Raw genomic sequence first — 144,179 nt, 5'->3', positions numbered from 1 at the left:
ACAGGAAACCATGTATTTGATGTATTTGATACCATTCCACCCATTCCGCTCTAGCCATTACCACGAGCCCGTCCTTCCCAATTAAGGTGCCACCAACCTCCTGTTTTTGAAGGGTTGCATTTTGATTCAAGTGGGTTGCCAGTGCAGTAAGTGTAAGGCCATTTTTTGTTTGTTAAAGGTTCAATCAGCCGTTTTTATTTCAATATCAAATTATTTATTGTAAACAATTAAGTACCTTGCTGTGATTGTTTTAAATTAAAACAGTCAAAAAGAAACAAAAAATTGCTTCTTAGCTAAGAGAAATTAATCAAGCAAGAATTTTGCTAGGACTGTCTGGGAGTGATCTGAAAACTAGCTATTATTGGCAGAGAGGTTTGGAACTCTCTTTCTTATTGGTCTGTTAACTAATTTACTGCCGTAAACGTCTAGCAACCCAAAGGTTGTGAGTTCAAATCTCATCTGGGACAACTTTAGCGTTTTTAGCTAATTAGCAACTTTTCAACTACTTAGTACTTTTTAGCTACTTTGCAACTACTTATCATTTTAGCTAACCCTTCCACTAATCCTAACCTTAACCCTTTAACCTAATTCTAAAATTAACCCTAACCCCTAACCCCTTGCCTAGCTAACGTTAGCGAGCTAGCTAATGTTAGCCACAAAGCTAGAATAAGTACCATATCATACATTTTGCAAATTCATAACATACTGTACATTTTGCTAATTCGTAACATATTATACAAAATGGGTGATGGACACCCACAAATGAATACAAACCATACAAAACGCAACATATCATACTAAACGCGGTGTCTCAGATTTATTGTACATACAGAATAATACAAAATGCTCTGAGACCAGGTTGCCAAACATGCTGAAATTAAAAGTGTTCTTTTCAAACAGTTTCTTACACTATAAGGGCAGTATCATAATTTTCACAATTTCACAGTATTATTCCAATTATTCCATTATTATAGACAACACACGGGAGAATCACGTTTCTGACTGCACTGGGGCTTTAATCACTATCTATATGATGTTGAAATCAATTGAATGTGGGGCAAACATTTGGGGTGTATGCGCTGCTTAAACTAACACTATTCAAATGCCACACGGAATCTGAGAATAATTTTTACATCACTGGTTAAAATAACATTTGTTGAAGACAGTCATCTAAATTCTAGAATGTAGGACGAAGATTATGGGAGGCTACCGAAATGGGGCAACAAATCAGTTGCTTTATTATTTAACTTTAACGAATCACGACCCGGAATAGGATATTAAACACTGTTATTTAAGTGAGTTTGACTCTCAAATCGGTGTTTTGGTGTCACTTTTATACAGAGAGGGCCCCAAATTGTTTGTGCAATTTCAGTAATAAAATTATAATGGCGTTCTAAGTCCTGCAATGGACAGGCACGTATAAAAAAATCAACAGTAGGCCTAGTAAATATTAATCTGTTTAAAGCAATCGATTAAATGTATTCGTGATGACTATAAACTTTTATATTAGCATCACCAATCTAAAGCAAAAAGGATGTGTAATTCCAATAAATTTTATGTGGTGAAAATGCAAGCTTGTGCAATGTATGTAGTAACACGCTTTCGCCACCACAGGGAAATCAGCGTAATATAAAATAATTCAATATGTTAAAGTAATAAAACATTTGAATTATGATATTAAATGTAGCACACACACACTTTTTAGAGCAATAGCGTATATTTCTTCCTACTTTAACCATGGAGAGAGTTTAAAAATTATCCTAAGCATGATTTAACCAGGCGCTCTAGACTAGAGCGTCCTTAGTAGTCAGCATGGTTTTAGCTAAAAAAACGTGACGTGATGGCTTCAAGCATGATATTTGGTACAAACATTCCTCAGATGACAAGAAAACATAGGGGTGCTCATTGCAAACTTAACCAGGAAGCGGAAATAAAAAATGGCCACCAATGTAGATGGTAATGAATCCATACCCTGGTTGAAAAGACATCAGTATGATATATTTTTAGGATGTATTATTCTGGCCGCAAACTGGTTAAAAAATTAATACTGACCAGAATATGACATATTTTTCTGACCACAAAACTACCAGTTGGTCATGATTATGGCTATCTGAACAGCTGGTCAAAATTATGAACACTATATTATGTGCTATATTATGTACTGGTCATAGTTAACATTTCACAACGTGGTAATGACCACCTGACTACAGCTTATTACTGTAAAAAGTATTACAGAGGATAAAGTTGGATATTGAAAACATGATTCGTTACATTAATATTTGTTTCCATAGTAACCAATTAAAGTTGAAATCTGCAACATATACTTACATTTAAAATAAATCAAGCAATGGCAAAAAAAATCTACATCACCATTTTTTGCACATCTAGATACATACATACATCTACGTAATTGTTTCATAATTCACCCACAGAAATTACATGCATAGAAAGACAGGGACAGAGTATATAAAGGCCCATTGTTTTATTTTATTAATGATGAATAAGAGTGGTGTGATGGGTCAGATCTGCAGTGAAGAGAATCAACATTACAACTTTATCAATTTGTGATTTTAGAAGAACATTCTTGAAGAAACTTTGTGGACTCAGCTGGCTAAAAGTTTTTTGATGGTACTAGTTGAATAAGTTTGTGGTAGTTATAGCTTAGAGATGTCTTCAAATTAGAGTAACTTGCTCATATATATACTTTGCGTCCTCCTCCACCACGGCAGTCAGAGGCTTGTTTTAGAACTTTCCAACACATCAACCTCCTGAGTTGTCTGGCTTTTCATGGCACTTAATGTAAGCAAGGTAACTGAGTAGGTGGCCAAGTATTGCGGTAGAGGCCATGCATTAAGTCCTTGACATGTTTCAGGAACTGTAAAGACGAATCATTAATAACTATTACCTAAGGTCTTCAATAAGTTAGACTTAGCCTAGCAAGTACATTGACTATAGTGCATTCCGAAAGTATTCAGACCCCTTGACTTTTTCCACATTTTGTTAAGTTACAGCCTTATTCTAAAATTTCTTAAATTGTTTTTTTCCCTTATCAATCTACACACAATACCCCATAATGACAAAGCAAAAACAGGTTTTTAGAAATGTTTGCAAAATCTAAACTGAAATATCACACTTACAGTTGAATCTGGAAGTTTACATACACCTTTGACAAATACATTTAAACTCAGTTTTTCACAATACCTGACATTTAATCCTAGTAAAAATTCCCTGTCTTAGGTCAGTTAGGATCACCACTTTATTTTAAGAATGTGAAATGTCAGAATAATAGTAGAGAGAATGATTTATTACAGCTTTTATATCTTTCATCACATTCCCGGTGGGTCAGAAGTTTACATACACTCAATTAGGATTTGGTAGCATTGCATTTAAATTGTTTAACTTGGGTCAAACGTTTCGGGTAGCCTTCCACAAGCTTCCCACAATAAGTTGGGTGAATTTTGGCCTATTCCTCCTGACAGAGCTGGTGTAACTGAGTCACGTTTGTAGGCCTCCTTGCTCGTACACACTTTTTCAGTTCTGCCCACAAATGTTCTATAGGGTTGAGGTCAGGGCTTTGTGTCTTGGCTTTGTTGTCCTTAAGCCATTTTGCCACAACTTTGGAAGTATGTTTGGGGTCATTGTCCATTTGGAAGACCCATTTGCGACCAAGCTTTAACTCACTGACTGATGTCTTGAGATGTTGCTTCAACATTTCATTTTGATGCCATCTATTTTGTGAAGTGCACCAGTCCCTCCTGCAGCAACATGATGCTGCCACCCCCGTGCTTCATGGTTGGGATGGTGTTCTTCGGCTTGCAAGCATCCCCCTTTTTCCTCCAAACATAACGATGGTCATTATGGCCAAACAATTCTATTTTTGTTTCATCACTCCAGAGGACATTTCTCCAAGAAGTACGATTTTTGTCCCCATGTGCAGTTGCAAACCGTAGTCTGGCTTTTTGTATGGCGGTTTTAGAGCAGAGCACAGCTATTTTCAGGTCTTTCCAGAGATGTTCCATTGGTTTCAAGTCTGGGCTCTGGCTGGGCCACTCAAGGACATTCAAAGTCTTGTTCCAAAGCCACTCCTGCGTTGTCTTGTCTGTGTGCTTAGGGACATTGTCCTGTTGGAAGGTGAACCTTCGCCCTAGTCTGAGGTCCTGAGAGCTCTAGAGCGGTTTTCATCAAGTATCTCTTTGTACTTTGCACCATTTATCTTTCCCTCGATCCTGACTAATCTCCTAGTCCCTGCCGCTGAAAAACATCACACATCACACAGCATGATGCTGCCACCACCATGCTTCACTGTAGGGATGGTGCCAGGTTTCCTACAGACCTGACACTTGCATTCAGGCCAAACAGTTCAATCTTGGTTTCATCAAAATGCAGACATTTTAAAAACCTGCTTTCGCAGTGTTATTATGGGGTATTGTGTGTAGATGGATGAGGATTTTTTTTTATTAATCCATTTTAGAATAAGTCTGAAACGTAATTTTTTTTTTTTAAAGTCAAGGGGTCTGAATACTTTCTGAATGCACTGTATGTTGCCCCTCAGCAATCTGGCAGTAAGGCAGACAGAAGGAGAGAGATAGAGATATAGACAGCAAAACATAGGCTATTTACATTTCTTAGTCAACAGGCTGGATAACTTCTGTACCCCTTTGTTCCCCCTCCATCTTTCCATCTAAGCTAGAAGATTCCTGTTAAAAGGGAAATGAAGAATAACAAACTGCAGTTGAGAGAGAGTGACAAGGCTCAGGAGAAGACCCAGATGCAGACAGTTTCGAAGTAACAAAAGTTTATTACAAAAACAGGGGGGGGTAGGCAAACGACAGGTCAAGGGCTGGCAGAGGTCAGTAGTCCAGAGCAGAGTCCGAAAGGTACAGAATGGCAGGCAGGCAGGCTCAGGGTCAGGACAGGCAGAGGTCAGTAGTCCAGGGTGGTATAACAAGGTACAAAACGACAGGCAGGCTCAGGGCCAAGGCAGGCAGAATGGTCAAAGACTGGGAAAGGTTGAAAACAGGAACTAGAGACAGACAGGAGCACAAGAAAAAATGCTGGTAGGCTTGACGAAACAAAAAACTGGCAACAGACAAACAGAGAACACAGGTATAAGTACACTGGTGATAATGGGGAAGATGGGTGACACCTGGAGGGGGTGGAGACAAGTACAAAGACAGGTTAACAAATTAGGGTGCGACAGTACCCCCCCCCCCCCACACACACATCTGGGCCAAGGGAATGCCGACCACTTCCTCTTGCTACGGGAAGAGCGGAGGCTGATAACCCAGGGAACACTTGAAAGGCGAGAGACCAGTGGCGGAGCAGGGGAGGGTTTTGCAGGCATTTTCAACCCACACGAGTTGCTGTTTCCAGGTGGTGGGTTGGCAGAGACAATGCAGCGAAGAGTTGTCTCCTGGTCTTGATTGGCTCGCTGAGACTGGCTGTTGGCCTAACGGTGGAACCCGGAGGACAGACTGGCCAATGACCCAATGAACGTGCCGAACGCCTTCCAGAACCGGGACAAGAACTGAGGACCCCGGTCGGAGACCATGTCCACCGGGAGTCCATGGATCCGGAAGCCGTGCCGCAACATGAGCTGGGCCGTCTCTTTGGCAGAGGGTAGCTTGGGGAGAGAAATGAAGTGGGCGTCTTTGGAAAACTGGACCACTACTGTCAGGATGGCGCTGTTGCCATCAGACGGGGGAAGACCCGTGATGAAGTACAGGGTTATGTGAGACCAGGGACCGTAAGGGACAGCCAGTGGTTGAAGGAGACCAGCCGGAGCTTGCCGAGTAGTCTTGTTCTGTGCACAGACCGTGCAGGCGGCAACGAACGCGGAGACGTCCGGGACCATGGTAGGCCACCAAAAGCGTTGCCGCACAAAGGCCAGGGTCTGACGGTAGCCCGGATGACAGGCAAGCCAGGAGGAGTGGCCTGGCACGAGGTGGGAAGGATGGTCTCGGGGTTGGAGGGTGTAGCCGCGGGACTATATAGGCTTGACAGAGCATCCAACTTGATATTCTTGGATCCCGGTCGGTAGGAGAGAAATAAGTTAAACCGGGTGAAAAGCAGGGCCCACCTAGCTTGCCTGGAATTCAGACGCTTGGCGGTGCAGAGATATTCCAGGTTCTTGTGATCCGTCCACACAATGAACGGATGTTCCACCCCCTCCAACCAGTGTCTCCACTCCTCCAACCCCATCTTCACCGCGAGAAGCTCACGATTCCCCACATCATAATTCCTCTCTGTGGCGTTGAGACGATGGGAGAAGAAGGCGCAGGGATGTAGCTTGAGGTCCAGGGCAGAACGCTGGGACAGGACAGTCCCCACTCCGACATCCGAAGCATCGGCCTCCACCCCAGACAGATGGGACAGGTCAGGATGAGCTGTGGTGAAACAGTGCTTGAGGTCCCGGAACGCCTGGTCAGCAGCTGGGCGTTCTGGGACCTCAAGGGGAATACGTGAACTGAACCTTGGGAGAGGTGAGTGCAGACAGGGGAAAGCCAGGGCGCTGACAGGGGGAAGCCAAGGAGAAAGAGGCGATTAAAGTTGGAAAATCCCAGGAAACGTTGCAGCTGCACTCTGGACGCAGAATGGGGCCAATCCACCACCGCTCTCACCTTCTCGGGATCCATCTGTACATTCCCTGCAGCTATGATGTAACCAAGGAAGGGGATGGTGGAGCGATGGAATTCACATTTCTCTGCTTTCACAAAAAGCTGGTTCTCCAGGAGGTGCTGGAGGACCTGTCGGATGTGGAGCATGTGTTCTTGGGCTGAGTGGGAGAAAATGAGGATGTCTTCGAGGTAGACGAAGATGAACCGGTTCAACATGTCGCGGAGAACGTCATTGATCAGGGAATGGAACACAGCTGGAGCATTGGTAAGGCCAAATGGCATGACCAGATATTAGTAGTGACCTCTGGCCGTGTTGAAAGCAGTCTTCCACTTGTCCCCTTCCCATATCTGCACCAGGTGGTAGGCGTTCCGCAGGTCCAACTTGGAGAAAACAGTGGCCCCCTGGAGCGGCTCGAAGGCCGAGGCGATGAGTGGTAGTGGGTAGCGGTTCTTCACAGTGATGTCATTGAGGCCCCAGTAGTCAATGCATGGGCACAGGGTTCTGTCCTTCTTCTCCACAAAAGAGAACCCTGCACCGGCGTGGGAGGCGGAAGGACATATACACCCTGCAGCTAGGGAGTCCTCGATGTAGGTCTCCATAGCCTTGGTCTCCAGAACCGACAGAAAGTACAGTCGTCCCCGTGGTGGTGTGGTGCCTGGGAGAAGGTCGATCCCACAGTCATAAGGTCGCTGCGGAGGAAGTGAAGTGGCCCGGGCCTTACTGAAAACCTCCCGGAGGTCCTGGTACTCCGCGGGAATAGCGGAGAGGTCCGGGGCAACTTCCAAGTCTGCCGGAACACATCCCGGGGCAGGCTGCGCTGACTTCAGGCAATGTGCGTGGCAGAACAGGCTCCAGTGAGTGGGGATGCCCAGCTCGGACACCAGGGTAGCGTCCATAAAACTTTCATCGGCCCCAGAGTCGATGAGTACCCGGAGAGAGTTCGACTGGTTCCCCCCCACAGCAGGATGGCATGGAAAGGGGTGCGAGTAAGGGGAGAGGAAAAGTTCTCCGTATGGCCCACCACAGTACTCGCCCCTACTGGTGAGCCTGGTCTTTTAGTGGACAGGAGGACACGAAATGACCAGTAGTCCAGCAATACAGGCAACTCTTTGTGTGAAGCCAGTGTAGACGTTCGGCTGGGGACAGCCTAGCTCTGCCTAGTTGCATCGGCTGAGGTGAATCGGCAGACTTTGGAGAGTATCAGGGGAACTCGGGTAGCCTCGGGTCCTCTCGGCAAGGGCGACGTCGGGGACTTCCGGGATGCCTCGGAGGCGAGGTGGAATCCTTGGGTGGGCGAGTGGAATCGGACCTCCTTTCCTTCCTACGTTCCCATAGCCGCCCATCGATCCGGATGGTCAAGGAAATGAGCGAGTCGAGATTTATTTATATTTTATTTATTTCACCTTTATTTAACCAGGTAGGCCAGTTGAGAACAAGTTCTCATTTACAACTGCGACCTGACCAAGATAAAGCAAAGCAGTGCGACACAAACAACAACACAAACAAAAAACACATAAACAACAACAACACATTAACAAACGTACAATCAATAACACAATAGAAAAAAAATAGAAAAATCTATGTACAGTGTGTGCAAATGTAGAAGAGTAGGGAGGTAGGCAATAAATAGGCCATAGAGGCAAAAATAATTACAATTTAGCATAAACACTGGAGTGATAGATGTGCAGATGATGATGTGCAAGTAGAGATACTGGGGTGCAAAAAAGCAAGAGGGTAAGTAATAATATGGGGATGAGGTAGTTGGGTGTGCTATTTACAGATTGGCTGTGTACAGGTACAGTGATCGGTAAGCTGCTCTGACAGCTGATGCTTAAAGTTAAAGAGGGAGATATAAGACTGCAGCTTCAGTAATTTTTGCAATTCGTTCCAGTCATTGGCAGCAGAGAACTGTAAGTAAAGACGGCCAAAGGAAGTGTTGGCTTTGGGGATGACCAGTGCTGGTGCGTGTGCTTTGGGTGGGTGTTGCTACGGTGACCAGTGAGCTGAGATAAGGCGGGGCTTTACCTAGCAAAGACTTATAGATGACCTGGAGCCTGTGGGTTTGGCGACGAATATGTAGTGAGGGCCAGCCAACGAGAGCATACAGGTAGCAGTGGTGGGTAGTATATGGGGCTTTGGTGACAAAACTAATGGCACTGTAATAGACTACATCCAGTTTGCTGAGTAGAGTGTTGGGGGCTATTTTGTAAATGACATCGCCGAAGTCAAGGATCGGTAGGATAGTCAGTTTTACGAGGGTATGTTTGGCAACGTGAGTGAAGGAGAATTTGTTGCGAAATAGGAAGCCGATTCTAGATTTAATTTTGGGTTGGAGATGCTTAATATGAGTCTGGAAGGAGAGTTTACAGTCTAACCAGACACCTAGGTATTTGTAGTTGTCCACATATTCTAGGTCAGAACTGTCCAGAGTTGTGATGGTAGCGGGCGGGAGGGTGTGGGCAGCAATCGGTTAAAGAGTATGCACTTAGTTTTAATAGCAGCTAGAGCGACATCATTGATATATACAGAGAAAAAGAGTCGGCCCAAGAATTGAACGCTGTGGCACCCCCATAGAGACTGCCAGAGGTCCGGACAACAGGCCCTCCGATTTGACACACTGAATTCTATCTGAGAAGTAGTTGGATAACCAGGAGAGGCAGTCATTTGAGAAGCCAAGGCTATTGAGTCTGCCGATAAGAATCCAGTGATTGACAGAGTCAAAAGCCTTGGCCAGGTCGATGAAGACGGCTGCACAGTACTGTATTTTATCTATGGCGGTTATGATATAATTTAGGACCTTGAGCGTAGCTGAGGTGCACCCATGACCAGCTCGGAAACCAGATTGCATAGTGGAGAAGGTATGGTGGGATTCGAAATGGTCGGTGATCTGTTTGTTAACTTGGCTTTCGAAGATTTTAGAAAGGCAGGGCAAGATGAATATCGTCTAAAACAGTTTGGGTCTAGACTGTCTCCCCCTTTGAAGAGGGGGATGACTGCGGCAGCTTTCCAATCTTTGCGGATCTCAGACGATGCGAAAGAGAGGTTGAATAGGCTAGTAATAGGGGTTGCAATAATTTCGGTGGATAATTTTAGATTGTCTAGCCCAGCTGATTTGTAGGGATCCAGATATTGCAGCTCTTTCAGAACATCAGCTGTTTGGAAGGAGAAGCGGGGGGGGGTGCTTGGGCAAGTTGCTGCAGGGGGGGCTGAGATGTTGGCCGGGGTAGGGGTAGCCAGGTAGAAAGCATGGCCAGCCTTAGAAAAATGCTTATTGAAATGATCGATTATCGTAAATTTATCGGTGGTGACAGTGTTTCCTATCCTCAGTGCAGCGGGCAGCTGGGAGGAGGTGCTCTTATTCTCCATGGACTTTACAGTGTCCCAAAACTGTTTGGAATTAGTGCTACAGAAAGCAAATTTCTGTTTGAAAAAGCTAGCCTTAGCTAACTGACTGAGTGTATTTGTTCCTGACTTCCCTGGAAAGTTGCATATTGCGGGATGTTTTTGTGCTGGTCAAGGGCAGTCAAGTCTGGGGTGAACCATCTGTTCTTAGTTCTACATTTTTTGAATGGGGCATGCTTATTTAAGATGGTGAGGAAAGCACTTTTGAAGAGCAACCAGGCATCCTCTACTGACGGGATGAGATCAATATCCTTCCAGGATACCCGGGCCAGGTCGATTAGAAAGGCTTGCTCGCTGAAGTGTTTTAGGGAGCGTTTGACAGTGATGAGGGGTGGTGGTTTGACCGCGAACCCATTACGCACGCAGGCAATGAGGCAGTGATCGCTGAGATCCTGGTTGAAAACAGCAGAGGTGTATTTAGAGGGCAAGTTGGTCAGGATGATATCTAAGAGTTTTTTTTGATAAATAGAAACGTAATAGAACTAAGCACAGGCAAAATCCTAGAGGAAAACCTGGTTCAGTCTGCTTTCTAACAGACACTGGGAGACAAATTCTCCTTTCAGCAGGTCAATAACCTAAAACACAAGGCCAAATATACACTGGAGTTGCTTACCAAGACAACATTGAATGTTCCTGAGTGCCCTAGTTACAGTTTTGACTTAATACAAATAATTCCTACTGAATATGTGGTGTACTTAACTGCAATATAGTATTGTTACTATTCATGGGAGCATTGTTATTATGGACATTGGCGTTGACCGTGACCTTTACCCTCCAGAGTCGTTACATTATTAACGTGACACTACCACATGTTGAGTTGGGCATATCGCTCTCCTGTTTTCTACCATTTGTATATGGCTGTACACCATTTGTAAGTAAAGGCAATGAACATTGAAACGCTTGTGGATATTGCATGTAAAGTTAGCACACTAGCAATGCTCAACAACCAACTTGACAGAGCTTAAAGAATTATGTGCAAATATTGTACAATCCAGGTGTGCAAAGCTCTTAGAGATTTACCCAGAAAGACTCACAGCTGTAATCCATGCCAAAGGTGATTCTAACATGTATTGACTCAGGGGTGTGGATACTTATGTAATGAGATATTTCATTTTCAAAACATTAGCAAAAATGTCTAAAAACATGTTTTCACTTTGTCATTATGGGGTATTGTGTGCTGATGAGTGAGAAAAATAGTATATTTAATACATTTTTAATTCAGGCTGTAACACAACAACATTTGGAATAATTCAAGGGGTATGAATACTTTCTGAAGGCACGGTAAATCCCAAAGAGCATCTCTACCAAATTTGGTGCCAGTAGCAGCGCGTGGGTAAAATCACTTTGGAAGCCAAGCCAGACAAAAAGCCATATTACAACCTGTGTTGTGATAATTGCGTTGTTCGCTCTATAACCTGTTAATGTATATGCCTTCCCACCGTGATATATAGGTCTAAGGCCGAGACAATAAGAAGACACAGTGGCAGAATAAATTCAACCACACCTTTGTTTCATCACAAAACTGGAGAGCAACATCTGTCCGGTGAAGTCTACAAAGCATATTGCATGTAACAAACAGTTACATGACCTACAGCTTGGTCAAGAAGTTATTGTTTCCAACATTTTTGGACTACTTAACAGCTATTGATTTAGAACCACGGAGAGTGACCGCATGTCACAAAGAAAACAGGAGCCGCCTCCACTATTCTAGTACCATTTCAACTTCAATATTTCAACATCATCAAATCACTTCTGCTTAGTCTAATACATTGACAACTAAAAGATACCAGAAACAATTTAGTCCAATCAACGTAGGCTAAATATGATGTGGCTGTCCATGGTTCTGATTTATATGTGTGTGTGTGTGTGTGTGTGTGTGTGTGTGTGTATGTGTATGTGTATGTGTGCGCGTGCGTGCGTTTGTGCAAGTAGAAAAAACATGTTGACTCACCTTACTTGTAGAGAAATGCCAATGCCATCCTCTCTTTCACCGTCTATGACTCTGTCATACAGTATACGCTTTTACATTTTGTTGTCCTAGGCTACCTGGTTAAAACGCTTGCTCGCTAGCCTAACTTCCTTTCATGGGCAACGTTAGCTAGTTAACATTAGCCTTCTACATCTAGTTACATACTGAACGTCCATCCTCTCAGGAGAGGGGCACAATGTATGAATTTATGGTTGGATCAGAATTGTCATTATAATCATTGGCCAATAGGGAGAATTAAGTAAAACCACAAGTCCAAATCCTTATCTCCATCCATGGCTAATTTAGGAAAGGGTCAATTTTAGCAAGCTAGCTACCCACTGGAGGACAACACAAGTAGATGCAACAATTCAAGTTGTTTCTGTCAATTACCTATTTTTCCTGATGTAACGTGATTGGAGTGAAGCCAAATCCAAACTGGCTCCCCTTTACACTTTTTTTTTGGTGCTCCAGCCCCATTCACAGTTGAGCTCACTCAGTTTAGCTCAAGTCTGATTAGCAATTATTTTATATGTTTTTTTTAATCAAGGGAGGCCATAGGATCGCTGGCTTCCCTTGCATTCAATACTAGGGGCGGCAACAATGTCATACTCTTTTTGACCATATAGCATCAGATAGATGGCATACACATAAAGAGACAGAGGGACGCTGTTTTGCTCACTCGAATGGTTTCTCCGGTGAGATTCAGCCTCTTGGAAAATGATGAAACACAGAGATGAAAGCTACATTATTTTTTCTCCTAGGTCCTATGAGTACATGCCAGTGTAAATTAACATGTGTATCCGCCACGTCACGGCTTCATCACTTTTTGATGCTAAGGCCCAGGACTATAGGGTCTGTCCTCTGTGCAGCAGGCTGAACGTTTGATGTCCCTAGGCATAGCCTCTTATTTAGATGCCTCTATGCATCTACCGGTAAATAAGACGAATCAGTGCCCACTGCCCAAGTGGTTATTTTCATTGGCGCTGTCCTTGGTGCTGAAACTAAGTTGGGCTCTACAGGTGGCCTGTGCATATGTGCATATGAAGTGAACTAAATTAAACTGTAGCCTACTGAGTGATCAACTCTTTCCAGGTCTTAGCCTACCTCCATTGTTGTGTGTTCCTTTACAAAATACGGGATACTTGTGCTGAACCAACGAAGCCTGAATACCTGCGCGTTGTGCTTAAAAAAAAAAACTAGTGTCGGATAAACCAGGCGTGTTATAGCTCCGTATGGACAGCAGATGTCCCCTCATCCCATATTTTCCGTCTGCGTGGCTGGTGATTTGCTCTCCCCTTCTACGTCATTGGAATCTCAAAATGGCTCCTGCTCACCGCCCAAATGGGGGCGGCTGCCGGTTTTTCTAATAACAAAAATTATACACGACCAGGCGACTGATATTCCCCCTTTTTGTGCCGCCGTCGCTCGGAATAGCAACCGTATTTTGATTTGCGTCATTCTGTAATGAGCGATACTCTCTGAGATCATGATAGGCATAATAGCTAGACAAGGAAAAACGGGGAAAGCGCAAGCAAAGCTGAACCAGCTACCACAGCGTTTTTGTTATGGAGCGGTGGTGTGGGGAATGTGAATGACATGGAAAAGGCATATAATGTCTCTTCTCCACCGGCTTTCTGTGTTGATGTGAACGAAAAGGGGACCAGCAGCACATGTGTCACCGAGCCGCTGTCTCACGGTACCGCCGAAGCGGCAGCTCGTATCTCTAAACATGTCAGCAGGGATGAAACGGGTTGCAGTGACAGCAGGGAGTCGGGTGAAGCAGGAGAGGATATTGGCGGTTCCACGGGTTTAGTTACTGACAGTCCATCCGGTGGCATTGTAAGCAATTGTGTTATTTCTGAGCCAGGTTGTGACTCCGCTACAAACGGGTTTACTGGGTCAACAATGGTAGGCGCCAAGGCAGGGAACTCCTCTGCTATCGCTGCGGTGAATCGAGAGGAAATGGACGGGAATGCTCTCCAGGGGATTTCACTGGCAGAGAAGAACAAGGAATCCTCTGCAGAAGAAGTAGATGCCTGTCATCCGCCATTGAACTTTGTGACAGCAGCTGAGACTGTAGAGTCATTGACACACTCCTGCAATGGACAGCTTGAACTGAGCTGCACAGCTGCCTCCCAGACTGTTCCAGAGGGGCTCTCGAATTGGGACACAGACAGTGTTATTCAGAGCACCCTCAGCAGTGATGCTGTTATTAGGCCACCGATTAACTGGAGTATGACCCCTGACAAGGAGGCCAAAATGGCAAATGGTGGATTATTTATAGGACACAGCAGCGCCAAGTTGCACACAGAGACAGTGGTAACAATTATTTCGGATGGTGCCGCAACATGTCTCTCTAACACACAGTGTGAAAAACCCTCCTCAATTGCAATGAGTGCAAGGGAGGGACATCCCGAATCCTGCAAAATCAGAGTGGAACCCGACGGAGCCGGGGCCCAGCCTAGGACACAAGCTAGCGTAGCAGGTGCTACATCAAATCTCACCTCTCAGGGTTTACCATCAAGCCCAGCACCAACGAAAGACCCATGTAGGGTCAGTGCTAAACCAGACACCATTCAGGGAGAGGAACCTTCAGCATCTGGTCACCTAGGAGATGATCTTTCTTCCAGACCCCAGGCCCTCAGGACCAGGACTGTGCCCAACAGTCTGAGCTATGACTCCTCCACCATTCTCAGTCCAGGGGATGAGGATGGGGAGACCTTCGCGGAGCTGGGGGCCCAGGGCCACAGTGACCTCAGGTTCATGGACGTCAGTCTGAGCTCCAGGAACACCTTTGAGTCCAGCAGACGTCAGTCCGCCCCAGGGGATATACCAGAGGGCCTGAGTGTAGTCTCGGTAGACCCCTCAGAACTGGCTTTACAGTCCAAAAGACCCGGCATTGCTGAGTATTTTGGCAGGTAAATGAGTTGTTGTATTTGTTGGCTGAGATTATTTGCATGGTGACGAGTGCATTTTTTTGTTGTTGCAAGGACGAGAGGTAGGAACTTTGTCACAGTGTGCATACTTCGCTTTACATCATTAATACTCTGTATAGCCATGTTATCGATGCAATTTAAACCCTTTAAAACAGCAGTCACTGCCATTAATCTTGCTCGCCTACGAAACGGTGTATTGGTATTGTAACAGCACACCGGGACATAATGAACAAAGCCAGAGCTAGAACTAGGCCTCTGTCTCATTCAACATTTAGAGCAGGCAGAGACCTGGTGGAAATGGAGCCAGCTGCGGTGAATACTGTAGTGATGGTGTTCCCACACACGGACATCCCCTAGGTTGTTACACTTTACAGTAGGTGCAAATTGATTGCGAAACACTTAATTATTGGTCCATAGATAGTTTATACGTCTCTAATAAATACTTAGAACGTGATTGGTAGCTATACTTTTGTGACATCAGCTGATGTAAGAAGGGCTTTATAAAATACATTTGATTGATTGATTGCTATAATATAGTAATTAACAGTTGATGAACTACTTATAACTCCTTTGTAAACCCTTTTGAGCATAGTTTCATGTAAAGTGTTAACCCTTAGGTTTATGATCCCACATAGGATCAGGTGAAATTGATCCAGTTGATTAAATAAGAGTGGCAGCGTATCCCTCCTTCAGTGTCAACTGAACTGACCATATCAGTATGACTTTTGTTCGATCTAGGAAATGATTCAGAGAGACACTAATAACCCTGATTTCTCAGTACGTCGACTCATCAAAACCGTTTAGCTGACAGGGGGGAATAAAATAAGTGTGTCATCATTAAAAATTGCCCACTCATTTGCCCTGGCTTTTCTGTCTGGTCAGGAGTTTATTTCCCAAGAAGCAGAGAGAGCCGAAGGGTCCGTCTCAGAATGTCCCTGGTTGGAAGCTGTTTGGGAAAGTCCCCGCTAGAGAGAGCGCTCCCAAGGACTCCAGGACCATACAGCAGGTTGGTGTCCCAGGCCCATATTCACGAATAAAGCATGTCAGATTAGGAGTGCTGATCTAGGATCAGCTGTGTCTTTTAGGTCATAATGAAAAGGATTTCATTGACATGGAGGCCCTGGGCCCGTATACATAAAGCATCTGAGAGTTAGAGTGCTGATCTAGGATCAGGTCATCCCTATCCATATAATCTTATTCATTATTATTTGAAAGACAAAACTGATCCTAGATCCACACTCCTACTCTGAGAAGCTTTTTGAATGCTGGCCCCGATGTCACTGTGCTACAGTAGTTATTCACAGACCTATTAACTGACCTAACTTCCTTGTAAAGCATTGTGTATGGGAGAGAGAGCTACCTGACCCCGCCTGGAGGGAATCCAGCAAGTGCGTCATCTAGGAATGTACTTGTAAAGTCGAGGTGGATGCCATGAGCTCAATATTTAGCCTAGATCATTTTTTCCACGTGCTAGTCAGGACTTAACCCTGATAAATAGGGATTATGTCAGCCTTACGCACCGAACCTCAATTTGTTAACGTAGCTTTAATGCTTTAAAGAAAGTAAAGGACTACAACTGTTTAAACTCCAATCAAGTCATTTGCACCCCTTCTGTTCAACTCCTTCACCTATGATACATTGCATTGCAGCCCTTTTGTTTTGTATCACATGATTCACTAGTTGCCACTTGAAACGGACACAGTTGCAGCCTTGTGCAACACGCAATGACACAGCATAACAATCATTCCCGACGCTCTCTTCTTACAACCCACCGATACCTGTCTGACCAGGTAGCATACTGATAGCATCTCATGCTCACAGCTCGAGTAGATTCTTTAACATCAGATATCATTCCTTCTGAGAATCCTATAATAGAATGCCTGGTAATAATGGTATCAGAGCTTATATATAGTAGTGCGACAAAGGCTTTAGCCGGCCTGTACTTTGCCTACTCCTTCCCAACACCGACGAGAGAGTAGGGTTCAGCTCATTCAGGTTGGAGCCTGGCAGGCCCATCTGCCACTGCAGCTGTTGAGGGTGTATGCTCCAGCTGGCTCTGTCCCTGAGGCTGGCTAGCTGCCTTGCTGGCTGCCTGGGTAAAGAGTAGGTCTTTATTCAAGGTGTACGCCTCTTGCCTACTGCCTGGTATGTTGAGCCTCGATTGAGCTTGAATTATGCCCATCTGGCCTCAGCCGTCTCCTGCCCTCAGCCCCTGGCTACGTCCTTCCTTCCTCTCTCTCCCTCTTCTCCTCACTCCCTGTCTCCCTCCCCTACTCTGCCATGCAGGTACAGATCTGTCTTCACAGTCATTGGAGGCACTAATGCATGTTTTCAAGCCTGGATGGAAACAGACACTGAAGCCAGTTAAATGTGTCCCTTCACTGGATTAGTAGTGCACTCAACTCTAGTACATACAGCTGCAGACAAGATGAGAGATGAGTGTTTATAAGCCTCACTGTCCTACTGAGATTATGACTAGAAGAGAGTGACCTCATCTAGAGTGAGCTACACAGGTTAGAGTAGGGATCTAGATGTCAGAGGGTCCATCTAAAATGTGTTCCAGAAATGTGCCGTATAGAAGCTCAGGTGATGGGTTGATCCTTCATGCAGTTATTCTACATGGAGGGGTAGGGATTGAATTGCATCTCCAACAGAGGCCCTTTCGATAACGTTGCCCATCTTCCTTACCATGGCCAAAGGGAAAAGTTGCTTATGTGGATTGGATGTGTACTGGAGGGTCACACTTTATTTTGGATAGTCCGAATAGTCCATCGGTAGATGCTCTACAGGTGGTCATACGATCAACAAACTATCTGCTAAGGTTAGAGTTAGGTTTAGAACAAGGGTTAAGCTTAGGGTTAGGATAAGGGTTAATAGATTGTTAGTTGAAATGTTACTGATAGTCTGTAGAGCATCTACAGATGGACTATCCAAATAAAGTGGTTACCCTGAACTACTTGACATGACTCTTTTTTTTTTTTTGATAGACACTTTGGAGGGATTGAACTGAGTGTGAACGTTGTTCTTCTTTCATCAGGAGAGTATTCCAGATGGTCTCACGTCTGTGTCCACACCAAATCTCTTAAGCGCAGGGGTATGGACTTTCTCGAGTTTCCTTTTCAGTCATCTTCTCAATCTCCTATCTGCATGGGGCTGCTAAGCAACCATTTCCATTGACCATACAACTCATGTCCATGCCCACCCTAGTACTAACATAGGAGGGGAAAATGCATGCTAGGACAAATGATCATAATTTAATGCAGTATCAAAGTAATCTTCGACAATCCCAAGGTCTCTGAGACTCTTGCCATAGCTCCAGCAGCTCATAGACTCTGTGGCTCAAAATGTTGTAATCCAGAGTGTTGTAATCCATTTTTCCTTACATACATTCTCAAATGTGATAGATCTATTAGATTTGCCTGTATTCCTTATTATGGACGGCGAACGTTCAGGCAGCTACACAGACACTATGGAAGCTAGATTAGAGCTCCTAGTTAAATTGTGTTTGAGGGCATTTTTTTTACTATAAATGGTTAAATGAGTGAGAAATAGATGTCATTGTTGCAATTGTTTGATTAGGCAACATATACTAACATCCGAAATGGACATGTTGAGTTATTTTGCCATATTCAATTATTTAATAATACGCTAATTTCCCTAATGTGGACAGTTTGTGTTACTACCTTACACAAGCTTGCATTTTCACCTCATGCAACGAAGTGAAATTACACATAATTTTAACCTCAGATTGGTGAACTTAATATAAACATTTATAGTCATCAAGATGACACTAAATCGATTAATTTAAATAGATGAATATCTTTGGTTTGGTACCGTTGATTTTATCATATGCGCCTGTCCGTCGCATGTCTAACAATGCTGACCAGACTGCATGCGTGCAAGTTGATTTTGTCCACTTACACCAGATGTGATCAGGACACGCAGGTTGAAATATCAAAACAAACTCTGGGGACAGGTCGAAAAGCATTAAACATTTATGGCAATTTAGCTAGCTAGCTTTTGCTAGCTAAATTGGCCTGGGATATAAACATTGGGTTGTTATTATACCTGAAATGCACAAGGTCCTCTACGCCGCCAATTAATCCACAGATAAAAGGGTAAACCGAGTTCATTTCTAGTAATCTCTCCCCCTTCAGGCTTCTTCTTCTTTGGAGTTTATATGGCGGTTGGCAACCAACTTTAAGGTGCATTACCACAACTGACTGGACTGGAGTGTGGACCTCAGTTCATCTTTCAATCACCCACGATGGTATATGCTCCTAAAAACCAATGAGGAGATGGCACGTAGGTATATCCTCCTAAAAACCAATGAGGAGATGGGAGAGGCAGGACTTGCAGCGCGTTGTGCTTTACAAATAGAACCAAGTTCTATTCTTAGCGCCTGGCTACGCAGACGTGCGCGAGCAGTATGAGTGCAATGATTGAATAACATGTATGTGTACATTTATTTTGCGACGCAAGCGCTGTGGTCAGCGTGTAAGAACGGGGTTGTCCTTTTCAAACTCAAATGGCAATAGGAAAATCAGGGCGCACTCTTTCTAAAAGCCTCTGGCCACAAACAAATACACAGATTTGACAGTGAAGCTGTCACTCAAATGAGAGCCAACCTCTGTCACTATGTAGAACTACCTGTGGAGCAGTTATTTGTTGAAATGATCCAGTGTTGTTTACTTTTTAGTATTGGTCATCTACCGTAAAGACAATTGTCCCAGTACCATTGATTTACATACAATATCCATGTGAGTGATTCCTGTGTGCACGCTATTGATTACGGGCGGCAGCGTAGCCTAGTGGTTAGAGCGTTGGACTAGTAACCGAAAGGTTGCAAGTTCAAATCCCCGAGCTGACAAAATACAAATCTGTCGTTCTGCCCCTGAACAAGGGAGTTAACCCACTGTTCCTAGGCCATCATTGTACATAAGAATTTGTTCTTAACTGACTTGCCTAGTTAAATAAAATTACAGTAGAACAAGCTAATCAATTTCTGTCTGGCTTGATAAATGTTGATGTGTGAGCAGTTTTTAAAGGTACTAATTTAGCAAATACAAGTAATCTGAACACAAGCGTGACATTTTTATGTCTTGGTGCATAATCATAACTTATTTCAGCGTATTGATTATGAATTTGGACATTTCAAACCAGTGTTTTGACACTCGGCTATAAATCAAAATGACATGACAGGAAGCAGCTACTGTCTTAAGAATATAATGTTACTTTTAACATTATTTTTCAACAATCTTCTACTTATTTAGGTAAATACCCGAGCATGAGCCCCAAAATGTGCTATGATTGATTGATTTTGATGATATAAGTGAAATCGGGAAACTTAAGAATATATACCTGCGAATGTTAATGTTTTTGGTTTACCTTACATTGATATATTTGACTTGACATTTATTAATACACAGTTGATTGTATATACACTTTGACATTACAAGTGGTCACAGAGCTCTATATGCTTTTCTGGTATATACTTTGTGATTTATAGTGTGCCTCTAGAAAAGCATTGGTGTTGGTTAAACACAGTTCACCTCTGACCTTTTCTAAGTACTATAGGACAGCAGCAATCAAATGGTGAAAAAGCTGTGCCTATTTCTCCACTTTTACTATGGTGGCTGTTCCTCTTCACTGGTTTTGGTAAATCTCACTCTCCTGAGATGGCACTCCCCTCCCCTGTCCTTACCAGCCTTTTCTTCTGATAGCCCCCTTTGTAACTACACCCATAAATGTCTTGAAGGAGCCACAACACAAGACAATGTAGCCATTGACATCCATACAGTAGCCATTTCATGCATTGTGAAAGGTCAAAGGTGATCCTTGTAAGGTGTAGTGGAGCTGAGGGATGTATGGTGATGTAGCTAGTCACTTGGTCTATTAGATAGTCAATGCACCAACTTGCGCGAAACAAACGCATTGGATATCAGGGGCATTTATCGACCCCTAGACATGACTCATGATGTACAGTTGAAGTTGGAAGTTCTGATCAGTCCCTACACCCAAACGAGGGCACTGCGCTCATCCACCTCTGGCCTGCTGGCCCCCCTACCTCTGAGGAAACACAGTTCCCGCTCAGCCCAGTCAAAACTGTTCGCTGCTCTGGCACCCCTATGGTGGAACAAGCTCCTCACGACGCCAGGACAGCGGAGTCAATCACCACCTTCCGGAGACACCTGAAGCCCCACCTCTTTAAGGAATACCTAGGATAGGATAAAGTAATCCTTCTAACCTCCCCCCCCCCTAAAAGATTTAGATGCACTATTGTAAAGTGGTTGTTCCACTGGATATCATAAGGTGAATGCACCAATTTGTAAGTCGCTCTGGATAAGAGCGTCTGCTAAATGACTTAAATGTAAATGTCAGTTAGGATCACCACTTTATTTTAAGAATTAAATTAAATTGTTTAACTTGGGTCAAACGTTTCGGGTAGCCTTCCACAAGCTTCCCACAATAAGTTGGGTGAATTTTGGCCCATTCCTCCTGACAGAGCTGGTGTAACTGAGTCAGGTTTGTTGGCCTCCTTGCTCGCATACGCTTTTTCAGTTCTGCCCACACATGTTATATAGGATTGAGGTCAGGGCTTTGTGATGGCCACTCCAATGCCTTGACTTTGTTGTCCTTAAGCCATTTTGCCACGACTTTGGAAGTATGCTTGGGGTCATTGTCCATTTGGAAGACCCATTTGCGACCAAGCTTTCACTTCCTGACTGATGTCTTGAGATGTTGCTTCAAGATATCCACATCATTTTCCTTCTTCATGATGTCATCTATTTTGTGAAGTGCACCAGTCCCTCCTGCAGCAAAGCACCACCACAACATGATGCTGCCACCCCGTGCTTCACGGTTGGGATGGTGTTCTTCGGCTTGCAAGCGTCCCCCTTTTTCCTCCAAACATAACGATGGTCATTATGGCAAAACAGTTCTATTTTTGTTTCATCAGACCAGAGGACATTTCTCCAAAAAGTACGATCTTTGTCCCCATGTGCAGTTGCAAACCGTAGTCTGGCTTTTTTATGTCAGTTTTATAGCAGAGGCTTCTTCCTTGCTGAGCGATCTTTGAGGTTATGTCGATATAGGATTCGTTTTACTGTGGATATAGGTACTTTTGTACCTGTTTCATCCAGCATCTTCACAAGGTCCTTTGCTGTTGTTCTGGGATTGATTTGCACCTTTCGCACCAAAGTACGTTCCTCTCTAGGAGACAGAACGCGTCTCCTTCCTGAGCGGTATGACGGCTGAGTGGTCCATGGTGTTTGTACAGATGAACGTGGTACCTTAAGGCGTTTGGAAATTGCTCCCAATGATGAACCAGACTTGTGGAGCGCTACAATTGATTTTTCTGAGGTCTTGGCTGATTTCTTTTGATTTTCCAATGATGTCAAGCAAAGAGGCACTGAATTTGAAGGTAGGCCTTGAAAAATACATCCACAGGTACACCTCCAATTGACTCAAATGATGTCAATTAGCCTATCAGAAGCTTCTAAAGCCATGAAATCATTTTCTGGAATTTTCCAAGCTGTTTAAAGGCACAGTCAACCTAGTGTATGTAAACGTCTGACCAACTGTAATTGTGATACAGTGAATTATAAGTGATATAATCTGTCTGTAAAAAATTGTTGGAAAAATGACTTGTGTCATGCACAAAGTAGATGTCCTAACCAACTTGCCAAAACTATAGTTTGTTAACAAGAGATTTGTGGAGTGGTTGAAAAACGAGTTTTAATGACTCCAACCTAAGTGTATGTAAACTTCCGACTTCAACTGTACACCCTAAGAATGCTCTCTTTCTCGACCTCTCTCCAGATCTCTCTCCATAGTCATCAACAACCATTACACACTCCACAGTCCCCCCCACCATCACACACTCTTTAGTCCCCTCATTCTCTCTCTCTAATTCCTCTCTCTCTCTCCCTCCCCAGCCACATAGGCTGCTGCCTGCATGGGCCTTGTGATTTCCACAAGCCTGTCAGCTGATCCTGTCACCCCTCACGGCTAAAGCCACTGTCTTTCCTCCCTTTCAAATCTAAACCCAAGAGACTAGTTGACCTGTATTTGGGCTGTGTTTTCTAGTACCTATAGGGATTCAGGTTGTTGATGTATCTGCAGGAGTTTGAGGCCAGGGTGGGCAAGGCTGGGCCTGGGGGAACGTCAGCTGGGACGTCCCCTACTCAGCCTCAACAAGGCCGGAGGAAGAACCTGGACTTTGAGCCACTGTCCACCACAGCTCTTATATTGGAGGACAGGCCTGCGTAAGTCCCCACTATCTCTCCCTCCGACTCTCTCTCCACTTTATTTCTGTCACATCTTTCCATTTCTTTTGTCTGTTCCTCTGTTCATGTTTATTATGCCCTCCAGTCCTTGCAGAGGGAAAAGGCCACATGTTTTGAGAAAGGTTAGACCTACAGTGGCTTACGAAAGTATTCACCCCCTTGGCATTTTTCCTATTTTGTTGCCTTACAACCTGGAATTAAATTGGATTTTTAGGGGGTTTGTATCATTTGATTTACACAACATGCCTACCACTTTGAAGATGCAAAATATTTTTTATTGTGAAACAAACAAGAAATAAGACAAAAAAACTGAACTTGAGCGTGCATAACTATTCAACCCCCTCAAAGTCAATACTTTGTAGAGCCACCTTTTGCAGCAATTACAGTTGCAAGTCTCTTGGGGTATGTCTCTATAAGCTTGGCACATCTAGCCACTGGGATTTTTGCCCTTCAAGGCAAAACTTCTCCAGCTCCTTCAAGTTGGTTGAGTTCCGCTGATGTACAGCAATCTTTGTCATACCACAGATTCTCAATTGAATTGAGGTATGGGCTTTGACTAGGCCATTCCAAGACATGTAAATGTTTCCCCTTAAACCACTCGAGTGTTGCTTTAGCAGTATGCTTAAGGTCATTGTCCTGCTGGAAGGTGAACCTCCATCCCAGTTTCAAATCTCTGGAAGACTGAAACAGGTTTCCCTCAAGAATTTTCCTGTATTTAGCGCCAAGCCTTCAATTCTGACCAGTTTCCCAGTCCCTGCCGATGGAAAAACATCCCCACGGCATGATGCTGCCACCACCATGCTTCACTGTGGGGATGGTGTTCTCAGGGTGATGAGAGGTGTTGGGTTTGCACCAGACATAGTGTTTTCCTTGATGGCCAAAAAGCTAAATTTAGTCTCATCTGACCATAGTACCTTCTTCCATATGTCTGGGGAGTCTCCCACATGCCTTTTGGCGAACACCAAACATGTTTTCTTATTTTTTTCTGGCCACTCTTCCGTAAAGCCCAGTTCTGTGGAGTGTATGGCTTAAAGTGGTCCTATGGACAGATACTCCAATCTTCGCTGTGGAGCTTTGCAGCTCCTTCAGAGTTATCTTTGGTCTCTTTGTTGCCTCTCTGATTAATGCCCTCCTTGCCTGGTCCGTGAGTTTTGGTGGGCGTCCCTCTCTTGGTAGGTTTGTTTTGGTGCCATATTCTTTCAAATTTTTAATAATGGATTTAATGGTGCTCCGACGGATGTTCAAAGTTTCTGATATTTTTTTATAACCCAACCGTGATCTGTACTTCTCCACAACTTTGTCCCTGACCTGTTTGGAGAGCTCCTTGGTCTTCATAGTGCTGCTTGCTTGGTGGTGCCCCTTGCTTAGTGGTGTTACAGACTCTGTGGCCTTTCAGAACAGGTGTATGTATACTGAAATCGTGTGACAGATCATGTGACACTTAAAGTCCACCTGTGTGCAAACTATTTAACTAATTACATGACTTCTGAAGGTAATTGGTTGCACCAGATCTTATTTAGGGGCTTCATAGCAAAGGGGGTGAATACATATGCAATCACCACTTTTCCGTTTAAATTGTTTTTCACATTTTTTGAAACAAGTAATTTTTTAAATTTCACTTCGCCAATTTGGACTATTTTGTGTATGTCCATTACATGAAATCCAAATAAAAATCCATAAGAATTACAGGTTGTAACAAAACAGGAAAAATGCCAAATGCGGTGAATACTTTTGCAAGGCACTGTAACCTCAGTGCGATCTGGATCTATATTACACACACTACATTATTTTCAACTAGGCTCAGGCCAGGGTGTGGTGTCTATTAAGAACACAGTGAGAAGCACACAGCGTCCAAAAACAAGTGGTTTTGAGTTTCTCTGTCTGTGAGACTCCTTGGTTACCTCAGCTGCTCTCTCTGATCCAAGACCTCAGGCCCTCATTAAGAATAGATATGAAATCTGAGTGTGTTGTCTGAACCATAACAAACACACTGTCTGCAAGGCAAAGTCAGCTCTCTGTTTGTAGGTGTTAATCTCTCTTTAATCCTCAACGTGTTGAACTTGACTAAAAGTAACCATTTTGTGTCCTCAGTTGCTGTGATATGCACTGATTACGGTGAAACTGACACTGACAGACACTGATACCGTGTCTCCTCTGCTTTCTCGGCAGGAACCTTCCTGCCAAGTCTGTGGAGGAGGCCCAGCGTCACCGCCAGGAGTATGACGAGATGGTGGCCGAGGCCAAGAAGAGAGGTACTGTCAATGTATTCCTCTCTCACCCCTTCCATTTCACTGTCTTTTCAGGGCTGTACAATGGAGGTCAGCCACATTTGACCTGTCCGCTGTATAGACCTCCAGATGTTACTTAGCTCATTCTGTCAGTTGAAGCCGTTGCTAAAGCCAGACCTTGAACATACTTTTGCCACTTTACATCATGATAACAATTGTAAAGCAGAAGGAAAATAAAATATATATTTTTAAAGCATTTATAAGCATTTCTAATGGCGTATTCATTAAAAGTTATTATGAAGTGTAACCAAAGGATTTGTGCCCCCCTCCCCACAGAATTGAAGGAGGCCCAGAGGAAGAGGAAAGAGATGAAGGAGAGGTTTAAGCAGGAGGAAAGCATCGCCAACGCCATGGTGGTTTGGAACAACGACATCCTGCCCAACTGGGAAAACACGTGAGTTAGCTAGCTAGTCACTTCCTGCTAAACAACTCTCCACTGGCATGGAGCAGCGATGTACAGTATCCAGTCAGTACAGTACAGTGGCGGTCGGTGCCGTTTAAGATGAGGGATGATGATACATTTTTTATGAGCATGGACTTGTTTCTATTACACCATATTGGATGACTGGCATTCATATTCCATTCACCCAGCTCAATGTAACATCGATAGGTTTAGGCTACTACATGATACTCTAATTTTCCCTTTACCCATCATGAGGTTGCTACAACCTTGCCTATGAATGAAGGTTTACAACGTAGGTGCACAGATAGAGAATTTTGAGTAATCAAGATGACAGACAGTGACACATTCAATACCGCCTTGCACATTGTTGCCTGCATCTAGCTGATCTAGGGTGTAGTCATTAGTCCAAACAGTTCTATTGGATAAATTCAGTTATTCTTATCCCTCTTTCCGTTTTAAGAAACATTTTAACAGAATCGGCAAAATGAGTACAACCCTGATCACATGCAAACACAGTTCACTTTCATAGCAGCCACATAAAAACAGCATGATCACTTTGCTCGTTGTATATATAATTCCTTCTACCAACTATCTACGCGCTCTCCTCCTCTCACATTTCCCCTTCGCTTGTGGACTTCAGTGCACAACACATCAGCTGTCTGTGACCAGGCAAAAATAACCTTTCCAAGCCAAACCTTCAAATCATGACCATTGACCGCTAACCGCTACACACAGCCTACATCGTTGTCACGTCATAGTCATGCAGTACAGTCAGAAAGCAGTTTAGCAGTTACACCGGTGGGCCCCGGTGGCAATAACTTAATAAAAGCTTACCATGACTTGGAAGAGTTCCAGTGTTGGATAGCCATAGCCAGCTGGCTAACATAGCATCCCTCTCTGTTTGAGCCGGATGTTTGAGTAGGCTGAACTTGCTAGCTAGTTGCATTCATTAGCTAAGTGATTTTTTTTTTTTTAAATACTACCAAATCTCTCTCTCTCTTGCTTCTCCTTAATTTTGGAAGAAATTATTTTGTTCAAAACAGTTGAACTATTGTCTTTCTCTCTCTTTGAGTCAACTACTCACCACATTGTATGTACTGCAGTGCTAGCTAGCTGTAGCTTATGCTTTCAGTACTAGATTCATTCTCTGATCCTTTGATTGGGTGGACAACATGTCAGTTCATGTTGCAAGCCCTGATAGGTTGGAGGACATCCTCTGGCAGTTGTCATAATTACTGTGTAAGTCTATGGAAGGGGGTGAAAACCGTGAGCATCCTAGGTTTTGTATTAAAGTCAATCTACCCAAAGGAGGACAGAAGCTAACTGTCCTGTGGCTTCACTATGGTGCTACCCTACAGAGTGCTGTTGATGTTACTGTAGACCTTCATTGCAAAACAGTGTGTTTTAATCAATGATTTGGTTTTAGTTATGAGGTCAGTCCTTCCCTCTGAGGAGCCTCCTCTGGTACAGTATTCAGTCAGTAACTCAGTCAGTTATTCTGCCAGTCAGCCATTTAAATAGCCAGCCAGACAGCCAATCAGTCAGTCAGTAAACCAGTCGGGTCAGTAAACCAGTCGGTCGGTAGGCTTGTAGGCATAGGTCAGGGCTCCCATATGCAGTAGACCCATGCCAGTCTGTTTGTGTCCCCCTGTAGGCGTAACACTCGACGGGTGAGAGAGCTCTGGTGGCAGGGCTTGCCCCCCAACGTCAGAGGAAAGGTCTGGAGCCTGGCCATAGGCAACGAGCTCAACATCACCCCAGGTATGTATGGTGTTTCAATAGTCATAACTCATAGAACTTCCAGCGTAATTCAGTATTCCCAATGGCAGAATATAATCATATTTGCATTCAGAAAAATATATACAAAGTGAAGAAATGTATCTGTCAATACACATAACAAAGTACATTGAAATGTATTAACATAGCCGAGGTTATACATCTAAAAATGTAGTGTGCTGGTATTGTTTGTTTTCTAACAAAACAAGCACTTTCACCACTTTCAGCTGGAATATATGTACCAGCCTGTTGTGTTGTGAGTGGAAGGAATTTCTGAATTGCCTACATGTTTTACTGCCAGAAAGTGCCTTTGTGGTTTACAGAAAAATGCAAAGTAGACGTCCTGACTCATTGAGAGAGTAATCTTCTTTCCTTTCCTCCCTTTTCTACAGAGCTGTATGAAATATTCCTCTCCAGAGCAAAGGAGAGATGGAGGAGTTTCAGTGAGACGGGTTCAGAAACAGAGGCTGACGGTTGGTCTGGGGCGGGGGGGAAGCCCTCAGGGGACAAGACTGTGAATCTCAGCCTCAGACACACACACACACATCCATTCTCCTCTCTTCCTGTTTGAGACAAAGCTATTTCCTCTCGTTGCTTTACATCTGAGGTCCTTGACACATTGTGGAACAAAAACTTAGCAGTACTGCCGCCATATTGGCGTCACATTACTGCACAAATCCCCCTCACTCAGCAGCCATTTGCAGGCTTGGTGCAAAGGCTTTCTGTTGTTTTTCTTCCAGTGATCTGTAAAGCGTCTGTTTCTACCATCATGTCAGACTTTCTGCCCATTGGTCCAGTACTGAGAGTCAATAGTGACACATTCAAAGCTCTAACATCTGTAGTGCATAAGAAAGACTGTGTTTTTGCCAACGAGAGCCTTAGGAGATGGATCCAACAGGATTTAATAGAGCTGAACAGAGAAATATGCAGCCTGTCTCCTCTTGGCATCATTTTAGGTTACAAAATATTGGCACTGCATCAGTGTCTCTGTATCTGTCAATGATTACTGAGTTACTCAGCCTATCGTGCACAAACAACGATGCAGAGAGGTCAGACGGGCTGGAGATCAGTTTATTGTAGTAACCTGAAATGGTTCCGTTTGTCCTTTCTCTTATGATGTTTTTAACATCATTTGTTTGTGTTTCGATTCTAGATGGGGCATCGGTGGCAGACAGAGAGTCCAGTCTGGACCTGATCAAGCTGGACATATCCCGCACATTTCCTCCTCTTTTTATCTTCCAGAAGGTACAGTACATCTCTTACCCCGTGTGTGTGTGTGTGTGTGCGCGCTCCATGGCATTTCTCATCCTCTGATTGTCTTCAACCACAGGGTGGGCCATATCATGATCTCCTCCACAGTGTGCTGGGGGCTTACACCTGTTACAGACCTGACGTGGGATATGTGAGTAACACGTCAAAACGGCACTCTTTGTCCTTATTTTCTCCCATACCGTGGCTGCGGTGGTTGTAAAGTGAAATGGCGGTTCTGTTCTCTTTCAGGTCCAGGGCATGTCCTTCATAGCTGCAGTATTAATCCTCAACCTGGAGGAAGCTGATGCCTTCATCGCATTTGCTAACCTGCTCAACAAACCCTGTCAACTGGCCTTTTTCAGAGTGGACCATGATCTGGTGAGGCCCACTTCCATAGGGGCCACTGTGGAAAATTGTCCTCTCTCTAAAATGACTTTAACAGGACTGAATTAGTCGTCACTGCATCTCTCGCTACCGTTCTTCTTCTCTAGATGCTGAAATACTTTGCTGCATTCGAGGTGTTCTTTGAAGAGAACCTCCCAAGACTATTTAACCACTTCCAGAGCTCCAACCTCACCCCAGATCTCTATCTCATAGACTGGTAAGTACCTATGGGATCTCTGTGAACATTTGAAAGTATGTAACAGCTCTCTTTAGTGTGGCCTTCAAGCTGTTATCTCCCACTTTTAGTTCCAGTCATGCTATCAGCTCAGTATTCACAGTTATAAGAGCACAGCTACTGTAAGCTCTAGATTAAATAATCTGCATTCACCATTCTGCTAACTGCCGTGTGTGTGTGTGTGTGTGTGTGTGTGTGTGTGTGTGTGTGTGTGTGTGTGTGTGTGTGTGTGTGGTGAACTTGCTTGCGTTCGTTCGTTTGTGAATGCATGCTTCTGTGTCTGTGCACAGGATCTTCACTCTGTACAGTAAGTCGTTGCCATTGGACGTGGCGTGTCGCGTGTGGGACGTGTTCTGTCGTGACGGCGAGGAGTTCCTGTTCCGGACGGGTCTGGGGATCCTGCGTCTGTATGAGGACGTGCTCCTACAGATGGATTTCATCCGCAGCGCCCAGTTTCTGACACGCCTCCCTGAGGATATAGGCTCAGATAGGCTGTTCGCCTGCATTGCAGCCGCGCCCATGCTCAATGGAAACAGAAAATGGTCCCAGGTCAGTTCCTCTAAACATGAGAAGACATGAAAGTGAGAAAATGGATACGTTTGCATGGAGTGACAATAAACATACAAGAATGTTATTATGTGGTTAGGTTGAAGCCATTTCTGTAGCCTATTGAGTGAACTGGGTCATGCTCCCAAAATTCCTCAAAAATAGCCTGTAGTTATGTCCAGTCCCTGGTCTGCCCGTCCATCACGTGTGCCATTTGTGTGGCCAGTAGCAGTTTAGAAATTACACATCACTCAGCCACTGCTATATGGAAGACATCTTTATCATAGATTCACACTTGTTGAGTCCTACAATTCATATACTACACCACCTACAGGTGAATGAATGTACATTGCGTACACAAAACATTAGGAACACCTTCCCTTTTGCCCTCAGAACAGCCTCAATTCATTGGGGCACGGACTCTACAAGGTGTCAAAAGCACAGGAATGCTGGCCCATGTTGACTCCAATGCTTCCCACAGTTGTGTTAAGTTGGCTGGATGTAATTTGGGTGGTGGACCATTCTTGATACACACAGGAAACTGTTGAGCGTGAAAAACCCAGCAGCGTTGCAGTTCTTGACACAAACCGGTGCGCCTGGCACCTACTATCATACCCCATTCAAAGGCACTTAAATCTTTTGTCTTGCCCATTCACCCTCTGAATGGCACACATACACAATCCGTGTCTCAATTGTCTCAAAGCTTAAAAATCATGATTGAACCTGTCTCCTCCCCTTCATTTACACTGACTGAAGTGGATTTAACAAGTGACATCAATAAGGGATCAGTCTACAGTATGTCATGGGAAGAGCAGATGTTCTTAATGTTTTGGATACTCGGTGTATGTCAGTTACAGAAATAAATAGGAAAGAACCTGTATGATAGTCTGCTTTTTTTGTGTGGAAATGTAGGCTACACAGCACCACCTACAGGTATTTATTTACTGTGTTTGCCTAAAAAGAATGACCGGATGCAGTTTTATGCTAAGATTTGTTCTCTCCTCTCCAGGTATTTCATGCGTTGATGAAGGACAACAAGGACATGGACAGGAATTGCAACCCAGCACTTAAGAGTTTATGATTCAGCAGTGGAACGTTTGAAGGATCATGTTCCTCTCTTTAATTGAGAGGCTTTGATCACCTTAGATTGATCATGGTAAATGGACCTTAAAGAATTTCATACTTGAAGATGGAGGCCTTGAACACCATTGGCAGTTTGATTGAATTTAGAGTATTTATGGTAGTATATCATGAATATACAGTACCAGTCAAAAGTTTGGACAGACCGACTCATTCAAGGGTTTTTCTTTTTTACTATTATTTTAGAATAATAGTGAAGACATCAAAACTATGAAATAACACACATGGAATCATGTAGTAACCAAAAAAGTGTTAAACAAATCAAAATAGATTTTAGATTCTTCAAAGTAGCCATGCTTTGTCTTGATGACGGCTTTGCACACTCTTGGCATTCTCTCAACCAGCTTCACCTGGAATGCTTTTCCAACAGTCTTGAAGGGGTTCCCACACATGCTGAGCAATTGTTGACTGCTTTTCCTTCACTCTGCGGTCCAACTCATTCCAAACCATTTCAATTGGGTTGAGGTCGGGGGATTGTGGAGGCCAGGTCATCTGATGCAGCAGTCCATCACTCTCCTTCTTGGTCAAATAGTGCTTACACAGCCTGGAGGTGTGTTGTGTCATTGTCCTGTTGAAAAACAAATGATAGTCCCACTAAGCGCAAACCAGACGGTATGGCGTATCGCTGCAGAATTCTGTGGTAGCCATACTGGTTAAGTGTGCCTTGAATTCTAAATAAATCATTGACAGTGTCACCAGCAAAGCACCATCACACCTCCTCCATGCTTCACGGTCAGAACTACACGTGGAGATCATCCATTCATCTACTCTGCGTCTCACAAAAACACAACGGATGGGACCAAAAATCTCAAATTTGGACTCATTAGACCAAAAGACATATTTCCACCGGTATAATGTCCATTGCTTGTGTTTCTTGGCCAAAGCAAGTCTCTTCTTATTGGTGTCATTTAGTAGTGGTTTCTTTGCAGTAATTCAACCATGAAGGCCTGATTCATGCAGTCTCCTCTGACCAGTTGATGTTGAGATGTGTCTGTTACTTGAACTCTGAAGCATTTATTTTTGCTGCAATCTGAGGTGCAGTTAACTCTAATGAACTTATCCTCTGCAGCAGAGGTAACTCTGAGTTTTCCTTTCCTGTGGCGGTCCTCATGAGAGCCAGTTTCATGATAGCGCTTGATGGTTTTTGTGACTACACTTGAAGAAACTTTCAAAGTTCTTGTAATTTTCCAGATTGACTGACCTTCATATCTTAAAGTAATGATGTACTGTCGTTTCTCTTTGTTTATTTGAGCTGTTCTTGCCATAATATGTACTTGGTCTTTTGCCAAATAAGGCTATCTTCTGTATACCCCTAAATTGTCACAACACAACTGATTGGCTCAAACGCATTAAGAAGGAAAGAAATTCCACAAATGTACTTTTGTCAAGGCACACCTGTTAATTGAAATGCATTCCAGGTGACTACCGCATGAAGCTGGTTGAGAGAATGCCAAGAGTGTGCAAAGCTGCCATCAAAGCCAAGTGTGGCTACTTTGAAGAATCTCAAATGTAAAATACATTTTGATTTGTTTAACACTTTTTTGGTTACTACATAATTCCATATATGTTATTTCCTAGTTTTGATGTCTTTGCTATTATTCTAAAAATAATAGTAAAAATAAAGAAAAACCCAAGAATGAGTAGGTGTGTCCAAACTTTTGACTGGTACTGTATGATGACGTATTGAAGTTAGACCCAATTCATTACATCTATCTAGTCCCATCACAAAGGTCTGGAGTTTCTTAGATTGAGTGAGGCCCTTAGTTACACCTGTGGATTTTATCTCACTAACATAAGATATTCCATGAAAATGCACCTCCAAGCATAGATTTACAGTATATGATTTAATGGACCAAGCCAATATAACAACATAGAACAAAATGAAAACAGTGACACAGCCCATCCATTTCTTAAGTCTCTGAAGCTTGTCATCGAATAGTTTCTGCTCATTTAAACTAACAGTAATAGGTTTTCATTACAGTGAGCAGTAAGCACTTGTTTCCGAAAGACCCATAGAAAGTGCAAAAGAGAACACGTGTGGCACATGAGGTTTCTGTTTTGCTTTTGTGTGAATGAATCCACAGTGAAGCTCTTATATTGTTGTGAATGAAAGAGCAATGAGACACTTGTTCAAAGCACCTATTCATGAAACATAATTCACTTTTAAAACATTGTTTGTGATGTTGCTCACATCTTTTTGTTACTTTACATTTGACCAAACACTTATATGTTGAGATGCAACATATTTTTTAATCAATGCTGTAGTTCATGGTTCTACAGGACATTTTTCATATCTTATATATTGGATATAAAAAAAAAGTTGTATATTGTTTCTTTTGCATTTTTTCTATGCTCTCTATTGTACAGTTTTCATACTACTAAGTTAGAACAATTGTAAATATATTTGAAATGAATTAAAGAGTACCTCTGTGATACTGTATCAGACCAGAAGTTATGAATTATGTGAATAAATCAAAGATATGATAATTGCATTTGAAATATTGTCTATTTATTCCCAGACAGTCAGTGTTTGCTGACTGCCGGTGCACCCAAGCAAACAGGTCTTCCCAACCACTAGGTGGCATTTATTTGAATTCGATTTTTTTCATCTATGAGGAGAACACACTTCCATCATTTTTACTTAGAACAAAATTACTTCCGGTATAGGAAAGAAACACACGTGTGGGAACGTTTTTACAGTTTATAGCCAACTATTATTATAATACACTTAAGGCTACTTATTTGATATCGACTTAGACAAGCGCTCCGTCTTTAAAATAAGTATTTTACGATGGCTCCGGTAAGTACATCGTGTAATAGCTAGATAGATAGTAACGCTGCCAGCTGAATTGTTTTAGCTGTATAGCTAACTAGCTATGTACTTACTCATTTTGTTAGCTCTCAATGGCTGTAATTTACGCGGAACATTTTGTCAACTACTGTTAATCACCATTATTTTAGTGGACACTATGTTATCCACATATTTTCGAGAAATTGGGCTATTGTAAACAGCCTGTCGTCATTGCTTCAACTAAATACAAATAACGTTACACTAACTATTAGCTAACTAGTTATGTCTGCAATGCTTGAGTTTGACAGTGGTTTTTACCAGAGGAACCCTAGCTATACCTACCTGCCATGTGTTGTTGGCTTATATAAGAATTCACATTGCTTGACATGCATTCATTTCATACCATAGTCTAGCTGTACTAGCTAGTAACTATGCAACCCCAAATCATTACCCAGGTTGTCCTTATGAATACAAAGCACTGACGATCTTTTCTCACCAACAGCCAAGGAGTAAGAAGAGGAAGCCGAGCTTTCGCAGGCTACTGAAGACAAGTAATGTGAAGCTTGACAACAAGCTAAAGAATCGTCAGTTCAAGAAAGAGAGTACCGACAAGAAACACCGCAAGGAGCAGAAGAAGCTCCGGGCAGCTATCAAAGATGCTGTCTTGAAGACCCCCCTCCCTCTGGAGCGCTACAAGAAGAGGCCAGGTGTGTGCAGCATGACGACCCACCCATACAGTAGTATAGCTTAACATCTAGGCCCTGACATCTAGCACTCAAGCTGAATGATGTCTGTACTGTAATCGGTAACATATAGTTTGGTTTACAATTCATTCACTGTTCCACACTATGGCATCGAAATAATTACGGAACCGATATAAAGTTATTATCATCTATTGTTTTTGTGTGTGCTGTTTGGTGGCGTTAATTACATGTCCCTGTCTGGTGTCTGTTACAGAGGATGAAGAGGAGGAGGAGTTTGTGGAGTCCCTGCCAATGGACATGATGGATGAAGATGACCTGGAGCAGATCAAGGCAATGGCTCAGAAAGCCTCCTTCCTCACCAGAGACCTGTCGTCAAGGTAATTACACAGTCCTTACAGTATTTTTGTAGGGCTGGGCGGTATACTGTATTTTAATATTTCGGTATTGATGGACGGACCGGTTTTGGGGTTGTACTTGCCTTCTGTAACGGTATTTCAATGTTTGGTTTGTTAAATGTAATACGCCAGTTTGTTAAATGTAATACGCCAGTCCACCATGTGTAACATCCGTGTTTATAGTTTACTCCGCTACTTGAGTGAGTCCCCTTTCTCCCACCAAGCTTCATACCGTCAAAAATGTGAAAAATATCCTGGCCATGTTGCCAGTCAGGATTTCTTTACAGTTATGTTCTATGGCTGGGAATTGCCAGGGACCTCGCGATACGATATTATCACGATACTTAGATGCCGATACAATATGTATTGCGGTTCTCACGAATCTATACGTATTGCGATTCTATATTGTGATTTTATTACGATAGGATGTTCCAAAGAGATTGCTCACCATATGTCTGCTGCAGAGGGACAAGAGAGATCCATGAGAAAATGAGTTTATCCCTCATGGACATAAAAGTGCAGAAAACAAATTGCCGCCCTACTTAAAAATAAGATGGAGAACAAGCTATGAAGGAAAACTACTGCCATTTTGGTGCAGGTACAGCCATCTAGCACAAAAATATTGCTATGTGATATAACGTCTCAAATGATATCCGTTATGTAACTGTAGCCCCCCATCAGTTATGTACCATCTTTCTATCAATCTCATGTACATCCCATCACAAGTAGATCATAACACACATGTTGAAATGTATAGCTATGTTTAACTACTCTCCTCACTTAACCTTACTTGAATACCTGCAGTGGTCCAGTGCATGCCAAAAAGCGCAAGGGGGAGCAGCAGGGGCCAGAGAGTTATGAGAAGATGCCCAGAAAGATGCAGCTTACAGAGGAAAAGGAGGTCATTCACCTCCTGCCAATCAAAGACAAGATTAGAGGCCTCATCCCTCAGAGCATGGAGAAACCTGGTAGGATGATTAATATGTGTTACCCCTGAACATCTTCACCTGTAAGTTTGCATTTCCACCTAAGTCATATTGTTAAAAAGTTTTCGAATTTACAGCTCTATTGATACAATTGAGTTGTATTGCTTTGTCTTGTTTTTAGTTGTAGCAAAAAAGGCTGAGGAGGAGGAAGGAGATGCCCCGACTGGCTTGGAGCAATTTGAAAACGGTACCAGCATCATGAACCCCTTTTTTGACTTGAGTCAGTCATCATCTCTGTGTAGAATGTATTGTTAGACCAACTATTGGTAGCCCGGTCCTGATCAGTAGATGAGGTGCTTCTCTCTGATGTTGCTGGTATGTTTCCACAGAGGAGGAGGCTGTGGCTGGGCCGGCCCTGACCCCTCAGGAGCAGCTGAAGCTCCGCACACAGAAGCTGACCAACAGGAAACTACGAATCGCTAGTCTGGGATCGGACATCCTCTCAGACCCCACCACCAACGTAAGCCCGGGTTCGAACAACCCTGCATCTCCGCACCGAACCCCCAAAAAATACATCACTTTCTCTTTGGAAGAGCTGGAATAGAGTGCCGTCTGAAACTACGCGGTGCGCCTTGTCGGACCTCTGACGATAGTTCAGCACAGTGCATGTGAAGGCACGCCTCTGTTTCATGCTGCGCGCCCGAGCAGTTTTTCCACTGTCGGGAGAAATGGTGATGCATATATTAATATATGTTAATTGCATGCAAATAAAGGTTGCTTCGCTACCACACCCACAACGGAAGCACAATGATGGCCTCGGATTCGCAGGTGGAGGCGTTAGAACAGACCCAGGGTCTGTTCATGTGAGGGCAGAAACACTAAAAGGCTCATGGTGAGTGTAGTTTTTGGTGCTTTTTGAAACCAGCAACTGACAGTAAAAACACGACTTCAACACGTTCAAACCGATGGGCACTACATCAACCTACAAATAGTTTTGCAATCTCAGGAGAAAATGGAATGTCTGCGTTGCACATAATATCGCTATGCTAACATATCTATCGTGGTTTATTTTAGGGATGAGGAGACTTCGGACTTCCTTAGTAAAAGGGAGTTATGAAATCTGAAGACAGATTACGTTAACCGATACACATTAAACTGATCATATTCATGGTTGCAAACATTAACTTCCGCGCTGCACAGGTGGGCGAGTCGTCTTTCTTTGCCTTTTTAGTACAAGAAACTTTGCGCTTTCTTTAACACAAAGAGGTCGCTGTTATGCCTGAATTTGATCTGATGCCAACAAGGAAGTCTGCGGTGTTGAGAGGAGTTGTATGAAACCAGTTGGTACATCAGGAAAAGCTCTCAACCGTGCCAGCGCGCTCTTTGTTTCTATTCAGTTCGACTCGCCATAAGTTCGGCGTGTGAACTGTGCGTTAGATTCCTCGGGCTACTCTTGCTTCCTAGTCCCCGTGGCAAAAAGGTATTATTCTATGTCACGTTGACCAATAATCACGTAGCACAGAGAAGCAGACTTAGCAAATGTTTTGTTTCACTGTTCTGGTATTGATGTTTTCTGTGTAAATCCAATGTCTGAACTTTCTATCTTTGTTCAGATCAAGAAGCTGAAGGAGCTGCGAGCCATGCTGGTGGAGACCGACCCCTATGTGGCCGTGACGGTCAGAAAGCTGGTCATGGTCTCTCTGATGGAGGTCTTCAAGGACATCGTCCCCTCCTACAGAATCAGACCCCTGACAGAGACCGAGAAAGCCTCAAAGGTGAAGAAAGAGACCCAGCAGCTGAGGGAATTTGAGGAGGGCTTGGTGAGCCAGTACAAGTTCTACCTGGAGAACCTGGAGCAAACGGTCAAAGGTAGTCCACTTCTATCTCTATTTGTTGATATTGATGACTTGTTTTGACTGGCTGATGTTTGCTGGGACTGGCTGATGTCGATGCCTTGTGACTAGTTCATATAGACGGGTTGGTTGTTTAGCAACATGAGGCAAAACAGACAAGGTTGGCTTAGACCGTTGACATGTAAACTATATATACAGTTACACAACGAGCACTTGTCGCTCAAATACATTGTTACAGTTCTTGGTTAGCTAGTTAGCGAATTTGAGCCATATTAGCATAGATATGACATCAGTCAAAACACCTCAAAACAAGACATGGTATCAATAACAACATGAAATGAGCCACCTACGATTCCCCACGTGGCTGCTTCTTGACACTGCTGCGAGCTATCTGACCGTTCAGAATGATAACGCACACCTTCCGGGCACATCAATGTGTGCACATTTTTGTGGTTTCAGCCAATCCGTCTATTTGTTATGGCTGGTTGACATTGATGACTTGTTGTGACTGGTTCACTGTTCTTGTTTTGACTAGTTGATATGAATGAGTGGCTGCTGTTGGTTGTAACTATTTGCTGTGTGAACCCCCTGCCCCGTAGACTGGAAGCAGAAGAAGAGAAAGAGGAGCGAGGCGGTGTCACTGCAGTCTTATAAGGGCCTGGCTGAGGTGGCCATCCGCTGTATCTGTGAGCTGCTGGTGGCCCTGCCACACTTCAACTTCCACAACAACATCATCGTCATGGTGGTGCCCCTGATGAACGACCCTATCAAGAGGGTGAGTCTGGGAGGCCCGTAATCAAGCCCGTAGTTCTACATCTTGTCACGTGGTGTTCACTACAATATTAGCTTTAGACTTTGTAGCTATAGCCTTTACAATGGGAATGGGCTCTGTAGAGGCGGGTTTCTCTCAATTAAGATTCATTTGACTATCAATCAAAAGCCACGGTTTTCTCTTGGATATATGAGGGGTTGTGTTTGTCTCTCGTCTGACTGTTAACTGAGTTGACGTTATCTTGTTTGTCCAGGTGTCTGACATGTGCTGTGAAGCAGTCAAGAAGCTACTGAAGCAGGACAAACATGGCCAGGCCTCACTAGGGACAGTCAAAGTGATCTCCGGACTGGTCAAAAGCAAAAACTATGACGTCAGACCAGAGGTACTATTCACCTACTATTCAAGTCTTAAAAGTTTTTTTTTCCTATGACACGGCTCTTAAAGAAATGCATCTAAAATGTTCCCACTCTTCACCCCCACAGCTACTCAAGGTTCTCATCTGCCTCAGGATAAAGGAGGTGGAGGTGAAGAAAGATACAGATGACACAGCTCCCAAAAAGAAGTTCATGAACTATAAAGACAAAAAGAAGAATCTGTCCAGGATGCAAAGGAAGGTCAGTAGCCCACACACCTGTGTGTAGGGACGTCAAACGTTCAGCCTGCTGCACAGCCCTATGGACACTCTAGTCTACAGCACCTGGTTAAAGTGTGTTTTGCTCAGATTGGTCATCAATTGCACAAAATGGCCGACTTAAAACCGATCAATATCTTTGGTTTTGTACTAGGCTTGGGCGGTATCCAGATTGTCATACCTTGATACAGACCTTGTGCCATACCTGGATAGTTGGTAATACCGGGGCACTGTTTTCAGACAGTTAACGGAATAGTTATAAGAGATCTAGCTGGCCAACATTTAGTTGTGAAATCCATACTGTAATTAGATCACCTGGCGCATGCTGCACAATAGTGAGTGACTCAAGACTCCGGCCTCTCATCGTTGTGTGCTTGTAAAAAAAATTAATAATAACACGTGACTGGCGACTACTGTAAGCGTCATAATATTGTGGCAGGTGAAATGAAGAACACAATGTTCTTTATTTCCTAACGTATTGCAGAAGCTGACTGCAGTTTGCCTTGCTTATTGTGTGTCTGCCTGTGTACAATCTGCGAGTGTACATTTTTTGTTGTTGATGTGTCTGTGAGAAGAGTGTAATGGACGTGTCCTGTCATCCTCACAGTGGAAGAAGGCTGAAGAGAAACTAGAGAAAGAGCTGCTAGAGGCTGAGGCATCAGAGAACAAAGACAAGAAGCTCAAACTGGTGAGTGTTTATTCCCCAACGTTACAACAGACCTGAAACGACCCAATTTTGTTTTTGTGAAAACACTTTCGCGCTTCTCACGACAAAAAAGGTCTAACTGTCATTCCAATTGTTCTCTCTCTCTCTCCTAGCACACAGAGACGTTGAACATAGTGTTCTTGATATACTTCAGAATACTGAAGAAAGCTCAGAAGTCGATCCTGCTTCCCTCTGTTTTAGAAGGTCTAGCAAAGTAAGAGAGATGACCTGTTCCCAGAGACATGACTCACTTCCTGACAAATGGAAATATTTGTTTATGAATTATGGAGGCTTTCTTTTAAGACAAAATATTTTTCTCCTAAGGTTTGCCCATCTGATCAACCTGGAGTTCTTTGATGACTTGTTGAACGTTCTTCAACATCTTATCCAATCAGGAGTGAGTATACATATTCTACCAATCCTATCAAAATACTATTCACATCATCGTGTATGATTGGCTAATGACTTTTGTTCTCTGTAGGATCTGACCTATCGGGAAAGCCTTCACTGCATTCAGACAGCTTTCAACATTCTCTCTGGTCAAGGTCGGTGATGGTCTATGACGACTTCAATAATAAAAACCTCACTGAATACTGTGTATATTACATACTGTATGTGCTTAAAGGATAGGTTCACTTTTTTGTAACCAAACCCATATTTTGGATGTATATGTCCAGACACTATTTTTGAAATTTCACTTGATTTTGAGAAATTGAACCCATCAGCGATATACTTCCTCGTGCTCGTTCTGCAGTTGCATGGGCACAGCTAAAACATTAACAAAGGCTCCAAAAACACCCAAATTCGTCCTTTTAGAGACAACAATGCTCTCCGTATAGTGCTTTAGGTCTTTAGATGTTGTACACATGAAACGCTGTCATTCGATCTTTATCTGCAACGTTATATTCCATTTTGGAGCGATACTTCTTCATGTAGCCCGCGCATACGCACACGGGAAAAGTATCGGTCGAGTCCAACAAAATGTTGTGGAAATCTGTTGGAGCTCAAGTCGACTACAAAACCCAATGAAATGCTCTCTGGGCAGGCCGGTTGTAATACCAAAGTCAATATCAGCATGTGATGTAGCTAGCAGGCTGTATAAAAGCCCCGAAAATAACTGCACTATCAATTTAGGAGTCTAAAATCTCACCATGTTCAAGCTGCAGCTAGATCGCCATGTCTCAAACTCTGAGGTTGCTATTTGCAACGGCGCCCTCCTCACACCAGACGGACAAAGGGCCAAGGGGGAGAGGAGAAATAATCACTTTGCGTGATAGTAGTTGAAGGGAAAAACGCTGTGGAATAATTTGGTCCACTGTTAGTTTGAGCACATGTAAGTGGAATGTGTATACTTCATGGCGACGTAAATGGCTGATTTGTTCTAGACACAGTATGCTTACATCGTATTAGGTTCACGTGGCGATCGGGTGTCACAGGATTTTTTTGGGGAATTGTTAACAATTTGTATCCATGTTGGCGCCAATCTCCGGGAGGGTCAATAGGAGAATTGGCTTACGGTTAGGAAAAGATTTAGGGTTAGCTAAAATGATCTCAGACGTGACTCAAACATATCTAGCTACAACCACGCCTGCCCTGAGAACAGTCTTGGTTTCCACTAATGCAGTGCTGCGGCAATATGGTGCGTGATGTCAGACACAAAAAAATGCTGATTTTAGTAGATGGACCACGTAGAACTTAAAATTACTGCGAAACAACACATTTATCTCAGTCCCGGATCACAAGCGTTGACGTAGCATACTGTTCCTTTAATTAATTTCCCTCTTTTGCGGATAGGTGATGTCCTCAATATTGACCCACTGAAGTTCTACAGCCACCTGTACAAGACACTGCTCAAACTCAATGCTGGTAAGTCAGACTACCCTAGAGCTTATTCAAATCCATGTCTGGCTCTGACGCTAGATCCGTTGTGCTCTGAAGGTCCACCTGTATCTGGAGGGACTGTTCATAAGTGTTAGAAGGTCCAATGCAGCTGTTTTGTATCTCAGTATCCAGAAATGATTTGATATTATTAAATACCTTACTGTGAATTAAAATGGTCAAAAAGAAACAGAAATAACTTCTTAGCAAAGAGCGATTTCTTAAGCAAGAATTTTGCTTAAAGGGCAGTATCATTTTCACAGTTATTCCAACCTCGTTGTGGAAATGTATATAAAACACCGGAAAATCTAGTTTGTGACTGCGCTGGGCCTTTAAATAATGTGGATGCTCTTCCCAGGTGCATCTAATGAAGACATCAGCATCGTGCTGCGTTGTCTCGACGTGATGCTGACCAAGCGCAGGAAACAGGTGACCCTGCAGCGCGCCCTGGCCTTCGTCAAGAGACTGAGCACGCTCAGTCTGCACACACTGCCCAACGCTACCGTGGGAATCCTGGCGTCCAACAGGACGTTGATGCATGTAAGTGTTTATCACGTGTGCATCTGCGTGTACTATGGAGAGAGAGAGTGCATGAAGAGTGTGAGAGCATATATGTGTGTGTGATTAATAAAGCTGTGCTCCCCCTCTCTCTCCGCAGACCTTCCCCAAGTGTGACATCCTCCTGGACAATGAGGCTCAGGGTAGCGGGGTGTTCCTTCCTGAGCTGGATGAGCCGGAGTACTGCAACCCTCAGAACACTGCCCTGTGGGAGCTACACACACTCAAGGTAAACACGCAAAAAGCACACACACACAAAAAAGAAATATACACACACACACACACAGGTATAGCTGATGGCGTTGCTGTTGTTGTGTTGCAGAGACATTACCACCCAGTGGTCAGGAGGTTTGCCACTCACCTCTGTGCAGGGGCTCCTAGTGAAGGATCTGGAGCGCTAATCGTTCAACTCGCTCGAAGGTAAGAACAAGAGGATCCCCAAACTTCAAATCTCACATTTCATTTATCCTCTTCACACAGTGGTGCTGCTCCTCCAGTTCTCTTACAAATACTCATACAATCCCAGTGTTTGTATGGTCATGAAAATCCTGGAAAAATACATTTAAAAAAAATCCAGACCAGAAAAGGTTTTGGAAATTGTATTATAATTTCTATTCATGTAATTTATTTAGGTACAGTTTTTATTTTATCAATCAAATACAAAAATCTACATCTCAGCCAGGATGGGAAGGACACTTTAGCGCATCTGTGTTCGCGCGCATCAGTTGCATGTGTGCGAGACTAGTTGGCCATTGTTTAAAGAAAGAGAGCGACAGTCGGACATTACAGCAGAAGGCCTAGGGTGACATGTCCCAAATTGTGCGAGAGAGTCCCGCATTTTGGCCCTTTGTCCTGCGTCCTGCAACCAAACAATTATGTCCCACGTTTGTTGCCTCTATACACTGACGTGATAATGTAGATTTGTTTTGTATACTGAGCCAAAAAAAACGCAACATGCAACAAGTTAGTTCATATAAGGAAATCAGTCAATTTAAATAAATAAATTAGACCCACTTGGGAGCTGACCCGCAAAAGGGCTTAATTACAGATAGAAATAGTCCCCACGTTAACATTTCCCTTCACTGGAACTAAGGGGCCTAGCCCGAACCATGAAAACCAGCCCCAGGACCATTATTCCTCCTCCACCAAACTTTACAATTGGCACTATGCATTTGGGCAGGTAGCATTCTCCTGGCATCTGCCAAACCCAGATTCGAACGTTTGACTGCCAGATGGTGATGCGTGATTCATCAATCCAGAGAATGTTTACACTGCTCAGGAGTCCAACGGTGGCGAGCTTTACATCACTCCAGCCAACGCTTGGCATTGCGTATGGTGATCTTAGACTTGTGCGCGGCTTCTCGGCTATGGAAACCCATTTCCTGAAACTCTCGACGAACGGTTCTTCTGCTGACGTTGCTTCCAGAGGCAGTTTGGAACTCAGTACTGAGTGTTGCAACCGAGGCCAGACAATTTTTTACACGCTTCAGCACTTGGCGGTCCCGTTCTGTGAGCTTGTGTGGCCTACCACGTCGCAGCTGAGCCATTGTTGCACCTAGACGTTTCCACTTCACAATAACAGCACTTACAGCTGACCGGGGACGCTCTAGCAGGGCAGAAATTTGACAGACTTGTTGGAAAGGTGGTATCCTATGACCATGTCACATTGAAAGTCACTGAGCTCTTAAGTAAGGCCATTCTACTGCCAATGTTTGTCTATGGAGATTGCATGGCGGTGTGCTCAATTTTATACACATCTGCAACGATGTGGCTGAACTAGCCAATCCACATAACTTTGTAGTTATTTACCTGTCATGTGACATTTACTTGTCCCCACCTCTATTTCTAGAGACACGTCCTCTTCCGTCCACAATGATGCCTGCAGAAGACTTGTAGTCGAAACGCGTTGCAGTTTAGCGTCTTGATGTAAAATGCTGACTGCTCCGATATGTATTCTTTTGTAAATGTTTTCTGTTAATAGTTCACTAAAATGTATTGCAATGTACTGGCCTTCTTTCTTGGATTACCCGCCATTTTAGGGGTCTACCTTACCACTGCCCTCATCTCACTCGCATTTTATCAACAAATTCAAGCACCACTAATTTAGAAAAAAAGGTTGATTTTTGTCCCTTTTGCAGGTAGACATTCCAACCTGTCTCTTGCAGTCATGTTGCGCTAATGAAAAGCTATCTAAAGGGTGTGGTACTGGTGGTGATAAACACTTCTCCAATCGTTGTTGAGATCTAATATTCTGCGCAGCGCGAGACAAGACAGGCCAATGTCATGTCAACCAATAACATTTATCAAATCCTTTCGGGCTAAATTCCAGCTCAACTTTGAGAGGAGTTGGGCCTAACTGAAACTTACAAAAAGCATGCTTCTGACGAAGAGCGTGGCTCTGCCACTTCACACAGTGGTGCTGATTTAGTCAAGTTAAAAGTTGATGTCTTGGAATATCACAATCATTATTTAGTATTCTACACAACAGAACCAAATATAGTAGCATAGTGTAACGTTAGTTACACCCCCAAAAAACACCTAATTTAATAAGATTTTAGGACGGTCAGCTGAAAAGTAACAAAATAAATGTAATGCTGCCAAAACTCAACAGCGAGTGCCGCTCGGCAGAAAGTGTTTTGATTGAAACAAAATCCAGGAAGGCTATATCGTTTAACACCATCCGCTCTAATTTGCTCACAAAACAGTAATTCAAGAAGATCTAAATGTATATTCCCATGAAACTGATTGACAACAAATGATTGGCATGCAGATGCCGTTTGGCCGTTTCACCAGTAAAAGTGATATCATTCAATGAAGGCCTATTTTGAAATTAGGCGTCCCTAACTTGGTGTTTGAGGGTATAAAAAAATAAAACCTTTTCTTGAGACTGTGTGGGCATAGGCAGACGTTGCAATTGGAGGATGAATTTGATGCACTGGCCTATTCTATAATGATATTCAATAGACTACATCTATCGGTACAAAGTTTGAGAAATGTATGTTTACATTTTTATTTGCGCTCTGGCGCCTAAGAAATTCTCTACACCATGAGTGGGAGGGGGATTTGAGTTATTTATGTAGGCTACACTGTCCCGCATTTGGGCATTTTTAAATGTGGTCACCCTAGGTAGGCCTATAAAATATGATGGAGAACAGACTAATAACGAGTCAGCGAATTCTAGTACCATCTAGTTAACTCTTTATTATTATTTGTTTTTGTCATGTCCCCAAAAACTTTCCAGCGACACTCGCACGTAAGGCCACACACCGAATGATTCACTTCGCCATTGTATTAGTTGGGATTTGGTTCAATCGCGGTAAATTCAAATAGTAATTTATGAATCGCGAACAGTAATTTTAGGGAAAAATAGATGTAGCCTTTTGGATTATGTGGCTTCAAAACTTGTTTTGGCGTTTCAATGTATGGGACATGGCAACTCAAGATGCTAGTCACCCTTAGAAGTGTTTACTTTGAAGATGGCTAAATGTTTGCTTCAGCTAAATAAAAAGATGTGTAGCCTACCATAGCCATTTGATCTTTGATATATTGAATGAGCAAATTATTTCAAAAGGCATAACATGTATTTGGTTGTAATTTTCTACGTCAAGGGTGGTCAACCATCCTCCAGTAGAGCAAATGGGTGTGCAGGCTTTTATTCCAGTCCCCCTCCAACAAAACCACATTTTAATAAATGATCTGCTCAACCGGACCTTAATGAACTGTCTCTGAGCAGGGCTTGATCAAATCTGCATCCCCAGTAGAGGACCACAATGGGAATAAGTCCCAGACTGTGTTATCCTCCATTTTACTTGTGCATGTTTGGCTTTTAAGTGTGCTTGTTTTTGTTTTTTAAATGGTTGAATTAATATACTTCTACAGTTCCCTAACAGGTATTGTACTTGGGGGGGGGTGTAAGTGCCTTGCACAACGGAAGGAGATGGTACATGGGATCAGAGCGCAGCCTCCCAGTGTCGCGCCTACTTTTTATTTTATACTTACATAGAGACGCCGCCAATTGTCATGAAAATTTGGTTAAAAGTAATGAAATTCCATCTGTCAAAATGTGTATGGTCCCTGAAGTAATTCTCTACGGTGCGTGGGATATTGACCAAAGATGTGTGCAGGTGCAGTATGTAAAAAGCGCTAGCCTCTGTTGGGAGTAAATGACCTTTAACCCCTCTCAGGCACCCAGTGGAGCTGTTTGAGGACTACAGAGCTAAAGACATGACCTTCAATCCTCCAGTGGCAGCGCCTTCCACAAAGAAGAAGGTACAGTAGTACACTTCCCTCTCTGTCTATATATTATATATTCCAGAATGTTATTAGGCCCACTTGACTGAATTGTCTTTGTGCTAATCTGGTCTCCAAACACTTTGCATTTTGTTGCAGGATTATTTCACGATAGGCCCTGCCCTGCTGGATGATAAATTAAAGCAGCAGATTGATCGTGTTCTCTCAGCGGAGGAAGAGGATCCTATATCGCTGGATTTCTCTGCAGTTCTACCACAGACCAACAGCACGTAATACTTCAGACCCCACCGGAAAACACCCCCTTTCCTTTGTGCCCTGTATTTTAGTTCTAAATGGACTGTAAAATAACCGTATGCTGGTGACATTGCTTTTTGATCGTTCTCGTTGCTGTTTTTCTTTTTGACAAGAATGGATACAGTTAAGTGTTGAGTTAAACCACCTGCCTCATTGATTACTCATATCCCTGACCTACAGTGCCTTCAGAAAGTAGTCGCACCCCTTGACTTTTTCCATATTGTTACAACCTGAATTTAAAATGGATTACATTGAGATTGGCCTACACACAATACCCCATAATGTCAAAGCGAAATTATGTTTTTAGAAATGTATAAAAGCTGAAATCAAGTATTCAACCCCTTTTATGGCAAGCCTAATTAAGTTCAGAAGTAAAAATGTGCTTAAGTTGCATGGACTCGCTCTATATCATGATTATGTTTTTGTGACAACCTCTCACAATTATCTGTAAGGTCCCTCAGTTAAGCAGTGAATTTCAGACCAAGGAGGTTCTCCAATGCCTTGCAAAGAAGGGTACCTATTGGTAGATGGGTAAGAATACATTTTAAAAAGCTGACATTGAGTATGAAGTTATATCAGTAGACAAAGATATAGGCGTCATTCCTAACTCAGTTGCCGGAGAGGAAGGAAACCGCTCAGGGATTTCACCATGAGGCCAATGGTGACTTTTAAACAGTTTAATGGCTGTGAAAGGAGGAAACTGGATGTATCAACATTGTAGTTATTCAAACCCAAACGAGTGAAAAGGAAATCTATACAGAATAAAACATTTTCCAAAACATGCATCCTGTTTGCAATAAGAAACTAAAGTACAACTGCAAAGAATTACACTTTTTGTACTGAATACGAAGTGTTATGTTAAGGGCAAATCCAACAACACTTCACTGAGTACCACTCATATTTTCAAACGTGGTGGGTGCAACATGTTATAGTATGCTCGTTATCGACATGGGAGTTTTTTTTAGGATAAAAAATAAAATCTTAACTGGGTGTCTGCTTTCCATCCGACACTTTTCAGCGGGACAATAACCTAAAACAAGGTCAAATATACACTGGAGTTGCTTACCAAGACGACTTCTAATATTCCTGAGTGGCCTAGTTACAGTTTTGACTTAAATTGTCTTGAAAATGGCTGTCTAGCAATGATAAACTTGACAGGCCTTGGAAGAATTTTTAAGATAATATTGTACAATCCAGCCAGGTGTGAAAAGCTCTGAGACTTACAGCTTTAATCGCTGCCAAAGACAATTCTATCGTGTTGAATCAGGGGTGTGAATACTTAAGTTAGATATCTGTATTTCATTAAAAAAAATTAAAAAATTCAGTTGTCATTATGGGGTATTAAAATCTATTAAATCCATTTTGAATTCAGGCTGTAACAACATTTGGAATAAGTCCAGGGGTATGAAAACTTTCGAAGGGTGTGTGTGAGACAAAAATATAAAATGCAACATGTAAAGTGTTGGTCCCATGTTTCATGAGCTGAAATAAAAGATTCCAGAAATGTTCCATATGCACAAATTTGTTTACATCCTTGTTTGTGAGCAATTTCTCTTTTGTCAAGATAATCCATCCACCTGACAGGCGTGGCATATCAAGAAGCTGATTGTACAGCGTGATCATTACGCAGGTGCACCTTGTACTGGAGACAATAAAAGGCCACTAAAATGTGCAGTTGTGTCACAACACAATGCCAAAGATATCTCAAGTTGCGGGAGCGTGCAATTGGCATGCAGACTGCAGGAATGTCTACCAGAGCTGTTACCAGAGAACTGAATGTTCACTTCTCTACCATAAGCCACTTCCAATGTTGTCGTAGAGACATCAGACCACGCCAGCCCAGGACCTACACATCCGGCTTCTTCACCTGCGGGATCATCTGAGACCAGCCACCCGGACAGCTGATGAAATTGTGGGTTTGCACAAGTGAAGAATTTCTAAAAAACTGTCAGAAACCGTCTCAGGAAGCTCAACTGCGTGCTCGTTGTCCTCACCAGGGTCTTGACCTGACTGCGGTTATGTGTTGTAACCAACTTCAGTGGAAAAATGTTCATCTTCGATGGCTACTGGCACGCTGGAGAAGTGTGCTCGTCACGGATTAATCCCGGTTTTAACTGTACCGGGCAGATAGCGTGTATGGTGGTGTGTGGGTGAGCGGTTTGAATATGTCAACATTGTGAACAGAGTGCCCCATGGTGGCGGTAGGCTTATGGTATGGGCAGGCATAGGCTACGGCCAGCGAACACAATTGCATTTTATTGATGGCAATTTGAATGCACAGAGATACTGTGACGGGATCCTGAGGCCCATGGTTGTGCCATTCATCCGCCGCCATCACCTCATATTTCAGCATGATAATGCTCAGCCCCGTGTCGCAAGGATCTGTTCACAATTCCTGGAAGCTGAAAATGTCCCGGTTCTTCCATGGCCTGGATACTCACCAGACATGTCACCCATTGATCATGTTTGGGATGCTCTGGATCGACAGCATGTTCCAGTTCCTGCCAATATCCAGCAACTTCGCACAGCCATTGAAGAGTGTGACAACATTCCACAGCCTGGTCAACTCTATGAAGATGTCTTTCACTCACACACCTGCCAAAATAAAGGAAACACAAATAAAGTGTCTTAATAGGGTGTTGGGCCACCACCAGAACAATTTCAATGCGCCTTGGCATAGATTCTACAAGTGTCTGGAACTCTATCGGAGGGATGTGACACCATTCTTCCATGAGACGTTCAATCATTTGGTGTTCTGTTGACGGTGGTGGAAACCGCTGTCTCAGGCGCCACTTCAGAATCTCCCATAAGTGTTCAATTGGGCTAAGATCTTGTGAAACGCACACAGAGATCCCTTCTAGCCATGGTAGCCAAAATAATGGGCAACTGGGCATTTATATACATGACCAGCATGATGGGATGTTAATTGCTGCATGTATTTCTAGCTACGTTTTTTTTGCCTGACACACAGCGTCGTAACACGTTATGACAAGGTCATGACATAACATGGTCATCATAACACCTGTTGTGAAATATATTCCATTATTTTATGGCTGGTTATGACACCTACACAAGTGTCAAAACTCACAAAACCTACCACACAAGGCAAAACATTCCATTACACCATAAACATACTGTTGACACGTAGGCTGTTAAATATATTTTATTTTTTATTCACCAGATTTATTTTCATTGTGATAGTGCACACAATGTCAGACATGCACCTAAAACAAAGCAGATTTCAGGAGCAAGACTAGACACCTTTTTGTTGACTGATATAAGGGCGTGTACGTGATAGGCCTATCTGGCTTATATGATTATGATGGTGATAATGCTTCTTGACAGTGTCATTAAGTGTATTTTGTTAGTCCAAGTAAAGTGACACAGGATAGTCATAATGCTTCATGAAAGTGTCAAAGTGTAATTTCCTCAGTTACTTAAAATAAGTAAAAACATTGTAGAGAATTCATTACAACAAAGGATTTAAGAAACAAACTTTCAAATGAAAAATTAACAGGGAAAATTTTTATTTTATTATTGTGTGTTTTGACACTTAAATAGGTGTCATAACCAGTCATACAATAACGCAATATGTCACAACAGGTGCAAATATGTTGCTCATGACAGTGTTATGACATGATTGAGTGATTACGAATGTCATAACGTTACCCAAAAAGGAATAAACATAACTTTAAGCAACATCTTCATTTGACAGAGGTATTGAACTGTCCATTGATAAAATAGGACCATGTTTGCAAAACAAGTGGTTCTGCACTTAAGCCACTATTACACAGGTAAGCTAATGGTTACATAATATCAGGAATCCATACAGACGTCCAGTGAATGTGTCCAACACACGCACCGCCTGTAGTTATGTTTGGCACTTACTGACCAAAAACTTTTTACATTTTTTTCTCAATTACATGTATTGCTAAAATAAGAGATTAAGGAAATTTTGGCAGGCACCACATTACTACAATACAGAACAACTCAATCAAGCCTCATGGTCTTGTACAGTTGAAGTCAGAAGTTTACATACACTTAGGTTGGACTCATTAAAACTCATTTTTCAACCACTCCACACATTTCTTGTTAAACTATAGTCAGAAGTTCACATACACTAAGTTGACTGTGCCTTTAAACAGCTTGGAAAATTCCAGAAAATGATGTCATGGCTGTAGAAGCTTCTGATTAATGATGTCAATTAGAGGTGTACCTGTGGATTTATTTCAAAGCCTACCTTCAAACTCAGTGCCTCTTTGCTTGACATCATGGGACAATCAAATGAAATCAGCCAAGAACTCAGAAGTCTGGTTCATCCTTGGGAGCAATTTCCAAACACCTGAAGGTACCACGTTCATCTGCACAAACAATTGTACGCAAGTATAAACACTATGGGACCACGCTGCCGTCATACCGCTCAGGAAGGAGACGCGTTCTGTCTCCGAGAGATGAACGTACTTTTGTGCGAAAAGTGCAAATCAATCCCAGAACAACAGCAAAGGACCTTGTGAAGATGCTGGAGGAAACAGGTACAGAAGTATCTACATCCACAGTAAAACGAGTCCTATATTGATGTATCCTGAAAGGCTGCTCAGCAAGAAGCCACTGCTCCAAAACCGCCATAAAAAAGCCAGACTACGGTTTGCGACTGCACATGGGGACAAAGATTGTACTTTTTGGAGAACTGTCCTCTAGTCTGATGAAACAAAAATAGAAATGTTTGGACATAATGATCATTGTTATGTTTGGAGGAAAAAGGGGGAGGCTTGCAAGCCGAAGAACACCATCCCAACTGTGAAGCACGGGGGTGGCAGCATCATGTTGTGGGGGTGCTTTGCTACTGGTGCACTTCACAAAATAGATGACATCATGAGGAAGGAAACATATCATATTGAAGCAACATCTCTCGACATCAGTCAGGAAGTTAAAGCTTGGTCACAAATGGGTCTTCCAAATGAACAATGACCCCAAGCATACTTCCAAAGTTGTGGCAAAATGGCTTAAGGACAACAAAAGTCAAGGTATTGGAGTGGCCATCACAAAGCACTGACCTCAATCCCATAGAAAATTTGTGGGCAGAACTGAAAAAGTATGTGCGAGCAAGGAGGCCTACAAACCTGACTCAGTTACACCAGCTCTGTCAGGAGGAATGGGCCAAAATGCACCAAACTTATTGTGGGAAGCTACCTGAAATGTTTGACCCAAGTTAAACAATTTAAAGGCAATGCTACTGAAGGAATCGAAATTTTGAACATTGAGATATTAAAGACATAGATCAGACACAGAGTATATAAAGGAGTGAGATCTGTAGAAAGACAGAGTGGCTGTGGAATGTGCTGGGTGGATGGGAGGAGATTAAAGGATTGCTATAGGGGAAGCAGATGGACATCTGTGGACTAGGCGAAGGAGGGGTTGAGGTCAGGAGGTGAGGTCAGATCCCCCGAAGGCTTTAATAAGGGTTTACTACCCTTTTCCTGTGGAACCATAAGATATAAGAATTGGAGAGAAGGAGGAGTGTCTTAAGTGGGATATATATTCCTGTGATAGTGAGAAATGTTTGGCTGTCTGAATACAGCTGTCGACCATTTGGGAAGAATTAAAAACTTGGTTAAGTTTCTCTAGTGTCCGTGAGTTATTTACTCTGAAAGATAAGAGCCTAACACTACCAAATACTAATTGAGTGTATGTGAACTTCTGACCCACTGGGAATGTGATGAAAGAAATACAAGCTGAAATATATCATTCTCTCTACTATTATTCTGACATTTAACATTCTTAAAATGAAGTGGTGATCCTAATTGACCTAAAACAGGGAATTATTACTAGGATTAAATGTCAGGAATTGTGAAAAACTGAGTTTAAATGTATTTGGCTAAGGTGTATGTAAACTTCCGACTTCAACTGTAAGTATAAAAGCTTGCTTTCATATAATAAATAAAAGCTCGAAATGTTAGTGGAATAGGATAACGTCTTAGTGTGGTGTGTGAATAATCCAAAACTGTAGTAGGTCAAAGCTGTGTGCTGGAAAACCTTGGTAGAGCATGGGCCAAAACAATATAAAGTTGTATTTGTTACATGCTTCGTTAACAGCTGACAGTGAAACACTTACTTATGAGTACTTTTCCAACAATGCAGAGTTAAAGATAAAAAAATATATATATATCCATATAGTGATACGAGGAATAAAAACACTAACAATAACAAGTAAAAATAACATGGCTATACACAGGTAGTACCAGTACCGAGTCGATGTGCAGGGGACGAGGTAATTGATGTAGCTATGTACATATAGGGACAATTTATGCTTGATCTGGAAATGTGGTCCAGAGGCTCCATACGGAGGGTGTGACAATTGCGGAGCATCTGGAGGCTTGTGGAGGCCAAATCGAGCTCTATACGGTGATGCTCTGCGCCTCCCAATTTTTGTAACAATGGTGGAGGGCTCCGTATAGATTTGCATTGACATGATTGGTTGACAGTAGGTTGGGGAGGGAGGTCCCGCATAAACACAAACTTCCTGAAATTTCCTGCTCAACAGCTCTGCTACGGCGAAGCGCAAGAAGTATGAATGCCCTGACTTCTGCAGAGGCCGTATCACCGTGAATACAGTACTGCCAATACAGAAGCCAGATTGACCATGCAGAGCCTTTTAAAGTGACCAGGAAACAGGATAGGTAAGACAGAAGCAGCAGCGTATGCGATATGTGAAAGTGCGTGTCTGTGTGTGTGAGAATGTGTGTGTGGCGACAGTATGCATGATGTGTGCGAGTATGTTGTATGTGTTGGGATGTCAGTGGGTAACACTTCACCCAGTATCATAACATGTTATGACATGGTCATAACCACGTCCTAATGTGTGACAACCGGTCATAACCCGTCCTAATATGGTCATAACGCTGTCATGGTATATATTTAGACTTGTTGTGACAGTGCATTGGGAAAGTAACCCATAATGACCAAGCAAAAACGCGTTTAGAAATGTTGGCGATTTTATTCAAATAAACTGAAATATCAGTATTTTGTTGAAGCACCTTTGGCAGTCTCAAGTCTTCTTGGGTATGACGCTACAAGCTTGGCACACCTGTATTTCGGGAGTTTCTCCCATTCTTCTCTACATATCATCTCAAGCTCTGTCAGGTTGGATGGGGAGCTTCGCTGCACAGCTATTTTCAGATCTCTCCAGAGACGTTCGATTGGGTTCAAGTTCGGGCTCTGGCTGGACCACTCAAGGACATTCAGAGACTTGTCCCAAAGCCACTCCTACGTTGTCTTGGCTGTGTGCTTAGGGCCGTTGTCTTGTTGGAAGGTGAACCTTCGCCCCAGTCTGAGGTCTTGAGCAGGTTTACATCAAGGATCTCGCTGTACTTTGCTTCGTTCAGCTTTCCCTTGATCCTGACTAGTCTCCCAGTCCCTGCCGCTGAAAAACACCCCCACAGCATGATGCTGTCACCACCATGCTTCACCGTAGGAATGGTGCCAGGTTTCCTCCAGACGTGACTGTTGGCATGCAGGCCAAAGAGTTCAATCTTGGTTTCATCAGACCAGAGAATCTTGTTTCAGAGTACTTTATGTGCCCTTTGGCAAACTCCAAGCAGGCTGTCATGTGCTTTTTACTGATGCGTGGCTTCCATCTGGCCAGTCTACCATAAAGGCCTGATTGGTGGAGTCCTGCAGAGAATTCTGGAAGGATCTCCCATCTCCACCGAGGAAATCTGGAGCTCTGTCAGAATGACCATCGGATTCTTGGTCACCTTCCTGACCAAGGCCCTTCTCCCCTGATTGCTCAGTTTGGCCGGGCAGCCAGCTCTAGAAATAGTCTTGGTGGTTCCAAACTTCTTCCATTTAAGAATGATGGAGGCCACTGTCTTCTTGGGAACCTTCAATGCTGCAGTTATTTTTTTGTACCCTTCCCCAGATCTGTGCCTCGACACAATCTGGTCTCGGAGCTTTACGAACAATTCCTTCGATTTCATAGCTTGGTTTTTTCTCTGACATGCACTGTCAACTGTGGGACCTTATATAGACAGGTGTGCCTTTCAAATCATGTCCAATCAATTTTATTTACCACAGGTGGTAAATAACACAAACAGCCATAAAATAACCCAATATGTTGAAAAAGTGTAAATATATGGGTCATGGCAGGGTTAAGACCATATTATGACAAGTTACGTCAGCAGTTATGGCATGGTTATGACTGTGTCATAATGTTATGACGCTGAGTGTCAAGTAAAGTTTTACCGAAATAACAGGGTGGCTGGAATCTGACAATTATTTGGATCTTCCTCTGACACCGCCTGGTATAGAGGTCCTGGATGGCAGGGAGCTCGGACCCAGTGATGTACTGGGCCGTACTCATCACTCTCTGTAGTGCCTGGCAGTCAGGTGCCTTGCAGTTGCCGTACCAAGAGGTGATGCAGCCAGCCAAGATGCTCTCAATGGTGCAGCATTATAACTTTTTGTGCATCATACCAAATCTTTTCAGCCTCCTGAGGGGGAAGAGGCACTGTCTGCCCTCTTCACAACTGTGTGGACCATGTTAATTCCTTAGTGATATGAACACTGAGGAACTTGAAGCTCTCGACCCGATCCACTCCAGCACCATCGATGTGGAAGTAGGCATTGTGGTACTCGTTAATTTCCTGCGATTTGTATAGAATTGCAGGAAAATAGCTGAAAACCACATTTCACACTCCGGTGCCAATTCTGTACCAATTTTAGCCATGCCCTCAACCCCATTAATTGGTTGTAAATTTGTTGATATTGGACATTTAACCCTTTACACTTGTGGGAATTGGCCTACATTGATTGGGTTAAATTGAAATGTTTCTTACAAAAGAAATATGAAAAGCACACGCATAAGCATGGTAGCAATTGAAAGGCAACAGATTGAGATGGGAAAATTATAAGACCAAAGTTCCCCTGACAAGACTGACTCCAAACACCTTACATTTACTGTACTTTTCACCGCATTTGTTGATACCTAAATCTGAAAATACTCTGGAAACCTAAGAACATTATTGGAAAACGTGGGGTAGGTGCAACCTAAGACGACGGTTTGAGTGAGAGGACTAACTGGTGTCGCCAAGTGACCACACACCCAGGGGGGAAAATCGGATATCAACTTTGGAGGGGACAATTACATGACATTTTCTCAAGAGCAATTCCTGAGGGGGACACCAAAAGTAGTGCTGTAACACATAATATACATTTACCATATTACAATGTAGGCTGAGGAACCAAAGAAATAAGGTGTTTGCCGTACTCCTAACTACCGGTACCCAAAACTACACAATTAATCACAACAACAATACCATTGCCTTTAACAAATCTTAGTTCAGTCACCAGTTTAAGTTGAGTGGGGGTATCCATGGCATTTTCCAATTATGTTCCTATTTTACAAGTCCAAAAAATTGAGAACCTTTCGTAATGTTGCCAAACAAAGACTCAACAAACTTACCTGAGACTCCCTGTCTCTGCCAGTCTGTTCCTGCATATCTGTCCCCAACTCTGCTGTCTGTGTGCCATCTGTTGCCTGCTCTGCCTAATGACATCATTGTGAAACATTTCCATTAGAATTTCATTTCTTTATGAACATTTTATCAACTAGTCTTTGAGATATTAGCTTACTAGGGTTCTTACTATGCGTTTTGGTGTATTGAAAAATACTCTGATGTTCGTCTTTTATTTTTCTGCCATTTTTCTACCTGGCTGGCTGGCTGGCTAGCTACACACACACACACACACACACACACACACACACACACACACACACACACACACACACACACACACACACACACACACACAGTGTGTAGGTTATTTACAGTAGGAGATGGGCTTCTATCATCTTCAATCATTCTATTTGGGCTTCGATCTAAAAGGTAGCTAGCAAATGTGAAACGGATTAAAATGACAAGAGTTGACAGCTGTATGAGTTCACCATTAACACATATGCTGCAACCTTTTGTAATTTTAATAGTTTGTTTCATATTGGCTGGCTTCCAACAATAGCTGAATTTGCAAAGCTAGCGAGCACCAATTCAGTTTCAGTGGTGTTTGCTATAATCTTTGCTACCCAGGTTAAATAAAGGTGAAATAAAATAAATAAATAAAAGTTCCCTTGCGACGAGACCATTAAATATATTTAAGACAATGGTAGAAGAGAGTGTAGTTCTGTTCAGTTTGGACTTCAGTTTATCGCTAACCTTATCACAGGGACTTTGAAGCACTAACTTACATCATCTGCATGCTGATCTTGGAATAAATTGACGATAGCAAAGATTCCATCTTTGACGACGCCACATAAATGGAATAGGTACTAGCTAGCTTAATAGTTAATATTTGCGCGCTAGCTCTGCATATTCAGCTAGTGTGTGTGCGCGATTGACTGGATGAACCTCACGTCAGTTACGTTCATTGAGTGCCTTTCAGACAGTAGACACTACCCCTCTGTTACCTTGCCAACTAAGGAACTGGCAGTGGATCAAACCATTGTGAGGCAAAGGGTGGGGGGGTCGCAATCTTCTGAAACTTAAAAACGCGCTATTAAGTGTCTATAATTAGCACAATTGCTTTCATTGTAATTTAAATAATATTAATAATACGCATAGTTATGTTTCAGTGATATATTGGGAGGGGACAAATCATATTTTTCCCAGGATGGGGGGGGGGGGTCGTGTGTCCCCCCGGGGATTTCCGCCCCTGCACACACCTCAAGTGTGCACACTTCCTAAGTCATTTCAATGCACTTTGACTCAGTCTTCAACGATAACGTGCTTTTTTGAGCCCTCCAAGCTGTGGGGTTGAGAAACTAGAGCAAGCACATTTGTTTTGTTTGGAACACAACCCTGCATCCCCGCCATCACACAATTACTGTTGTTTACGCAATACAAAAAACGGCCCATTATATATCTCAATCTGGGTCAGGTTGGCATCATTTATAACCTTGTTCTATTGCCAACATGACCAGCTAAGTTACAAAATACGATTTTAAAGTGTTAGTCTTACACAGGGCAATTCAGAGAAACAGATCGTCATTTAGGTGCGCATAGAAAGGAGTCACGCGTGCATTCAGGTGCGTGTTCCACAGCGAATTTTCAACACAATAGACAAACAGATTCTGTTCAGAACTACCCAGGGTATGACACCCAGTCATATTGTAACTGTACAGCAGTGATCAAACGTTAACACTGTTTATGACATGAGTTTTATGATATGGAAACGTGAAGTGCACATTTGGACTCACAGATGTTTACTTGTAATGACATCAAAGTGGTATTTATTATAATCCTCAAAGTCTCATCTTTCAAAATACATAGAGTCCTCTTAATATACAGCATTTCCCTCAGTCAGACAAACAAAACATTTAGGGGAGGAATGGGAGCAACTACTTGTCGCGTGCGGTGCTCAAGTACAGAACGGCTGTCAGTCAAAACCCATCCAACGCTGTGAAGTGCAGAGCTCTGACGTAATGTATAGCATGTTACTGTACAGCCACTGTGTTCCAATTTATACACTTATCAGTGCCTAAATCTGTCATTTTCAACCCGTATACAGGGTTCGAGTATAAAGGAATATGTATTATAACTACTGTAGTATTTATACATCTCATACATAAAATCCAATCATTTTGTTTGCTGTGAGATTGTATGGACCCAGGGGGAGAGGCTGAAATGTGTATCTAGGTCTATAAGGAAGTTGACACTTTTGCAGTACCAATGATCAGACACCAAGTACAATATAAATCATTAATTAGAAATGCCACACCTTCATAGTTTTAAAACAAACGTATACTAAGTTGAAAAAAAAAAAAATACAGACAATGACATACAAATCTCACACTTAGTGATCCACATTCTAAAGTAAGGAGGGAAACAACATGGCCCCCATTGAATCAAGTTTCTGACAACAGACTGAAATGGGCATAGGTTAAAACACCTAGTAGACTACTCAGTATAATACTATAATCAATTTCATCAATAAACAACTTGGGAACAATATCAGAAATCGCTTAACCCTGTATTGACATTATGATAGTTGTGTGTGTGCTCCAATAGACGTCAACAAAATGACTTTAAAGCGGCAATCAGCAGTAAAAACAATTGCAAAGCGGACTCCCCACTGGTTCGGTTAAAAGTTGAGGGACGGGGCTGGAGAAATGTAATCACTCAAATTCATAGACAGAGCTATGGATGCAAGGTTTGACCAACCATGATATCAAAATTCAACTTTTAACCATGTTTTGAGGCTATATAGTTTGTTTACATTTTGTTTGTTTACAAACATTGGAGTAAAACAAGCTTATATTTTGGGTTCTGATCGAGTACGACAGTTGAACTAAGCTCATGAGGCATTCAATTCAAAGTTATATTCTTCAAGAATCAAATGGGTACTTATCCATTTATTAGTCCAAAAATGGATGTAGCAAGTGCTGATTGACCCTTTAAAAACGTACTCTTGATTTGATGTTTTACAAAAGTAAATTATACTTGGGGATTCAAAAACCTCTGTTTTTGACATCAAGAGGTCATGGGGTTCTCAAGTGCTGATATGCTTGGACCTGCTGCAATGAAAAGTTGAATTTGAAACCAAAATCTCAGTTTGTTTTCAAATATCATATCAAACACGATACATCATACAGCGAGCTGTGTTTTTGTTGTTGTTTTGGCTCTGTACTCCAGCATTTTGGATTTAAAATGACTATGAGGTTAGAGTGCAGACTGTTAGCTCTAGTTTTCGGGTATTTTCATCCATATTGGGTTAACCGTTTAGAAACTACAGCACTGTGTACATAACGCCCCATTTTAGGGGACCAAAAATATTGGGACAAATTCACTTATGTGTATTAAAGTAGTCAAAAGTTTAGTATTTGGTCCCATATTCCTAGCACGCAATGATTACTTCAAGCTTGTGACTCTACAAACTTGGATGGATATGCAGTTTGTCGTGGTTGTGTTTCAGATTATTTTGTGACCAATAGAAATGAATGGTAAATCATGCATTGTCATTTTGGTGTCACTTTTATTGTAAATAAGAATATAATATGTTTCTTAACACTTCTCCATTAATGTGGATGCTACCATGATTACGGAAAATGAATAAATGATGAGTGAGACAGACGCACAAATATCATACCCCCAAGACATGCTAACCTCACACCATTACAATAACAGGGGAGGTTAGCATTGTTTTGGGGGTATGATATTTGCGCGTCTAACTTTCTCACTCATTATTCACAAAACATTCAGGACCATCCGTAATAACGGTAGCATCCACATTTATGTAGAAGTGTTTCGATACATATTCAATTCTTACATTCTCCAAAATATTTTTTACCCTCTAATTAAAGCTGACAGTCCGCACTTCAATAACCTCAATCATTGTATCATTTAAAATCCAAAGTGCGGGAGTAAGGAGCCAAAACAAAAACACAGTCACAATACTTTTGAAGCGCACTCTTTCATATCAAACAAGATAAACCATGGGAAAAATGTCGATAAAAAAATACTGAACATAACAGCAAAACTACTACGTGCAAAACACTGAATATCATCAAACACACAACTATATAGTTATAAATTACAGTACTGTGAAAACTGGGACATAAGGCCTGCATCATTTTTTTTCACCAATTGGCCTTTTGACCAATCAGATCAGCTATTTTGCCAATAACTAGGCAAACGATCAGAATTGGGCTGCCTGTGTAAATGCAGCCAAAGGGAATCAAACAACAAGCCAGCTTGTTGGCCACATTCACAATGCCCTCATTCTTAGCAGGAGAAAGGCTGGGAGCCGCAGTTACTGCTGGTTCCCGCACCTCAACTAAATACACTGTCTGGAGTTCATGCAGACATTCAACACCAGCCTACAGTAGGCCCATGACTCAGCTTTGGGTAGAAGAAGATACAGCATGGCCAAGAATCAAGCCTTTATTCATCCTTTAACAAAAAAAAAACAGGCTGAACAGGGTTAGGCTGGCTGCTGCATTCGGCAACTGTCTCAACACGGCCACCACTTCAGGGATGTATTCATTAGGCACCAAACAATAATAAAATGGACTGAAACAAGGAGGAACTACCTAAACGTGTCCAATAAGAAACACTTGTGTCTTTTTCCGTTGCAAAATGTTTTGCTACGGTGTACCCTAATGAACACAGGGGGGGGGGGGCAGCTAACGACCCAGCAGATTACACAACCTTCCTTCACTTCGAACCGTCATCCTGGAGCCGCCATCCAACTCAACCAGCCAGCCAGGGTGGGACTTTCTGGGGGAAGCTCTTTACTCATGGGAGGGACTAACTCAACTCATCATGGTGTGTTCAGGAATACTGGTGCTCTCTAAGGTGATGGAGGGGGGCCTGGCATCATTTGTGGATCTTCCAGTTCCTCAGCAGATAGCCGGTGTGGGCCCTGCTCCCAAGGACAGGATGGTCACCAGCCTCTCTGCCTCTGCCTCCGCCCAGCCCTCTGCCACCCAGGCCTTCGAGTCCTGCAGAGAGAGACCCTGAAAAAGGGAGGGGGGAAGTAATGGACAACAGCACAACAGACATATCTGGAGTATACAGTACTTCATATGCATGATGCAATACACAACTGGCCACTTCATTGTCCACTCAAACATACTAATGCATATCAATCTGTAGATGTCATTGTGTTGTTATGCTAGTTGTTACAGTATCAATAATAACAATAGAAAACTACACATACAATATTAAAATGAAGAACATTTTGTTTGAAACACTGCAGATAACATCGACTTAGGATAAATGAGTCACTCGGGGACAATGTCTAATTAATGAGGTGATAAATAATTGCGTAAAATATAAATGGCATTATATAAATAAATGAAGATGTCAAAAGTTAAGAAATTGAGAAAGGAAAACTGACTGTGGAAGACATATTTATAGGCATGGCCAGAAGAAGGACAATAAAAAGATGGGGGCTACTAGGGCCAATAGGGAAAGCCCTAGTTGTAAAGGCAATAGGAAACTGTAGGGACTTCTGTACCTTCTGGGGACTCAGCAGACCGAGCGTCTCACTCATGGGCCTCAGTCAGTGGCACACAGTATGCTGCCCTGCTGCTTTCATCCGTACTGCGGCTGCTCTCTTGTGTGGCTGGGGCAATGACGCTCTGGCTGAAACTCGTCACTTTCTTCAGCTCGCTGGCAAACGAGATGCCTTTCCTCTTGTCCTCACGGGCCATCTGAGTGCGCACAGACACACTCAGTTATTTCTGATAAAAGCGAGAATTCTAATGAGCAACAATAATCACTTGAACTTGTGGGTGTGTTAAGTTCATATATTACTGAACAAAAATATAAACACCACATGTAAAGTGTTAGTCCCATGTTTCATGAGCTGAAATAAAACATCCCAGAAATTTCTCAAATTTTGTGGCCAAATTTGTGTCCATCCCTGTTAGTGAGCATTTTTCCGTTGCCAAGATAATCCATCCACCTGACAGGAGTGGCAAATCAAGAAGTTGACTAAACAGCATGATCATTACATAGGTGCTACATTCCTTGTTTAAGATTGATATTTAAAAAAATCCATTGGGGCGGATCTGCTTGATCCTTTGCTGCAGATTTCTGCTCCCCTGACATTTTTTACTTGAAGATTATCTCGGGGGCTATCCACTAGGGTTTGGGGAAGGCTGCCCATGTGCTCCATATAGACAAAGGTGGTGACCCCTCCAACATGAATAACTACTGCTCAATCTCTAAACCGTCTTGCCTAGCAACATTTATTCTTTTATCTAATCGATACTTAGCTTAGATATTTTCGAGCTTCAAAATGTCATCCAGTCTGGTTTCAGGCCAGGCCACTATATAGTCGAAAAAATATTAAAATTGGACTGTCTAAACACAGAATCTTTCCAGATCCTTGATATCCTGCGCTTATGGACTGACCTCTCCAATTCAAACTACAGGTTTTCAATGGGGTTCAAGTAAGACAAATGGCCATTGCAAAATGTTGATTTTGTGATAAATTAACCATTTCTTTGTAGATTTTGATGTGTGCTTGAGGTTATTGTCTTGCTGGAAGATCCACTTGTGGCCAAGTTTCAGCCTCCTGGTAGAGGCAACCAGGTTTTTAGCTAAAGTGTCCTGGTACAGGGTAAAGTACATAATGCCGTTATCCTTAAGGGCCCCAGGACCACTGGAAGTAAAATAGCACGATAAAAATCAAAGATTCGCCACCATATTTTACAGTATGGAGTTCTTTTCTGCATATTAATCTTTCTTTCGACGCAAAACCCACCAGTGGTGTGCGTGGCCGAAGAGCTCTATTGTCATGTCATCTGACCATACACCGGTTCCGATCCAAGTGCCAATGCCATTTAGCAAACTCCAGGTGTTTACATTTGTTGGATGACATTGAAAATAGACGTATGAGGTATTGAAAACAGGGCTTGACCCCTATCTTTTGAGAAACAAAGTATTACTTGTTAAACAAAATCTTTCTCTGAGCAATTGTATTAGTATACAAATATTTTCCCAATTTTCTTTAGCATAAAATATAGCTCAGTATTTGTATTATTTATTTGTCTTTTTTGCTCATCTTTATCAGGGGTGCCAATCATTTTGGACCTCACTGTACCTAAGCAGGACAATTGTCATTTCCAGTCACATTAGCTTGGCTGGCGTTCAGGAAATTGGCTAAATGGTTAAGGGAGTTACCTCATATGATTAAGAAAGTTCGTATTGAATGCTGCATATGTCAAGTGCACTCGAAACAATATATTTATCTTATTTTAGTCTTTGGGAGCTAGCTAGATATTATCATCATCATCATACTCCGACAGCAGCTTACGATTTCTTCTTCGGTATAATGGCGGTCCGCAAACAATTGTTTAAGCTGCATGCCACCACCTACTGTGATGGAGTGTGTGGTCCATCACAGTTACACAGCTTTACATTAGTATAAAAAAACTCAAATACATTTTAGTTACAACAATATTTCACTGTCATATACAAAATAAAATCATCTCCTCCCTCGACACGGACTGATCAACATTACGTTTTTCCGGTTCGGCCCACCACTTATTTTCCCTATAAGCAACAAAACCAATGTGTGTGCAACTGTGGACAAAACAGAGGGGGTTGGCTTAGAATGAAAGGATGGTTGACAATATTGAAGCTATACTTCCTCTCCATATCTTTATAAAAAAAATATATAAATTGCACAATGAGCACTTGTCTCAAATTGTTACAGTTGTTTCTTAGCCAGCTAGCACATTTTTTGGCATATTAGCATACAGTAGACGTGACAAGAGTAACAAAAAACTAACTAAAAACAAGACATGGTATCAATAAGATGCAACGAGCTGAAACGAGCCACCTACGATTCCCCACGTGGCAGCTTCTTGTCATTGTTGCTAGCTATCTGAATGTCCAGAATCACAACCCCATCGACGCGCACGCATCAATTTCATGACGTTGTCAGCTAACCCGTCTACTGTATATGAAAGGAAAGTAGTGTGTATTTCATAATATGACCCCAGGACGGGGCACTTAGAATGAAGAAATTGATTAAAAAAAATACAGTATTTGCTTGACCGGTTTCTCATTAAAATAGTTTGACTCTACAGCAGTCATGGGAAATTTCTGTTGAAAAAAGTAGTACCTCTTCCTTGGTTTTAAGGCAGATTCTGCCCACATATCCCTCTTCAGGTTGCCAGCTGTTGATAACCCTGATGATCTCCTCCTCAGGGGCTACGGGGCGCTGCTGAGGACACCTCTTACGGTCACTGCGCTCCTTCCCCAGTGACACCTTCTCCTCACACAGGAAGTACTCACTGGCACCATCTGTGGACATCAGCAACTAAAGTAGGAAGAGGAGAAATAGATAGGCCACTATGAACTGAGAGCGTGGCGGGTCTGGTGTGTTTGTGTGTGTGTACATTTTTCTATGGGTGGGTGTACCGGGACTGACCGTGTCCAGTAGCTGTCCGGCTGTGGTCTGCTCTTTCACAGACACTACAGTGAAAGGCTCTCGACCTGGCCCACCATGGACAGTCACTTTGTGCTGCTGGGCTGCCCTCCGCTCCTCAGAACTAAACAGCTGCCAGGGAAATACAGTGTTGTAAATATCTATCTACATTGTCCTTACATGTACTTTAAGGTTACTAGCTAATTAGCTCATCAGATGCTGTTCGAAGAGCTACAATAACATAAGCAATCCCTAGATGCTCCTCAGGGGTGTGTGTATGTGTGTGTGTTACCACGGCAGCAGGCAGTGCTGTGCCGGTGGGGCTCTCCTCTACTCTGCGGCTATAGATGAACAGACTGGACACCTCCAGGGGCTCGTTGTGCTGCGTCCTCAGCTGGATGTGTCTATAGCCTGGAACAACAGACAACCAACCACAGACATTAAGAACAGAGAGTAGAAGTGTATTAACCTGGGCACATGCCATGCTGTAGCTGCTAGCAAACTCTGTACATAGCATGTTGCTAAATATCATGGTTAAATTATCTATTAACCTCTGGTATCTGTGGGACGGTAGCGTCCCACCTCCACAACAGCTAGTGAAATTGCAGGGCGCCAAATTCAAAACAACAGAAATCCTATAATTAAAATTCCTCAATCATACAAGTATTATACACCATTTTAAAGATAAAATTATTATTAATCCAACCACAGCGTCCGATTTCAAAAAGGCTTTACTGCAAAAGCACACCATGCGATTATGTTAGGTCAGCGCCTAGCCACAGAAAACCATACAGCCATTTTCCAACCAAGGAGAGGTGTCACAAAAGTCAGAAATAGCATTAAAATGAATCACTTACCTTTGATGATCTTCATCTGGTGGCACTCCCAGGACTGCATGTTACACAATAAATGTTTGTTTTGTTCGATAACGTCCCTCTTTATGTCCAAAAACCTCCATTTTGTTGGTGTATTTAGTTCAGTAATCCAAAGGCACAAAGCGCGCTCTCAACATCCAGATGAAAAGTAAAAAAAGTACAATAAAAGTTAATAGAAACATGTCAAACAATGTTTAAAATCAATCCTCAGGTTGTTTTTGTCATAATCAATAATATTTCAACCGGACAAAAGCTTCGTCAATAGAAACTCATTGAAAGTGCTGTATCTCCCTAATTTTTCAGAGTAAAAGCCTGAAACAATGCCTAAAGACTGGCCACATGTAGAAGAAGCCATAGCAATCGTGAACTGGGTCCTAAGTCTTTGTATGGTGGATAGGCTTTCAATGGAAAAACAGCCTTTCAAAATAATAGTACTTCCTGGATGGATTTTCCTCAGGTTATCGCCTGCCATATCAGTTTTGTTATACTCACAGACATTATTTTAACAGTTTTGGAAAATATAGAGCTTTTTCTATCAAAATCTACCACTTATATGCATATCCTAGCTTCTGGGCCTGAGTAGCAGGCAGTTTAATTTGGGCACGCTTTTCATCCAAAATTCCGAATGCTGCCCCCTACCCTAGTGAAGTTAATAGGTTACGTGCTATTGAATTCATCAGGAATATTTAAAGTGGAAATAGAAGTTTAAAGTCATCACTTTCTTCCTCCTCTTTTCCACTCCACCCCCTCACCTGGTTTGAGGGCCCGTAGAGGCAGAATCCTTTGAGCAGTGGTCTGGTAGCTGTTGTTCTCAACCACAGCGATGCGCAGGAAGCAGGCATCCTCAAAGTGCACGGGGAATCGGAAGTGCTCTGACCACATGGGGTTAAGCGTGTTGCGGTGGATGGGCTTGGTGCGGAATTGGAAGCTGTCCACGGGCATGCCCATCACATCCACCTCCACACAGGGGCTGCCCGCGCTGTTGGCAGGGCACACGTTCTGCCCAGACACAATCTGACAGAGGGGGAAAGGACACCTTTAATTCATTATATACTGTATATCAAAAGTGAATTTAATAATCTTAATCCACTATAAGACAGATACTTGGCATTACACGTGTAATTACATTACTCTTTGTTTTACTTAATACTTTATCATACTTACTGTATGTCATATTCCAGCCAGATTTTATAAGAAATTAAACATTGTTTACACAACTCGTTTTACGACCTCTTTTCCCATTCACTATTGCAGAAGATTTATTGGGTGGTGTCGTCTCAACTAGAGAAATCATACTGTATATATGGTGCAAATAGCTCCAATAAACCCATCATAACCATGTTGAAGAGCCCGATGGGAGTGCTTTGGGTAAGTGTGTGTGTATACCCAGCAGGGTAGTTAGTGAGAGAGACCAGTATATGGGTCATATTGAAGTGGGTTTGGCTACATTTTAAAATAAGTTTTTGTTGTGTTGAGTGTCTGTGTATCCCTAGAGGGGGAGATTTGTGTGTGTGTGTGTGTGTGTGTGTGTGTGTGTGTGTGCTCTTAGGAGGCACTCTTTCCTCTGGTCTAAAATTCACAAAAATATCCCAATGCCCCAGGGCACCCGACACACTGCCCTGTGTCGGGTGCCGTCTTTCGGATGGGACGTTAAACAGGTGTACTGATTCTCTGTGGTCACTAAAGAGCCCATGGCACTTATCATAGAGGTGTTAACCCAAGTGTCTTGGCTAAATTCCCTATCTGGCTCCTCATACCATCATGTCCACCTAAATCATCCACAGCTTCCAATTGGCTCATTCATTTCCCATGTAACTATTCCCCAGGACTTTGCTGTAAATGAGAATGTGTTCTCAGTCAACATACTTTGAAAAATAAGGGTAACATTTTTTTATATTAAAGTGTGTGTTTGTATGTTTGCTTGTGTGCCTCCATGTACACTCCCCTCCATATGTTCATGTCCATTCAGTTCCTATTGGACAAAATAAAATCCAAAACACAATCAAAACAAACTGGAAATGCATCCAATAAGTTTGTAGTCACAAGCTCGATGTATTCATTGCGTGGAAGGAATATGGGACAAAATGTTAAACTTTTGAAGATAAGCGAATTTGTCCACATACGACTTCTTCAAAATGGGGGGACTAGATACATAGTGCTTTCATTTGTAAACGGTATAACAGATTTGTATGAAAATACCATCACATAAAAAAGGTGCCATTCTGTACTGTCACCTCATATGAAACATTTGACCTCAAATCCAAAAGTAGTATCGAGCCTATGAAGTAGAGAGCCAAAAATGGTTTTAGCAGTCCAAATACATATGGAGGGGAGTGTGTGTGTTTGTGTGTACTCACAGTCAGAGAGTAGAGTGTTGGGCTTATGCTCTCCACGTCTCTCTCCAGGGAGCAGAGTTGCTGGTAGAGGGGACAGCAGCGATCCCACAGCACTGGAGGTTTCAGGACATATCCACAATGCCCATTCGCCTCAAACAGAGCTGTGTTCAACTGCATGGGCAGGTCTGGAGAGGGCAGAGGTGGCGACGAAGAAAGTGAAAGAAAAGGGGGGAGGTGAGAGAATGAGAGAGGAGAAAGAGTTAGAAAACAGACCATCCATTGTTTCACAAGCATCACTTATCCTAATTTTAGTTTGAAAATAGGCACAGGTGAGTGGAGAAACATAGCTTGCAAATCTGCAACTAAGCTTTATAAACGTGTAAAACAGACAACCCAATAAAATACATGTTTTATTTACTTATTTAACTAGGCAAGTCTGTTAAGAACAAATTCTTAGTTACAATGACAGCCTATCAGTATCACGACCATGTCCAGCGTACTAAGTTGACTCAGTGCTGCCTAGGTCAGAGCTCCCCCTTACAGAGAAATGAGCAATGACATGCAAGATAACATAACCCAGTGTTTCCCCAATACATCTTCACACGGTCATATTGTACCCTGTCCAAGCCATTTCTAATGAATAGGCAACTAGTTTCTTGAAAAGTTTAAAGTAGGGCCCCCTGAGTTTTTCCTGACCATGTCACCTGACCAGGGTACAAAATGACCTAGTTATGGACTACACTGAACAAAAATATAAAATGCAACATATAAAGTATAGGTCCCATTAGCTGAAATAAAAGATCCCAGAAAAATTCAATACGCACAAAGCTTATTTTGCTCAGATTTTGTTACACAAATTTGTTTACATCCCTGTTAGTGAGCATTTTTCCTTTGCCAAGATAATCCATCCACCTGACGTGTGGCATATCAAGAAGCTGTTTAAACAGCATAATCATTACACAGGTGCACCTTGTGCTGGGGACAATAAAAGGCCACCTTAAAATGTGCAGTGTTGTCACACAACACAATGTCACACGACTCAAGTGAGGGAGCGTGCGATTGGCATGCTGACTGCAGGAATGTCCACCAGAGCTGTTGCCAGAGAATTGCCTCCAACGTTGTTTTAGAGAATTTGGCAGTACATCCAACAGGCCTCACAACCACCAGACCACGTGAATGGAGTCATTTGGGCAAGCGGTTTGCTGAACAGAGTGCCTCATGGTGGCGTTGGGGTTATGGTATGTGCAGGCATAAGCTACAGACAATGAACACAAGTGCATTTTATCGATGGTAATTCTAATGCACATAAATACCTTGAAGAAATCCTGTGAGGTCCATTTTTTTAAGGTATCTGTGACCAACAGATGCATATCTGTATACCCGGTCATGTGAAATCCATACATAGAGCCAAATTTATTGATTTCATTTGACTGATTAAGATCTTTGAAATTGTTGCATTTATATTTTTGTTCAGCATATAGGGGTTATTTCCCCATACCCAGATAAAGTCCCAGCCTGGTCCTGGACTAAAAATACCTTGCAATGAAGAACCTCCATTGAGCATAGTAACAGCCAGTGACTAAACTGGACCAACCTCATCAGTAAGACTCCTCTCCATGTCCTTACCATCAGTCTGATAATTGAGAGCCACCACTTGTATGCCGTGTAGCCAGAAGGGCAGAGGGTTGGGGTTGGCTGAGTCGATGCGCGTTGCGGCCGGGTAGGTCCTTAACAGCTGGCAGGTGGTGTGCAGGATCAGCTTCTCTGAGTTGCGGCGGCACAGGCGCTTGGCAGTGTTCTCGTTGACAGAGGAAATGTGGTAGCACTTGGGAGTGTGGATGACAGCACTGACTGAGGGATTGGGGCTGAGCACGGGCGATGTCTGCTCTTCCCAGCTCAGACGGGTGCCCTCCACGCTACCTAGAGGGGGCAACAGTTACACATTTACAATCTAGTCATTTGGCGGATACGTTTCTCCAGAGGGATAGAAGTGAAAAGAAGAAACAAGGACAGCTCAAATAACGATTTGAACACATTTTTAAAAAATGCTCTTTTCCCAGGATAGTAAGACAATGTAACACTAACATTTAAATAACCCAAATAGTACAGGTAACCAAAATAAAGCCAAAATAATGAAAACACTTGAGAAAATCAGAGATACAAAGTATATTGAAAGCAGGTACTTCCACACAGGTGTGGTTCCTGAGTTAATTAAGAAATTAACATCCATCCCATCATGCTTAGGGTCATGTATAAAAATTCTGGTCAGGCTGTTATTTGGCTACCTTTGCCCCTATAGGACAATTGGGATGTGGCAAATGTAAAACATTTCTGAAAGTTTAAACTGCCATTTTTTTAAATGAAGATAGACAACCACGTGAGGAGAGTTCCTTACTAATTAGTGATCTTATTTCATCAATCAAGTACAAGTGAGGAGTGAAAACCCGAAGACACTCAGCCCTCCATGGAATGAGTTTGACACGTGATTTAAACCATAACAAAAAAAAATATCATAAAATGACACGAATTCACGATTCAGATAGTCCTGCAATGCAGTTCAATCTACCCTGGCTACCTACCAGACGACGCTCACCTTACTGTTGTCCCCCACCCACTCAGCAACGATACTACATAATGCCGTTATAGGTTCTCTGCTGTGTCCCTCCCCTCCATGTTCTCAGTTGTCAGTACATGGGACTTCATGTCCCACTTCTCATCAATGTGATGGCTTGTTGCAGTGATGTTTGACAGCGTGTTCATAGACGTCCAACATTCTGTTAACTCCACGTAGTAAGGTGTATGAGAGCTCACACTTTGTACTTGCAGAGCAATCATTGTACAGTTGTGGCCAAAGGTTTTCAGAATGGCAAAAATATTAATTTTAACAAAGTTTGCTGCCTCAGTTTGTATGATGGCAATTTGCATATACTCCAGAATGTTATGAAGAGTGATCAGATTAATTGCTATTAATTGCAAAGTCCCTCTTTGCCAAGCAAATGAACTGAATCCCCCAAAAACATTTCCACTGCATTTCAGCCCTACCAAAAAAGGACCAGCTGACATCATGTCAGTGATTCTCTCGTTAACACAGGTGTGAGTGTTTTGACGAGGACAAGGCTGGAGATCACTCTGTCATGCTGATTGAATTCAAATAACAGACTGGAAGCTTCAAAAGGAGGGTGGTGCTTGGAATCATTGTTCTTCCTCTGTCAGCCGTGGTTACCTGCAAGGAAACACGTGCCGTCATCATTGCTTTGCACAAAAAGGGCTTCACAGGCAAGGATATTGCTGCCAGTAAGATTGCACGTAAATCAACCATTTGTCGGATCATCAAGAACTTCAAGGAGAGCGGCTAAATTGTTGTGAAGGCGGCTTCAGGGCGCCCAAGAAAGTCCAGCAAGCGCCAGGATTGTCTCCTAAAGTTGATTCAGCTGCAGGATCGGGGCACCACCAGTACAGAGCTTGCTCAGGAATGGCAGCAGGCAGGTGTGAGTGCATCTGCACGCACAGTGAGGCGAAGACTTTTGGAGGTTGGCCTGGTGTCAAGAAGGGCAGCAAAGAAGCCACTTCTGTCCAGGAAAAACATCAGGGACAGACTGATATTCTGCAAAAGGTACAGGGATTGGACTGCTGAGTACTGGGGTAAAGTCATTTTCGCTGATGAATCCCCTTTCCGATTGTTTGGGCATCCGGAAAAAAGCTTGTCCGGAGAAGACAAGGTGCGCGCTACCATCAGTCCTGTGTCATGCCAACAGTAAAGCATCCTGAGACCATTCATGTGTGGGGTTGCTTCTCAGCCAAGGGAGTGGGCTCATTCACAATTTTGCCTAAGAACACAGCCATGAATAAAGAATGGTACCAACACATCCTCCGAGAGCAACTTCTCCCAACCATCCAGAAGGCAAAAGTGATAACTATGTGGCTCGGGGAACAAAACATTGATATTGTGGGTCCATGGCCAGGAAACTCCCCAGACCTTAATCCCATTGAGAACTTGTGGTCAATCCTCAAGAGGCAGGTGGACAAACAAAAACCCACAAATTCTGACAAACTCCAAGCATTGCTTATGCAAGAATGGGCTGCCAGTTGTCAGGATGTGGCCCAGAAGTTAATTAAAACTGTTTCCTGAAGTCCACGATCATCTCCTTTATTTTGTTGACGTTGAGTGTGAGGTTATTTTCCTGACACCACACTCCAAGGGCCCTCACCTCCTCCCTGTAGGCCGTCTCGTCGTTGTTGGTAATCAAGCCTACCACTGTAGTGTCGTCTGCAAACTTGATTGAGTTGGAGGCGTGCATGGCCACGCAGTCGTGGGTGAACAGGGAGTACAGGAGAGGGCTGAGAACACACCCTTGTGGGGCCCCAGTGTTGAGGATCAGCGGGGTGGAGATGTTACCTACCCTCACCACCTGGGGGCGGCCTTTCAGGAAGTCCAGGACCCAGTTGCACAGGGTGGGGTCGAGACCCAGGGTCTCGAGCTTGATGACGAGTTGAGGGTACTATGGTGTTAAATGCTGAGCTGTAGTCGATGAACAGTATTCTCACATAGGTATTCCTCTTGTCCAGATGGGTTATGGCAGTGTGCAGTGTGATTGCGATTGCGTCTGTGGACCTATTGGGGCGGTATGCAAATTGGAGTGGGTCTAGGGTGTCAGGTAAGGTGGAGATGATATGGTCCTTGACTAGTCTCTCAAAGCACTTCATGATGACGGAAGTGAGTGCTACGGGGCGGTAGTCATTTAGATTAGTTACCTTAGCTTTCTTGGGAACAGGAACAATGGTGGTCCTCTTGAAGCATGTGGGGACAGCAGACTGGGATAAGGATTGATTGAATATGTCCGTAAACTCACCAGCCAGCTGGTCTGCGCATGCTCGGAGGACGCGGCTGGGGATGCCGTCTGGGCCTGCAGCCTTGCGAGGGTTGACACATTTAAATGTTTTGCTCACGTCGGCTGCAGTGAAAGAGAGCCCGCAGGTTTTGGTAGCGGGCCGTGTCAGTGGCACTGTATTGTCCTCAAAGCGAGCAAAGAGGTTGTTTAGTCTGTCTGGGAGCAAGACTGCCATCAATCCACGGTTTCTGGTTTGGGAATGTTTTAATAGACGCTGTGGGTACGACATCGCCGATGCACTTGCTAATAAACCCGCTCACCGACTCAGCATATTCGTCAATGTTGTTGTTCGCCGCAATGCGGAACATATCCCAGTCCACGTGATCGAAGCAATCTTGAAGTGTGGAATCCAATTGGTCGGACCAGCATTGAACAGACCTGAGCGTGGGAGCTTCCTGTTTTAGTTTCTGTCTATAGGCTGGAAGCAACAAAATGGAGTCGTGGTCAGCTTTTCCGAAAGGAGGGCGGGGGAGGGCCTTATATGCGTCACGGAAGTTAGAAAAGCAATGATCTAGGGTTTTACCAGCCCTGGTAGCGCAATCGATACGCTGATAGAATTTAGGGAGCCTTGTTTTCAGATTAGCCTTGTTAAAATCCCCAGCTACAATAAATGCAGCCTCAGGATATGTGGTTTCCAGTTTACATAGAGTCTAATGAAGTTCGTTCAGGGCCATCGATGTGTCTGCTTGGGGGGGGATATATGCGGCTGTGATTATAATCGAAGAGAATTCTCTAGGTAGATAATGCAGTCGGCATTTGATTGTGAGGAATTCTAAGTCAGGTGAACAAAAGGACTTGAGTTCCTGTATGTTGTTATGATCACACCACGTCTCGTTAATCATAAGGCATACACCCCCGCCCTTCTTCTTACCAGAAAGATGGTTGTTTCTGTCGGCGCGATGCGTGAAGAAACCAGCTGGCTGTACCGACTCCGATAGCGTGTCTCGAGTGAGCCATGTTTCCGTGAAACAAAGAACGTTACAGTCTCGGATGTCTCTCTGGAAGGCTACCCTTGCACGGATTTCGTCTACCTTGTTGTCAAGAGACTGGTCATTGGCGAGTAGTATGCTCGGCAGCGGTGCGCGATGTGCCCGTCTACGGAGCCTGACCAGAAGACCGCTCTGTCTGCCCCATCTACGGTGTCGTTGTTTTGGGTCGCCGGCTGGGGAAAGTCGCTTCGGGAAAGTCGTATTCCTGATCGTAATGTTGGTGAGTTGACGTTGCTTTTATATCCAATAGTTCCTCCCGACTGTATGTAATAAAACCTAAAATTACCTGGGGTAAGAATGTAAGAAATAACACCTAAAAAAAACTAAATACTGCATAGTTTCCTAGGAACGCGAAGCGAGGTGGCCATCTCTGTCAGCGCCGGAAGTATCAGAGGTCTTGCAGAGGTCTTGAAAAAGAAGGGTCAACACTGCAAATATTGACTCTTTGCATCAACTTCATGTAATTGTCAATAAAAGCCTTTGACACTTATGAAATGCTTGTAATTATACTTCAGTATTCCATAGTAACATTGACAAAAATATCAAAAGACACTGAAGCAGCAAACTTTGTGGAAATTAATATTTGTGTCATTCTCAAAACTTTTGGCCACGACTGTACCATTTTCACATCCGGGCCGTCAAGGCATCTTGAAGTCTGGTTCTATATATGCCATCAGGGCATTGAAGCCAACATCCTCTACCATTGGCAATGGCTGCATTTCAACTGCATTACACCTGTACTGCCACTGTAGCTCAATTCCACGTAGCAAAGTTTGCATTTCTTTCACCACTTTCTCATTTCACTTCTCAAAGTACTGCCATACAGGACTTTCTGCTGTCCGGTCTCACTCACTGTCATTTTTCCAACTGTTAACGATGATGACGTTCGAAGTGCCTTATATCCGTGGCAAATAAACGTTTAAACGTTCACACCTCTAAATGACAATTCCCTACCATCCACAGGGCACAAGTGGTCACCGAATAGTTTGAGGAGCATGAAAATGATTTAAACCATACGCCATGGCCGTCTCAGTCACCAGATCTCAACCCAATTGAACACTTATAGGAGATTCTGGAGCGGCACCTGAGAGCGTTTTTCCACCACCATCAACAAAACACCAAATGATGGAATTTCTCATAGAAGAACAGTGTCGCATCCCTCCAATAGTTAGACACTTCTAGAATCTATGCCAAGGTACACTGAAGCTGTTCTGGTGGCTGGTTGTGGGCCAACGCCATAGTAAGACACTATGTTGGGGTTTCCTTTATTTTGGAAGTTACCTGAACCTTTCGAAGTGTTATGATTGATCATGAAAGAGGCATTAGCTACACAGCTATTCAAACTCTCTCTGCCAAGCCTCAGTGCCGAGACAGAAAAAACATGTGCCTCCAAGATATTCCATCTAACAATCCCATTTTAACCCTTTTAAAAGCTCCACGAGAGCTTCTCTCAGCATCTTTCACTATACTCTGTAATGCAGCGTGTGCGCACATTAAGAGGGCCATTTTATGGAAAAGTTAAAGGGATAGTCCACCCAACTACCAACATGAAACATTGGTTTCCTTACCTTGTAAGCAGTGTCGTGTCTTTGGCATCATTAAAACAGAAGACATGCTTATCAAATAACTAATTATTATTACGCAATTAAACGGATTAATCGTGTAACTGTAATTAACTAGGAGGTCGGGGCACCAAGGAAAATATTCAGATTACAAAGTTATAATTTTCCTAATATAACTTTCAGATATCATACTATCTGATCTGAGTCTTCTGATTAATAATGTGTTATTTACCTCGCCAGTCTCATTCCAAACGTCGTAAATTGTTGGTTATCTGCACGAACCCAGTCTTCACTATGAGTCATCCATACATCAATCGTCTTAAAATAATTTATTTACTAAACTAAATAATTCACAGAAATGCATAATCAAACAGATATGGTTACAAGGAAATGATAGGAGAATGTGCCCTAGTGGGCTAAACCGGCATGGCGGCTTGTTAGACAAAAGGGGGGGTGGGGTCAGCTGAGAAGGCACTACAGAGTTGATAAATATTAACAAATGAAATGCTAATCCTTTGCACATGAACGCTCACTCATTTGGGAACAATTGCAATCAATATATATATATTTACGCTCAGTGTGTCGTCGGGATCTTTGTTGAAAAGTTCTGTTCTGTTGGAGAGTTTTGTCCTCGCGTTTTCCTCTCTCTCTCTCTCTCTCGGTTAGAATGGATATTTCAAAGTGACATTCATTAATGTCGTTATAGGACGGCTGCTTCGTCGGTCTGCGCGTTCAATGATACCGAATTCCTAGCTGCAGACTAGTAATTAATATCAAAGACTTGTTATTATTCTGTCGGTTTCAATAGTCTAAAAGTTTAACCACATGGTATGTTTAAAGTTCAAAACGAGGAATGCATGGTCAAACCTTGGCCCTCTCTTCTCAAGGTAAGCTGGTCTGGTGATAGAAACCCTGGGTGGGGGTTTTATTCGGAATGACAGAAAAAGGCCGTCTCACGACGCCAGGTCTCGTCTGTTCATGGGGGCGTGCCGATGACTTGGTAAAACTTTAAACAGAAAATACAATTCTCTCACATTAACATCTTACAAGCATCCCAACATATTCCAAATAGCTTTATCCTTATTCATTAATTTTATACAACCATTAGATGTAAGTCTCACAACTGAGGCTATTATATAAACAGAGCCATGGTAATGTGGCCGTATTGTCTCTCATGAGTTTCACAAAATTGTACCAAACGGACCAGTTCGTAGCTGGATTCTTCACCGATCTTTTATACCTTCTCCAGAACATAAATGTCGTTCGGTTCCCCAGTCCTGTGAGGTGGGAGAATTCCTTTGTCTCTCTATGAAAACACTCTGTCTCTTTATATTGTGGCCATGAGGCGGGACATTTTCTTAGGAATTTACGACCGCTCAAACAGGGCCTGAGTAGGGGGAGGTAGGGGGATGGTACATAGAAAACCCAAAGAGCGCAACGTCATGACAGCAGTCTATGGACAAGGTCTGACAGCAATCCATGCTTTGGTTTAGTTTCCCTGGCACTGTTCCCACATGCTTACATTTGTGGCACAAATCCCATTCATGTCATGCGACCAATATTAGCATGTCCAAATCACACGAAAGTATCTAAAATTGACTGTGAAACTCAGTCACTTATAGATGATTTGAACATGATGAGCGAAACAATATGCTTATATTGGTCCCATGACTTGAATAAGATTTGTGCCACAAATGCTAAAATGTCTATAAAGGAAAACCAACAATCCCTTCATCAGGCTGCTTCCCACGGGGGGGTAATCTGACTGAGTCTGTATGTGGGTGTCCTTACCTGTCCCTACACATCCCACCCCCAGGTCCAGGTCTAGGTGTCTGGGTCAAAGGGAAAAGCTCGGCCATACGTACCCTTCCCTGGTACCGCCTCCTTGGGGCTACTTCCACTACGACCAGGATCCATGCCAAAGACGGACTTCCTGTTCTTTCTGTCTTTTCTTCTGCCAGAGGCCGAATGAGAGAGGGTGGAGAGGCCTGTTTCCCCCCCACACACAGAAAGAAAGCGACAGATGAGAGTGTAAGACAAGGCCGTGGCTTAAGGGCACCATCACGCTTCCTCCCCTCCTTTCCCTTTCTCACGCTGGTTTAATGTTGCTAGTTTGTTCTGGCTGTGCTCCGGAGAATTATACCCCTAGAAGATGTGCACCTGATTCTAATTTACAATCAATTCAGAGCCCTGTTTTATTCCTTTGTGAACATTCATCGTTATCTCTCACGGTTGGGAAATCACCAGGCGGAATAAAAACACTGCACTACATTCTGAACATAAACCATTTCTTTGCTGGAATGAGCCATATAGGAAAGTTAATTGAACTGAATGAAAGGAGGACTACCGGGGAACTTGACGGCCTGGCAGTAGATGATGAGGTCAGAGAGCTCCTGAGCGATCTGTCGACTCTCCTTCTTGTTCTGGGGGGGATATAACTCTTCTTCCAGCTCTATGTCCAATACCTGGGGTAGGAGCAGAGTCAGTGATTCAGATCTGGGATTACTTCTAGGGGAAAAAAATACATTTAGGGTGCATTTGTCAAGTGTTTATATACTGTAGGTCTGGTAGTTCATATTTAAGATCAGTTTTACCTCTATGGTCTCTCCTGGCTCAGAGACTAGAGGTCAGAGGTGAAACCCACCTTCCCTTTGTACTTGGTTACTGCATTGTCTGCTTTCTTCATCCTCTTGGCCATCTCATCAGTGATGGGATGGTCTTCCTTGTCACCTGATGACTTCCTTTCTGGTTTATCATTCAGGATGTTATCTGAGAAACAAAACCATTGTCTTTGAGTGAGGGAGTCGGACAGAACAGCTTGAATTACTCAAATGACTGCTTCCAATGTAATGTTATTCACTGGCTTCACATTTAATCTTCCTCGTGAAACCATTACTGGTAAACTGAGATAAGAATTCCATCCCATAACACATTCCACATGCTTGTGATGCTGGGAATTGGGGAAATGCTATTCAGACAAAAACAGTGGCCCTCCACAAATCCCAAAATGCAACGCAATGTCCGTAAACAAAGAGCTGGTAGTTTGAGCCTTCAGCTCTTCTCTCGCCCACACACAGCAGGATACAACACACGACTGTAAACACAGATTTGATGTCCGCAATGGATCACTCAAAAGATGATTTCCACCAAAACTCATCATGACAGTTATTTTACTGCAGGAATCACACTGTTTCAGTGCAGTTTCAGTGTTGTCTGTCTGTCTGTCTCACACTGCTCTGGTTACATGTGGTGGCTGGTGAGAGCCTATCCGCTAGGGATTTTCACCCTCCACTGCTCCTTGTTACGACAGGGTCGCGCAGGGGCCTGAGAAACCAGATGTCTTGGTTCTCTCTCTGATGAGCCATTGTCACTAGCAAGGTTAGGACGTACATATCAAGACAGCAGTGCAGATGGGGGGCGGGGGGATGTATTTACACTACACTGGCCCTGTGTGCACTGACAACACAGAACCAAACAGATCATCAGCCATTAACCCACAAGCTCTTCTGCTTTAACCTTACTCCCTCTGCAGTTTAATACTACAATTACCCTCAATCACAATGTCAAGTTCCAGAACTCTAACCTCCCCAGTACCCCCCCCCCGGTACAGTAAAAGCCTCATTTTCACCCCTGCAGTACCCAGGCCCACGGCACAGATGGAGTGCTACAGTTGGAGCCATGCAGTGGAGCTGGTACTGTATATGCAGGGAGACCGCTTACGTCGTTCAGTTTACCTTCAAGGCTATAAGAGGCAGTGGAATCTGGAAAGACGTCAGCTGCAGCACAGAGGAACAGTCAGGGACAGAGTAATAGGAGGAAAGAGCACAGGAAAACAAACGCACCTCCAAGTAGAGCGACTAAATCCACTGGAGGCTTCCCTTATGTTAATAACAGACAGAATCAAGGGAGGCGTTAAAAAGAAGTCTAAATACAAGATCTCACTCCCCTACGTCATTATCCTTCATAACAACCATACGTTGCTACAGCGATGTACTATAGGGGCGGAGTGAGTGAGACAGTAGTTAGTGAGGACGTCATTGAAACCACATGAGACTGAGGCTTTGATCTGCTCAGTGTGTGTGTTGTACACATTGTTACAGAGTGTTCATCTACAGTTAAAGTGAGTCTCTCTCACCATCAGACAGGGATTCGCAGTCATCCTCATACTCGTCTTCTTCCTCTTCATCATCATCGTGGTTACCAGGAGAGCTTCCTCCCGGGGCCCCGTTGCTGGTCTGCGCCTTTATGTGGGCCAGCTGGTGAGTCTGAGAGAACAGAGCATGATTAGTGGAAAGTCCTGCAGCCACTGCACCATGTCAACAGACATAAAAGCTTGTTCTTACATGGGGCCATTATCTTTCTGAGTGCTTCCAGGACTAGGCTCCTCAGTCACTTCCGAAGACACAGCTTGACTGACGTCATCCTCGACTGCGAGGGGCCGTGTGTGTATACTGTGTGCATGCATTCACACTGTATAAGGTCTTGTAGTGTGGCAATATTTGATATACATACATATTATATACACCTCACATGCGACCCTAGATAAGATTATCCAATTAGCCTATGAAATTCACTGCATGACTGAGGGACCTTAAAGATAATTGTATGTGAGGGGTACAGAGATTAGATAGTCATTCAAAAATCATGCTAAACACTATTATTGGACAGAGTGCAACTTAAGCAAATCTGTACTCCTGAATTTATTTAGGCTTGCCATAACAAAGGTGTTGAATACTTATTGACGAGACATTTCAGCTTATAATTTTTCATTAATTTGTAAACATTTCAAAAAACATAATTCCACTGAAATGGGGTATTGTGTGTAGGCCAGTGACATTCAGGCTGTAACAACAAAATGTGGAAAAAGTTAAGAGGTGTGAATACTTTTTTAAGGCACTGTATGTGTGACGACCTCAGGGGGTGTGCTGGGTACTATAGAGATGACAGAATTCCTGAGAGGACAAAAGAGATGCTTGCATACAGTGTCATCAGGGTTCACTTTGAACAACTACAAGTAACCACAGATATGATATATCCATATGTATGGCATCAAAGTTTAATATACAGTGCATTTGGTAAGTATTCAGACCCCTTCAATTTTTTGTTACAGCCTTATTCTAAAATTGATTTAAATAAAACATTTTCCTTAATCTACACACAATACCCCATAATGACAAAGCACATTTTTTTTTACAAATGTATAAAAAGTTAAATACAGAAATCATTATTTACATACGTTTCAGATCCTTTGCTATGAGATTCAAAATTGAGCTCAGGTGCATCCTGTTTCCATGCAGACCCAGAGGTGACAAAGCGCACATACTTTAGGGCCGAGCCTACAGTCTCACCTTCTGTTTGAGAATGTCAACAGGAGCCTGGTGTGCTGTCAGCTTCTTGTTCTTGAGGAGGATCTTTCCCTTCAGTTGCAGTGGGGAGGGGAGCAGCGGGTCATCAGAGAAATCACTTTCAAACAGGAAGTTGCTCACCAGCTTGACTCCGAACACCACCTTCAAAACACAAATAAACAGATCAAGTGGGCTGACCAAAGGAATCCTCACAGACACGCTAAAATCAAAGGTGTTTCATCAAAGCACTATCAGAGTGGTCTCTAAAGGAGGAAGGAATGAAGTAACGAGGTTCTTAGGGATAAAACACGTGACATGTCAGCTAGAATCCGTTCTGATCATGTCCATTGGAGCCAGAAGGAGGTACCTTGAAGATTTCAGCCATTTTGCGTTGCTGGGGCAGAGAGCAGTGGTTCTCAATGGACAGGATGACCGGCATGTCTGAGTTGACAAAAGCAGTGCGATTGATCGCCTCCACCACATCCTAGAAGAAAATGGGTTACAGTACGAGGCATAACTATAATCCTATTTATTAAATAATTCCGGCATCTAAGCTGTATTACTCAAGCTATAAAAGAGGTATGCCGTCATTGTACTGTATCTTGGCCAATCAGTGACATTAGGTCAATAGCGGCAGTGTGACAGGGTTGTGGCAGGGTTATAGACTAACCTTAAAGGGGATCTTGGTGGTCAGGGTGTATCCGTGGTAAATAATGGGTGATCCGTCGTCTCCATCCCAACAGTCCAGCTCCACACTCCTGCAGCCCTGCAGCAGCACCTAGACAACACAATAACCACATCCCATCATAATAAGACAGACACCAAAACATAATTCATCTTATAGTACAGTAGGAGCCCAGAGTTTTTCCTGGTCAGGTCACAGTCTGGAAAAACTCCTAGCCCTGCTTATGGCAAACTGAAGATGACAAACTAAGCCGATGCTTAGAAATCCCCTGCAAAACTAAACTAGAAAAGGTACATTTCAGGGAGAAAATATGTTTGCTTGCGTCAATTATCTAAAAGGGTGATAGTGGTGATCTCACCTGGCTGTAAAGCTCCACGGAGGACTCTCCTTTGAGCTGGTGTCCAGTGAGGTACGTGTTGTGAGAGGACTCTATGTAGTAGTAAGACATTGGGTACTGGAGCTCCTCCGCATTCACCTGAGACTCCTCGTTCTTAGATGCAAAATTCTCCTTGTCCATCAAAAACCTGGGGAGGATTTGAGGAAAAAGGTCACTAATTAAACTGGTGATGAATGTCATTTCAAAATTCCTTTGACAAATGTCTTGAGTTAACTAATGTCATTTTTCATGGGAAAATAAGGTACCTGGCAAAACCTTCAAAGGACATCCAACCCATCTGACGTATGCTTACACAAGGCTCAAATGTCTGAGGGAGACAAAGGAAAACAATTGAACAATATATCACAGGAATATAATACTCCAAGTCTTACTTCCATCACGTTTGTGTTCTGTACAGTATGTCACAACGCATCGCTTTGCACGTCTGCCAAGTTAAAGGGATATTACATTCCAAAATCAAATTATGTCAGTTGTTTTCAGACCGTAAGACACATCCAATTTCGGCCTGCTGGACCAGTCATGAGACCTACCTGGATGATGCTGAGGATCCCGTCGTAGGTCAGGTGTTTTCGCTGGCAGTTGACCAGGAAGTCGTTGAGCTGTGGGACGGCCATCCCAAGCACCCCTAGAGAGGCGTTCTCCACACCCGTCCCATTGGTCACGATGCTGGCTGCAGCAATGGCGTTCGAGATCTGCTTCTGGTTTTCCGACATCTGCTGGCGTGTTCGGATGAAGAGGCCCAGGTCCGATCCATTACGGGTCAGCAAGTCTGTGGAGGACAGGAGAACTGCATCTTTAGAATTCATTCCCTAACTAAGACATTAACATCCAATACTCCCCAGTGTTGCTTACTAATCTAAATCTGCATGTAACATGATAGGGCTGACCCCATTTAATCAACTGGTCGAAAGGCTGTTGGTCGACTGAGATTTCTTTAATCAAACAGTAGCACCAAAAATCATGGTGTACAAGACACCTGATTCCCGCCTGTCTGAGTAGACTAATCCATTGTGGAGATGGGACAGTTTATCACAAGACATGTGCTACTGAAATTGTATATGGTTATAAACTCAGCAAAAAAAGAAACGTCCTCTCACTGTCAACTGCGTTCATTTTCAGCAAACTTAACATGTGTAAATATTTGTATGAACATAACAAGATTCAATAACAGACAAACTGAACAAGTTCCACAGACATGTGACTAACAGAAATGGAATAATGTGTCCCTGAACAAAGGGGGGATCAAAAAGTAACAGAATCTGGTGTGGCCACCAGCTGCATTAAGTACTGCAGTGCATCTCCTCCTCATGGACTGCACCAGAATTGCCAGTTCTTGCTGTGAGATGTTGCCCCACTCTTCCACCAAGGCACCTGCAAGTTCCCAGACATTTTGGGGGGGAATGGCCGTAGCCCTCACCCTCCGATCCAACAGGTCCCAGACGTGCTCAATGGGATTGAAATCCGGGCTCTTCGCTGGCCATGGCGGAACACTGACATTCCTGTCTTGCATGAAATCACGCAGAGAATGAGCAGTATGGCTGGTGGCATTGTCATGCTGGATGGTCATGCTAGGATGAGCCTGCAGGAAGGGTACCACATGAGGGAGGAGGATGTCTTCCCTGTAACGCACAGCGTTGAGATTGCCTGCAATGACAACAAGCTCAGTCCGATGATGCTGTGACACACCGCCCCAGACCATGACGGACCCTCCACCTCCAAATCGATCCAGAGTACAGGCCTCGGTGTAACGCTCATTCCTTCGACGATAAACACGAATCCGACCATCACCCCTGGTGAGACAAAACCGCGACTCGTCAGTGAAGAGCACTTTTTGCCAGTCCTGTTTGGTCCAGCAACAGTGGGTTTGTGCCCATTGGCGACATTGTTGCCGGTGATGTCTGGTGAGGACCTGCCTTACAACAGGCCTACAAGCCCTCAGTCCAGCCTCTCTCAGCCTATTGCGGACAGTCAGCACTGATGGGGGGATTGTGCGTTTCTTGTGTAACTCGGGCAGTTGTTGTTGCCATCCTTTAACTGTCCTGCAGGTGTGATGTTCGGATGTACCGATCCTGTGCAGGTGTTGTTGCACGTGGTCTGCCACTGCGAGGACAATCAGCTGTTCGTCCTTTCTCCCTGTAGTGCTGTCGTATGCGTCTCACAGTACGGACATGGCCACATCTGCAGTCCTCATGCCTCCTTGCAGCATGCCTAAGGCACGTTCATGCAGATGAGCAGGGACCCTGGGCATCTTTGTTTTGGTGTTTTTCAGAGTCAGTAGAAAGGCCTCTTTAGTGTCCTACGTTTTCATAACTTTGACCTTAATTGCCTACCATCTGTAAGCTGTTAGTGTCTTAACGACCGGTCCACGTTCATTAATTGGTTATGGTTCATTGAACATGCATGGGAAACAGTGTTTAAACACTTTACAATGAAGATCTGTGAAGTTATTTGGATTTTTACGAATTATCTTTGAAAGACAGGGTCCTGAAAAAGGGACATATATATCTATATATGTGTGTGTGTGTGTGTGTGTGTGTGTGTGTGTGTGTGTGTGTGTGTGTGTGTGTGTGTGTGTGTATACACATACGCATACATGCATACACCTTTTTGGTTACTACATGATTCCATATGTGTTATTTCATAGTTTTGATGTCTTCACTATCATTCTACAACGTAGAAAATAGTAAAAATAAAGAAAAAACCTGTCCAAACTTTTGACTGGTGTTGTATATACATTCTGACCTTATATTTTTGCTTTTTTTAAATGTAACTTTTAAACAATGACTGAACATTACCAAATTCAAACCACTCACACAGTCACAGACAAACACATCGGGTTACAGTAAGACAATGTGAGAGACATACCTAGGTCAGGCTGCAGTCCTGTTTCCTTGTCGTCAATCCTCAGGGTGGTGTAGAGGGGGGCAGACTCTGGGCCGGGGCTACTGCAAGGAACGGCGTAGGTGTCAAACAGCTCCTTCAGGTCTTTACGGCTCCGAATGCTGCACATCAAAACAAGAACAAGGGCTTTTACATTCAACTGACAAGAGAGGGAAATTATTATCCACTCTTGGAGGACAATGGTATGGTTTTGTAATTATTACATGTTTCGGTGTGTAGCCTTAGTCTGTTTTCAATTGAGAGAAACCTCAGAAGAACCCAGTGTGTCTTTTACAAAACAACCTTTGAAAGATTGGTTGAATTTGTCAAAGCTTCTTCTGAATGGAATGCAATTTCTATATCCTGTATGTATTATGAAAGTACAGCAGGCCTATGTGTTGTCTAGTGTGGGGACGATACACACAGCACATGATTGTGCTCGTCCTTTGGGAATGCAGAAGGAATGATTAACAGAAGCATGTTGAATTTAAAATCACTACCATAGACCTGTATAGTTACTGTATACTGTAAAGAGAGGAGGTCGGAAGTTGGATGGAGCACCTGAAAGACTTGAAGAGCTCGACGAACTCGATGAAGCTCATAGTGCTGTCAGAGCTCATGAGGTCCTGGAAGCCCTTGAAGTAGCCCTTCCCTAGGCCATGCCAGCTCTTGCTGCTCCATGCACTACACAGGGACAAGAGAGGGATTGGTGACTGTTCCAAGTTAAAAACACTAGATTTAAAAATTATATTTTATATTGTAGATAAAGATGACTAAATAAAGTGCTTGGTACAAGGTTCACAGTATGAGTAGGTTTACATGTAAGTATTTGACACTAGGTTTACAGATGAATTATAAACCATGGAGTGATAGAAAGGCAGTGTTTACACTTAGGAACAGGTCTGGGGTCACGTTTTGTGTCTTACCCTGGCTGGGCCTTGGTGCTGCCTGAGAGGATGGGGGAGAAAGCCAGGGAACCAGAGGTCAGGGAACCAGGGCTCTTACAGCTCGGTGCGGGGAAGGGTCCAGGGAAGCCGTCCTCTATGGAATCAATAACGTACAGAGTTACACAGTATAAATGGTCAAACACAGTGAACTAGAGCATTGCAAAGGAAATAAAATCTGACACTATTTTAAATCTCAAATATTCCTATTTTTGTATCCCTCCCTATAAAACATAAGCAAGGATGGTACAGTCGTGACCAAAAGTTAAGAATGACACAAATATTGACACAAGCTCTGTACTGGTGGTGCCCCGATCCCGCAGCTGAATCAACTTTAGGAGACGGTCCTGGCGCTTGCCGGACTTTCTTGGGCACCCTGAAGCCTTCTTCACAACAATTTAGCCGCTCTCCTTGAAGTTCTTGATGATCCGATAAATGGTTGATTTAGGTGCAATCTTACTGGCAGCAATATTCTTGCCTGTGAAGCCCTTTTTGTGCAAAGCAATGACGACGGCACGTGTTTCCTTGCAGATAACCAAAGGTTGACAGAGGAAGAACAATGATTCCAAGCACCACCCTCCTTTTGAAGCTTCCAGTCTGTTATTCGAACTCAATCAGCATGACAGACTGATCTCCAGCCTTGTCCTCGTCAACACTCACACCTGTGTTAACGAGAGAGTCACTGACATGTCAGCTGGTCCTTTTGTGGCAGGGCTGAAATGCAGTGGAAATGTTTTTTGGGGGATTCAGTTCATTTGCATGGCAAAGATGGACTTCGCAATTAATCTGATCACTCTTCATAACATTCTGGAGTATATGCAAATTGTCATCATACAAACTGAGGCAGCAGACTTTGTGAAAATGTATATGTGTGTCATTACCAAAGCTTTTGGCCACAACTGTACACTCTCCTAAGGATTTATTTGGACGGTGAAGCTAAAACATTTAATTTGTCTCTATACTCCAGCATTTTGCATTTGAGATCAAATTACCTACCTACCTACATATATGAGGCGACAGGACAGAAGGTCACCTTTAATCTGAGCGCATTTTCATACATACAGTGCTTTCAGAAGGTATTCATACCCCTTGACTTAATCCACATTTTTGTTGTGGTACAGCCTGAATTCAAAATGGATTAAATAGATTTTTCCCCCTCACACATCTACACGCAATACCCTATAATGACAAACTGAAAGCCTGTTTTTAGAAATTTTAGCAAATGTATTGAAAATTAAACAAAAATCTAATTTACATAAAAATGCACACCCCTGAGTCAATACTTTGTAGAAACACTTTTGGCAGCAATTACAGCTGTGAGTCTTTCCAGGTAAGTCTAAGAACATTCAACACCTGGATTGTGCAATATTTGCCCATTATTATTTTCAAAATTCTTCAAGCACTGTCAAACTGGTTGTTGATCAATGCTAAACCATTTTTCAGGTCTTGCCATAGATTTTCAAGCAGATTGAAGTCAAAACTGTAACTTGGACATTCAGGAACACTTACGGTCTTATTGGTAAGAAACTCCAGTGTAGATTTGGCCTTGTGCTTTTGGTTATTGTCCTGCTGAAAGGTGAATTCATCTCCCAGTGTCTGGTGGAAAGCAGGCTGAACAACATACGATTTTGCTTGTGCTTAGCTCCATTCCGTGTACCTTTTATCCTGAAAAACTCCAGTCCTTAACGATTACAAGCATACCCATAACATGATGCAGCCACCACTATGCTCAAAAATATGGAGAGTGGCACTCAGTAATGTGTTGTATTGGATTTGCTCCAAACCTAACACTTTGTATTCAGGACAAAAAGTTGATGTCTTTGCCACATCTTTGGCAGTATTACATTAGTGCCTTGCTGCAAACAGGATGCATGTTTTGGAATATTTTTATTCTGTACAGGCTTCCTTCTTTTCACTCTGTCATTTAGGTTAGTATTGTGGATTAACTACAATGTTGTTGATCCATCCTCAGTTTTTTCCTATCACAGCCATTCAACTCTGTTTTAAAGTCACCATTGGCCTCATGGTGAAATCCCTCTCAGGCAACTGAGTTAGTAGTGACTAGGTGTATTGATACACCCAAAGTGTAATTTATAACTTCACCATGCTCAAAGGGATATTAAGTGTCTTTAAAAAGTTTTACCCATCTACCAATAGGTGCCCTTTGCGAGGCATTGGAAAACCTCCCTGGTCTTTGTGGTTGAATCGGTGTTTGAAATTCACTGCTCGACTGAAGGGACCTTACATATAATCAGATGTGTATGGTACAGAGATGAGGTAGTCATTCAAAAACCATGTTAAACACTTATTGCACACAGAGTCCATGCAACTTATGCACTTTTTGCTCCTGAACTTAATTAGTAAAAATCTGAAAAACATAATTCCACTATGACATTATTGGATATTGTGCGTGGGCCAGTGACAAAAAAATCTAATTGAATCCATTTTAAATTCAGGCTGTAACACAACAAAATGTGGAAAAAGTCAAAGGTTGTGAATACTTTCTGAAGGCACCGTTTCTGTTTTACCGTTTGGAAATTATTAAAGCACTATGCATCTAGTCCCCCCAATTGAAGGTGTCATAAGTATTTGGACAAATTCACTTAGTGTATTACATTTAGTATTTGGTCCCATATTCCTAGCATGCAATGACTATATCAACATCTGACTCTACAAACGTGTTGGATGCATTTGCAGTTCCTTTTGGTTGTGTTTCGGATTATGTTGTGCCCAATAAAAATTAATGGTAAATAATGTATGGTGTCGCTTTGGAATCACTTTTATTGAATAGAATTCTTCTACATTCATGAGGATGCTACCATGATTACAGATGATCATAACTGAATCTTGAAAAGTGATGAGTAAGTGAAAGAAGTTAGAAGCACAAAAATCATACAAACAAATGCTAATGGTGAGAGGTTAGCATGTGTTTTTTGGCATCTAACTTTCTCACTCATCATTATATACAGTTTGGACACCTATTCATTCAAGGGTTTTTCTTTATTTTTACCATTTTGTACATTGTAGAATAATAGTGATGACAACAAAACTATGAAATAACACATATGGAATTATGTAGTAACCAAAAAAGTGTTAAACAAATCAAAATATATTTTATATTTGAAATTCTTCAAAGTAGCCATCCTTCGCCTTGATGACAGCTTTGCACACTCTTGGCATTCTCTCAACCAGCTTCACAAGTGGCAGGTAGCCTAGTGGTTAGAGCGTTGGGCCAGTAACCGAAAGGTTGCGAGATCGAATCCCCGAGCTGACAAGATTAAAATCTGTTGTTCTGCCTCTGAACAAGGCAGTTAAACCCACTGTTCCTAGGTTGTCATTGTAAATAAGAATTTCTTAACTGACTTGCCTCGTTAAATAAAGATTAAATAAACATATTAAAATGAGGAAGGCTTTTCCAACAGTCTCCGCGGTCCAACTCATCCCAAACCATCTCAATTGGGTTGAGGTTGTGGAGACCAGGTCATCTGATGCAGCACTCCATCACTCTCCTTCTTGGTCAAATAGCCCCTACACAGCCTGGAGGTGTGTTGGGTCATTGTCCTGTTGAAAAACAAACGATAGACCAACTAAGCCCAAACCAGATGGGATGGCATATCGCTGCAGAACACAGGTTAAGTGTGCCTTGAATTCTAAATAAATAACCGACAGTGTCATAAGCAAAGCACCCCTATACCCTGACACCACCACCTCCATGCTTCACGGTGGGAACCACACATGCGGAGATCATCCATTCACCTACTCTGCGTCACAAAGACAGCGGTTGGAACCAAAAATCTTACATTTGGACTCGTCAGACCAAAAGACTAATGGTCTAATGTCCATTGCTCGTGTTTCTTGGCCCAAGCAAGTGTCTTCTTCTTATTGGTGTCCTTTTAGTAGTGGTTTCTTTGCAGCAATTCGACCATGAAGGCCTGATTCACACAGTCTCCTCTGAACAGTTGATGCTGAGATGAGTCTGTTACTTGAACTCTGAAGCATTTATTTGGGCTGCAATTTCTGAGGCTGCTAACTCTAATGAACTTATCCTTTGCAGCAGAGTTAATTCTGGGTCTTCCTTTCCTGTGGCGGTCCTCATGAGAACCAGTTTCATCATTGCTCTTGATGGTTTTTGCGACTGCACCTGAAGAAACTTTCAAAGTTCCCGAGATTTTCCGGATTAACTGACCTTCATGTCTTAAAGTAATGGACTGTTGTTTCTCTTTGCTTATTTGAGCTGTTCTTGTCATAATGTGGACTTCGTCTTATACCAAATAGGGCTATCTTCTGTATACCACCCCTACCTTGTCACAACACAACTGATTGGCTTAATCACATGAAGGAAATAAATTCCACAAATTAACAAGGCACACCTGTTGATTGATATGCATTCCAGGTGACTACCGCATGAAGCTGGTTGAGAGAACGCCAAGATTGTGCAACGCTCTCAAGGCAAAGGGTGGCTACTTTGAAGAAACTCAAATCTAAAATATGAGATTTCTAAAACACTTTTTTGGTTCATGTTCACATGATTCCATATATGTTATTTCATAGTTTTGATGTCTTCACTATTATTCTACAATGTAGAAAATAGTAAAAATTAAGAAAAACCCTGGAATGAGTAGGTGTGTCTTAACTTTTGACTGGTAGTGGATATATTTTTTTTACTATTCAAACCGTTATTATGGAGACCATAGACATCTGGCTAGCCAATTAGCATCATCCAAAATCCATGACTGTCACAGCCCTAGGTAAAACAGATATGTATGAAAATACCCTCAAATAAAAGGTGACATACATTCTTTACCATCGCCTCAAAGAATGCTGGAGTATAAAGCCAAATTAAACATTTTAGTTTCACTGTCCAAATAAATACATAGGGGAGTGTATGGGAGGACAGTTGCAATAAACCTTATCTAAATCTAGTGATGAATGTGGCAATTGAGCAAGTTGAGACTAAACTGCTTGATGTAAACCTAGATTGTAAGCTGACATGGTCAAAACATATTGATTCAATGGTTGGTAAGATGGGGAAAAGGTCGGTACTTGACAAAGCACTGCTGTGCTTTCTTTACATCACAATGAACCAAACACGTTCTACAGGCCCTAGTTTTATTACTCCTAGACTGCTGCCCAGTTATATGGTCAAGTGCTGCAAAGAACAACATTAGCAAATTACAGTTGGTGCCCAGATCAGAGCAGCACGGGTGTGGGTTCTACTAAACTGATATATGGAATTGTTTTAAGATGGTCATACCAAGGATCATTTAGCTATTTGATTTAAAATTATAGGTATAAAAAAATACATTTGCTTGAGGTGATAGAAATCTGAATGCATTTCCAGCGTTAATGTAATGATACTTTCCTGTAGATATATTGTCTCACATTCCTACTACCAAAAGGGCCAACCGGTAAAGTATGTTAAAAAATCATTTTATTCAACATTCTGGCTTGTAGAGGTCGTGAGGGGAAACTTTCCTGATTCAAACACTCATTTCTGCCCGACCTAGAATTCTATGCAATTCAATGTCGGGCTTCCCGAGTGGCGCAGCGGTCTAAGGGACTGCATCTTAGTGCTAGAGGAGTCACTACAGACCCTGGTTTGATTCCAGGCTGTATCACAACAGGCCGTGATTGGGAGTCTCATAGGGCGGCGCACAATTGGCCCAGCGTTGTCCAGATTAGGGTTTGGCCAGGGTAGGCCGTCATTGTAAATAAGAATTTATCCTTAACTGACTTGCCTGGTTAAATTAAAAATACATTCCAGGCAATAGTTAGCCCCGAGGTAGCCTGCCATGGAGCAGGTTAGATCTGAAGGATCCGTTGCCATAGAAATGTACCGGGCTAAAAGTTTAGCCACTTCCGTGGTACCTGTTATCCCAAGTTGAACTCAGAGTTGACCAAAGTTACCTCGCTAACTCCTCAAACTACATTAGTAGTATAGGGCCTTGGTCTTTGTAAGCGATATTGACGTATTGAAACTACCAAACTGTCTGTTCAATCAGTACATGACATGCCACCAGTGGTCTCTTCACAGCCCCAAGTCCAGAACATGCCGTCTTGGCAACAGCTAATGGGGATCCTAATAAAATACTAATAGACAGGTTACCTAACTCTTCCTGGTGCACGCTGTCATATAGCTCCGGCCCGTTTCTGCACAGGGTGTCCTTGCAGCTCTTGGTTTTACGTTGGCTCGTCTCGTCATCGGTAGCGTCCCCGCTGTATTTCTGTGTGATTTATGAAACACGGTCATTGACACAAATCTTCATAAACTTTGAAAAAATGAAGACTATATTTCTCAAACTAAGACTATTTTTTAAATATTTCTCCTAACCCTGACGAGAGCATTCTTCTTCTTCTTGGTGGTGGAGCTGTTCTTCTGCGCGCTGGGCTTCTCTGTGCCCTCTGTGCCCATGTCCCAGCACCGCCCCCCAAACAGCTTGACGGCCTGAGCTAGGGTGGGACCCTCGTACCTGCCCTCGTCCTATTGTAGATGGGAGACGACAAACAAACACACACCACACAGCAGTCTGAGGAGATTGCTCACTCAAGGATTATTGGCATTAAGTGAGTCAAAATGATCTTCCTTGCACCTGTGCTCATGTTACAGATGCTCACTGTTTCCCTTTTGAGTATTGATTCACAGGACATTAGACATAACAAATGAATTCTACATACTTGTGTATTCTAGACTGAGTCAATATACCTGCCATTCCTTATTATCCACTACAATCTAAATTAAGTCATTTTTTTACCCAATAGAGGCGGACGTACTGCCTCCTGAGCCAGTGCAGCCTCTTATCGGGGAACTTCTTCAGCTTCCTTATGGCGTTGACCAGCTCCACCAGGCCCTCATACAGTATGCAGGCTGTGTGCCTGGGGGCCACAAAGTGCAGTAGCCTGTTGTCTGTAGTATGGAGCCCGTAGAGCAGACTGACCCCATTCTCCTCGGCCCTCATGGTGTTACACAGCTTGTTCTGCAGACACACAGCGAACATGTCCACCCCCTGGTGGCCCATGAACACAGCCTTGACCACAGAGAGGTCCAGCAGGCCCTCCGCCAGGCCGCTCACTACGGGTTGACCCAGGCCTGGGGGATCTGTGGGGGTGCTGCCGCTCTGGGGATTAGCCCAGGTCAGAGAGCAATTGTCGGGCTCCAGGCGGAGGAAGCAGCGAGCGGTGAGGTGGCTCTCCTGGTCGTAGTGGATGACGGTGGATCCCTGCAGGAGGAACTGGTGGACGTCAGGCTGGAGGGAGAGCACGTACCAGGGGATGAGCTCCGTGCCGTGGCCGAAGGCCCGGTGGGTCTCCTCGGTGCCCTGGAATGCCACCTCTTTAGCCTGCTCAGACAGGTCGCCCTCAGAGTCTGACAGGTCGCCCTCCACAAACCTGATGGGAGGATGAAGAATCGGGAGAACGTGAAATACAGAAGCAGAACATCAAACAATAGATAATAGTTAATAGTGGTCACCAACACTTCAATCTGTCTCTTCTCTAGGACATATAAAGAGGAAATTGTCTCATCACCACCTTCTATTCAATGAGTGTAACACATCCCAGCCATGTTATCTACCTAAAGAACATCACTGAGGATAGCAAGTCCATTGAACGCAACAGTCTCAAACAGTTCAACTGTATTTAAAATGTTTAGCACAGTTGAACAAGCATAAAAAGCACCATGCAATTGTAATAGCAAATTCTACTCATACAATTAAAGTAAAGTTAGTGGGAAACCTCTAAAAACGGCAGTCTAATACCTTAAAAGACATGGTTCGAATCAGACCTGCTCCTGAAAGAGCTAGGGTGGCGGGAGAAAGAACAGAGAGAAAAAGTCAGGAAGTGTCTAGCTACAAATAGAAAAACAGAAGAGTAAAAGAAGGATGAGAGGTGTCACATTCACCCTCATCTTTCCTTCAATCAGCCTTGTTGAGAGAACTTCCATAGAAAACCATTGACTGGATCCAGAGGCCCCTCCGGACAGAAACTGGAGTCATAAATCGGAGGCCTTTTCCACCCAGAGGACAAACAGATCTCCGATCAGGGTCAGGAAACTACTCTGAACAAAAATACAGTGCATTTGTTATTCAGAGCCCTTGACTTTTACAGCCTTACTCTAAAATGGATTAAAATATTTTACCCCCAATCTACACACAATACCCCATAATGACAAAGCAAAAACAGGTTTGGAAATGTTTGAACATTTACGAGAGAAAAAAAACACGGAAATATCACATTTACCCTTTACTCAGTACTTTGCTGAAGCACCTTTGGCAGCGATTAAAGCCTCAAGTCTTCTTGGGTATGATGCCACAAGCTTGGCACACCTGTATTTGGGGAGTTTCTCCCATTCTTCTCAGCAGATCCTCTCAAGCTCTGTCAGGGAGCGTCGCTGCACAGCTATTCTCAGGTCTCTCCAGAGACGTTTGATCGGGTTCAAGTCCGGGATCAGGCTGGGCCACTCAAGGACATTCAGAGATTTGTCCCGAAGCCTCTTCTGCGTTGTCTTGGCTGTGTTCTTAGGGTCGTTGTCCTGTTGGAAGGTGAACCGTCACCCAAGTGAGGTCCTGAGCGCTCTGGAGCAGGTTTTACATTTACTTTTTAGTCATTTAGCAGACACTCTTATCCAGAGCGACTTACAGTAGTGAATGCATACATTTCATAATTTTTTTTCTCCGTACTGGTCCCCCGTGGGAATCGAACCCACAACCCTGGCGTTGCAAACACCATGCTCTACCAACTGAGCCACACGGGACCAGTTTTTGTCAAGGATCTCTGTACTTTTCTCCATTCATCTTTCACTCGAACCTGACTAGTCTCCCAGTCCCTGCTGCTGAAAACATCCACACAGCATGATGCTGCCAGCACCATGCTTCACCATAGGGATTGTTCCAGGTTTCCTCCAGACAAGACGCTTGGAGTTCAATCTTGTTTCATCAGACCAGATAATCTTATTTCTCATGGTCAGAGTCCTTTTAGGAGCCTTTTGGAAAACTCCAAGCGGGCTGTCATGTGGCTTTTACTGAGGAGTGACTTCCATCTGGCCACTCTCCCATAAAGGCCTGATTGGTGGAGTGCTTGGTTGGTGGAAGTTTCTCGTATCTCCACAAATCTCTGTCAGAGTGACCATCGGGTTCTTGGTCACCTCCCTGACCAAGGCCCTTCTCCCGATTGCTCAGTTTGGCCGGGCGGCCAGCTCTTGGAAGTGTCTTCGTGGTTCCAAACTTCCATTTAAGAATAACGGAGGCCACTGTGTTCTTGGGGACCGTCAATGCTGCAGACATTTTTTGATACCCTTCCCCAGATCTGTGCCTCGACCTGTCTCGGAGCTCTACTGACAATTCCTTGGACCTCATGGCTTGGTTTTTGCTATGACATGCACTGTCAACTGTGGGACCGTATATAGACAGGTGTGTGCCTTTCCAAATCATGTCCAATCAATTGAATTTACCAGAGGTGGACTCCAATCAAGTTGTAGAAACATCAAGGATGATCAATGGAAACAGGCTGCACTTGAGCTCAATTTCGAGTCATAGCAAAGGGTCTGAATACTTTTGTAAATAAGGTATATCAGTTTTTTATTTTTAATACATTTGCAAAAAAATCTAAAACCTGTTTTCGCTTTGTCATTATGGGTATTGTGTGTAGATTGATTCTAAAATGGACTTTAAAAAAATGTAACGTAACAAAACGTGTCAAAACTCAAGGGGTCTGAATACTTTCTGAATGCACTGTAAAAACAAAATGTAAAGCGTTGGTCCCATGTTTCATGATCTGAAAAATACATTCTCCAAACGCACAAATAGCTTATTTCTCTCAAATTCTGTGCACAAATTTGTTTAAAATCCCTGTTAGTGAGCATTACGACTGTCAAATTAATCCATCCTCCTGACAGGTGTGGCATATCAAGAATCTGATTAAACAGCATGATCATTACACAGGTGCACCTTGTGCTGGGGACAATAAAAGGCCACTAAAATGTGCAGTTTTGTCAGTCAACAAAATGCCACAGATGCCTCAGGTTTTGAGGGAGCGTGCAATTGGCATGCTAACTGCAGGAATATCCACCAGACCTGTTGCCAGAGAATTTAATGTTAATTTCTGTACTATAAGCTGCCTCCAACGTCGTTTTAGAGAATTTGGCAGTACGTCCAACCGGCCTCACAACCGCAGACCACGTGTATGGCGTTGTGTGGTCAAGTGGTTTGCTGATGTCAACTTTGTGAACAGAGTGCACCATGGTGGCGGTGGAGTTACGGTATGGGCAGGCATAAGCTACAGACAATGAACGCAATTTTAATGCACAGAAACACCTTTAAGAAATCCTGAGGCCCATTGTTGTGCCAGTCATCCACCCCAATCACCTCATGTTTCAGCACGATAATGCACGGCCCCATGTCGAAAAGATCTGTACACAATTCCTGGATGAGGAAAATGTCCCAGTTCTTCAAATGGCCTGCATATTCACCAGACATGTCACCCATTGTGCACGTTTGGAATGCTCTGGATTGACGTTTAACGACAGTGTTTTCCAGTTTCCGACAATATCCAGCAACTTCGCACCGCCATTGAAGAGGAGTGGGACAACATTCCACAGGCCACAATCAACAGCTTGATCAACTCTATGCGAAGATGATGTGTCGCACTGCGTGAGGCAAATGTTGGTCACACCGGTTTTCTGATCCTCACGCTTACCTTCTTTAAAAAGATATGTGACCAACAGATGCATATCTGTATTCCCAGTCATGTGAAATCCATAGATTAGAGCCTAATGAATTTATTTAAATTGACTCAAAGAATTCACATCATAAACTCACAGTCCCCAGATAATCTGACATTAAATATGCAGTAGAGTGGTGTACTCAAGTAGAGGGAAAGACTAGATGAAAGCTATCACAGTATAATGGCGAGAGGAATGGATTGACTCAATATTCTTCCTGACACTTTAGGATTAGACCTGATTTTTCGTCAATTTTGTGTTTTCTCCCTACAAGTCAAGGTTAGGATTTGGGGATCAGAGCCTTCCTGATGCTGTCACTTACTGGTTCCTGTCCATGAAATAGTTCCGGTGAGAGGTGGAGAAGCCTTTGTGGTGGCCCCCTTTCTCCGTCTCCAGACTGCGGTTGCAGGAGCGGATGATCTGCAGGATGTTACTGACCGTGGCCTCCTTCTCGTGGCTGTGCAGTCCGTCTGGCCCCACCCTCTGCAGGAAGTGCTCCTGCCCGCCGTAGTCCGTCACAAACTACACAAAGAGAAACACAGGGTAAAGTGAACCTGTTACTGTAGTAATAACAAATCTTACTACACAGGTATAACAGTAATTAAATGTAAAGTGTACATAGCCAAACTGCTTGTTTATATAGTCAAACTGCTTGTTTCGGAAGCACCATCAACGTATTCAGACAACTTCCCCTTTTCCACATTTTGTTACGTTACAGCCTTAATCTAAAAATAATGAACATTTATATTTTTATCCACACACACACACACACACAATACCTCAATGACAAAGCGAAAACAGGTTTTGGGAGAGCCATCAAAGCTGTGTTCAGAGCTTTAGGGTGATAGCAGGTGTTGTCTGTACACCTAGCTTTATTCACCCACTATGCTACAAGTCTGGCATGCAAGCCTGGGCCTGGCCCACTTCTTTACCTCTGGCGAGTCATGCGGTGAGTGGCGCAGGCTGATAATGCTGGCGGCCCCATCCAGCGCGTCACTCAGCTCTTTGAGGAAGATGCCACAGAAGGGCACCACCTTGCACCCTGGGATCTTAAGTGCCACCTTCCTGTACTCGGACAAAGACTTGTGCTGCGCCATGGCATCTTTCAGGCTGCGCATGGTCTCAATGTCTGACTGGTCCATGAACTGCCACATCTTCAGCACTTTACGAGACCTGGAGCAGAGAATAATTCCATATTGATCTAACCACATCTTATCTACATTGTTTTTGTACATTGTAGAAGACACTTATCCAGAAAGACTTTCAATAGGTGCGTTCTGAATATGACAATTGACAGATACTGTAGGAAGACTAAGTGAGAGGTGTAATAAACTTATTTGTACTATAGTGTAGTCAGTCATAAATACCGTAGTCCAGCCAGGAACTCCATGACAGCATTGTAGTTGCCCATGTTCCAGCAGCACTTGGCTACATGGACCAGGTAGGAGAACACCTCTCTCTTCTTCTCCATGGTACCCGCAGTCAGGATCAACCAGGTCACCCACAAGCTCACCTATTAGATGCAGCAAATCTCTGTTAGAACATGGACCCCACAAGCTCACCTCTGGAGCACCTCTGTTAAAACAGACTACTTCATGACCTGCCAATGATCTGTAAAAGCCAGGCTGCACTTCAAGTCCCTACATAGTACACTACTTTTATAGGGTCCATAGGGCTCTAGTCTAAAGTAGTGCACAATATAGGGAATGTGCCGCCATTTTGGACATACCCCTAGAGTGAAAGACCAAGGACGAGGACTAGTGTTTCTCACTGTGCAGGGTAATGTTCTACACAGCATCTACATCAGCACGATTTACGATGAACCAAGGTGAACTCATTGAAACGGAAATAAGCCTAAATTCAACCCAGGTTTCGCTGTCACCATCTCCAACCGAATACAAAAAGATGCTGGTAGTTGGCTCCACAACAAGTCATGAAACTCCTGATTGCACCAGGTCTTGTTTGTTTCACTGGCACATAAATCCAACACAATAGTAGGCCTAAGGCAAAAGCTATATCGGCTTTATCCAAGTGCTGGCAGAAACCGTGGCCTGGACATAACAGTTGGAGCAAATATTTGCCAGCTGTCATGTTGTAGCTAACCCCCTCCCTCCCCTGAAACAATGATGGTTAGATAAACAGTTCCACGGGCAGGCCCCTGATTAGGGGTGTAATGGTACATGTATTGTACCATTCTGTACAGGGACCTCGGTTTACAATAAAAATATATTCCCAACATAAAAACACTAGGTCTGCATTGCAGTCCTATGCCTAGAGTAAATAAAACATGGCAGGCTATTCCGTTAAACTAGAGCTCACGTGCACCTCGTCATCAAAATGTAAACCTTAATTGGCACATTTCAAAATGTCCTTTTGTGAGGCGCAGCCAGGAAGTAGCTCTGTAGGCCTACGACGGCGAGGGGGTTTAAAAAAATAAAAAAATGGGGCTTCCCAGTAGATTACAACCGATGGACACAAGGTTCTGGATAAAATGCAAACAGTATGTCACCACGCTCATCAAGAATAGCCTATGCAGCTGCCAACACCTCAAATATGTTGACAAATTTATGGGTCTTTCTATAAACTGTTTGGAGCTGTTAAAATACAATTCATAATAATTTACCTTTAAGTGAATAAGTATAGGACATCAATGGGGAACATGGGTAAATTCATTATAATTCAAACTGAGCAATCAGGAGAGAAGGACCTTGGTCAGGGAGGTGACCAAGAACCCGATGGTCACTCTGATAGAGCACCAGAGTTCCTCTGTGGAGATGGGACAACCTTCTAGGAGGACAAACGTCTCTAAAGCACTCCACCAATCAGGCATTTAGGGGACAGACACACAGAGACAGAGGCAAATAATTTAACATTTTTAACATGATTTTTTTGTTGTTATTCTGTCTCTCACTGTTCAAATAAACCTACCATTAAAATTATAGACTGGTCATTTCTTTGTAAGTGGGCAAACGTACAAAATCAGCAGGGGATCAAATACTTTTTCCCACCCCACTGTGTGAGTGTGAGTGTGAGATAGATAGATAGATATGATTTCTAAGATTGGTATCATATTCACAACTAAAGTTCCCAAATAACTCTAAATCTAGCAAATAGGACCTTTTTCAAATGATCGCTTTTAAGCTCAACATAGCCACTTCACAAATGCACTCGCTCCGGTGGATTTGGAGTGAAATGGATTTATTGTGATGGTGTATATTGATTTAATATACCTTTAAAATGTAGATGTTCCAAAGGGCCACATCAGCAGCTTGTATGCATGGAGGCCTGGAGATGCTAAACGTGTTAACGTTAATTAATGGTCAAATACCATGAGACATGCAGATTTTTGCATGACAGTAACCGGCAGACAAAATGTCACAACCACCACAGCCCTAATGAAAGTCAAATGATAAAGAGCGGGTGTGATACTGCATGTGATTGAACAACAGCCAAAGTGCTGGGATTATTGTTGATCTGGAGAATTGACAGAACATTTTGGTGTCTATTGTTACGGCGATCAAGATAATTAGTCTATGTCCTGGACAACATTATGTCAAGTTTCCTGAGGTAAGTTTATGGTCAGTGTACGTTTAGATCATTTGTTTTCTTGATTAAAAAAATGGGGCAAATCGGGAACGTGAAAACGGCTTGTTTATTTGTTTTTGAATAGAAATGGAACAAACTGAAAATGGCTTATTTGTTTTTGCACATCAAACCAAAAAAAATAACATTTTCACATGAGGATGGGGTTAAATGTGGAATGCCTGGCATTTGTTAACCCTTTGACGCATACGATCACATATTTGTGATCATTGTTGAGAGGTCCCTGCAGCGTATCATCGCAAATATGTGATTGGAACAGTATCAACAGAACGTATGATGCAACAAACGCATCTAAACAGCATTGTTGTCTGAAAAGTATCTAAACAATGTTTTTGTACTGATGGGAAATAAGTCTTTACAACTTTATTCCACCTTTTATTGTAAAACATAAATGCAAACTTCATCATCCAAACATCACACGGAACACATCCAAACTCATTCCATAAACCAGTCTAAATAACATGTTGCGCTGACAAAAAAAAACAAACACAAGTTAGCGACCTAACATCTAGACTAGTTTACAATGTACCACATCTCTGGTGAGCACAAGGGATGAATGTAATAATGTTTAGAAAAGAGATGTGCGTCAGCTAAGCTAACAGCAGCTAAATTCTTTATGATGGCAGCCATGTTTGTTTATGTTTGACAAGAAAAAAACTCCCTAATCCCAGAATGCCATTCACTATAAGACGCAAATATACAAAGTCAAAGATGGCTGTGCCCATTGCCTGAAAAATATTTATTTAGTTAAGCCACTTTTCAGCATATTAAAATCTTCAATGTACTTGTTACAGTGTATACAAGAACTGGAGCACATGACTTGACAAGTTGTTAACCGTTTTTGACAAATCACAAGGAAAATATAATGTTACCACCTCACAGATCATCACACCAAATACAAGCCTACAGCCTAGCCTAACCACAGCGTGAAAGCTAAATAGGGATGAAACCATTTTAGGGGTGTTTTCAATTCTATGTGGGGTAAAAATGGGGGAAGGCATCGTGGGGGGATATGAAGCAAGAAATATTACTATGATGGGGGATTTATGAATAAATGGGGGGGCAAACACAGAAGTTTATACGCTAAATAAAAATAAAAGGGGGGGTCTGAGCTGGCAACCCTGAGGTACCATAGTTACAATCTGATGCTGCGTTCAAAACAACAGGGAACTCGGGAAATTTATTTTTGTACAGTCATCCAACTCGGAATCTCGGGCCTCTTTCTAAAATTCAGACTTTCCGACTGGAAGATCACTGATGTCATGATTTGACCTCGTATTTTTCAGAGTTCCCAGTTGTCTTGAAAGCACCATAAGTTAGTCGAGTGAACTATCCCATCACCTTGTTTTTTTATAATATCTTTGGTCTAACTGACGCTTACAAGACAACCAGAATGCATTGTATGATGTCAACAAACATGGCGCCACACATAGCTGGCAAATAGCTTAGCATTAGCTCATCATAATCAGCACAACTTTCAAAAAAAGTATTTCACACACATCTGTGTCCTTCCATTAAAATCTATGCAAGAATAGGAATGCATGATTAGTCACTAGTACTTGAAAACGTGAATAAAATAAATACATTTTTCTCCATACATACAGTATGCTACAGTAGAAACAACACGATATACAGAAAGTAAGACACTTACTTTGATAGGAACGCACACGTCTAAAGTTATTATTTGTAAGGAAAACAACAATGAAGGCAATGCGGGCACCAGACAGCAAATGTGCCAGGGGGAAACCGTTTCTACAAGGCTTGTTCTGACTAGAGATGCGCAATGTCTTCACACTTGATCTGGGTAAACACTGGGGAAGAGCTTGGGCTCTTGTTGAAGAGAAGTTTGTCCAGCTCAGTAAAGCCTCACAATGGTGACCTCTGATGTCACCTACTAAGGAAATGGCACCTATAACAGCATTTGCAACAGTTAAATGCAACAAAACATTTATAAAAAGCAATCTATTAGTGGTTTTTGAACTCTATAATTTGTTAACGAGCATGACAGCTGTACTTTTAGTTTATGGTTGACACGAGTCCAAATCCCATGAATGCATCCAGCTGGTATTTACGGCTACACAACTGGTAAATTCCAACCTCCCACATGGTTACAAACGCAGCATCAGAGTGGAAACTTCAGGCCCAAACATAACAATCCAGTCAATGGCATTTCATTTTCCGGCGGGACCAAAACCTAACTGTTATCCCAAAACCGCAATACGTACCAAACTGTGGGTTTGGAGAACCAACGGTGCAGTTTGATTTCCCCCAGAGAGAAAACTTCAGAGACACTAAATAAAAGTTAGACATCACCCACACATCCTCCTCCCTCGTTTCCAGGAACGACTGTCACTGAGAGACGGTACCAAAGTGATAGAGAAGCAAAAACATTGCTCTTCTCCCTCTCCAAGTGTTTGCAGTACATGAGATAACGATTTGAATCCAAAACAGACATTACAGCTATGTTTCTCAGCGTTTTAAACACTGTTGGCGGTGGACATGAAAGCACTGGTAGGCCAAGTAGATTAGAGGCAGGCACATACTTTGCAGAGCAGCTGATATTCTAGATATCCATGAGAGGATGGGAGTTGTGCTAAGTCAGTATTAAATGGTGGGAGAGCAGTCGGTGGTGATCCCGTGTGGCTCAGTTGGTAGAGCATGGTGTTTGCAACGCCAGGGTTGTGGGTTCGTTTCCCACAGGGGACCAGTACAGAGAAGAAGAAAAAAATGTATGAAATGTATGCATTCACTACTTTAAGTTGCTCTGGATAAGAGCGTCTGCTAAATGACTAAAATGTAAATGTGATCTAAAATAGGCTCTAGCTGTTATGGTGTCCCTTTGATAACAACACAGGGGTTGCATCAGAAAGACAACCCAAATCGACTGGACTGAAAACCGAGCGGCACTGATTTATAGTGCATCATATTGGTGTCAAACACGCTACACAATAACAATGGAATGGAATTACAATTCCAGGAACAAATATTGTATTCCTTTTGGTGTGAGTGTCAATAACATTTGATGAGTGAATAAAAACATACACAATGTACTTACAAACTTGTTTCATTTGTTGTGTGTGCTATTGCATTATTAGGTTTCAGTTGTCCCATGATGGAACTATTACTTATTCAAGGTTGACAGAGAGATCCTACAAACTCACCATAGGAGCATATTGTGTTTGTCAGACATAAACACTCCAGACAGCTACTACAGGCTCAAACGGTCCAATAACCTCCCCCAGTTTATCTGCTCCAGTTTGGGGAACTGGGACACAGCAAGTAACCCTGCACACAGTGAGTCCATGTCATCATGCTGTGGAGGCTGTCAGACTTGTTCTCTATTGGGAAGAGTCAATCATTTGATTCTAGCTCTGCCACATGCCCAAAAATGGTCAGGATGCACATTTGGGGAAATAAAATGATTTAAAATATGTCCCCCCTGTGCTTTTGCTCACTTAATGAAAACCAGCTGATGTTAAGGCACGCAACATAAAGATGACATCATTCCCACTCCTCTACTCGGTACTCTGTGCTTGGGACTGACCTCATTCCGGATGTGGCCGATACGTTTTTCTTAATCGTTTATTCTCAAAGTCAATCAGCGTAGACGGTAGCTCAAAGGGCTCCGTTTATGAGTGTAACCACCGCAAGTATGAGGAAAAACTGTCAGATTAAGATACACAATACCACGAGGTGGTCAATTCTACCTAACATTACTGTCAAGTGAAAACTTTGATAATCTAGTACAAGAGTGATCACCAATCCTGGTCCTGGAGAGCAACAATACGCGCAGGCTTTTGTTCTAGCCCATCACTAACACACATGACCCAACTTCATTAACCATCAAGACCTTCATTATTTGAATCCCATCCATTAGATATTTGGGACAAGGATTTTTATTGACCACTCAAAGCATAGTAACATTAGCATATCCTCTCTAAAATAGTTCACCTCATTGAATCGTGTGACCAGGTCCTCCACAGAGTTTCTCTGGGTCTGCGTGGGCAAGGCCGGGTCCGACAGCGAGGCCTCGAGGCTGGGGTGCAGGTGCTTGCTACAGTCGGGGCTGCCCAGGTCCCTAGTGAGGAAGCAGAGGTAGTCCAGGGGTAAGATGCGTCGGTACAGCTGCCGCTCCTGCTCCGTCAGGATCCGAGCAATCTCCTCGGGGAACTGGATCAGGTGGCACAGCTCGACCAGCTCCTTGCTGATGTCCATCACGTTGGGCGGAAGGGCGCTCGACACTGACATGCTGCACAGCTGACTCTCTGAGAGACAGATGTACACAGTCAACTAAAAATGTTAACTCCAATGTCAAGGTAATATTAAACATGGTGAGAAAGCTGAACACCACTGTCTTTCATAACACAAACACGTCTTAAACTCCGTAGTTCACACAAACTTCAGTGCCCTCAGCATCCCACATTTATAGTACCTATTGAAAGTCTACCCTTGCAGAGTTCACATTTTGCTGCCTTAAAATTTCAAAGGGATTCAATTGTGATTCTTTCTCCATTGATCTACACATCTGTTTGCAAAAGTAGTAGTTCTTGTGATTTAAGAACAACTTTCCCTGTCTCTGTAAGGTCCCTCAATTGGATAATGAATGTAAAACAATGATTCAACCTCAGAGACACCAATGAGCTTTAAAAGCATGTCTAGAATCCATTTTTAGACAGGCATAGATCAGGGGAGAATAAGAAATAATTTGAAAACACTGAATATCCCTTTTAGTATGGCCCTTGTATGGCAATTCATCTATGGGTGGTGGACTCCTGAGTGGCGCAGCTGTCTAAGGCACTACATCTCAGTGCTAGAGGCGTCACTAGACAACCTGGTTCCAATTCAGGTTGTATCACAACCGGCCGTGATTGGGAGTCCCATAGGGCATCGAACAATTGGCCCAACATCGTCCGGGTTTGGCCGGTGTAAGCATTGTCCCTCCCCGTGGGACGGTTGAGTAACAAGAATATTTGCCAGGACATAGACATATCTGATATGGGCATAAATATTAACAAGAATTTAAGCTAACTGCACTGTCCAATTTACAGTAGCTATTACAGTGAAAGAATACCATGCTATTGTTGAGGAGTACACACAGTTATGAACTTGAAAATGTATTAATAAACTAATTAGGCACATTTGTGCAGACTTGATCCAACATTTTAAACAGATATACAATGGTTCATTGGATCAGTCTAAAACTTTGCACACACACTGCTGCCATCTAGTGACCAAAATCTAAACTTAGCCTAAACTGGAATAATACATTGTTGCCTTTCTCCTGCATTTCAAAGATGGAGAAGAAAAGAAAACACATGTTTTTCTCTTTGTATTATCTTTTACCAGATCTAATGTGTTATATTCTATTACATTAATTACACATTTCCACAAACTTCAAAGTGTTTCCTTTCAAATGGTATCAAGAAAATGTATATCCTTGCTTCCGGTCCTGAGCTATAAGAAGTTAGAGTTGGGTATGTCATTTTAGGTGAAAATTGAAGAAAAAAAAGTGTCTGATCCATAAAAGTTTAACTGACTTGCCTAGTTAAATAAAGTTTAAATTAAAGAAATTAAAATAATAATCATATCACCCAGACACCGCAAATATCTGGCCATTCTTCCGAACTGAGCTGGGAGAAAAAAAATGGAAACTGTTCAGGGACGTCACTACAAGGTTTAAGATTATTTAAAAACAGCCACTGAATTCATTGGCTGAGCTGATAAAAACTGTGCATGGATTAACATTGTATTCACTCCACATTACTGGCTTGTATGACAAAGTGAAAAGCAGGAAGCCTGTGTTAAAAAAACAAAAAACATTCCAAATCATCCATTCTGTTTGCAACAAGGCTGTTGAACTATACTCCAAGACAAAATTGAAAATAAATAACGTTTTTGGCCTAAATGTCAAACTTGAAATAGAATACAACTAATCATGGAGTGAAACAGGGACTGAGGAATTTGTCAGAATACAAATATGAGGGAGAAAAGCACAGGTAAAAAATTTAAGGAAAACCTGCCTCAGTCTTCCGAATACCTAACTCTGGGATATAGTTGTATTTTCCAGTGAGACAATTAGGTCTACTGTACACACATTTTAAGGGTCAATGGCCGCTTAGGCAGTTTTAACACCAGAAAAGTTGGTTCTGTGTGTCATCGATATGAGTCAGAAACATTAAATTCTAGTGTTGACTACAAAGGGTAAATTAGATTTCAAATCAAATGTTATTTGTCACATGCCCCGAATACAACAGGTTTAGACCTTACTGTGAAATGCTTACTTAGAAGCCCTTAACCAAAATTAAGGGTTAAGAAAAAGATTTACTGAATAAACTGAAGTAAAAACAAAAGAACAATAAAATAAAAATAACGAGGCTATATATAGGTTAGTCGAGGTAATTGAGGTAATATGTGCATGTACAGCGCATTAGGAAAGTGTTCAGACCACTTGACATATTCCACATTTTGTTAAGTTACAGCCTTATTGTAAAATAGATGTTTTCCTCAATCTATACACAATACCCCATAATGACAAAGCAAACATTGGTTTTTGGATATTTTTGCAAATGTATAAATAAATAAAATATATATATCACATTTACATAAGTATTCAGACCCTTTACTCAGTACTTTGTTAAAGCACCTTTGGCAGCGATTACAGCCTTGAGTCGTCCTGGGTATGACGGTACAAGCAAGGCATACCTGTATTTGGGGAGATTCTCACCTTCTCTGCAGATCCTCTCAAGCTCTGTCAGGTTGGATTTGGAGCATCGCTGCACAGCTATTTCAAGGCATCTTCAGAGATGTTCGATCGGGTTCAAGTCCGGGCTCTGGCTGGGTCACTCAAGGACATTCAGAGACTTGTCCCGAAGCCACACCTGCGTTGTCTTGGCTGTGTGCTTAGGATCGTTGTCCTGTTGGAAGGTGAACCTTCGCCCCAGTCTGAGGTCCTGAACGCTCTGGGGCAGGTTTTCGTCAAGGATCTCTGTACTTTGCTCCATTCATCTCTCTCTCTCGATCCTGACTAGTCTCCCAGGACCGGTCTCTGAAAAATATCCCCACAGCATGATGCTACCACCACCATGCTTCGTTGTAGGGATGGAGACAGGTTTCCTCCAGACATGACGCTTTGTATTCAGGCCAAAGAGTTCAATCTTGGTTTCATCAGACCAAAGAATCTTGTTTCTCATGGTCTGAGAGTCCTGAGGTGTCTTTTGGCAAACTCCAAGCGGGCTGTCATGTGCCTTTTACTGAAGAGTGGCTTCCTTGTGGCAACTCTACGATAAAGGCCTGATTGGTGGAGTGCTGCAGAGATGGGAGAATTTTCCAGAAGGACAACCATCTCCACAGAGGAAGTCTGTCAGAGTGACCATCAGGATCTTGATCACCTCCCTGACCAAGGCCCTTCTCCCGATTGCTCAGTTTGGCCGGGCGGCCAGCTCTTGGAAGTGTCTTCGTGGTTCCTAACTTCCATTTAAGAATAACGGAGACCACTGTGTTCTTGGGGACCGTCAATGCTGCAGACATTTTTTGATACCCTTCCCCAGATCTGTGCCTCGACCTGTCTCGGAGCTCTGCTGACAATCCCTTGGACCTCATGGCTTGGTTTTTGCTATGACATGCACTGTCAACTGTGGGACCGTATATAGACAGGTGTGTGCCTTTCCAAATCATGTCCAATCAATTGAATTTACCAGAGGTGGACTCCAATCAAGTTGTAGAAACATCAAAGGACGATCAATGGAAACCGGATGCACCTGAGCTCAATTTGGGTATTTATTTTATATTCCTTCCCTTAGAGCCAGGTAAAGACTGATCGTCTTTTCTTATTATCTGCTACCATTACTATACTCATTTCACCACTTAACACAACGAGATACCAGTTGTGATTATGCACCAAACTGCTTAGTAAGATGTACAATTACAAAAATGTCAAAATTAGACAGATTTCTTGAGTTAGCTTAGATAAATTCAGACTATTTTGATAAAGTGTATGGACAAACCGTACTACTTCCGCTTTTTCTTATTTTTCAAGTACAAGTCTTAACGGAATATGCAAACACACATTTGTTTCACCAGCCGAGCTTTAAGTGTCCCTTTCCCTAATCTTTATGTATGATACATGCCCTATTCAATGCACTGCATAAGGCTTGCATAAAAGCCTGGTAAGCAGGGCTTATGGTTGAGTGTCTGCAAAGACCCTGATTTATAATAGACCAGGGTGGCATCCCAAATGGCACCCTATTCCTATATAGTAGTTCACTACTTTTGGCCAGGCCCAATAGGACTCATGCCAAATGTAGTGCGCTATATAGGGAATAGGGTGCCATTTGGCACACAACCCCAGGCTGCCTAGCTGGCTAGCCCAGGCTGTAGCTTACATCCTGCCGAGAAGCCAATGTCCTCTGTGAGCACACTCCCACTCTGGCTCTCCGTCCCTTTTTCTTTCTGTGAGCCTGTTGATGAACACTAGTACACAGGGGCCCAGGGCTCCAGACTGCGACTATTTAGTCGCATTTTGCGACCCTTTGACTTAGTTGTGCGTGTAAACATTTTAATTGATCACATCGATGCGAGCTGCACATTCCACATGCTCACCTCACTCCAAACGTCCTTTTTGAAAAACATTTCACAACGCTTTATATTGAGCTCTGAAGCAAATATTCTATAACCAAGATATGTGATATGGGTTTAAGATACGGAGTAGAGGTCGACCGATTAATCGGAATGGCCGATTAATTAGGGCCGATTTCAAGTTTTCATAACAATAGGTATTTTTGGACACCGATTTGAAGTTTTTTTTTTACACCTTTATTTAACTAGGCAAGTCAGTTAAGAACACATTCTTAGGAGCAGTGGGTTAACTGCTTTGTTCAGGGGCAGAACGACAGATTTTTACCTTGTCAGCTCGGGGATTCAATCTTGCAACCTTACGGTTAACTAGTCCAACGCTCTAACCACCTGCTTTACATTGCACTCCACGAGGAGCCTGCCTGTTACGCGAATGCAGTAAGAAGCCAAGGTAAGTTGCTAGCTAGCATTAAACAATCAATCATAATCACTAGTTAACTACACATGGTTGATGATAGTTTATCTAGCCTGTCCTGCGTTCCATATAATCGATGCGGTGCGCATTCGCAAAAAAGGACTGTCGTTGCTCCAACGTGTGCCTAACCATAAACATCAGTCTTTCTTAAAATCAATACACAACTATATATACTGCTCAAAAAAATAAAGGGAACACTAAAATAACACATCCTAGATCTGAATGAATGAAATAATCTTATTAAATACTTTTTTTCTTTACATAGTTGAATGTGCTGACAACAAAATCACACAAAAATAATCAATGGAAATCCAATTTATCAACCCATGGAGGTCTGGATTTGGAGTCACAATCAAAATTAAAGTGGAAAACCACACTACAGGCTGATCCAACTTTGATGTAATGTCCTTAAAACAAGTGAAAATGAGGCTCAGTAGTGTGTGTGGCCTCCACGTGCCTGTATGACCTCCCTACAACGCCTGGGCATGCTCCTGATGAGGTGGCGGACGGTCTCCTGAGGGATCTCCTCCCAGACCTGGACTAAAGCATCCGCCAACTCCTGGACAGTCTGTGGTGCAACGTGGCGTTGGTGGATGGAGCGAGACATGATGTCCCAGATGTGCTCAATTGGATTCAGGTCTGGGGAACGGGCGGGCCAGTCCATAGCATCAATGCCTTCCTCTTGCAGGAAATGCTGACACACTCCAGCCACATGAGGTCTAGCATTGTCTTGCATTAGGAGGAACCCAGGGCCAACCGCACCAGCATATGGTCTCACAAGGGGTCTGAGCATCTCATCTCGGTACCTAATGGCAGTCAGGCTACCTCTGGCGAGCACATGGAGGGCTGTGCGGCCCCCCAAAGAAATGCCACCCCACACCATGACTGACCCACCGCCAAACCGGTCATGCTGGAGGGTGTTGCAGGCAGCAGAACGTTCTCCACGGCGTCTCCAGACTCTGTCACGTCTGTCACGTGCTCAGTGTGAACCTGCTTTCATCTGTGAAGAGCACAGGGTGCCAGTGGCGAATTTGCCAATCTTGGTGTTCTCTGGCAAATGCCAAACGTCCTGCACGGTCTTGGGCTGTAAGCACAACCCCCACCTGTGGACGTCGGGCCCTCATACCACCCTCGTGGAGTCTGTTTCTGACCGTTTGAGCAGACACATCCACATTTGTGGCCTGCTGGAGGTCATTTTGCAGGGCTCTGGCAGTGCTCATCCTGCTCCTCCTTGCACAAAGGCGGAGGTAGCGGTCCTGCTGCTGGGTTGTTGCCCTTCTACGGCCTCCTCCACGTCTCCTGATGTACTGGCCTGTCTCCTGGTAGCGCCTCCATGATCTGGACACTACGCTGACAGACACAGTAAACCTTCTTGCCACAGCTCGCATTGATGTGCCATCCTGGATGAGCTGCACTACCTGAGCCACTTGTGTGGGTTGTAGACTCCGTCTCATGCTACCACTAGAGTGAAAGCATCGCCAGCATTCAAAAGTGACCAAAACATCAGCCAGGAAGCATAGGAACTGAGAAGTGGTCTGTGGTCCCCACCTGCAGAACCACTCCTTTATTGGGGGAGTCTTGCAAATTGCCTATAATTTCCACCTGTTGTCTATACCATTTGCACAACAGCATGTGAAATGTATTGTCAATCAGTGTTGCTTCCTAAGTGGACAGTTTGATTTCACAGAAGTGTGATTGACTTGGAGTTACATTGTGTTGTTTAAGTGTTCCCTTTATTTTTTTGAGCAGTGTATAATAATAATAATAATAATAATAATAATAATAATAATAATTAAAAAAAAATATATATATATTTCCAAAAAAGAGAGAAATTGGCCGATTAATCGGTATCGGCTTTTTTTTGGTCCTCCAATTATCGGTATCGGCGGTGAAAAATCATAATCGGTCGGAGCAAAATGTGCATCGGCCAATGTGAGTGAAGGCCTCATTGGATAGTGGCCTAGGCTAGTTTATTAGGATATAAAAGTTACTGTTAGATTAAACACGGCAACCTGCAGTGGATATTAAGTTTAGAATTAGCAATCTAGATAATGTGTTAAGTTTCCACTTACTCAGATGATGAATTAGCCTCAAATAAATTAGCCTATGATATTAGCGCAAGTCTAGGCAAATTCATATCTATTGAACAAAGGAAAAATCTGAATTCTGGAGCCCTACCTTAACAATAAAATAACAATAACTGCCTATTTGTCAACGTAAAATTCATGTCAATCAATGGATTATATTACACATCAAAATATCCTGAACCATGCATTCCTGCATGGACAGGTTAGATTAAACAATGCATTTACCGAAAGCCATATCAGAAGTCTATTAACCCTCAATAAAAGCACTGAATGACTTTAAAGATGACTCTTTTTCTATTGTGTGCCGCAATGTTTTTAGGGGTGCAACCAAATCATGTGTTGGCGCCACCAACTGAGGTGCTTTCAATTACTGTAGCATGAACCATGGTATGATGAATCACCTGGCTAGTTACAGTATATTGACCGGAGCAGAGCACAGAACCTTGAACATGAAGTCTGATGTTACTCACTGCTGCTGTGATGACAATCAGGGCCGGATTAAGAAATCATATCGACCCCCAACCCACTGTTGAGAGTTAGATTATTAGGATACAGGTGCAATTTCAAAATGTTGTTGTGCATCAGAAGTTTCTCTTGTTATGTCAGTCACTCAATTAGCCCATGTCAGCAAAGAATCTTTAGGCTAATTTACCAGTCTAGCCAGCTATCTAAACTTGTAGTAACCATGGCCGAACACCAACCAGGCACACAGGGCATGTGCCCAGACCTCCAGGGGGCCCCCATTGATTTGGTTAGTCACTCTCACTCAGATATCATTAACATGGCAAAATGTGTAGAATTGCAGGTAATTACAGTGCCTTCAGAAAGTATTCACACCCCTTGAATTTTTTCCACATTTTGTTATGTTATAGCCTGAGTTTAAAATGGATTAGATATTTTGTTTTTCTTCCATTGGCCTACACACAATACCCCATAATGTCAAAGTGGACTTTTTCGAAATGTTTACAAATTAATAAAAAATGAAAAGCTGAAATGTCTTGAACCAATGAGTATTCAACTCCTTTCTGATGGAAAGCCTAAAGGAGTAAAAACGTTCAGGAGTAAAAACGTGCTTAACAAGTCAAATAATAAGTTGCATGGATTCACTCTGTGTGCAATAATAGTGTTTAACATGGATTTTTTGAATGACTACCTCCTTTCTGTACCTCACACATCCAATTATCTGTAAGGTTCCTTCAGTCGAGTAGTGAATTTCAAACAGATTCAACCACAAAAGGGAGGTTTTCCAATGCCTTGCAAAAGGTCAACTATTAGAAGCTTGGTAAAAAAAAAAAAAAAAGCAGATACTGAATATCCCTTTGAGCATGGTGAAGTAATCAATTACACTTTGGATGGTGTATCAATACACCCAGTCACAAAAAAGACAGGCATCCTTCCTAACTCAGTTGCTGGAGAGGAAGGAAACCACTCAGGGATTTCACCATGAGGCCAATAGTTAAACAGTTACAGAGTTTAATGGCTGTGATAGGAGAAAACTGAGGATGTATCTCCACAATACTAACCTAAATGACAGAGTGAAAATGAAGTGTATTACAAACTGAATGCATGTTTTGTACAAGGATATAAAGTTAAACAGCCAAAAATGTGGCAAAGAAATTAACTAGATCCTGAATGCAAAACGTAATGTTTGGGGCAAATCCAACATGTCACTGAGTATATCCCTTCATATTTTCAAGTATGGTGGTGGCTGGATCATGTTATGGGTATGCTTGTCATCAGCAAGGACTAGGGAGTTTAAGGATAAAAATAAACAGAATAGAGCTAAGCACAGACAAAATACTAGAGGAAAACCTGGATCATTCTGCTTTCCAACAGACACTGGGAGACAAATTCCCCTTTCAGCAGGACAATAACCTAAACCACAAGGCCAAATATACATTGGAGTTGCTTACCAAGAACATTCCTGAGTGGCCTAGTTAGAGTTTTGACTGCAGGAAGATTTGGCACATGCTCTATTTGGCAGAGAGCGTATTTTAGAGACAGGTGGGACTTTTTTGCAGAAAGTACAGATATCGTTTCCCAAAACCAATCTTACAGGATCTTTGTAAGGATTTAAGACCTACTTTTACACGTGCCATTCCAGTGCTATCCACCCTCAGGATTTTGGCAACAGCACTTTTCAGCGAGAGCTTGCCAATTGGCATCTTACAGCCCTCGATGAGCCAATTCTTTGGATGCAATCAGCAAAACTAACATACAATTTCCATACATTATCACACAACAGGCTGAAGTCAAGAGGGGGTTCTTTGCCATCAATGCGTTCCCGAAATACAAACAGAGCAATAGACGGCACCCACATCTGTAAAAGCACCATCGCAAAACGAGTTAAACTATGTGAACAGAAAAGGCTTCCACTCTTAATGTGCAGGTGATCGGTTATGTGACGCGCAAAAGACGCTGCTGAATGTGGTGGCAAGGTGGTACGCACAACTCGTTCAATCAGCAGAACAGCAATGTTGGCCTATATGCCTACAGGAGGGAGCTGTTGAGGATGGATGGCTTTTTGGCGAGTGTTGCCTACTCATTTGAAGTATATTCGCCATTACTAAAGCAACTAATCGTCTTAATGGTCTTTTCTTTGTAGCCCTGTTTTTATTTTTACTGGTCGAGCCACAACTGAGAAGACAAACCCTTTGGTTGTACGCAATCTCTGACACTAGCGCCTCTTTTTCAGTCTCCGAAAAGAAAACTAAAATCGTAGTGTTTTTTGGGGTTGCAACCTTGTATTTCATGGTACAGGGCTATATATTCCCCAAAGGCTTTAAAGGGATAACTGACCATATATGGTAAATTAGGGGTGTTTCAAAATGCAAATAGCCAAGGTTGTGCATGAGCACTGAGAATAATTGGTATTTATCAATGGTTATCTTCTACCAGTGTGCGTACAGGATTGTTTGATAAATCACACGTTTTCTATGCATACGAACATTCTAAATTCAGTTCGTAAGTAGTGTTTTAGAATAGTTTCTACGCAATATTGATACATTAAGCCCCAGGTGTGCAATGCGCTTAAGAGACTTACTCAGAAAGTCTCAGCTGTAACCGCTTCCAAAGATAATTCTAACATGTATTGACTCAGGGGTGTCATTAAATTGGCAAACATTTAAAAAAACATGTTTTCACTTTGTCATCATGGGGTATTGTGTGTATTTGAGTGCGAAAAAATCTATTTCATCAATTTTGAATTCAGGCTGTAACATAAAATGTGGAATAAGGAGTATAAATACTTTCTGAAGGCACTGTAGCTTTAAAACTGCAAAAATTACTTTGTCCCATTGAAAAATACATAGAATTGCAGAAAACTTTCTTTAAAACAGTCCTGATAAACTAGCCACTTACAGACCGACAGGAGTAGCAACAGTCAGTGACAGCACTGGACACAAATCAGCCTGTGGAGACTAGTCACACAGGCAAGTGACAAACCACAGGAGTAGGCTATAGAAACTGAAGAAATCTCACACACACTTGAGAAGGCTGCTAAGGTGCAGGGGCAGGCAGATATGTAACTTAAGTGAAGAGAGCCTCCACACACTGACCATACAGTATAGTCCACCCACTCACAGTAAAGTCAATTCCATAAGATTAAAGCATTGAATCCCGTCTGTCTTCATAATTTAGTTCCAACCTGCGGGAGTGCTTCATGGCTGAGCCGCAGCCGGCGGGAGCAGCCCTGTCATTACTGTCAGCTCGGTGGTTGTTCACACAGCACCGGCGATGTGCACTTGTCCACATTTAAGCAGCCCAGGGGCAGCAGCTCCTCTCCAGCTCTCCGAGGTGACACGCTACATAAATCTCACTACCATGCGCCAGCAACGCCTGCAGCCAGCCCACAACCCCACCACCACCAGCTACCACCCCCGACTCACACAGAGAAACACATAGCCCCTACACTCCTCCCTCTCTCACCCATGCTTCTTTCTGTGAGAGCAGTTTGCATATGAAGGCTGTGTCCCTCTAAAGAGTCGTCAAGTATCTAAACATGTAGGCTAAAAGCTCAGTATGACTCATTTCAAAGTGGAGGGAAATCACTGAGAAGTGTTCCATTGATTTATTGGTGGTTGTAAAATGGTTCAGATATACAGTAGGGTACGAAATTGACACCCTTGATAAAGATGAGCAACATTCAAATATCGAGCTATATTGTATGCTCCAAAAAAAATGGAAATTATACTAATACAATTGCTCAGAAAAATAGATTTGGTTTAACAAGTTGATGTATTTTTCTCAAAAAAGGGAGGTGGTCATAATTGACACTTCTAAAGATTTGTATAAATAAAGTAGTCTAAAATGTAGTATTCGACTTGTGATGCTCCACGCTTGTTGGATGCATTTGCAGTTAACTTTGGTTGTTTCAAATTATTTATTGCCCAATAGAAATGAAAGCTAAATAATTTAGTGTGTCATTTGAGTCACTTTTATTCGCTGACATCCTCAACACCAGTGCCCCTCAGGGGTGTGTGCTTAGTCCCCTCCTGTACTCCATTCACCCACGACTGCATGGCCAAGCACGACTCCAACAGCATCATTAAAGTTTGCTGATGACAACAATGGTAGGCCTGATCACCGACAACGATGAGACAGCCTATAGGGAGGAGGTCAGAGAACTGGCAGTGTGGTGCCAGGACAACAACCTCTCCCTCAATGTGAGCAGGACAAAGGAGATGATCATGGAGTGCAGGAAAAGGCCCCCATTAACATCGGCGGGGATGTAGTGGAGCGGGTCGAGAGTTTCAAAGTTCCTTGGTGTCCACATCACCAACAAACAATCATGGTCCAAACACACCAAGACCGTCATGAAGAGGGCACGACAAAGCCTATACCCCCTCAGGAGACTGAAAAGATTTGGCATGGGTCCCCAGATCCTCAAAAAGCTCTACAGCTGCACCATCGAGAGCATCCTGACCGGTTGCGTCACCGTCTGGCATGGCTACTGCACGGCATCGGACAATAAGGCGCTACAGAGGGTAGTGCGTACGGCCCAATATGTCACTGGGGCCAAGCTTCCTGCCATCCACGACCTATATACTAGGCAGTAGGGCTGGGCGATATGGCCAAAATGAATAAATAGTTTATATAAAATGATCACATGTAAAGGCCTATTTCTTATTACATTTTGAATTACACTCAAACAAATAAGGTACTTACTCATATTTGATTATTTATTTTATTTATAAACTGTGGAAAATTTCAATTAAGCATGTAACAAAATATAAAATATGAATGTATAAAATCTAAAAATGTAAATAGAAAACACTTCAACTATAGTTGCAAACAAAATGAATATAGGCCTAAAAAAATATTTTTTAAATAATATATATTTGGGGGCTTGCATGTTTTGCATGTTATTTTGGCATTAATACGGGTCACATATCAATTTGCATTTGATACCTTGGGTCGAGTGTTTGCACCAACTCACAAAACCCCCATTTCTCGACCGTGTAAATTGGGGCCATGTCTTTGCAGATGTAAGTTGTAACGGCAGCTGATATCTCCTTCCCACTTCATGAATCTTTGCCATATGGTGTGCAGCGGGCAAAAGCCTCTTGCAATGTCTGAGTCGGGGGTTTGTTTTGAGCACACTTTTAGGTACGAGCTCCGTGTCTCCGCGCTCTGTGTCACGTTCACCCTCTTCCTTGTTTGTGTTGCAAATTTCCTTCCACACGTCCTCCAATTGACGAAAAGTATTGCCGTAAAGAGTGTGATTTGCGACACAATGAAATTAACAATAAAGCACAATATGAAACGATATGAAACGATAGAAAAACATATCGCCCAGCCATACTAGGCAGTGTCATGTCAAAAATGTTCAAAGACCCCAGCCACCCTAGTCATAGACTGTGTTCTCTGCTACCGCACGGCAAGCGGTACCAGAGCGCCACGTCTAAGTCCAAAGGCTTAGTAACAGCATCTACCCCCAAGCCATAAGACTGCTGAACAATTAATCAAATGGCACCCTGGACTATATACATTGACACCACCCCCCCCCCGTTTTTTTACACTGCTGCTACTCGCTCTTGAATATCTACGCAGTCACTTTACCCCAACCTACCTGTACAAACTACTTCAACTAACCTGTACCACCGCACATGGACTCTGTACTTTAGTTCATTTAGTAAATATTTTCTTAACTCTATTTCTTGAACTGCATTGTTGGTTAGGGGCTTGTAAGTAAGCATTTCACAGTAAGGTCTACACCTGCTGTATTCGGCGCACGTGACAAATACAATTTGATTTAACCTTTATTTAACTAGGCAAGTCAGTTTAGAACCAATTCTTATTTACAATGACAGCCTACCCCGGCCAAACCCTAACAATGCTGGGCCAATTGTGCGCCACCCTATGGGACTCCCAATCACGGCCGGTTGTGATACAGCCTGGAATCGAACCAGGGTCTGTAGTGACGTCTCTAGCACTGAGATGCCGTGCCTTAGAGCACTGCGCCACTCAGGAGCCCTTTATAACCCACCGCCTTTTACCTTTGAGCATGGCGTGGCCAGTGGAGCCCACGGTGACTCTGGGCAGAGCACTGCGGGCCCCGATGGCGGCGGTGGCCTCCAGCAGGGCCCCGGTCAGACAGGCATACACAGAGGTCTTCTGGGAGCTGGCCCGGTACCCGTACCTAGGCTGACCCGGGCAGAGGTAGGGAGGCCATTCCACCCTAAGACAAACACATCTGGCAAAGGCTAGGAGCTTCCTGCATGGGTGGACCAGGTTGTCATCAACACTCCGCACATGATGGATCTGTGGAGAGAAGAGATGTATTTATCGAGACTTTGATATAAAACAAGGTGTTTAAGTGACCCACTAACTTTAACACATCTAACCCTGGCAATCTTAAAATTGACCTAGAGTTACGTAAAATGTGTAAAGATCAGGATGTTTTTATAATGTTGTCCAAAAGCAATTTTGCATCTGAGGAAAACGTCTAAAGCAACAGCTTGACCTTAGTGGCCGGCCACCTCTTCCCAATTCATTTCAGTGTCTCCCAAGAGCACTTCATCTCACTCTGAAAACGGTTCTGTGAAACCAGCTGCCATTACTAACCCTGGAGCATTATTCTGCCAGGCGGTTTCAGGAAAACCATTTACTAGCCCTTCCTCTGAGCAGAATGACCCTGCTACTTCGTCCCTGCTCTTCACAAGATCTACAGCACACTCAGATGGTGACAATATGAAAGAGGTTGGACTGGATCCAACGGTTTGAATGGAGGGCCTGAGCAGGAGCTGCACTACTGCCAGACTGTAGTTTAGGAGGTTTTCAATTCTGGAGACAGCATGATATAAGGGAATGGAACATTGTGCTCTGTTAGGTCAGTTCACAGACCTTTGAAGTCAGAGCAGCACTGAATACTTTCAAATCTCCTTAGACAGCAAGACCGTTTGATTTTGTGAACTGCATGTTAGTTTTGAATGTATTTAAGAAATTACTCATCCAGTTACGGTAAATGTACAGTGAGGGAAAAAAGTATTTGATCCCCTGCTGATTTTGTACGTTTGCCCACTGACAAAGTGATCAGTCTATAATTTTAATGGTATGTTTATTTGAACAGTGAGAGACAGAATAACAACAAAAAATCCTGAAAAACACATGTCAAAAATGTTATAAAATGATTTGCATTTTAATGAGGGAAATAAGTATTTGACCCCCTCTCAGTCAGAAAGATTTCTAGCTCCCAGGTGTCTTTTATACAGGTAATGAGCTGAGATTAGGAGCACACTCTTAAAGGGAGTGCTCCTAATCTCACCTTGTTACCTGTATAAAAGACACCTGTCCACAGAAGCAATCAATCAGATTCCAAACTCTCCACCATAGCCAACACCAAATAGCTCTCCAAGGATGTCAGGGACAAGATTGTAGACCTACACAAGGCTGGAATGGGCTACAAGATCATCGCCAAGCAGCTTGGTGAGAAGGTGACAACAGTTGGTGCGATTATTAGCAAATGGAAGAAACACAAAATAACTGTCAATCTCCCTCAGCCTGGGGCTCCATGCAAGATCTCACCTCGTGGAGTTGCAATGATCATGAGGATGGTGAGGAATCAGCCCAGAACTACACAGGAGGATCTTGCCAATGATCTCAAAGCAGCTGGGACCATAGTCACCAAGAAAACAATTGGTAACACACTACGCCGTGAAGGACTGAAAACCTGCAGCGCCCGCAAGGTCCCCCTGCTCAAGAATACATATACCAGACCCTTCTGAAGTCTGCCAATGAACATCTGAATGATTCAGAGGACAACTGGGTGAAAGTGTTGTGGTTAGATGAGACCAAAATGGCACTCTTTGGCATCAACTCAACTCGCCGTGTTTGGAGGAGGAGGAATGCTGCCTATGACCCCAAGAACAGGGGGGATGGCCCCACCGTCAAACATGGAGGTGGAAACATTATGCTTTGGGGGTGTTTTTCCTGCTAAGGAGACAGGACAACTTCACCGCATCAAAGGGACGATGGACAGGGCCATGTACCATCAAATCTTGGTTGAGAACCTCCTTCCCTCAGCCAGGGCATTGAAAAAGGGTCATGGATGGGTATTCCAGCATGACAATGACCCAAAACACACGGCCAATGCAACAAAGGAGTGGCTCAAGAAGAAGCACATTAAGGTTCTGGAGTGGCCTAGCCAGTCTCCAGACCTTAATCCCATAGAAAATCTGTGGAGGGAGCTGAAGGTTCGAGTTGCCAAACGTCAGCCTCGAAACCTTAATGACTTGGAGAAGATCTGCAAAGAGGAGTGGGACAAAATCCCTCCTGAGATGTGTGCAAACCTGGTGGCCAACTACAAGAAACGTCTGACCTCTGTGATTGCCAACAAGGGTTTTGCCACCAAGTACTAAGTCATGTTTTGCAGAGGGGGTCAAATACTTATTTCCCTCATTAAAATGCAAATCAATTTCTAACATTGACATGCGTTTTTCTGGACTTTGTTGTTATTCTGTCTCACTGTTCAAATAGACCTACCATTAAAATTATAGACTGATCATTTCTTTGTCAGTGGGCAAACGTTCAGCAGGGGATCAAATACTTTTTTCCCCTCACTCTATCTTCCAAGGGCTGAATAAATATTCATAACAGAAATCCTAAAATCATCAGGTAGATCATGTTTCAATATCATTACTCCAATAACACCATCCTTGCCTTGTTAAAGCCACATCAACCAGGATAAAACCCTCTATAAAAGGGTTCCCCAATAGGTGGCCCGGTGATTTTATTTGGCCCCCAAATTTGTATGAGCAAAATTGTTGGAAACAAGTCTAAAATCACTAAGAAAATCAGCTGAAAGTGATTTGAATTTAGAAAATGTTCCAAAGTATTCCCATACATAAATAGAGGCATATGTGATCGTATCCTAACGTAATTAAGGTTGGAAATTATTCTGTTTTTGTCAAATACCATTGGCCCATGGCTGAATGTAATTGGGGACCCCTACTCTTTAATACTTAGCAAGTCAATTAGCTGGTTCTCATTTCTGCCTCTCTATTTAATTGCCACAGAAAACTACATATCACAGCTTTTACATAAATATACAGTTGTCTGAACTGTTCAAGAATACAAGGACAATTCTGATGGTCAGGGGCTACAGTGTGACTATTTATTACATATAAAGTATGTCTGGTTAGTATCGTCCTTTTTAAATCAGACCTGGGTTCAAATATGATTTAAAATCATAAAAGATATATTAGCTGTACTTGATTGATCTTGCCTCTTGCAATGGAACCAATAGAATAGTCCCAAAAGTAAACACCTGGCACTCCACGCAGGCTAAATCCAACGCTCAAGTATTTCAAAGACTTCAAATAGCATTTGAACCCATGTCTGACTAACAGAAAGCCCCAATGTTGAAAGAAAAAAGGGCAAAAACTTCCTGTTTTATGATAAAAGCAGGCCAGAAGCCATGACCCAGCAGCCACCAGCCTGAAATCTACCAGGCTACACACAATTAGGCTAAAGCAGCCAGTCACCACATTGGCTAGCTGCAAAGCTACTGTGACTTTGTGGCCTGCATTGCAGAAGCAGATACATGCAAGAAAACCAACCAACTGCAACTATAGGCAGTGGGTTGTCCACTTGATGTTCTGCCTCGTGTCAGACAACTCTTTCTTTTACAGCACGTAGTAATATCAACCAGTTACGATAGAGCCGTGCAGGACACAGACAGCACAAGCCCAATAACTGCCACGTATTTTTCTGAACAACGTCCACACACACACACACACACACACACACACACACACACACACACACACACACACACACACGCGAGCCCAAAAAGTTCATGCCAAAGAAAAAGCAATAAGAAAGTTTGTACTGCATAAGATAGCCAGTCATGATCCAGTTAGGCAGATACCTCCCAGCTAACTCCACAGGAGTTGGAACAGACACTATTGGACTCCCTAGTGCCAGATCTCATACCAGCTAACTCCACAGGAGTTGGAACAGACACTATTGGACTCCCTAGTGCCAGATCTCATACCAGCTAACTCCACAGGAGTTGGAACAGACACTATTGGACTCCCTAGTGCCAGATCTCATACCAGCTAACTCCACAGGAGTTGGAACAGACACTGTTGGACTCCCTAGTGCCAGATCTCATACCAGCTAACTCCACAGGAGTTGGAACAGACACTATTGGACTCTCTAGTGCCAGATCTCATACCAGCTAACTCTTTAAAGGGTTAAAGAGACAGCGCCTCGTATGCTCCAGTAACAGGGTCCCCATGTCACCCCTTGCAGACCAGACCACCCTCAAGAATGACCCTCTCGGTTACAGTATAGAGACAACCTGGTCTATATTACAGCGTCAGCCTGCTCTATACTACAGCTAGTCAGGTACAGTATCTCAGCATAAAGATAAATAAGTCGTCCATCCAGACAGTGTAAACCAACCGCTCCAGAGACCTAAGCACAGACGAGTACGTCATTCTCCTACTACAGCGGTTAGAACACGAGGACAATCTGAGAGAACGGTGTGCAGTCATCCACTCTAGTCAAAGTCAATAACTGACAAGCCTATTTTATATTGTCTTGCGGGGTGACAGAGAGCCTCTCCCAAACTCCTGTCCACCGCTCTTCCTGTGTCTTCACAAGGTAAGGTTTGTATTTCCTTCACTGGATGTCTAGACTATTTCCAGCATTAACTAAATATTTTATGGCAAGGCCTCGTCCTCTTATCTTGGAAAGCAGAGCTGGCTTGGGCCTACTGAAAACAGCAATTCATGCTGTTTAGAGAGGCTGATAGCCACCATATTTACTTCACCAACACTATAATACTGATTGACTACACATAGCACAGACATGTAGTACTGACACTAGTGGCTGGACATGCAGCGACCCAGACCCCGCTACTGTCGGAGATCACACACACACTGACTGAAGGTATTTGGGGAATGGGTAGACAATAATAATGATGATTTTTTTTTTTTGTCATTTAGCAGACGCTCTTATCCAGAGCGACTTACAGTAGTGAATGCATACATTTTTCTTCTTATTATTATTATTATTTTTTTAATTTTGTACTGGCCCCCGTGGGAATCGAACCCACAACCCTGGTGTTGCACACACCATGCTAGGGTTGTGGGTTTGATTCCCACGGGTGGCCAGTAAAAAAAAAAAAATGCCGCTAATGCTGTCTCCACTCACTATGATAAATTACTGTACTGTAAACCTATGCTTGAAAACAGATAAAAATATAGCTAAGTAAAATACAAAAAAAGAGGCAGAATACCTTTCCAGATAAAGGAGTGATGTTCTTATTAAAACAGAACTAGGTAACTAGGCTATGTAAAAAGCTCAGGGAAAGATCCAGAAAAATGTACCGCTTCGTCTCTTGGAAACTATGAACATAAAAAAACCTGCACTGCTCTTATCCTCTAGGATAGATCATAATCCCCTGTTGAATTTCACAAGTAGCTGTTAACGAATCCAGGGGCAGACCCTCCGCTACCCAGTGATGGAAAAAGTACCCAATTGTCATACTTGAGTAAAAGTAAAGATAATTTAATAGAAAATGACTCAAGTAAAAGTCACCCAGTAAAATACTACTTGAGTAAAAGTCTAAATGTATTTGGTTTTAAATATACTTAAGTATCAAAAGTAAATGTAATTGCTAAAATATACTTAAGTATCAAAACTATGAATAATTAAAAAAAATCCTTATATTAAGCAAACCAGACAGCACAATGTTCATTTATTTTTTTGCATTTATTTTTTTACGGATAGCCAGGGGCACACTCCAACACTTACAAACAGACATAATTTACAAACAAAGCATGTGTTTAGTGAATCCGCCAGATCAGAGGCAGTAGGGATGACCAGGGATGTTCTCTTGATAAGTATGTGAATTTAACAATTTTCTGTCCTGCTAAGCATTCAAAATGTAACAAGTACTTCTGGGTGTCAGGGAAAATGGAGTAAAAAAAAAGGTATATTATTTTCTTTAGGAATGTAGTGAAGTAAAAGTAGTCAAAAATATAAATAGTAAGGACACCCCAAAAAACTACTTAAGTAGTACTTAAATTATCTTTACTTAAGTACTTTACACCACTGCCCCTACCAACACAACTGTACAAGTTTGAACATGATCAGGCTTAATTGGCGTGTGTGTGTGCATGTTGTGAGTGCGTGAGCTTGAGTGTGAGCGGGAGCGAGGCGACTTACAGGCCCAATGCAGCCATTTCTCAATATCAAATCATTTCTGTCTAACAATTGATTGTTTTCAATTAAAATGTAACAGAATCAAAAATAGCTTCTTAGCAAAGAGCAATTTCTCCTACAAAAATTTGGCACAAAGTTAATGATTAGTGTGAACATTCTATGTTGATTTAGTAACCTACTTGGTAGGTCTAATTAGTCAGATTAAAGCAAGTCTCTGATAATAACTGTGTGGGGGCCAATCATCTCTCTGCCCATGCAATATGGCTGCCCACTAATGTCCCGAGACTGTGGGAAGCTGATGAACATGCCACCCTGGGACGTCGGACCACTTGATCCTGGTCATTAGCCAGCTATGCCCACATTTGGCATGAGAAACCTTTAGAAAATACCCTTAAAAATGTCAGCTTTCTTTCTGTTGAAACGCTTTGACACTTTGTTCACACTGCAACACAGAATGTCACACAATGTCCACCATAAGCCATCACGTTTCAGCTTCTGTTCAAATTATATATTCAGAAATGTTTAGAATTGCAGGAAATTAGCTTTACAACGGCAGCATTTTGTCTTTGCTCCATTTGCCCCCAAATGAACATATTTTCATGTTTTTCACTTGTGTTTTTGTCTTACAACCTCTATCATCAGTAGCTGTGTGGCAGGAGGTGAAGACATTTACCTAAACACAGACAATTAGTCCATCCACTTAACTCAATTGGGAAAACTCATCCATTCCATGCTTTGTAAGCACCCAAGTGAACAAAGGACTTGCTTACACATCAATGCCTTTGATCAAAACTTTGTCAAATGAAATGTAGCCTCACCCTAACAGTGTTCACTGTTCATACACACAAAACCACGTTTATCCAAGTAAAGGAAGGACAGGAAATTGCTGATACTTAACTGGATATTCCAATTCCATAATGACAAAGAAATCTGCCTTGGGGCCAGTCCTTTCACAATCTAAGTTTTCAAATGCCAGCAAAACTTGAGAAGTCGTCCAAAAATACTGCCTGTGGTCACTAGATGGCACCCAATAGCAGCCATGCTGCTGGCTTACTGAGAACTCAGTTTCCACAGCCTGTGCTCTTGTAAACAACCATCAATTCAATTAGGTACTAAATTCTATTTACTAAATCAAATGACTTGTAAAATGTCTCCAGTAAAAACCCAACATATTGTACTAGAGGGTGATTGTTACAGTGCTTTCAGAAAATATTCACACCCTTTGACTTTTTCCACATTTTGTTGTTTCTCAAAGTGGGTTTAAAATTGATTTGTCCTTGTTTGACAACAATCTACACAAAGTACTCTGTCAAAGTGAAAGAAGAATTATATTTGTAAACAATTCATGAAAAATAACTCATGTCTTGATTAGATAAGTATTCAACCGCTTGAGTTAATACATGTTAGAATCACCTTTAACAGCTGTAAATCGCTGCCAAAGTTAATGAGATTTGCCACATTTTTTTTGCATTACTACAGTGCTTTGTTGTAAACAGGATGCATGTTTTGGAATATTTAAAATTTTGTACAGGTTTCTTTTCACTCTGTAAATTAGGTTAGTATTGTGGAGTCAACTGTTGTTGATCCATCCTCAGGTGTTAACCCATCACAACCACTAAACTCTAACTGTTTTATTGGCCTTATGGTGAAATCCCTGGGCGGTTTCCTTCCTCTCCAGTAACCGAGTTCGGAAGGAAGCCCATCTTTGTAGTGAATGGGTGTATTGATACACCATCTAAAGTGTAATTAATAACTTCACCATGCTCAAAAGGGACATTCAATGTCTGCTTTTTTTTTAACCCATATACCAATAGGTGCCCTGCCTGGTGTTTGTGGTTGAATATGTTTGAAATTCACTGCTCGACTGAGGGACCTTACAAGTAACTATGTGTGGGGTAAAGAGATGAGGTAGTCATTCAAACATCAGGTTAAACACTATTATTGCAACTTATGTGACTTGTTAAGCATATTTTTACTCCTGAACTTATTTAGGCTTGCCATAACAAAAGGGCTTGAGTACTTACTGACAAGACATTTCAGCTTTTCATTTTTTTAGTAATTCATAAACATTCCGAAAAATATAATTCTGCTTTGACATTATGGGGTATGGTGTGTAGGCCAGGGCCAAAATCTCAATTTGATCAATTTTAACAACAAAATGTGGAAAATGTCAAGGGGTGTGAATATGTTCTCAAGACAGCTGTATCTGTTATACCGTTTGGAAATTAAAGCACTTTATGTATCTAGTACTCCCATTTGAAGGGGTCATAAGCATTTAGACAAATTTACTTAGTGTATTACATTTAGTCAAAAGTTTAGAATGTGGTCCCATTTTCCTTGCACATCAAGATTGTGACTCCACAAACTTGTTGGATACATTTGTTTTGGCTGCGTTTCAGATTATGTTCTGCCCAGTAGAAACTAATGGTAAATAATGCACTGTGTCATTGTGGTAACATGTGAGTGACGAGCGAATGCGAGGCTCCAGTTCATGAGGTATGTAATGACTAAAGAAACACTGACCAGGGTGGAGGATACACACCCTTAGGCAGTAGTTTAACAAACCATATTCCTCTGATAATTTATCTTGCATATTTAGGAACAGAATGACTGGCAGAATGAGGATTGCATGATCACAGTAACATCAAAATCGTTTTAAAAACAGTCACACTACAGGGCATCATTGACTCAATCAATAGATAACGGATAGACTAGCGGATAGACTGTCTTACGGATAGACTAGCTGAAGGTCCTTCCTCAAAACAAAGCCTCAGGCCATCCTAGAGAAACGGGAGATTCCTCAAATAGTGACGTGTTCACTACTCACCCTTTTTTTGTGTGTAGAAGAGCATCCGGACAAACTGAAGTGTTACACTGCCCTAATCTCTGCCTAAACTGCGTCACCCAACTGGGACAAAAACACGCCGCCTCGTCACATTCCACTGGAATAGCACAACGTACTGCTATGGAGCAGGTAGAGAATGGAGAACGGCTCTACCACCTGCCTGTACAAATCAGCTGTAGCCTAGTGATGGTCCCTGAGGACTCCCTGTAACGAAAGCTAATTACAGAGGAGTCCTATTGGACTTTACTGTGTGTATGTGCTTCTAAATTTCCTGGTATCTATTACGCTTGACCTAATCAGAGTTTGTCAAACAGCAGAGCCTCCTAAGATTTTGTATTCAAGGATTAGGTTCATGGAAACAGGAAGCTACTAGCTAGCAGCTGCCAGCTACATAACTGATCAGCGCCGATACTACCGACTCCTATCCCAGTTTTTTCATACTTTTCTTATAAGTAAGGCCATAGAGTCTCTCTCTCGCAAGTGACAGTGGTGTGCTAGTGAGTGTCCTTATCAGTGAATCCTGTCATTCTGCTCTCATGACACCCAACAGGCAGGAAGTGGTACGGCCATGAAGGTTAGTCAGGACTGTTGTTTTTGTGAATCAAACTGCAGACTGGGTTCCTGTAGTTAAGGGGGAGTTCAGCCAAGCCAAGACTGAAAAAGACCCCAAATAATGAGAATTGTGCGTGTAGTTAACTTGATGCGTTAAGGTTCAGATTTCAATAACGTCATCACTATATTAGTCAGATCCTGTCAGAAATCCCACTCAATACAAGGTAAAACTGCAAAGCCTATCATTTTATTCACATACAGTGCCTTGCGAAAGTATTCGGCCCCCTTGAACTTTGACCTTTTGCCACATTTCAGGCTTCAAACAAAGATATAAAACTGTATTTTTTTGTGAAGAATCAACAACAAGTGGGACACAATTATGAAGTGGAACGAAATTTATTGGATATTTCAAAGTTTTTTAACAAATAAAAAACTGAAAATTTGTCCGTGCAAAATTATTCAGCCCCTTTACTTTCAGTGCAGCAAACTCTCTCCAGAAGTTCAGTGAGGATCTCTGAATGATACAATGTTGACCTAAATTACTAATGATAAATAGAATCCACCTGTGTGTAATCAAGTCTCCGTATAAATGCACCTGCTCTGTGATAGTCTCAGAGGTCCGTTTAAAGCGCAGAGAGCATCATGAAGAACAAGGAACACACCAGGCAGGTCCGAGATACTGTTGTGGAGAAGTTTAAAGCTGGATTTGGATACAAAAAGATTTCCCAAGCTTTAAACATCCCAAGGAGCACTGTGCAAGCGATAATATTGAAATGGAAGGAGTATCAGACCACTGCAAATCTACGAAGACCCGGCCGTCCCTCTAAACTTTCAGCTCATACAAGGAGAAGACTGATCAGAGATGCAGCCAAGAGGCCCATGATCACTCTGGATGAACTGCAGAGATCTACAGCTGAGGTGGGAGACTCTGTCCATAGGACAACAATCAGTCGTATACTGCACAAATCTGGCCTTTATGGAAGAGTGGCAAGAAGAAAGCCATTTCTTAAAGATATCCATAAAAAGTGTCGTTTAAAGTTTGCCACTAGCCACCTGGGAGACACACCAAACATGTGGAGGAAGGTGCTCTGGTCAGATGAAACCAAAATCAAACTTTTTGGCAACAATGCAAAACGTTATGTTTGGCGTAAAAGCAACACAGCCCATCACCCTGAACACACCATCCCCACTGTCAAACATGGTGGTGGCAGCATCATGGTTTGGGCCTGCTTTTCTTCAGCAGGGGCAGGGAAGATGGTTGGAGCCAAATACAGGACCATTCTGGAAGAAAACCTGATGGAGTCTGCAAAAGACCTGAGACTGGGACGGAGATTTGTCTTCCAACAAGACAATGATCCAAAACAAAGCAAAATCTACAATGGTTCACAAATAAACATATCCAGGTGTTAGAATGGCCAAGTCAAAGTCCAGACCTGAATCCAATCGAGAATCTGTGGAAAGAACTGAAAACTGCTGTTCACAAACGCTCTCCATCCAACCTCACTGACCTCGAGCTGTTTTGCAAGGAGGAATGGGCAAAAATGTCAGTCTCTCGATGTGCAAAACTGATAGAGACATACCCCAAGCGACTTACAGCTGTAATCGCAGCAAAAGGTGGCGCTACAAAGTATTTACTTAAGGGGGCTGAATAATTTTGCACGCCCAATTTTTCAGTTTTTTATTTGTTAAAAAAGTTTGAAATATCCAATAAATTTCATTCCACTTCATGATTGTGTCCCACTTGTTGATTCTTCACAAAAAATTACAGTTTTATATCTTTATGTTTGAAGCCTGAAATGTGGCAAAAGGTCGAAAAGTTCAAGGGGGCCGAATACTTTCGCAAGGTACTGTACTATAAATTTAACAGCCGTGTGCCATCTATACTGAACAAAAATATAAATGCAACATATAAAGTGTTGTTCATGTTTCATGAGCTGAAATAAAAGATTCCGAGAAATGTTCCATAAGCACAAAAAGCTTCTCAAATTTTGTGCACACCTGCGTTTACATCCCTGTTAGTGAACATGTCTCCATTGCCAAGATAATCCATCCGACGGGTGTGACATATCAAGAAGCTGATTAAACAGCATGATCATTACACAGGTGCACTTTGTTCTGGGGACAAAAAAAGGCCACTGTACAGATGTGGCACAGAACGAAATGCCACAGATGTCTCAAGTTGAGGGAGCGTGCAATTGGCATGTTGACTGCAGGAAATTCCACCAAAGCTGTTGCTAGAGAAATGAATGCTAATTTCTCAATAAGCCGCCGCCAATGTCGTTTTACAGAATATGGCAGTACGTACAACCGGCCTCACAACGGCAGACCACGTGTAACCACACCAGCCCAGGGGCCGAGGAGTGTTTCTGAATCGCCCTGAAGATTTTTGATCCTGGGTGTATGTGAGCTGGGAGTGTGTTTTGCAGGTAAACACATTCATGGTCAGCCTCCCGAGTAGCGCAGTGGTCTAAGGCATTGCATCGCAGTGCTTGAGGCGTCACTACAGCCCCGGGGTAGATCCCAGGCTGCGTCACAGCCGGCTGTGACCAGGAGACCTATGAGGCGGAGCAGAATTGGCCCAGCGTCGTCCGGATAAGGGGAGGGTTTGGCTGGCCGGGATTTTTTTGTCCCATCACGGGCTAGCGACTCCTTGTGGCGGGCCGGGCGCCTGCAAGCTGACTTGGTCGCCAGTTGGACGGTGTTTCCGCCAACACATTGGTGCGGCTGGCTTCCGGTTTAAGCGAGCATTGTGTCAAGAAGCAACGCGGCTTGACAGGGTCGTGTTTCATAGGACGCATTGCTCTCGACCTCGAGTCCATAGGGAAGCTGCAGCGATGGCACAAGACTAACTACCAATTGGATATCACGAAATTAGGGAGAAAAAGGGGTAAAAAGTACAAATAAATAAATACCATAGGAATAGTGCAGATCGTATTGACAGGCGCTGTGATGATTACCCTTTAAAAATGGCCTCATTATTTGCAAAGATGCGAGCCTTAGATAAATGCTACCCATATTGCACCACAAAGGAGCCATAAAAACCCTGCATTTCTAACCACTAGCGTGGGTAGTTGCCACAGACTCTCTCAACACAGATGTTCGCTCGGTTGTGGCAGTAAGTATATGCACACACAGTGGAGCCCGTTAAACATCCATGGCAGTGGTTAATTTGACAAGGGAGGTTGGAAGCCAGATAACTGCACTTTCTACGGCCGTCTTCATCTAAAGGCTCGGTGACAGGTCCTCTCAGCATCGCAAGAAGTCCTCACATCACATTTAGCATGTGGTCCATAGGAAATTAACCTTAACACGTAACCGGGCCTCTCTCGCTCTGTGGATATTACTGATTTCCACGGCTATAACTTCAATAGAATGGTAGCTTAGGCTCTCAGTAATATTGGGATCAGAACTAACTGGCCCCCCAAAAGACTTCCACTGCTGCGGACTGCGGTGGACAAAAAGACAGTGTGACTGTGGTTCGGCTTACTCTTCCTGCAGAGTATAACAAGTTGGAACATTTAAATCAAACAGAGAATAAACTACTAAAAACATAGTTTTTTCTGTGTACAAATGATTTGTTTTAGTTGGGAGGGATTGAATTGCTGATGCCTAATATAGAGCAAAATACTGCACACTACAAAAATATTTGCAGAATGTATCAAGATTGTAACACTATTTGAGGGAGTAGATTTTGTGTGAGTGGGAGCTAAACCAATACTTTCATAGCAGAAAACCACTGCAGCTGCACAAAGCTCTGATAACAGAGGGTTCTTCCATGAAACCTGTAGCCTGGGGGTGAAGAAGAAACGTGCTTACCTCAGAGAGTCTGACCCCGGGGTAGCCGAGCAGCCCCCTGCAAACCCGCAGGCTGACGGCCAGAGTCTCCGCGCCGTGCCCTCTAACTGATACGATGGGGTGCCAGGTCCTTCTGCAACCAGCCTCCCAGGCCCTATAACCCAACCCTCCCATCCCCCGCTCCCCCAGAGACGTGGCGCTGAGCTGGTCTACGGCACTAGCATGTTCAGGGTTAGAGGAATCCCAGCATTTGCATCCTGCATCCAAAAACATCCCCTGCCCGCAGTCATAAGATAACTTCAGATACAGAGGGAGGGGTGAGCAGCAGCCTCTGCTGCCCTGGTTGCTAACTTCTGGCTGGTGAGAATGTGGGCGTGCTTTGCTTTGACTCCACGACATGCTGCAGTCTGAAGTGACATGGTTATTTCTGGTCTCAGCTGACAAGGCAGACTCCAGCACTGTCCCACGACCCACAGCAGCTTCTATGTCCTCAGATGCCATAGTGATGCTCATTGTCCCAGCTCTCCCTTTCTGGCACTGAGCTTCAGATCACAGACTATTTAAAGGTGGAGGATAGGGATGGTCTTTATCAGGAACATACACAGCCAGTCATACTCCTCCGGACAGAAGTGAAAATATACGCTTTTCCAGCTGTACAAACCAGCCCGGAGAACAGGTGACCCTTGGCAAAATGAGGAATTTCCTGAGAGAACTGTCCGGTGTTGAGATTTTGCATATCCCTTCTTCAGAGTGGGATGTGTGACAAGGCAGTCACTGACGCTTTGGCTCGCTCCTACCGAGTCCAACAGCCATTCCTGCTTTCTGGATCTGAGAAAAGCAGAAGACAAAAGGGAAACACAGATTAGCACCAGAACAGACACAATCACATACTGTAACATAAGCCAAGTTTCTTTGATGCTTGAACTTTGTACAGGCTGTCATCATGCTGTTAGAATGTCAGTTATCACAACCTAGTTCTGTTGTGTCTGCATACACTATTTGGGTTTTGTCATTTGTGTTTCACATTAACACCAATGGACAAAGGTGGGGGGGGAGAGACAACGTCCACTGCTGAAGCGCAGGTTGACTCATAACCAGTCCCCCCGTTTACATCTGGTTTAGGGTCATGAAATATTGTATGGATGAAGACGGGTGGGTGGCGGTCGGATTGAATAAAGACAAAATACATTAAAAAAAAAATGCAGAAACACATTATTCTTGGCAATCTATAGGCTACATTTTCCTTTCATTATTTTTAGGCTATCTGGTATTAGTGCGTAAGCCTAAGCTTTAGGGCCTAACTTTTTGTGCGCCAAATTGTCTAAATGCCAATCGCCAAAATGATCTAATACATTATTTACCATTTCTATTAGGCACAAAATAAATCGGAAACGCAACCAAAACAAACAGTAAAATGCATCCAAGTTTGTAAAGTCACAAGCTTGATGAAATCAGTGTGTGCTTGGAATATGGGACCAAAATACTACACTTGACTACTTTAATACACAAGTGAATTTGTCCCAAAACTTTTGGTCCCCTAATATTGGAGGACTAGGTAAAAATAATTATAAACGGGTCACCCCATATGGATGAAAATACTCTCAAATTAAAGCTGCACCTTAACTTCAGTCCTTGTATCCTTTCAAATCCAAAGTGCTGGAGTCCTTGTATCCTTTCAAATCCAAAGTGCTGGAGTACAGAGGCAAAAAATGGTCACTGTCCCAATACTTTGAGCTCACTGTATAGTCGGGCAGTTGTGGGTGGGTTATCAGCCATTGTGGGCAGGTGCAGGTGAACAAACAGCTGATGTCCACATCCACTACTGCGGATGGCAGCAGAAAATCCTGCTGTAAAAAAGGCGTGGGTAATTGGAAAGTAAGGCCTGCACAAGGGAGGACCAGTTCAGAGAAGTTGGAGGAGAATTGGGTCCATTTATCCTGGGTCAATTTATCTAGTAGTCAAGGCCTAGTAACCCGCCAACTTCCCACACAACAGACACACAGTAAAGCAAGGTGTCTGAAGAGCAAGCAGCCTCTTTTTACGGCTAAATGTCAAATTCTGCAAGAAATTAAAAGAACTTAGGCCAATGGAGGAATCCATTAGTTTGGAAGTTGCAGCAATTCTTAATACAATGGAATTCAGTTGACTGCCTGACTGTCTGTGCCCTTTAATGAAAAGCGGTCATCAGCTGTAATCATGACAGAAAACAAGTACCATGTGATCAGAGCCTGTGTTAGTTTTTAGTTTAAATCTCTTTATTAAAAAAGGGGCAGAGTAGAATGAGTAGAATATATTTTGGGTTCTGATAGGGTTTCACAGCTAAACTAAGCTCATGAAGCATGTAAAGGTTATAATTCTTCAAGAATCACTGGATTTCATGAATTTATAAGGCTAAAAATGGATGTAGCAACTGCAGATTGCCCCTTTAACAAAAGACAGTTTGTTTTTTCTCCACGGTAAAAGGCACTGACTATACAGTAACTTCGACAATATACAGTACCAGTCAAAAGTTGACACCTACTCATTCGTGTTCATTTATTTTTTTATTTTCTACTTTGTAAAATAAGTGAATACATCAAAACTATGAAATACCACATATGCAATCATTTAGGGATGCACAATATCGGTATTGGCAGATATTAGCTAAAAAAAGCCAACATCAACCAGATGTCTAGTTTAACGCCGATGTGCAAAACCGATGACAAAGCTGATGTGCATACCTATATAACGTAGGTACATGACGTAATAACGCCACATAAAATTTAGAGCTACATGGGCAACACAGCATTCCTAACCTAGCCCACAATGTCTGCTGTGTGGATCGAGCAGTCATTTGAAATAGTAAGAACATTTCAGCGAGACAACTCAAAGGCGAAATCCATTAAAGCCAAGATAATGAAATTCATTGCCCTTGACAATCAACCGTTCCCTGTCGTGGTAATGTTGGCATTCACCGACTGGTTGAGCACCGGTACACAATACCAAGTGCGCTATTTTTCAGAGGTTGCCCTACCAGAGTTACACAGTAACAGCATCACGACTGACATTTGGACCAGCGATATCAGCCCCATGAGCATGCCGAGTCTGACAGCACAGTGGGTCGTCGAGGATTTTGTATACATTCTGTATACTTCTGGCCCTTCTTCGGACACTGTGTTAACTAACCTCCAGACGAGCATCAATGCCATACAACTCTCCTTCCGTGGCCTCCAACTGCTCTTAAATGCAAGTAAAACTAAATGCATGCTCTTCAACCAATCGCTGCCAGCACCTGTCCGCCCGTCCAGCATCACAACTCTGGACGGTTCTGACTTAGAATATGTGGACAACTACAAATACCTAGGTGTCTGGTTAGACTGTAAACTCTCCTTCCAGACTCACATCAAACATCTCCAATCCAAAATTAAATCTAGAATCGGCTTCCTATTTCGCAACAAAGCATCCTTCACTCATGCTGCCAAACATACCCTCGTAAAACTGACCATCCTACTGATCCTCGACTTCGGCGATGTCATTTACAAAATAGCCTCCAACACTCTACTCAGCAAACTGGATGCAGTCTATCACAGTGCCATCTGTTTTGTCACCAAAGCAAAATGTACTACCCACCACTGCGACCTGTATGCTCTCGTTGGCTGGCCCTCGCTTCATATTCGTCGCCAAATCCACTGGCTCCAGGTCATCTATAAGTCTTTGCTAGGTAAAGCCCCGCCTTATCTCAGCTCACTGGTCACCATAGCAGCACCCACCCATAGCACGCGTTCCAGCAGGTATATTTCACTGTCACTCCCAAAGCCAATTCCTCCTTTGGCCGACCTTTCCTTCCAGTTCTCTGCTGCCAATGACTAGAAGGAATTGCAAATTTTTTTTAAATCACTGAAGCTGGAGACCCATATCTCCCTCACTAACCTTAAGCACCAGCTGTCAGAGCAGCTCACAGATCACTGCACATAGCCCACCTGTAAATAGCCCATCCAACTACCTCATCCCCATACTGTTATTTATTTTTTTGCTCCTTTGCACCCCAGTACCTCTACTTGCACAGTCATCTTATGCACATCTATCACTCCAGTGTTTAATTTCTAAATTATAATTATTTTGCCACTATGGCCTATTTATTGCCTTACCTCGATTATCTTACCTCATTTGCACACACTGTATATAGACTTTGTTTCCTCTATTGTGTTATTGACCGTTTGTTTATTCCATGTCTAACTCTGTTGTTGTTTGTGTCGCACTGCTTTGCATCATCTTGGCCAGGTTGCAGTTGTAAATGAGAACTTGTTCTCAACTGGCCTACCTAGTTAAATAAAGGTGAAATAAATATAAATAAAAAGTTTGTACTGAGGAAAGTCGTATTGTATGCTCATGAATGCCCTGGTTGTCATACTGCTGCTGCCATTTCAATGGCATTTGAGAACATGTTTGAAACATGAACACACTAGCTAGCTCCATTCGAACAACTGACTGGAGAAATAAGCTCATCAACTGCGTCTGCAGCAAACGCAATACCCTCTGTCATGGCATTGAAACGCCTGCGCTAGAAAACTGCCGACATATTGCTTATTCACAGCCTTCTGTGGCACTCTCTTTACTGTGTCGTCACCATGCTCGATGGTGTGTACAAGGACTGCTACTTCGATGCAGACAAGAAACAGGGTTTACGTGAAATGTTACATACACAGCTGGACAAGATGGAAACGGACAGTGACAGTTCCATCCGAGGAAGAGAGGCCACGGACAGACAGAGCTGAAACTTCACTGCTTGACATGTAGGACGAAATCCTGGTTGAGAATGAAAACGACTGAACAAATGAAAAACAAAAACAGTGAAAGAAATAGATTTTAATTATGTTTTACTGGTAATGGGGACATCCATAAATGCAAAGAAAACCTTTATTTAACTAAGCAAGTCAGGTAAGAACAAAATCTTATTTACAATGACGGTCTACCCCGGCCAAGCCCGGACCAATTGTGCACCACCCTATGGGACTCCCAATCACAGCCAGATGTAATACAGCCTGGATTCGAACCAGGAACTGTAGTGACACCTCTTGCACGGATATGCAGTGCCTTACACACACATGGACGCAGCGGTCTAACTATTTAACTGTACTAGAATGCTTAAAAGGCCGCTAAAATGTTAACCTGTTATGGCTAGGGGGCAGTATTTTCACAGCCGGATAAAAAAACGTACCCGATTTAATCTGATTATTACTCCTGCCCAGAAACTAGAATATGCATATAATTATTAGCTTTGGATAGAAAACACTCCAAAGTTTCTAAAACTGTTTGAATGGTGTCTGTGAGTATAACAGAACTAATTTGGCAGGCCAAAACCTGAGAAGATTCCATGCAGGAAGTGCCCTGTCTGACAATTTCTTGATTATCTCTATCCATTACAGAGGATCTCTGCTGTTACGTGACACTTCCTACGGCTCCCATGGGCTCTCAGAAGGCGGCAAAAAGCTGAATCGTGGCTTTGCAGGCTCTGGCTGAAAAAAGTTGCGCGTTTGGGTAGTGGCTGGTCACAGTACTGTGAGACTCAGGCTCGTGCCCGAGTCGACCTCATGCTTTGTTTTCTTTCGTCTGTTTACCTAAACGCTGATTCCCGGTCGGAATATTATCGCTTTTTTACGAGAAAAATGGCATAAAAATTGATTTTAAACAGCGGTTGACATGCTTCGAAGTACGGTAATGGAATATTTAGAAATCTTTTGTCACGAATTGCGCCATGCTTGTGACCCTTATTTACACTTCGGATAGTGTCTTGAACGCACGAACAAAACGCCGCTATTTGGATATAACGATGGATTATTTTGAACCAAACCAACATTTGTTATTGAAGTAGCAGTCCTGGGAGTGCATTCTGACGAAGAACACCAAAGGTAATCAAACTTTTGTAATAGTAAATCGGAGTTTGGTCAGGGCTAAACTTGGTCGGTGTCTAAATGGCTGGGCTATCTACTGAGAATATTGCAAAATGTGCTTTCACCGAAAAGCTATTTTAAAAATCGGACATATCGAGTGCATAGAGGAGTTCTGTATCTATAATTCTTAAAATAATTGTTAGGTTTTTTGTGAACGTTTATCGTGAGTAATTTAGTAAATTCACCGGATGTTTGCGGGGGTATGCTAGTTCTGAACGTCACATGCTAATGTAAAAAAGCTGGTTTTTGATATAAATATGAACTTGATTGAACAAAACATGCATGCATTGTATAACATAATGTCCTAGGGTTGTCATCTGATGAAGATCAAAGGTTAGTGCTGCATTTAGCTGTGGTTTTGTTTTTTGTGACATTATATGCTAGCTTGAAAAATGGGTGTCTGATTATTTCTGGCTGGGTACTCTGCTGACATAATCTAATGTTTTGCTTTCGCTGTAAAGCCTTTTTGAAATCGGACAGTGTGGTTAGATTAACGAGAGTCTTGTCTTTAAAATGCTGTAAAATAGTCATATGTTTGAGAAATGGAAGTTTTCGGATTTTAGAGGAGTTTGTATTTCGCGCCACGCCCATCATTGGATATTGGAGCAGGTGTTCCGCTAGCGGAACGTCTAGATGTAAGAGGTTAAATATCGGTTATTGGTATCGTTTTTTTGTGAAGGAAAATATCGGATATGGTATCGGCCATAAATGTAATATCGGTGCATCACTAGAATCATGTAGTAACCAAAAAAAAAAAGTTAAACAAAAAGGACAGATTTCCACCGGTCTAATGTCCATTGCTCGTGTTTCTTGGCCCAAACAAGTCTCTTCTTATTATTGGTGTTCTTTAGTAGTGGTTTCTTTGCAGTAATTCGACCATGAAGGTCTGATTCACGCAGTCTCCTCTGAACAGTTGATGTTGAGATGTGTCTGTTACTTGAACTCTGTGAAGCATTTATTTGGGCTGCAATCTGAGGTGCAGCTATATCTAATGAACTTACCCTCTGCAGCAGAGGTAACTCTGGGTCTTCCTTTCCTGTGGCGGTCCTCATGAGAGCCAATTTCATCATAGCGCTTGATGGTTTTTGAGACCGCACTTGAAGAAACTCAAAGCTCTTGAAATTTTCCTCATTTACTGACCTCCATGTCTTAACTTCTTTGGGGTAGGGGACAGTATTTTGAAGTCCGGATGAAAAGCGTGCCCGTAGTAAACTGCCTGCTACTCAGGCCCAGAAGCTAAGTTATGCATATTATTAGTAGATTTGGATAGAAAACACTGAAGTTTCTAAAACTGTTTGAATGATGTCTGAGTATAACAGAGCTCATATGGCAGGCAAAAACCTGAGAAAAGAATCCAACCAGGAAGTGTGGAAATCTGAGGTTTGTAGTTTTTCAAGTGATTCCCTATCCAACATACAGTGTAAATGGGGTCATATTGTACTTCCTAAGGCTTCCACTAGATGTCAACAGTATTTAGAACCTTGTTTCGTGCTTCTACTGTGAATGGGGAGAGAATAAGAGTTGATTGTATCAGGTGTCCCAAAATAAGGCATGAGCCGAGTTCCTTTTCATTTATGAAGACAATGGAATTGTCCGGTTGGAATATTATTGAATATTTATGATAAAAACATCCTAAAGATTGATTCTATACATCGTTTGACATGTTTCTACGAACTGTAATGTAACTATTTTGACTTTGTCTGGACTAAACTCACGCGCTTAGTGAATTTGGAATGCTGGACTAAACACGCGGAAAAAAGGAGGTATTTGGACATAAATATGGACTTTATCGAAACAAAACAAACATTTATTGTGGAACTGGGATTCCTGGGAGTGCATTCCGATGAAGATCTTCAAAGGTAAGTGAATATTTATAATGCTATTTCTGAATTTTGTGGACTCCAACATGGCGGGTATCTGTATGGCTTGTTGTTTGAGCGCTGTACTCAGATTATTGCAACGTGTGCTTTCGCTGTAAAGCTTTTTTGAAATCTGACACAGATTAAGGAGAAGTGTATCTATAATTCTTTGAATGACAGTTGTATATTTTATCAATGTTTATGATGAGTATTTCTGTAAATTGATGTGCTCATTCACCGGAAGTTTTGGGAGGCAAAACATTTCTGAACATTACACGCCAATGTAAAATGGGGTTTGTGGATATAAATATGAACTTTATCGAGCAAAACATACATGTATTGTGTAACATGAAGTCCTATGAGTGCCATCTGATGAAGATCAAAGGTTAGTGATTAATTGTAGCTGCATTTCTGGTTTTTGTGACGTCTCTCCTTGCTTGGAAAATGGCTGTGTGGTTTTTCTTGTCTAGGTGCTGTCCTAACATAATCTAATGTTTTGCTTTCGTTGTAAAGCCTTTTTGAAATCGGACAGTGTGGTTAGATTAACGAGAGTCTTGTCTTTAAAATGGTGTAAAATAGTCATATGTTTGAAAAATTTAAGTTTTTGCATTTTTGAGGTTTTGAATAACGCGCCACGGGATTACACTGGCTGTTTAGTAGGTGGGACGCAAGCGTCCCACCTAGCCCATAGAGGTTAAGCAAGTCAGCCATATCAGCAAAAAAAAAGGCAGTAAATGAGGCTCAATTAACTGCCAGACAAGGCTCAGCTGATAGCCAGGTTGGTAAGATGCTGTTGGTAAGATGCTGTTGGTAAGATGCTGGTAAGATGCTGTTGTTGGGACAGCTTTACATAGGCCCTAAAAGTTTGTGGGCACCATTTGTCACCATTATAGTGCAATTAACGTATTGTTTAGTGGCTTTGCTGGCACGCATCCCCAAATTTGGGAGGGTTTGCCCCACCACAAATTTACATGCCAAAATCGCCAATGGATCAGTCCAAATTAGAGATTTTTGGTTCCAACCACCGTGTGATGCAGAGTAAGTGAACAGATGATCTCTGCATGTGTGGTTCCCACCATGAAGCATGGAGGAGGTGGCGTGATGGTGCTTTGCTGGTGACACTGTCAGTGATTTATTTAGAATTCAAGGCACACTTAACCAGCATGGCTACCACAGAATTCTGCAGCGATACGCCATTCCATCTGGTTTGCGCTTAGTGGGAATATCATTTGTTTTTCAACGGGACAATGACCCAAACCACACCTCCAGGCTGTATAAGGGCTATTTGACCAAGGAGAGTGATGAAGTGCTGCATCAGATGACCAGGCCTCTACAATCACCCGACCTCAACCCATTTGAGATTGTTGGGGATGAGTTGGACCGCAGAGTGAAGGAAAAGCAGCCAACAAGTGATCAGCATATGTGGGAACTCCTTCAAGACTGTTCAGAAAGCATTCCAGGTGAAGCTGGTTGAGAGAATGCCAGGAGTGTGCAAAGCTGTCATCAAGGCAAAGGGTGGCTACTTTGTAGAATCTCAAATATTTTGGGGATTTGTTTAACACTTTTTGGGTTACTACATGATGCCATGTGTTATTTCATAGTTTTGATGTCTTCACTATTATTATACAAGGTAGAAAATAGTACAATTTTTTTTGAATGAGTAGGTGTCCAAACTTTTGACTGGTACTGTATACATAGACATTTTACTTAATTGTTAGGAGTAAGTAACATAGGCAGTTTCATGCACCTGCTATAACATCTGCTAAACTGTATATGGACCAATAAACTTTGATTGGATGACTAGGTCAATTCAAACATGGATAGCATTGGCTGTGACACCCTGTCCTGAGCAAATGATTCATTTCTGAGCCAGTAATGAAATCAGCCAATTAGACCTAGATAACTCATCTGTGCAGACTGAGGTTCATTTATCAAATTAATTTCAATGAATGAACTTAAAATAACCACCAAGATGACATACAAGAGCAGAGCATCTTGATAAGTCTGTACCCATAAACATTATGAAAATCGATCAAGTTAAAGGCAGTAAGGAATCACTAGTCATTTGAAGCATGCCTAGGCACGTGTATGCATGTGCGCTCCAACTTGCTTTCTCTACATTTAGCCAAGACTTTAGCTACATCTCCCAGAAAATGTGCATAACTAAACAAAAATGTAGCCAAATGTAGTAGAAACTCACGGTTAACAGTCCTCAAAGGCGATTCAATTAAAAAAAGTTCTGACTTTTATCCCCCACGACGAGTCACGAACCCGTGAAAGTTGCCGAGTGAGATGAAAATGCCACCCCTTAGCAGCATTGATTAGGGCCTGCTGCTGTTGTGTTGGTAGTACGTAGCCCATTTGCTGCGGTGGAGGTAGGACAATAGCCGCTGGCTCGTTAAAATATGCAAATTCAATGCACTGTCACTACATTGGAATGTCTGTGGCTACAGTGTTTCACGAGGCAATTAGTTTGACAGTGGCTTTGTCCAAATACTTATCTTTGCGTTTTAAATAGTCGACATTTTGGGTATGCGAAAAAAAATGACGTTTTATAGTATGTGAAAATGTTGTATGCTTTCAATTCCAGGATTTCATACTAATTTCGGATTTTCAACTAATAGGATTTTGCAGCGCACTATTGAGGAAGATAATTATCTTTCCAGACCCACGTGTATGACAGCAGCTGAAGGGACAAACTGTACCAAAATGAACGATTGGCGGGAAACAACGGAATTCTGCATTAGATTATGCATTCTCAATAGGATGAGCCTAGTATGCTGATATTTGTTGCTTATTGCAGTCGTTTTTACTAAACAGTACGTTGTAAATAGTATGTAGTACGCAGTTTAAGTAGGCAAGCTAGCATTGGGAGTCTGTATATTGGTTAGATTGCCTGTTGTGCATCATTCTGGTGTGGTGAAGAAAAATAACTCTATAGAGCTCCACAGTGGAGGTATCTTAATACCCATAAAACCTTCTGGACAAACGAAGAAATGGTTCCCATCGTTTTTCCAACATTCATTTTCCCATGGGGAATTTTAGAAACACTTAAAATAAGTGCTGTGTTTCTTGTTGGCTTACCCCAGTGTTTTGATAACTATGCAAATCTCACTCGGGCAAGGTGGCTTTTATCAATATATTCGGATCTATTTACTCTCAGAATCAAAAATGCTAATTCACATCAAAGTAGACCTCATGCAGGTATTGTGTAAATGTAAAACTTGCTCAAGACAGTATACAAAATGCACTATTTAAATAAATGTAGGTAATTAATGATTTTTTTAAATTTTCATCTGTTTTTCGTAGCCGTAAATTTACCAACACAAACCGATGCTGGCACTAAGATCGCACTCAATGAGCTGTATAAGGCCATAAGCAAACAAGGAAATGCTCATCCAGAAGCGGCGCTTCTAGTGCCCGGGGACTTTAATGCAAGCAAACTTAAATCTGTTTGACCTCATTTCCACCAGCATGTCACATGTGCAACCAAAGGGAAAAAAAACTCTAGACCACCTTTACACCACACATATATAAAGCTTTTCCTCGCCCTCCATTTGGCAAATCTGACCATAATTCTATCCTCCTGATTCCTACTTTGAAGCAAAAACTAAAGCAGGAAGTATCAGTGACTCCCTCAATATGGATGTGATCAGATGACGCGGATGCTACGCTACAGGACTGATTTGCTAGCATAGACTGGAATATATTCCAGGATTCATCAAGTGACATTGAGGAGTATACAGTTGTGGCCAAAAGTTTTGAGAATGACACAAATTTTAATTTTCACAAAGTTTGCTGCTTCAGTGTCTTTAAATATTTTTGTCAGATGTTACTATGGAATACTGAAGTATAATTACAAGCATTTCATAAGTGTCAAAGGCTTTTATTGACAATTACATGAAGTTGATGCAATGAGTCAATATTTGCAGTGTTGACCCTTCTTTTTCAAGGCCTCTGCGATCCGCCCTAGCATGCTGTCAATTAACTTCTGGGCCACATCCTGACTGATGGCAGCCCATTCTTGCATAATCAATGCTTGGAGTTTGTCAGAATTTGTGGGGTTTTGTTTGTCCACCCGCCTCTTGAGGCTTGACCACAAGTTCTCAATGGGATAAAGGTCTGGGGAGTTTCCTGTCCATGGACCCAAAATATCGATATTTTGTATCCCGAGCCACTTAGTTATCAATTTTGCCTTATGGCAAGGTGCTCCATCATGCTGGAAAAGGCATTGTTCGTCACCAAACTGTTCCTGGATGGTTGGGAGAAGTTGCTCTCGGAGGATGTGTTGGTACCATTCTTTATTCATGGCTGTGTTCTTAGGCAAAATTGTGAGTGAGCCCATTCCCTTGGCTGAGAAGCAACCCCACACATGAATGGTTTCAGGATGCTTTACTGTTGGCATGACGCAGGACTGATGGTAGCACTCACCTTGTCTTCTCTGGACAAGCTTTTTTCCAGATGCCCCAAACAATCAGAAAGGGGATTCATCAGAGAAAATGACTTTACCCCAGTCCTCAGCAGTCCAATCCCTGTACCTTTTGCAGAATATCAGTCTGTCCTTGATTTTTCTTGGAGAGAAGTAGTTTCTTTGCTGCCCTTCTTGACACCAGGCCATCCTCCAAAAGTCTTCGCCTCACTGTGCGTGCAGATGCACTCACACCTACCTGCTGCCATTCCTGAGCAAACTCTGTACTGGTGGTGCCCCGATCCCGCAGCTGAATCAACTTTAGGAGACAATCCTGGCGCTTACTGGACTTCCTTGGGCACCCTGAGCCTTCTTCACAACAATTGAACCGCTCTCCTTGAAGTTCTTGATGATCCGATAAATGGTTGATTTAGGTGCAATCTTACTGGCAGCAATATCCTTGCCTGTGAAGCCCTTTTTGTGCAAAGCAATGATGATGGCACGTGTTTCCTTGCAGGTAACCATGATTGACAGAGGAAGAACAATGATTCCAAGCACCATCCTCCTTTTGAAGCTTCCAGTCTGTTATTCGAACTCAATCAGCATGACAGAGTGATCTCCAGCCTTGTCCTCGTCAACACTCACACCTGTGTTAACAAGAGAATCACTGACATAATGTCAGCTGGTCCTTTTGTGGCAGGGCTGAAATGCAGTGGAAATGTTTTTTGGGGATTCAGTTCATTTGCCTGGCAAAGATGGACTTTGCAATTAATTGCAATTCATCTGATCACTCTTCATAACATTCTGGAGTATATGCAAATTGCCATCATATAA

At 42.7% G+C, this 144,179-nt stretch overlaps 3 protein-coding genes across 4 annotated transcripts; 2 read left to right on the top strand and 1 right to left on the bottom strand.

Moving 5' to 3' along the window:
* The first annotated feature begins 13,296 nt into the window (after positions 1–13,296).
* On the top strand, positions 13,297–31,461 carry LOC106589376 (TBC1 domain family member 12). 2 transcript variants are annotated; one of them, XM_014179264.2, is made up of 14 exons: positions 13,297–14,907; positions 15,808–15,931; positions 17,963–18,019; positions 23,050–23,192; positions 25,383–25,465; positions 25,778–25,895; positions 27,559–27,665; positions 28,073–28,153; positions 28,834–28,925; positions 29,011–29,082; positions 29,181–29,309; positions 29,423–29,532; positions 29,841–30,099; positions 31,106–31,461. In XM_014179264.2, exons 1-14 carry the CDS (start codon positions 13,586–13,588, stop codon positions 31,175–31,177), a joined length of 2,769 nt encoding a protein of 922 aa, XP_014034739.1. In that variant the 5' UTR covers positions 13,297–13,585; the 3' UTR covers positions 31,178–31,461. The 2 variants fall into 2 exon arrangements, with proteins under 2 accessions (XP_014034739.1, XP_014034740.1); XM_014179265.2 differs by lacking the exon at positions 17,963–18,019.
* Positions 31,462–33,868: 2,407 nt separating this feature from the next.
* Positions 33,869–47,778, top strand: noc3l (NOC3-like DNA replication regulator). The gene is made up of 20 exons (XM_014179263.2): positions 33,869–34,036; positions 34,530–34,734; positions 34,985–35,108; positions 35,931–36,094; positions 36,234–36,299; positions 36,442–36,572; positions 37,666–37,921; positions 38,505–38,680; positions 38,931–39,059; positions 39,160–39,291; positions 39,916–39,996; positions 40,128–40,228; positions 40,339–40,411; positions 40,496–40,559; positions 41,809–41,880; positions 42,251–42,432; positions 42,551–42,679; positions 42,773–42,870; positions 46,635–46,719; positions 46,840–47,778. The coding sequence occupies exons 1-20, from the start codon at positions 34,028–34,030 to the stop codon at positions 46,972–46,974; spliced, it is 2,412 nt and encodes an 803-aa protein (XP_014034738.2). The 5' UTR covers positions 33,869–34,027; the 3' UTR covers positions 46,975–47,778.
* A 10,499-nt stretch (positions 47,779–58,277) lies between these two features.
* On the bottom strand, positions 58,278–141,460 carry LOC106589374 (1-phosphatidylinositol 4,5-bisphosphate phosphodiesterase epsilon-1). The gene is made up of 31 exons (XM_014179260.2): positions 141,138–141,460; positions 131,170–131,976; positions 117,779–118,043; positions 104,100–104,413; positions 97,913–98,058; positions 97,478–97,718; positions 96,868–97,067; positions 92,584–93,217; positions 92,163–92,312; positions 91,938–92,055; positions 85,814–85,928; positions 85,449–85,571; positions 84,873–85,009; positions 82,538–82,776; positions 82,253–82,314; positions 81,969–82,134; positions 81,596–81,703; positions 81,293–81,409; positions 80,929–81,087; positions 79,716–79,845; positions 78,225–78,349; positions 77,928–78,045; positions 77,446–77,568; positions 69,767–70,060; positions 68,162–68,325; positions 66,557–66,818; positions 65,222–65,340; positions 64,933–65,061; positions 64,624–64,821; positions 62,005–62,200; positions 58,278–61,501 (listed from the first exon to the last, which is right to left on the bottom strand). The coding sequence occupies exons 2-30, from the start codon at positions 131,659–131,661 to the stop codon at positions 62,033–62,035; spliced, it is 5,616 nt and encodes a 1,871-aa protein (XP_014034735.1). The 5' UTR covers positions 131,662–131,976; positions 141,138–141,460; the 3' UTR covers positions 58,278–61,501; positions 62,005–62,032.
* Between the last annotated feature and the right edge of the window lie 2,719 nt (positions 141,461–144,179).

The sequence above is a fragment of the Salmo salar genome, chromosome ssa28 (assembly GCF_905237065.1).
Source record: "Salmo salar chromosome ssa28, Ssal_v3.1, whole genome shotgun sequence".
Lineage (NCBI taxonomy): Eukaryota > Metazoa > Chordata > Actinopteri > Salmoniformes > Salmonidae > Salmo > Salmo salar.
Note: the sequence above shows the minus strand (reverse complement) of the source record. Positions and strands in the feature narration are given on the sequence as shown.

Excerpts from the sequence above, each read along its gene's own strand:
- LOC106589374 (XM_014179260.2), bottom strand. The coding sequence starts at position 131,661 with ATGAGCATCACTATGGCATCTGAGGACATAGAAGCTGCTGTGGGTCGT. Across the intron at positions 64,822-64,932 it reads CCGGACAGCTACTGGACACG|TTGCTGATGTCCACAGATGG; the intron begins GTCAGTCCCGGT and ends TTCCTACTTTAG. Across the intron at positions 62,201-64,623 it reads GCCTTAAAACCAAGGAAGAG|ATGGCCCGTGAGGACAAGAG; the intron begins GTACTACTTTTT and ends GTGCGCACTCAG.
- LOC106589376 (XM_014179264.2), top strand. The coding sequence starts at position 13,586 with ATGGAAAAGGCATATAATGTCTCTTCTCCACCGGCTTTCTGTGTTGAT. Across the intron at positions 15,932-17,962 it reads ACTCCAGGACCATACAGCAG|GAGAGTATTCCAGATGGTCT; the intron begins GTTGGTGTCCCA and ends TTCTTTCATCAG. Across the intron at positions 28,154-28,833 it reads TTCAGAAACAGAGGCTGACG|ATGGGGCATCGGTGGCAGAC; the intron begins GTTGGTCTGGGG and ends TTTCGATTCTAG.
- noc3l (XM_014179263.2), top strand. Across the intron at positions 39,997-40,127 it reads AAGACAAGAAGCTCAAACTG|CACACAGAGACGTTGAACAT; the intron begins GTGAGTGTTTAT and ends TCTCTCTCCTAG. Across the intron at positions 42,871-46,634 it reads ATCGTTCAACTCGCTCGAAG|GCACCCAGTGGAGCTGTTTG; the intron begins GTAAGAACAAGA and ends AACCCCTCTCAG.